A 121,896-nucleotide genomic window follows, 5' to 3' on the forward strand; every position below is an offset into this window, starting at 1 on the left:
TCAAACCAAATGAGAAGGCTAATGCCTAGCCCACCCATCCTCTTTTTAACTTTTGATGCTCTTGTTCCATTAAATGGGTTTCTTGGAGGAAGGCCAGGTCCACTCCCATTTTCTTAATGTGTGTCAAGACTCTTTTTCTTTTAATTGATCAGTTCAAGCCATTGACATTAAAATGTGCAAATTTTATGCTTTTAGCCATTGCCCCAGGGATTGTTATAGTTATATTTCTTTTGTACCTCATCCAGCCGTTTGTCTTCAGCCATCCGCCCCTGACCACCTGAGCCATGCCAGATCCTGGGGAAGAAAGACAAAAACTAAAATAACTAACCAAAGGAAAATAATAAAAAAGATAAACTCAAATGCAAACTGAGGTAACACATTTAGTTAACCCCAAAATATTCTCCTATCACACTCTTCACCCCGCATTGTACCCCCCTTCTCTTCCTCGGTGACTACATTCTTTAGGTCATCACCATCGCCTCCCCTTCCACTATAACAGGTTGTATGCTTTACACCAATCTCCTCCATTTGCTTCCCATGGACTCCCAGAAAAATTATATTTATCACTTCACTTCTCTTTGCTATGAACACAATGTTTATATTTTTATGCCAGGATACAATACACAATAATATATACATCATTATGGGTTGGTCCCCAGTTTGGCTTTAATTCTTCTTTTTACCCCCAAGTGTAGGCAAATCTGTGGCAAATTGCCATGCCCTCTCCAGGTCAATAATAAACCTCCTTTACCCCCCCACCCCAGTAACACCTTTCAGCACTAATATCGGGGTAAAAGAAAATCTTGTTCCCCTCTATTTCCAGAGGATATCCTCTCTTTTTTGTGCCAGCTGCCACTGCCCACAATATTTTTTCCCTGTCCTGATAACGTAATAGTTCACCAGGACAGATTGTGGGTTCTGCCCAGGTCCCGGTTTCAGGAGGAGGGATCTATGTGTCTTCTCTATTTCTACCCTTTCCCCTAATGTACCTCAGGTATCCAGCTTTGGAAAAAAGCTTAGAGTGTTCTGTCCTTCTGTCCCCTCTTTTAGCCCTACTATTTTAATATTGTTTCTCCTACTATAATTTTTGAGGGCATCTAAATTACCCATATATGGTCCCTCTCCTTCATCAATGTGTCTAATTTATTCCCCATATTACGTATGATAACTTCGCTAGCCCCTATTCTTTCTTCTACCTCTGACATCCTACCCATCAGTCCTGAGAGGGTACCCTGCATTTTGTCTAATTTTCCTCCCATGTCCTGAACCTTTTTATCCATTGCCTCGGAGAGTCTCTCCTCCATGAGGCCCAACACCTCCATCACATCTCACAGCGAGGGCTCCAAGCCCCCCTGCATGCTTTGCCTCATTAGAATTTTTTTAAGCCTTGTGGCCCTAAGAAGCCTACCTCCATCACTATCTGGACCCTCATCATGCCCCTTATCGTTCCCACTGCTGGTACTCACCACTTCTTCTGACCCAACACTGGTCCTGCTGCTAGAGCTCGTTTCTGCACTCGACCCGGTGCCGCCTACTCCTTCGCAGCCCGCCGCACCACTCGATCTGGTACTGGATCTACCGCTGAAACTGAAGTATACCATGCTGTTCACTCTGACATTGGACCCGATACTGGTTTCTCCTGGCTTCTAAATCTTTCAGCCAAGCTACTTCTCCGCGCTCCCTACCCTCTCCACCCCACGACTGCTGCACACGTCAACTTCACCATGGGCATCACCACGATACGAGGACACCCGACCTGGCATTCTCGTTGCGGGAAGGTGGGGGGTTCCAAAGTCTCTCCCTTTCCCCAAATCTTCCTGTAAGGCTTTCAGCCGTGACTTGCCGTTCTGGAGTGACGTCTTCTCCTGGGTCCCGTCTCTTGCTGGATAGGCTGTTTGGTTGGAGCATCGACTCCTTCAGCGGGCCTTAATGCAGCCCCATCATATTTCCCACCACAAGGCATCTCAAGTTGGATCTTCTGTTTCAACGCCGATTCCTTTTTGTTTTTGCTTGTGAGTTTGCTCTTTTGGGTCATTATTCTATTCCAGACTTCTTTCTACATCCCTTGTAAATATTCTGGTGATTCTTTTGAATTTTTTTCTCAGTTTATTTTCTTACAATCCTGGGAGCTCTGGGATTCTACCTCTTCCTACTCTCCCCGCATCAGGTGACCCCTTACCAATTGTCTCTTAATATCTTCCCAACCACTGATGTAAGACCATTCAGCTTCATGTGCACCTTCTCCCTTGCAACAGTAACTGCACTCACTTCCCTTCCCTGATATCCTTGGACATCTGGCACACTGCTCATGTCTTCCACAATGAGGACTGAAGCAAAATACTCATTTAGCTCCTCTACCATCTCTTTGTCTCCCATTATTATTTCACCAGCATCATTTTCCAGTGGCCCTATATCTACTCTCACCTCCCTTTTATTCTTTATATAATTGAAGAAGCTTTTTGTATCTTCTTTGATATTATTTGCTAGCCTACTTCATCTTTTCATTCTTTCATCCCATTTTTTCCCTCAAGTTTTTTAGTTGCCTTCTGCAAGTTTTTAAAACTTCCCAATCCTCTATCTGCCCTCTAATTTTTGCTTTCTTGTCTACTTTGCATTTATGTTGGCTTTGACATGCCTTTTCAGACACAGTTGTGACATTGTTTTCCACGCTGTTACGGTGCCAGCGACCTGGGTTTGAATCCGGCACTATCTGTAAGGTGTTGGTACATTCTCCCCTTGTCTGTGTGGGTTTCCTCCAGGTGGTCTGGTTTCCTCCCACCCTTCAAAATATATGGGAGTCAAAGGCCAATGTTACACTGACTGTAACACCTCAGCTTGTAACAATCCCCTCAAAGGAATGGTTACTTAATCATGTGCAGCAAAATGCCTTCAATATTGTACCCTGTAACCTTGTACTTTGAGTTCAACAGTATTAGGGAAGTGACCTTGTCTACCCAACCCTAATTACTGCTCATTCCCACTAGCGTGACTAATAAATTCTCTGTGTTGTACTTTGTGGTTTTGTTGTACCATGCCAAGGCTGTTACCATGCTAGATGGAGGTCTAAATGTCCTCTTTTTTTTCATGTCTCTATCCTGCACCTTTGTCATTTCTCGCAGAAACTTCATCCATTGCTGCCCTGCCATCCTCCTTAATAGTGCCCCCTTCTAATCCACTTTGTCAGTTCCTCTCTCGTGCCACTGTAAATCCCTTTACTCAAATAGCAATATATCTAACTTTAGTTTCTCATTGTTAAATCTTATATTGAACTCAGCCATATTGTGATCATCCCCCCCAATGGCTCCTTTACCCTAAGGTCTCCATTAATCTTGGGTGCATTACACAACACCCAGCCGATCACCTCTTTAGTTCCCACCCCACCTGAGTTTAAAGCCCCTCCCCACCCACAAAAGCATTAACAAACCTCCTCTCCAAATCAGGTGCAATCCGTCCCACTTGTAAGATTTAACAACGAGAAAGTAAGGTTAGAAATGAGCAAACACTGACTGTAACACCTCAGCTTGTAACAATCCCCTCAAAGGAATGGTTACTTAATCATGTGCAGCAAAATGCCTTCAATATTATACCCTGTAACCTTGTACTTTGAGTTCAACAGTATTAGGGAGCTGATCTTGTCCACCTAACCCTAATTACTGCTCATTCCCGCAAGCATGACTAATAAATTCTCTGTGTTGTACTTTGTGGTTTAGTTGTACCATGACAGGGCTAAACTATTACACTTCCTCAAACTTGGAGACTAAAACTGCTCACAATTCTCCAGGTGTGGTCTCACCCGGGCCTTGTACAATTGCAGAAGGACCTCTTTGTTCCTATACTCAACTCCCCTTGTTGTGAAGGCCAACTTGCCATTAGCTTCCTTCACTGTCTGCTGTACCTACATGCTTACTTTCAGTGACTGATGAACAAGGACACAGATCTTGATGTACTTCCCTTTTTCCTCACTTGACACCATTCAGATGGTGATCTTCATTCCTGTTCTTGCCACTGAAGTGGGTAACCTCACATTTATCCACATTAAACTGCATCTGGTCACTCACCATGCATTCATATAACATCCTCCTCACATTTCACGCTGCCTCCCAGCTTTGTGTCATCTGCAAATATGTCAGTGGAACAAAGTGGACTACAGAGGTATGAGAGAGGAGCTGGAAAAAATTGATTGGAAGCGGACACTAACTGGGATGACAGCAGAGCAGCAATGACTGGAGATAAACTCGAAAGGCACAGGACAAATTCATTCCAAGGATGAAGAAGTGTTCTAAACGAGGATGAGGCAACTGTGACTGACAAGGGTGATCAAAGACAGCATAAAGACAAAAGAGAGGACAAAATATGGCACAAATTAGTAGGAATCAAGAAGATTGGGAGACTTTTAAATGACAACAGAAAGCAATTAAAAAAGCAATAAAGAGAGAAAAGATGAAATATGAAGATGGTTGGTAAGATGTCAGAATCTATTATTAAGGATGAGGTTTCAGGGTACTTGGAAGCACACAGTAAAATTCTGTGTTGAAGTCAGCATAGTTTCCTGAAGGGGAAATCTTGCCTAACAAATCTGTTGGAATTCTTTAACAAAGTAATAGGAGGACAGATAAAGGAAGGTCAGAGGAAATGGTTAACCTGGATTTTAAAAAGGCCTTTGACAGGGTGCTTCACATAAGGTTGCTAAGCAAGATGAGAGCCCATGGTATGGGGAAAGATGGATAAAAGATTGGCTGACCAGCAGGAGGCAAAGAGAGGGGATAAAAGGAGCCTTGTTTGGCTGGCTGCCAGTGACCAGCAGTGTTCTGCAAGGCTCGACACTGGGACCACTTCTTTCCACGTTATATGTTGATGATTTGGATGATTAGGTAGCTTGTGGCAGATGATGCAAAGATTGGAGGAAGAGTAGATAGTATTTAGGAAGCATTGAGTCTGCAGGACTTAAACAAGTTATGAGAATGGGCAAGAAAAGGCAGATGGAGTAGAGGGTAGAGAAGTTCATGATCATGCACTTTGATGGAAGGAATAAAAGCATTGATAATTTTCTCATTGGGTAACAAGTTCAGAAATCAGAGGAGCAGAGAGACATGAAAGTACTCGTGCAAGGCTTACTATAGGTCAATTTGCAATGTTAGGGGTCCAGAGGACCCCAAAACCCAGCAACAATAGAAATTCACCAAGACAAATAGTTACTGAAATAAAAATCATTTTTAATTTTCTTTAAACATAAAAACAAGTGGGCGTGGCAAGATGGCGTAAGGAACAGACGTCCCTTCCAGTCCTCTCCTGACTCTAACTTATTGTTTTATCTTTAAGTGCCCGTTAAAACATTTTTAAAAAGTTTATAAATAGTATGAGGTGTTGAATTAATACCTAATGGTACATTTGTTAAAAAAAAGTAAAAGGAAACATCAACAGATTGTTTAAAAAATTATATTTTCCGAAATTATCTGAGCCTGCTTGTTTACAAAAAGCCACGACTGAGCGTGAAATGGATCCAGGAAAAGAAGCGAAGAATTCGCCCTTAGAGCTCCGTTCTGATTCCGTAAGTCTTTCTGAAGGTCGTTTTCAGCTGCCTTTAGAACAAAGGGCTGGCCGGATGCCAGAATTTCAAACAATGTCTACTGAGACTTTGTCTGCTGAATTAACTGGGGCGCCACCAGTTGGAGATATACCATCAGTTATAACAGCTCTTCCAGATACTGACGTAACGAAGCTTTTAAAGGAGGTTTGGATCAAAGATAACCCTGATCATCAGCCTCCTGATACTTCTGGGGGGTCTGTGACAGGGGCTCTCCAAAGAGAGCAGAGCTGCAAGAAGGGAATTTGATTTATGGAAGAAACGGTGGTCGCAATGGCAAAGTTGATTAAAAAAATTTAAAAAATTTTTTTTTAAATATATTATTTTTGTTGAGAAGATTTTAAATAGTGTGTGAGTTGGGAGAGGGAACTGGCTGGGCACCAATTTCCAGAAGTCATCAGCTGCATGTGAGTTATCTCACACCCTATATTTTGGGGGAGTTACCGCATTAAGCGGTTTAAACAGGAGGAGGTAATTGTGACCTCCGACCTGTTTTTTTTTAATTTTTGGGTTAGGGAGTGAAGCTTTTTTTTAATCTTTTTTAAATAATTAAATTTTTTTTATATATAACTTTTTAAATTTTTTTTTAGTTTTTGGTTGTAATTTCAAAGGGGAATTGAGGGTTTTCTTTTTTTGGGGGGTTTCTTTTTTTTCTTTTTTTCTCTTTTTTCCTTTTTTTTGTTTGTTTCTTGTTGTTGTGTTTTATTGAGTGTAAGAAATGTCTAAATTTAAGTTTGCTTCTCTTAATGTTCAGGGTTTAAATAATCCTATTAAGCATAAGAAAGTACTTGCTTATTTAAAAAAATTAAAAGTTGATGTTGCTTTTTTACAGGAAACTCATTTAACAGATAAGGAACATTTGAAACTCAAACGTGAATGGGTTGGGCAAGTTTTTTATTCTTCGTTTAATTCTAAGGCAAAAGGTGTGGCAATTTTGGTACATAAGAATCTACCATTTCAGTTACAGAATGAAGAGAAAAATGGTGGAAGATTATTAAAATTAAATTGTACAATCTTTAATGAGGCATGGACTTTGCTTGATGTTTATGCTCCTAATGTTGAGGATACAGGTTTTGTTGTGGATATGTCTTTATTACTTGGACAATCGAACTCTAATGTGATGATTGGGGGAGATTTGAATGTGGTGTTGAAGCCTTTATTGGATAAGTACCCAAGAGTAATTAAGAAGTCTAAGATGGCAATCCAAGTGATTAATATGATGGCAGATTTGAATTTAATTGATATTTGGCGAAGAGTTAATCCTACAGAGAAAGATTTTTCTTTTTATTCCTCGCGACATAATTCTTTTTCTAGAATTGATTATTTTTTAATATCAGCACATTTGCAGGATAGGGTTACATCTGTGGAGTATAAGGCTAGATTGGTTTCGGATCATTCATTATTATTATTAGAATATTTGAGTTCACAAGATGTTCAGAAACTTCAAGATGGAGATTTAATACTATGCTATTGCAAAAACCAGAATTTATTAGTTTTTTAAAACAGCAAATTGAAATTTTTATTGGTATTAACTGTAATTCTGTTCTAGTCATTTTGTTTTATGGGATGCAATGAAAGGTTTTTTACGAGGTCAAATTATCAGTTATGCCTCTAAAGTAAAGGAGAGAATTAAAGAGATTGAAGACTTAGAGGAAAAGATAACTGCTACTGAAAAAGAATTTCAAAAACATGCTACCGAAACACAAAATAATCAGTTAACTAATTTAAAATTTAAATATAATGAATTACAAACATATCGGTTTGAATGTTTAATGAATCGAACTAAGCATAAGTTTTATGAATGGGGTGAGAAAGCTCATAAAGTTTTGTCATGGCAATTAAAAAAGGAACAATTATCTAGGATTATACCAGCGATTAGAAAGAAATCAGGTATTACTTTTAATCAAAAGGAGAGTAATGAGGAATTTTGTAATTTCTATAAACAATTGTATACTTCGGAATGTAAAGATGTAACTGGAGACGCAATAGATTCTTTCTTGGAAAATATTAACTTGCCACAATTGAATCAAGAAGATAGACAAGAGTTAGATAAACCTTTTACAGAAGATGAAATAGAAAGGGCAATAAGAGACATGCCGAATGGAAAGGCACCTGGTGAAGATGGGTTTTCTATAGAGTTTTATAAAGTTTTTCATGCTGATGTATCTTCTATTTATAAGGATGTATTACAACAAATTTACAATACTTTTCAATTACCTGAGTCTTGTTCTAACGCAATAATTACGGTTATACCAAAAAAAGACTCTTTACAGGTTTCTTCTTATAGACCAATTTCGTTGTTAAATGTAGATTATAAAATTGTAGCTAAAATTATGGCTAATAGATTAGCTCAATATCTGCCTAAAATTATACATGGTGATCAAACGGGATTTATAAAAAACAGGTATGCGTCAGATAATATTTTACGGTTAATAACCTTGATAAATAAATCTAAATTTCAGTTGAATTATCCAATAGTGGTTTCACTGGATGCAGAAAAGGCTTTTGATAGAGTGGAATGGAAGTTTCTGTTCAAAGTACTTGAGAAATTTTGTTTTGGCTCTTCATTTATTGGATTGATAAAGGCTTTATATAATAGCCTGAAGGCTAGAATTGCTGTTAATGGCCAAATTTCAGAATCTTTTAGTTTGACAAGATCTACTAGACAAGGATGTCCGTTGTCACCTGCTTTATTTGCTATAGTTATTGAACCTTTAGCACAATTAATATGTCAAAATGAAAATGTTAAAGGTATGAGAGTTCTGAATGAGGAATATAAGATTAATTTATTTGCTGATGATGTTTTATTATATTTGGTGGATCCAGATATTTCTTTACCTGCAATTCAAGAATGTTTAGAAATTTATGGCCAATTATCTGGTTACAAAGTAAATTGGGCTAAAAGTGAAATTTTACCAATTTGTAAAGGTGATTATTCAGTATATAAAAATATTACAAATTTGAAGTGGACTACACAAATTAAATATTTAGGAATTAATGTTAATACAGAATTTCAAGAATTATATTCAATTAATTATTTTCCTTTAATAAAAAGGATTAAATTAGATTTGATTAGGTGGAGGGATCTACCTTTGGGTTTACTAGGGAGGATTAATACCATAAAAATCAATATTTTTCCTAGAATACAATATTTGTTTCAATCAATTCCTTATTTAAAAAAAAAAGTTTTTAAAGGATTTATATAAAGCGATTAGAGAATTCTTATGGAAGGGAAAATTTCCGAGAGTAGCAATGAGAAAATTGATGTGGGATTTTCAATTTGGAGGTTTAAGATTACCAAATTTTCAGCATTATTATGAAGCAGCTCAATTCTAATTTCTTAGTGCATTAATGAATATGGATAACCCACCTAGTTGGGTAAAGATAGAAATGGCAGTTATTTTGGAAAAATTTCCTCATGAGTTTTTGTTTCAATGGAATAAAAATTTATTACGAACTTATGATGTGCCAACATTGAAACATTTATTGAATTTATGGACAAGTAAACTTAAAAAATTGGGACTTAAAAATATATATTCTGGAAGATTGCCATTATGTAATAATCAATTTGTTCCTTTTACGGTCTCTAATGCCACTTTGAAACAATGGGAAAAGAAGGGAATAAAAAATTTATCTGATTGTTTTTCTGAGGGTTGTTTTTGTTCCTTTGACAAATTACAAAGGAAATATGATATTAGTGCAAATTCTATATTTGTATATTATCAATTAAGATCTTTTGTAAAACAGTTATGTGGTCGACATATGATTTTATTGCCTGAATCTAGTTTTGAAGAATATGTACTTTCAATACCAAAAAAGGGATATATATCTGATTTGTATTGTATTTTACAAGAAATTGATAGTAAAAAAGACTGGGATAAAGATAAGTTGAAATGGGAAAAAGATTTAGGACATAAAATAGCTGAAGAAGCTTGGATGGAAATTTGTCAGAATAGTATTCGGAAATTAATTAATGCTAGACTAGCAATGATTAATTATAATTTTATTCATCAGCTATATTTAACGCCCGAGAAATTAAAAAAATTTGATTTTAGTAAGTTGGATTCTTGTTTTCGATGTGATCAGACGGCCAATACTTTTTTGCATACTGTTTGGCTTTGTGATCAATTGCAACAGTTTTGGAAAGGTATTCAATCTGTTTTTAACAGTTTATATAATATCCATCTTGTATTAGATCCCGATATATTTTTATTAGGGAACATGCAATCATTAATCGATTTAGGTTTAGAGGATTATCAGATTTCATTTATTTATTTAACTTTAGTTGTGGCTAAGAAATGTATAGCACTTACTTGGAAAGATAGAAATATACTAACTTTAGATAAGTGGTATTTGGAAATGAAATTTTGTTTGACTATGGAAAGGATATGTTTTTCAATTCAGGATAAGATGTCTTTTTATAAGTTAAAGTGGACTCCGTTTGCTAATTATATGCATTTAAGTTTGATTTAAATATATGTTTAAGTGTGATATTTTAGTATTGACAATTTTTTTTTTGTTGTTGTTAGAATTGTTTTAGGTTAAGTTTTATCTCTTTTTTTTGTAAGTGGGTATTTTTTTTTATATATAATATTGTCAATTTTATTAACTCTTCACTCTTTATTTTGGGGGGAGGGTTGGACTAATTTTAAGTTAGACTATTAATATTGTGTTACAATTAACGGGGGGGGGGTTATTTTGTGTAGTTTTCTGATGTAATATTGTAATCATACCTTTTTAAATTCTTTTTTTCTATTTTTATTTAAATGTAATTCTTTATTGTATTCATGTTATAAAATTTTAAATAAAGTCTTTAAAAAAACATAAAAACAGGATCAAACTTTAACTTACTACTATTAACTTAACTTAACCCCCATCTAATTCTAAGTGCACGTGTATGTAATGTGTATAAGTTCAGAAAAGTTTTTTGATTCACAGTCCAATCTCACTTCTCATTCCTCCAAGAAGTTCACTGGTTGCAGGCAATTCTTATACTGGGCACAGAATTTGACATTTATGAATTTTCACCAAACTCTGGTGCTTAATTGGTTACTACTCATGAAGGTTCTTGTCAGTTTCAGAGGGAGATTCGTTGCTTGTTGGGCACACAAACTGATTTACTTCCATCAGCCACTTCAGTGTCTTGCCGAAGAAACTTTCCCTATCAGGATTTTCCAAATGATAACCTCTTCTTCTGCAGATCACCACAGAGTTTCTTTTGTTTTCCTTATTTCGGGTGAAACACTCTCGCCAGCCATTTCCTCTTGTATGGATCACAAGGGTTTTCAACAGGCTGAACTCAGAACTCACAACCCATCTTCAAAATGGGATTTCAACAAGCTGCCAGCTTTCCATGACTGCAGAAACCAGTTCTCATTCTTTCTCTCTTAGAGAAAGCTTGTTTGGTCTCCTCTCTCTCTCTCTCTCTCTCTCTTCTCTCCTTGCGAAACCGCATCACCTTTTCAGAAAAGCAAACCGCAACCAGACAGATTGCGGCACCGAACCCAAACTTCTGAGTCCATTTATCTCTTGCTTTAAAAACAATAATCCATTACTCCACAGCATGTCCAATTAACACTGACTTGTGAAGTCTCTATAGGCACTCTTCAAAGTTTTTGCAAAGGCACTGGGAGCCTGGACTGCCTGGTTTGAGAAAAGTTCTGGCATTTTAAATAGATCTGCTTTGAAGTGTTTGTGTTTGTTTGTGACCTACACTACCCCCACAATCTATCTCCTTCAAAAACTTATCTATATACAATACAAAATATGATCTAATCTCTTACAGCCTGTAGAGTCAGTGGTAAGAAATGCCAATCGAATGCTAGCATTAATTTCAAGAGAGATGAATGCAGGGAAGTGATGTTGAGGCCTTATCAGGCATTTGTCAGATCACACTGAATATTGTGAGCAGTTTTGGGCTCCATAATCTAAGGAAGGATGTGTTGGCATTGGAGAGATTCCAGAGGAGGAAAACAAGGATGATCCCCAGAGTAAAAAGGTTTTCATATGAGGAGCATTTGAAGGCTCTGGGATTGTACTTGCTGAACTTTAGAAGAATGAGGGGAATCTCATTAAAACCTATTGAATACTGAAAGGCTTGGTTAGAGTGGGTGTGGAGAGGCTGCTACTGATGGTGGGGGAGTCGGGGACCATAGGGCACAGCTTCAGAATACCAATACATCCCTTTGGCACAAAGATGTGGAGGAATATCTTTAACTCGAGGGTGGTGAATTTATAGAATTCATTGCCACAATGGCTGAGGAGGCTAATTCACTGGGGATATTTAAGGTCAAGGTAGATAAGTTCTTGATCAGGAAGGAAATCAACGATTAGGGGGAGAAGGCAGGAGAATTGGGATGAAGAGGATTGTAAATCAGCCATGATGGGGATAGAATGGCAGAGCAGACTTGATGGGCCAAATGGACTAATTATGCACCTATGTCTTATGATAGGGGTGACCTTATGTCAGGGGTGGACAAACTACTGCCTGCAAGCCAACTGGGGCCTATTGCCCATTTTTAAGAGGCCTGTTAGAATGATCTCCAACAGTAAATTACACTGTATGTACTTCTTAGTTTCAACATTAGATGCATTTGCCATTTTGAGACTCAACACTTTCCTATTCCCTCTTTCTGCGCAAATAATCCGGTGGGGGGAGGGGGGCATGGATTTTCTCCTTTCTCCTGCTCTTTTTAAGTGGGTTGAATTTTGAGCTCAAGAGGCCACTGCTCTGTGGTTTATCTGGAGTTGTGGTGGGGTAACCTAGCTCGAGGGAGGACAGGGCTTGACTTCCTGTGTGCTAACCTGATGCTGGCTGGAAGCCAGATCCACGGCAGCTGTCATGATTTCCCCAACTGAATAGCTCACTGGTGTTCCCTGCCTGGGCTCTCACACAGGGATGAAGTGCCTTGTGTTTGGGAGCTGGGGGAAGGGGTTGAGAAAGGTGAAGTGGTCCTTCCCCTACTCCCGTGGTCCAACTCCCATTCGTGCAGTCACCCGCTTGCTTGTGTTACAAGCTCTTCCCTCCCAGAGACAGCAGTGTGGTGAAACCGGAGGTTGTGGAATTGCAGTTGTGCAATGCCAGATGTGGACACGATGAATGGGAGGCTCCAGCTTTAGCAGCATCAGCCATGTGGGTGCTTGAGAGGGCAAAGATGTGAGAGGAATAGCCCTTGTATGTCTTCCTGAGCCTTCTGGGGTCCCCTGTAATCCACAGCCGCCAGGTGCGGAGAATGCATAGGTGTGTGACACCACACACATTATCCCATGAGGCAGCTGAAGGGTGCCATGAGACCAGATGGTGTTAGTCCTGTATTTGCAGCAGTAAAGCTGTGGTATCCTGCTGTGTGTAGATTGGCCATTGCATCAGTGACCAGAACTGTGTGGTGGTGGAGGGCGTGTACTGTATGCTCCGTCGACAGTCCGACACTCTGCTCCATCTGGGTCTCGGGGGTGTTGCCTGCGATACCAACATCTTTGTACTTGTCCTATCGATAGCTCCTCAAAGGGGATGTGAGAGATAATAGATTATAGGAAGTAAAGTTAGTATGAATAAAATAAAGAATAATAGACTAGACTAGACTAGTGCTGAATAGGGATGAATTCCGATAAGAATGTGAGGAAGAGTTACGCAAGTACAATAGAAGAAAGGTTTTATAGTGATAGAAAGAACTAGCAAGTTCTGCATATAGAATTAGTAAGTTCTGGGGGTTGAGAGGTGTGAATAAGGACAAAGGCAGATTCATGAATAAGGACAAAGACATGATTGGACCCAGACAGGATACCCCATGGTCTTCCAAGTTTACAGAAACAGCACGTAGTAGGCAGTCAGAATTACCAAATGCCAAACCAATCCAGGAGGCAGAAGAATGTTGGGGGGGGGTTATCTCTACATTGAAATGAACTGTATAAAAGTTGGTTGAGCCCCAGTATGTGTGTGTATTCCCATGGTAAGGGGAAGCACCCAACTTTGCAATGTTGTACAATAAATGTTCTTTGTTCTCAATTTTTGTCTCGAGCAAAATCTGTGAAGGTACTTCTGTTTCTCACAAATGGAGGCTCGCCCGGGATCCCACTCCCTCCACTGACAGAGTGCCCGACGACGGGGGTAGGTGCACCCCGGCTGATTCAGCTGGACTCCCGGACGAAGGGTGACTGGTCAGTGGACGAAGCGAGTGATATCCGAGAGGAGACATTGAGAACAAAAGACGGGAGAACGTTAAGGAAGCACGCTAGGAATAGCTACTGGATCCTGGTAAGAGGAATTTATTTACCTGCTAGTATGGGAGGAGTAAATAGCAAGGGAAACAGTATGGAGAAGGACAGGAGGATCAGATACCTAAACATAGTCCATTACGATTAATGTTATCTGATTGGGGTGCGGGGAAAACCTGTGGAAAGGATAAACAGACCATGGTCAGGTATTGCTATCAGGAATGGGTTAAGAATCCGATAAAAGGGAGTTCGGTATATTGGCCAAAGTTCGGATCCGACGAGGACTGGATGTGTCAGGCATTGAACATCTGGCTCTACCAAAATCAAGGAGGTAATACCGAGAGCAGAGAATATGCAGCCTGTTGGCTCAGTGGATCGTTTGATCAAATGATTTTGAGCGAAAAGGATTGTAAGAACAAGAAGGATGAGGAACCTTCTGCCCCTGAAATACAAGGATGGGATGTGTTACATTCCCTTCCTCCACCTTATGCCCCCCCTGTGCTGGCTCCTATCTCCCCCCTCTCATCTATGCTTTACCCTTCTTTACCTTCCCCTCCTCCTCCACAGTTAGAGAAAAAAAAGGAAGTAGGGGTGGTATGGTGACCCGCTCACAGAGTACAAGATTACCGTCTCACTTGACACGAGAGGGAGGAGACTTTGATTATGAAGGTCATTCAGAACATCATAGAGGGAGGGGGGGATAAGCCAGAAATTAACTGGATGAGACCTTTACGAGAGGTTCCCTTGGGAGGGGACGTGGGGTGGGGGGGGGTCTCGGATTCGTAAATGTGCCTCTGACCAGTACGGAGGTGCGCAACTTTAAGAAGGAAATGACCTCTCTGATAGAAGACCCTCAGGGATGTGCAGAACAATTAGATCAATTTTTGGGACCTAATAAATATATATATATATATCTATATATATAGATATATATAGATATATATAGATATATATATATATATATATATATATATACATATACATATATATATACCTGGGATGAATTAATGTCTATCTTTAAAACTCTGTTTACTTTGGATGAGCGTGGAATGATTCGCCAGGCAGGGATTAGAGTCTGGGATAGGGAACACCAAGAGGGACCAGAGGCGATACCTGGAGAAGCTAAATTTCCCCTGGCAAACCCAAATTGGGATAAGACTACTAATGATGGTCGCACGCAAATGGATGAGTACAGGGTTAATCTAATTAAAGGAATGAAGGAGTCGATTCCAAAAGGACAGAACTTTAAGAAGGCATTTGAGGTTCCCCAAGGTCCCGAGGAAACCCCCTCCGCATTTCTGAATAGATTACGTGCGGCCATACAGCAATATGGGGGGGGTTGGATATAGGATCCCCAGCAGGTGAACAGTTGGTATTGACGGGCTTTGTTACTAATTCAGCCCCAGATATCAGGAAGAAATTACAAAAGACAGAGAATTGGTATGAACAGGGAATAACACAGCTTTTACAGATCGCACAAAGGGCATACGTCCAGAGGTCTGAAGATAAACAGAAAGGAAAGGCTAAGATTTCGATGCAGGCAGTCAAGGAAGTTGTGGAGGGACAGCAGGGAAATGTTAGGAGCTGTGTACCAGCTCCTGGACGTTGGGAGGAGCGCCAGGGGTGGGGAAGTAGAGACCAGAGCAGAGGCAGGGGTAGAGGAGAATTCCGGGGACAACGACCATCCCCGGGACCCCGTGGAGACCCTGGTAGAAAATGGGAAACAGGAGCATTAGTTTGCTATTATTGTAAAAAGGAGGGACACTTTAAGAGGGAATGCCCAATGCGAGCCAGGGTGACACGATCTTATGCATTGATGGAGGTAGATTATGAATAGGGGGCTCAGGGTTCTCAGCCAATACACACCATGGGGCTGCACAGAAAACCATTGGTAAATTTAAGCATAGGACCCCACGGTGACGAGATGACTTTTCTAGTAGATTCAGGGGCAGCCCGGTCTAGTATTTTACAACCACCCGAGGGTGTTAAGACAGAAGGGACAGTGCTGGTTTCAGGAGTGGGAGGAAGAGATTTTACGGTCCCTATACTGAAGAATGTAAGGATACAAATGGGAGAAAAGATAATAACAGAGGATATTTTACTAGTTCCCCAAGCTGGAGTTTGCCTGTTGGGACGAGATTTACAAGACCAATTGGCTATTGGTACCAGACCATAGGGATCAGGTATCGGGGTTCAATTTTATGTACTAACAGAGTAGGATCGGGAACTAATTAATCCTAGAGTATGGGCAAAAAGAGGCACTAGAGGAGGATTAGATGTTCCTCCCCTGCAAGTTACTTTAAAAGACCCTGACCAAGTAATTAGACGAAAACAGTACCCAATTCCTATGGCTGGCCGAAAGGGGCTGCAGCCAGTAATTGACCAGTTGGTGAAAGATGGTATACTTGAACCTTGTATGTCACCTTTTAATACCCCAATTTTACCTGTCCAAAAACCAGATGGTACCTATCGATTAGTGCAGGATTTGAGGGAGTTAAACAAAATCATTCTCACCCGTTATCCGGTCGTACCTAACCCCTATACGATAATGGGTAAAATTGATCCCCATAGTAAGTGGTTTAGTGTAATTGACCTCAAAGATGCCTTCTGGACCTGTCTATTGGCAATAGACAGTAGGGACATGTTTGCATTTGAATGGGAGAATCCTTTTACAGGACGGAAAAATCAATACCGGTGGACGGTCCTTCCCCAGGGTTTTACAGAATCCCCAAATTTGTTTGGCCAAGTTTTAGAACAGGTACTAGATGAGGCCCCTCGGAGAGAGAATTGTCAATACAATATGTTGATGACTTATTAATCACGGGAAAAATGTATGATGTGGATGTGGTTAAACAATACACTGTTGAATTTCTGAATTTCCTCGGGAATAAGGGTCTTAGAGTGAGCAAGTCAAAGTTACAATTTGTTCAATCTGAAGTTAAATACTTAGGTCATCTGGTTAGTCAAGGGATTAGGAAGATAAGTCCAGAGAGAACACGTGGTATTATGCAGATCCCGCCTCCAAAGAGTGCTCGAGAACTTAGAAAATTCCTTGGTTTAGTGGGTTACTGTAGAATTTGGATTGAGAACTATTCTAGCCTGGTCAAATTTCTTTATGATAAACTTGCGACTCTAGGGGGTGAATCTGTTGTCTGGACGGAGGAGGAGATTAAAGATTTTACCTTGGTGAAACAGCGTCTTATTAGTGCCCCAGTTTTGGCTTTACCTGACCTAAATAAGCCATTTGATCTATATACCAATACGAAAGACGATGTGGCCATGGGAGTATTAATGCAAGAGAGGGCAGACTTTAGACAACCAGTTGCCCTTCTGTCAAAAATTTTAGATCCCGTTTGTCGTGGTTGGCCAGAATGTGTGCAAGCAATTGCAGCCACTGCTATTTTAGTCGAAGAAGGACGAAAGATTATGTTTGATGCCCCGATGTTAGTTCACACCCCTCACACAGTCCGCACCATTCTCTTACAACGTGCCGGAAGGTGGCTTACTGATTCTAGAATTTTAAAGAATGAAGCGATTCTCATGGATAGGGATGATTTGACACTGATTATGAACAAAGAACAGAATCCAGCCACCTTCTTGGTTTCTCCAGATTCTGATACTGTCCGCAATGATTTAGAGCATGTATGTTTAGAAGTGATCAATTTACAGACAAAAATTAGAGATGATTTAAGTGATGAACCTTTACGGGAGGGTGAAAGATGGTTTATTGATGGATCTTCCCGCTGCATTGACGGCATTCGTTATAGCGGGTATAGTATAGTGGATGGGAATGAAGGAGTTGTGGTTGAAGCCGGTCGTCTTCCCGGTCATTGGTCAGCACAATCCTGTGAATTATATGCCCTCTGCAGAGCTCTCCAGGGTTTAGAGGGAAAGGTGGGCACAATCTATACTGACTCAAAGTATGCTTTTGGTGTAGTGCACACCTTTGGAAAGATTTGGAAAGAGCGGGGAATGATAACTGGGAAAGTACAAAAGTTGATCCATGAAAACTTAATTGTTCAATCCTTAGATGCTCTTATGTTACCTGAGGAGATAGCTGTAGTTCATGTACGGGGCCATCAACTTATTGACAGTCCTGAAGCACAGGGGAACAGACGGGCAGATGAAGCTGCCAAACGGGCTGCACTCACAGACAAAATAAACATGCAGCTGTTACTCCCCACCCCACATGAGGTTCAAAAGACTCCCATTTCATGAGAAGAGAAGGTTTATATGAAAAACCAGGGAATGCGCCAAACTGCCGATGGATTGTGGTGGACGGCAGAGAGACGCCAAGTACGGAACAAAACCTTGGCTCGTCAGATTATTGATCAGCTCCACCAGCAGACACATTGGGGAACACAGGCACTTGTTGATGCTTTTGTACGGTCCTTTAAATGCTTGGGAATATACACCATAGTCAAGCAAAGTACTCGGGGGTGCCCAATCTGTCAGCGAGTGAATAAGAAAGTCATGCGCCAGGTAATGCCTGGCGGTCGCGATATAGCCGTACGCCCGTTTCAACGACTACAGATTGACTTCATGGAATTACCTAAGATAGGGGTTTATAAATACCTCCTGGTGATGGTGCATCATTTTACTCGGTGGGTTGAGGCTTTCCCAACCCCTAATGATCGTGCTAGCACCGTTATCCGGATATTACTAGAGTCTGTTATTCCGCGGTATGGCAGTATCCAAACCATTGACTCAGATCGAGGTACACATTTTACCTCTCAGGTACTCCAGGGTGTGTGTAAAATTCTGGGAATAGATTGGCAGTTACATACCCCATGGCACTCCCAGAGTTCAGGCCATGTTGAACGGATGAATCAGACCCTGAAAAATCAACTCACTCAACTTCATGAGGAAACTGGCCTCTCCTGGATTAAATGCTTACCCTTAGCTTTGATTAGGACTCGCACAGCTCCTCGTAAGGACCTTGCTGTCTCACCATATGAAATGATGTTTGGTCTTCCTTACATGGGATTCCACACTGATACCCCTATCCCTGAGGCTAATGACCAGTACATATCTAAATATTTACAGGGACTTTCTACTTCTCTGTATGACTTAAGACAGAAGGGCTTATTAGCTCAAACCCCACCCCTGGACTATCCTATTCATTCTGTTAAACCTGGTGATTGGGTATATGTAAAAGTATGGCAAGACCATAAACTAAAACTGATATGGGACGGCCCTTATTGTGTATTTCTGATTACAGACACTGCAGTGCGAACAAAAGAAAAGGGGTGGACTCACATACAACGCATTAAACAAGCTAACCCACGAACTAAAGACGTTGATAATACACCCTCCACCTGGCGTGCAGTCTCGCATCCTTCTGGTCTGAAAGTTACGCTATGCCAGGAAAAAGTGCTGCAATGTTATTATTATTTGCTGTATTGTTTTTCTGCTGGTTCCTAATTTTTGGGAAACCAACCAATTGTACACAATGTATTAAGTCCTCCTGAGGTCAACAAAGGTGATGTAGAGTCCTTTGTTTTGTTCTCTGCACTTTTCTTGGAGCTGTCTGAGGGCAAAGACCATGTCAGTGGTTCCTCTGTTTGCGCGAAAGCCGCACTGTGATTCTGGGAGAATATTCTCGGCGACACTAGGTATTATTCTATTTAGTAGAATCCTAGCGAAGATTTTGCCTGCAATGGAGAGCAACGTGATTCCCCTGTAGTTTGAGCAGTCTGATTTCTCGCCTTTGTTTTTGTACAGGGTGATGATGGTGGCATCACGAAGATCCTGAGGCAGTTTACCTTGGTCCCAAAAAAGCTTGAAAAACTCATGCAGTTTGGCATGCAGAGTTTTGCCGCCAGCCTTCCAGACTTCTGGGGGGATTCCATCCATACCTGCTGCTTTGCCACTTTTCAGTTGTTCGATTGCCTTATATGTCTCATCCAGGGTGGGAACCTCATCCAGCTCTAGCCTTAGGGGCTGTTGAGGGAGCTGGAGCAGGGCGGAATCTTGGACTGAGCGGTTGGCACTGAAAAGAGATTGGAAATGTTCTGACCATCGGTTGAGGATGGAGATCTTGTCGCTGAGGAGGACTTTGCCGTCTGAGCTGCGCAGCGGGCTTTGGACTTGGGGTGAGGGGCCGTACACAGCCTTTAGAGCCTCGTAGAAACCCCTGAAGTCGCCAATGTCCGCGCTGAGCTGTGTTCGTTTGGCGAGGCTAGTCCACCACTCATTTTGGATCTCCCGGAGTTTGCGCTGAAGATGGCTGCATGCGCGACGGAAGGCTTGTTTCTTCTCTGGACAGGACGGCTTTGTAAGGTGAGCCTGGTGGGCAGCTCGCTTCTTTGCCAGCAGCTCCTGGATTTCCTGGCTGTTTTCGTCAAACCAGTCCTTGTTTTTCCTGGAGGAGAAGCCCAGTACCTCTTCAGTGGATTGCAGTATGGTAGTCTTCAACTGATCCCAGAGGGTTTCAGGGGACGGGTCCGTGAGGCGGGTTGCAACGTCGAGCTTTGCTTTGAGGTTTGCCTGGAAGTTTCCTCTCGCTTCGTCTGACTGCAGGTTTCCAACATTGAACCTCTTTCTGGGGGCTTTATTGTTCCTGGGCTTTGGCTTGAAGTGAAGGTTGAGCTTGCAGCGAACCAGCCGGTGGTCAGTGTGGCATTCCGCGCTAGGCATGACCCTGGTGTGGAGCACATCTTGTTTGTCACTTTCTCGCACCAGGATGTAGTCCAGGAGGTGCCAGTGTTTGGATCGGGGATGCATCCAGGTGGTCTTAAGGCTGTCCCTCTGCTGAAAAAGGGTGTTTGTAATGACAAGTCGCTGTTCTGCGCAGAGCTCCAACAGGAGGCGCCCATTGTCGTTGCACTTGCCGACGCCATGCTTGCCTCACCAAAGCCTTCGACACCGTGAGCAGGAAAGGGCTTTGGCAAATACTAGAGCGCATCGGATGTCCCCCAAAGTTCCTCAACATGATTATCCAACTGCACGAAAACCAACAAGGTCGGGTCAGATACAGCAATGAGCTCTCTGAACCCTTCTCCATTAACAATGGCGTGAAGCAAGGCTGTGTTCTCGCACCAACCCTCTTTTCAATCTTCTTCAGCATGTAGCTGAACCAAGCCATGAAAGACCCCAACAATGAAGACGCTGTTTACATCCGGTACCGCACGGATGGCAGTCTCTTCAATCTGAGGCGCCTGCAAGCTCACACCAAGACACAAGAGAAACTTGTCCGTGAACTACTCTTTGCAGATGATGCCGCTTTAGTTGCCCATTCAGAGCCAGCTCTTCAGCGCTTGACGTCCTGCTTTGCGGAAACTGCCAAAATGTTTGGCCTGGAAGTCAGCCTGAAGAAAACTGAGGTCCTCCATCAGCCAGCTCCACACCATGACTACCAGCCCCCCCACATCTCCATCGGGCACACAAAACTCAAAACGGTCAACCAGTTTACCTATCTCGGCTGCACCATTTCATCAGATGCAAGGATCGACAATGAGATAGACAACAGACTCACCAAGGCAAATAGCGCCTTTGGAAGACTACACAAAAGAGTCTGGAAAAACAACCAACTGAAAAACCTCACAAAGATAAGCGTATACAGAGCCGTTGTCATACCCACACTCCTGTTCGGCTCCGAATCATGGGTCCTCTACCGGCACCACCTACGGCTCCTAGAACGCTTCCACCAGCGTTGTCTCCGCTCCATCCTCAACATCCATTGGAGCGCTTACACCCCTAACGTCAAAGTACTCGAGATGGCAGAGGTCGACAGCATCGAGTCCACGCTGCTGAAGATCCAGCTGCGCTGGATGGGTCACGTCTCCAGAATGGAGGACCATCGCCTTCCCAAGATCGTGTTATATGGCGAGCTCTCCACTGGCCACCGTGACAGAGGTGCACCAAAGAAAAGGTACAAGGACTGCCTAAAGAAATCTCTAGGTGCCTGCCACATTGACCACCGCCAGTGGGCTGATAACGCCTCAAACCGTGCATCTTGGCGCCTCACAGTTTGGCGGGCAGCAACCTCCTTTGAAGAAGACCGCAGAGCCCACCTCACTGACAAAAGGCAAAGGAGGAAAAACCCAACACCCAACCCCAACCAACCAATTTTCCCTTGCAACCGCTGCAATCGTGTCTGCCTGTCCCGCATCGGACTTGTCAGCCACAAACGAGCCTGCAGCTGACGTGGACTTTTTACCCCCTCCATAAATCTTCGTCCGCGAAGCCAAGCCAAAGAAAGATTAAGTCCTCCTGGAATAGGGGCAGCAGAGGTGAAAATTACTTTGAGGAATGAACAAGTTTACCTTTAGAATGCAGACAGGGCACAGGTATAGTCTATATTCATAGTGAGGTACCTTATTTAGTATGGTTTAATATAGGATCCCAACATGGACCAGGGAAACAGACCTGCCCTCGGGGAGTGGATTGGGTTGGCGTCCTGGCTTCTACAGATATTAAAGAGATGAGTGCTAAAAATATGGTAGAAAGAAGATGGTGGGAAAATGATAGGCAGAACATTAGTCAGGGCTGTACCTGGAGTAGGGATAAAGGGGGTATATATGCTAATGCTCACAGACAAGCTGCTACTCACAGGTTAGGTAACAATAAACGCTCCCCCCCAACTTGGCATCTTGTAAACCATCCTTTGGGTCACGAATGCATTCAAAAGGCTAAAGGGAAGGCTAAAGCAACGCTAAAGGCAATCACTATAAGGGCGATTCGAGTTGTAAACAGCTCAGACTGTTCCAGACTACCACAGCTCTTTGGCATTTAAACCGTTTAACCAGACTCCAGGCAGTTTTAAAGATTCTCACCAAACAGACAGCGATGGCCTTGGATTTATTGGCTGAAGAACAACGACGGATACGAGCTACAGCTTATCAAAACCGCCTGGCTCTCAATTACTTGTTAGCTGCTGAGGGCAGCGTTTCTGGAAGATTGATTGATGACAATGGTCACAATGGTTAGGCGGTTGAACTTTTTACTGGTGACTGGAGGTGGATACACACAGCCCTTACAGCAGTTGGTCTCATTACTTTAGCCATTGTGAGAAACAGAAGTACCTTCACAGAATTTGCTCGAGACAAAAATTGAGAACAAAGAACATTTATTATACAACAATGCAAAGTTGGGTGCTTCCCCTTACCCTGGGAATACACACACACACTGGGGCTCACCCAACTTTTATACAGTTTATTTCAGTATAGAAGTACCCTCCCCCTTACATTCTTCTGCCTCCTGGATGAGTTTGGCATTAAGCAATCCTGTCTGCCTACGTGCTGTTTCTGTGAACTTGGAGGACCAGGGGGTATCCTGTCTGTGTCCCATCATGTCATTGTCCTTATTCACAAACCTGCCTTTGTCCTTATTCACACCTTCCCAACCCTCAGGGTTTACTATCATTTTCCCACCATCTTTTTTGTACCATATTTTTAGCACTCATCTCTTTAATATCTGTAGAAGCCAGGATGCCAACCCAATCCACTCCCCGAGGGCAGGTCTGTTTCCCTGGTCCATGTTGGGATCCTATATTAAACCATACTAAATAAGGTACCCCACTATGATAGAAAGAACTAGCAAGTTCTGCATATATGTCCTGGGGGTTAAGAGGTGTGAATAAGGACAAAGGCAGATTCATGAATAAGGACAATGACATGATGGGACCCAGACAGGATACCCCATGGTCTTCCAAGTTTACAGAAACTGCTCGTAGGCAGACAGAATTACCAAATGCCAAACCAATCCAGGAGGCAGAAGAATCTCTACACTGAAATGAACTGTATAAAAGTTGGGTGAGCCCCAGTATGTGTGTGTATTCCCATGGTAAGGGGAAGCACCCAACTTTGCACTGTTGTACAATACATGTTCTTTGTTCTCAATTTTTGTCTCGAGCGAAATCTGTGAAGGTACTTCTGTTTCTCACAGGGAGACACCTGAATCTCTGCAGCACCTCTTGCATCTCTTTCAGAGAGTCCCAGCACCTCCTAACCTGTGCGGTCTACTAACCTTGTCTCATAAAACTTGTTTCGCAATCCACGCAAGATCCTGATAAATCTCCTCTGCACCATCTCCGTAGCTTCCATATCCTTATAATGAGGTGACCAGAACTGAACACAATAAGTGTGGTCTTACCAGAGATTCGTAGAGTTGCAACATAACCTCTCTACTCATGAACTCAATCCCCAATTAATGAATCGCAGCATCCCATTGGCCTTTTCAACTATCCTATCAACCTGTGTGGCGACCTTGAGGGATGTATGGGTTTGAACCCCAAGGTCCCTCTGTCATCCACACTCTTAAGTAACCATCCATTAACCCTGTACTCAGCCTTCTGGTTTGTCCTTCCAAAATGCATCACCTTACATTTATCCGGATTGAACTCCATCTGCTGCTTTTCTGCCCAACTCTGTATCCTGTCTATATCCTCTTATAACCTTCGACAACCTTCAGCTCCATCCACAACTTGTGTCATCTGCAAACTTACTGACCCATCCATCTTCTGCCTCTTCATCCAGGTCATTTATAAAAATCACAAAGACCAGGGGTCTTAGAATAGATCCTTGCAGAACTCCACAAGTCACTGACCTCCAGGCAGAATACTTTCCTTCCACTACTACTCTCTGCTTTCTTCCAATTTTTAAAAATCCAGACAGCTAATTTTCCACTGATCCCATGACTCATGACCTTCTGGATGAATCCCTCATGGGGGACCTTGTCAAATGCCTTGCTAAAATTCATGTAATTCATCATCAATTTCTTTTGTTATCTTCTCAAAAAACTCAATTAGACTCATGAGGCACTTTTATGCCCCACCAGCAGCAATTGAGATGCATAAACAGATGGGTTAAGTTTAATACAAAATTTACCTCAATAAACTTAACACCCGAACATAAGCCTTTATGGTAACTCTACATTAACAACTAATATTTATAAGGTGTACGTGGAAAAAAACCCCAGAGCATTACAGTCCAAGCTCAAATGCCCCAAAAATAAATTAAAATTCCCAAAACAAAACCTAAAGTCAATCGTGTCAAGTTTGTCATTCAAAAAGGAACAGTTCACAGAGTAGTCTCCAGGCTTGGAATTCTTAGTTTAGTTATAAACTGGTCTTTTAGTTGGACATAGAGACAGATGGCCGTGATCACTGTAGACTTATGACTTTCCTGAGTTTTGAATGTGGCAACGACCACCTTTAATTTCTTCACACGGGAATTTTCACTCAGTGACCTCCTAGTAACTACACGAATTTCATGCCTCCGAAGCCTACATTAGGTGAACAGGTGACTTCTAGCGCGTGGCTCTTGCGCTTCTGACAGCTATAATCTCCCAGTGCTGTTTTATCTCTTCCCATGCAGCTGACAGTTTTCCCAGCACTTCACAGCATTGCACGATCCTCTCTCTTCCCCGTTGGTTCAGTCGTGTCCCTGATCCAAAAATAAAATTGTCCAGTGTCCATAACAGGCATGACCTTCCCTTCACAAAGCCAGGCTAACTATCCTTCAGTGGACTGCATTTCTCCAAATGCTGATAGATCCTATCCTTATGAATCCTTTCCATAAGTTTACACATCACTGACGTAAGACCCACCAGTCTAATTCCCAGGATTCTCCCTGTTACCTTTTCTAAACAAGGGGACCACGTTTGCCATTCTCCAATCCTCTGGCACCTCCCCTGTGGCCAAAGAGGATTCAAAGATCATAGCTACTGCCCCTCTATCTCTTCTCTCACTTCCCACAGTAGCCTGGGGTATGTCTCATCCAGTCCCAGGGACTTATCAATCTTGATCCAACCTTGATAAATCCCAAGCAATAGTCCTGTTGAGCACTGTGGGGGAAATTAAATCTTGCTGGTGCTCCAATCACCTCTCCCTGACCTTCTGATCAATCTAGGCTATGAACCATACCCTGATTTTGTCCACTGACACAAGGCACTCCTGCATCTCGCTCACTCTGAACAATTTGCCATGATCCTCAAATTCCAAGGTTCAATGCTACCCCCAAACACTGAGTTCTATTCCCTTTGTCCACCCATCTCTTTCTGACCAGTTGAAGCCAGGCCCTTACCATGACTATCCATCACTCATGGATTCCCCATGAGAACTCTGAGTGGTCCAGGCTTCTGACCCAGTGGTTTCCCAGGGCCCTCGATAGAAGTTGAATGTCCAAGCTTGGTTAGCTTCATTTGGGCAAACCTTAGCGCCCAAGGTTGGATTCTGAGGCTTTCAGCAGTGGTCTGTGTCCAGAATAGTCATGGCGCGTGGTCGCTGATGATTTGGGTGAACAGTCAAATTTCTCAGCCCATGGTACTTGCTGAGGCAGCACCTATATTGGGGCAGTAAAAGGCAAACAACTGTGGATTCAAGAAATCTGAAATAAAATCATAGAATGCTGGAGATACCCCATAGCTCAGGCAGCAACTGTGGAGAGAGAGTCAATGTTTCAGAATAGTTCTGTTGAAAGGTCATCTGCTGCCACAGTAACTCTGCTTCTTTCTCCACAGTTACTGCCTGACCTGCTGAGTATTTCCTGCATTCTCTGTTCTCGTTTTCTGGTGCATTAACTGTTGTTTTACAAAGCATAGATTTGAGAAATTGTGCAACTTGCATGAAAATTACACAGGATGGTTGCTCAGCTCCCTCAGCTGACTCATTAAAACAAACTGCTGGTCAGGCAGCATCTGTGAAGGGACAGTCATGGTTAGGTGTGGGTGGAGATCCTGCATCATGGTGGCGTCTCAACCCAAAGCGCCATCACAGATGCTGGCTGACTTGTGGAATTCCTCCCACAGTTTTTTTCCTCCAGATTCCAGCACCTGCAGCCTTGTGACTGACTGAATACACACATTTCTGGCTCAATATTGCTGACCTATTTTCCTGTGAACTAAGTCCACAGATTTCCCGTAGAGTGCGTTATTCCTACAAACCTCAGTATAAAAGCCTGAGGAAAAAATCTGTGAACAAGCGGACTCACAGCCAATGGCTGACTTCACTTGCTTGTACCTTGATTCTTCCTCAGGAGTTTGCGGAGGAGCTAGTGGAGTTGTTCAAGTGAACCGGTACGGACAAGTGAACCGGTACGGACTTGAAGGGCCGACATGGCCTGTTTCCGTGCTGTAAACAGTTATATGGTTATATGGTAGCGATGGCTTGACTCTTCAGTCATTCACGGTTTATTTTTAGAAAGCATATGGAGGTCTCTTTTCCTTTCACAAACAGCAAATGTCAAAGACTAGATCATACTGCAGAGACTTTTCATCTTGAAATATTATCACATGTTTCTCATTGGCACATTTTATGAACTCCCAGAAAACCATTTGTACATATTCTTGGTTTGGCTGTGTACCTGTTGGTTGCTTGAGTAATCCCATCTGTAAATGAATGGATGAGATTGTGTCATTGGGTGTGCCACAATCAAGGCCATTTTGTGATGAGGCAAGGTAAGTCATTTTGGGGCTACCTCTCCACTGATACCACATGTCGTAGACAAATCTGACGTACGCTGATGACGGCAGAATTTGACTTGTGTTTCTTCAGTGGTAACTGATTTGACTGGTACCATGAAGTGGAATTTAAGTTGTTCTGCCACATTCACCATTTGGATAACTGTCCTTAATCGCATGTCGAATTCCAGGAACAATGCAGCCCAAAATCAAACCTCTTTGCTGAGTCTTTCACCACAGATTCAGTAATGACACAAGTGAGTCAGCATCATGTTCTGACTCTTCGGTAGTTATCATCTCCACCTGTGTGCTTCTCTCCAAAGTACCCAGCAGGGAGCAATTTAATTCCATATCTTTTGGGGGATAAAAGTCACCATAAGAATGAAAACTTGTTTGATTCTCATTTGAAGGTTTAGTGGCAAAATTCACACAATGTGGAATATTGCAGATCCTGAATAAATAGACATGCTCATTTCTGTTCTATGGTAATTAACAAGCGAGTTCAAGAGCACTTCAGCCGATGGAAGAAGGACCTGAGATTATGGATGTGGTGATATGTATATACTGCTGGCCTACCCACTGATGACTCGCTCCCCAGTAGCTCCTCCCCTTGTGACCTGGCCATAATGGTCGTCCTCCCTCCCCCCATCCATTAATTCGAGCACCTGGAGTCAGGCCAGCTACAATCTAAAATGTATTAAAGCCTATTGTCTCCCACTCAGTCTTTGGAGTCATTGATAAAGCGTATCAAGTTAATATACTTTAATTTTCCACATGGGATGGACAAGCTGCTGAGACCCGACAGGCGAGAAGTCGATCACAGGTGCCCAGAGCTGCCGAGCTGTAAGAGCAGAGAATCTCCTGTTTCTCAAACTTTCTCAAAGTCGCAACAGGCCTGGTGGACTCAGATGAGAAGAGACTCAAGGCCCTGCAAGCGAGAGTGGGCCACCGAGCATACTAGGCGATTAGGAAATGCACAACCTACCAGAGCCCAAGGCTAAACTCCACAACCTCTATCAATCCTGGGTGAACTCACAATATGTGCTGGCCTCGAGGAAATAGCAACCCGGTGAGTCCATGGATGAGTTCCTTCGAGCCCTATTTAACCTGGGGAGAGACTGCTGGAGCACTATTTCGGCTCCCGTACCAGCAGCCCAGTGTGTGGAAGAGTTGGTCCAGGATGCCTGCTTGGCCAGGGTGAGATCTGACTACATCCGTCAGCGACTGGTTGAGAAGGACAAGTTGCCTCTGAGGAGAACTTTCCAGCTCACTTAAAGTCTCAATTCGGCCCAGCACAATGCCGAGGCAATCGCTGCTAGTAAGAATGGGCCCTCCACATGTGGACCATGGGTGCCACCAATTTGGGACCTGGGGAAGCAGGCCACATCCCCATCGCTACCAACGCTGCGATCAGACATCTGAAGTGCCACTACTGTGGCCAGCTAAAGCACCCCTGACAACTCTGCCTGGCAAAGGAAGCCACCTGTTTGGGATCTGGGAAGAAAGGACATTACCAGCGCATCTGTAAGTCAAAACCCACCCAAGCGAGTAGTGCTGCGTGCAGCCCCAGGGGTGGGCCATTGACCCTGACGCTCTTCCAGTCCCGAATGGCTCGTCCACGTGTGCAACCTGGGAATTGCCAACTTACCCAACATCTCTTCCATCTTCCTGGACGACGTCACTTCTGCCTTCCACTGCCTGGATGATTTCATTCCCGCCTTCTTCCTCCTCCTTGCCCAGTACGACCATTTGGTCAACATGGGGGCTTCCATCTTACTGACCGGGTCCCCACTCCGACAGCGACGACGATCCAATCCTGGCCTCCATGATACTGAACCAAGGCAGTCCTCACCCGATTGCCCACGTGAGGTAAACAGAAAAAAAACAAACTGCCTGTTTGACAGTGGGAGCACAGAGAGCTTCATCAATCCAGACACTGCCAACAAACTCTCTCTGTCTCTGTCTCTCTCTGTCTCTCTCTCTCTCTCTTTCTGTTAGACCAACAAACAACACAAAGGACCAATCCGCTGAGATCCGCAGGTGTTGTACACCATCATTAACGGTGGGTGGGGGGGGGGGGGGGCGCGAACATTATGATACTTTAATTTGCTTGTGATGCCACAACTCTGCGTGCCGATCCTCCTGGGCTTTGACTTCCAGAGCCAGTTCAGGAGTGTCATGATGGCACTGGAGGACCACAACCACCCATAACAGTACACAACCCTTGACTCACACCCCCCCCACCCCTGCAGCCAGCCCCCACCTGCCACCTCTCCACCCTCCGTATACCCTCTCCATCATTATTTGAGAACCTGACCCCAGACTGCAAGCCCATTGTGACAAAGAGCAGGTGCTTTAGCGCTGAGGACAGGAGATTTATAAAGTCCAAGGTGCTGCAACTCCTGGTGGAGGTGATCATAGCTCACTGTTCCAGCCCACGTTCAGGGACAGGAGTAAATCCTGGATGGTGATTGACTACAGCCAGACAACCAACCAATTCACGCATCTGGACACTTACACCCTCCCCCGGATTGCTGGCAGTCAATAAGATTGCCCAGCATAGGGTGTTCTCCACAAATAACCTGAAGTCGGTATACCACCAACTCCCCCTTTGCCCAGGGGACCGCCAATATACTGCATTCAAAGTGGATGGCAGGATCTACCACTTCCTCTGGGTTCTGTTTGGAGTCATGAATGGCATCTCCTGTTCTAGAGGGAGATGGATTGGATGGTAGACAGGCATAAGCTGACGGCCACTTACCTCTGCCTTGACAATGTCACCACCTGTGGCCACGACCAGCAAGACCACGATGCAAACCTTGCAAAATTCCTCCACGCAGCTAAGTCCCTCAATTTGACTTACAATAAGAAGAATTGTGTGTTTAGCTCTACTCGCCTGGCCCTTCTTGGATGCGTCGTGGCACAATGATGTCATTGCTCCCGACCCTGACCGCATGCATCCTCTCATGGAGTTCTTGATCCCTCACAACCTCAAGGCGTTAAAACAGTGCCTGGGTTTCTTTCTTTACTATGCCCAATGGGTGCCCAATTATGCCGATTAAAGCCTACCCCCAGGAAGATCCACGAACTTCCCCTTATCAGCAGAAGCCTGGGCTGCATTCAACCAAATCAAGGGAGACATTACTAAAGCCACGATGCATGCTGTGGACGAATTCATCCCATTCCAAGTGGAAAGTGGTGCCTCTGACCTCACGCTGGCCACCACTCTTAACCAGGTGGGCAGGCTGGTGGCATTTTTTCCCACACCCTCCATGGCCCCTAGATACAACACTCCTCTGTCAAGAAGGAGGCAGAGATGATCATTGAGGCAGTACGCCACCGGCGTCATTACCTGGCTAGGAAAAGATTTACCCTGCTGATGGTCCAACGAGCTGTGGCCTTTATGTTAAACACTAAATTGTGGGGTAAAATCAAGAATGATAAAATCCTGAGGTGAAGAATCGAGCTCTCCACCTACAACTATGATATCGTATACTGGCCAGACAAGCTCAATGACCCTCCCCCAGATGCCCTATCCTGAGGGATGTGCACCAGCATGCATCTCGGCTACCTCCACGACAACCTCTGGTTATCCCTGAGTCACCAGATTGTTCCACTTCATAAAAGCTTGGAACCTCCCGTACTCCATCAAAGATGTCAGGTCTCTGACCAGACACCGTCGGGTCTGCGCCAAGTGTAAACTGAAATTCTTCAGGCCCAACAAGGCACAACTCATCAAGGCCACGCACCCTTTTGAATGACTTGGTGTTGATTTCAAGGAACCCTTGCCCTCATCTATTTCCTCAACGTCATATCAAATTCTCTAGATTCCCATTTGCCATCCCCTGACTTGACATGACCTCAGCCACTGTCATCAGGGCACTCCGAACTATATTCATAATGATTGGGGGTCCTCTTTCATGAACGATGAGCTGTGGCAGTTCCTGTTGGCTAGAGGCATAGCCACTAGTAGGACCATAAGCTACAACCCCGGGAGAATGGCCAGGTAGAGAGAGAAAACATCACAGTTTGGAAGGCGGACCTCTTGGCCCTTAAGTCAAAAGGCCTGGCAGTGTCCCACTGGTTGGAAGTTCTGTCAGAAGCACTCTATGCTATCCGATCCCCCTGTGCACCACTATCAACATGATTCCACGTGAACGCATGTTTTTCTTCCCCAGGATGTCAGTGACCGGAACCACACTGCCACGCTGGCTCTCATCTCTGGGATCCGTCCTGCTGCAGAAACAAGCAAGTGGTCGAAGAGGTGCAGCTCCTGCGTGCCAACTCTCAATATGCCTACGTGCTGTACCCTGACGGCCATGAGGACACAGTCTCTGCAGGGACCTGGCCTACCCACTGATGACTCGCTCCCCAGTAGCTCCTCCCCTTGTGACCTGGCCATAATGGTCGACCTCCCTCCCCCCATCCATTAATTCGAGCACCTGGAGTCAGGCCAGCTACAATCTAAAATGTATTAAAGCCTATTGTCTCCCACTCAGTCTTTGGAGTCATTGATAAAGCATATTGAAGCAAATCTTCCTCATTTTCCTGTCAAGAGTACAAGTTCTGACCTGCTCAACCAACCTCAAAACAACAAGAAAAAATAAATACTCTCTAATGAACATTAAATGAGCACATTGAGAATATTAAATCAGAACGAGATATTTCATGTGGCACCTGATGTTCTTCGGCTCTCTGATCTCAGAAGCGAAGCAGGCTCAGGCTGGTTAATACTTGGAGGGGAGACTGCCTTGGAACACCAGGTGCTGTAGGTTTCTGTGAGGGGCACTGGACAAAGTGGCATCTCTCTGTCTACCTTACGGTAGATAAAATTAAAAATTTTTATGTTTGTTACATTCTAAATGTAGTATTACGTGACAATCAGGGAAACTTTATCTTTTTCTCCAAACCATAACTCAACTGTATGGGTAATGCTGTGCTTTTTCTAAAATAATTTATTTATAATATTTAAATCATAAAACATCAATTATAGTATATCCAACAGAGAGTATATAATTAAATAAACAACCTCCCCCAATCTCGCTCTCCCTCCCCATGAACACCCACCTTCCTCCTCCTTCAACCCACGAAGAAAGAAGAAAGGAGGCCATCATTTAAAAAAAAACATTAATCTTTCTTGCTGTGAAAACCAAGACACCCACCGGAATGGATTGAGAGATTAAATCTTCAAACCAGGGATTTTTAAGTATGGGCTCCATACTTTTTAAAAAAAAATGATATTTATCCTTCAAATTATGCATTATATTTTCTAAGGGAATACAGGATTTCATTTCAGTATGCCATCTTTGCATTTCAAAAACTAAATCAGATTTCCAGGTAATGGCCAAGCATTTTTTAGAAACAGCCAAAGCTAAGTGTAGAAATTCAATTTAATACATAGTCAATCTTAATCCTCAGGCAAACTAATTAATATCCTTAACAAAAACAACATTGGATCAAACGGAAGTCTCACTTTTAATACTTACTCCAAAAATAATTTAACTTGTATCCAAAAAGTCAACATTGGAGCAGGTCCAAATTGAATGAAGATAAATGCCTATCTCTTCACCGCATCTAAAACACAGATCTGAGGAAATTAAATTAAATTTCTTTAATTTTTGAGGAGTTAAATACAGTTGATGTAGAAAATTATATTGTACTAATCTATACCTTACTTTTATAACCTTAGTCATACAGTCCTTACATAAATTTCTCCACATATTTTCAACTATCTTCCTGTTTAAGTCAGATTCCCATTTTAATCGATTTATGAACATTTAATTTAGACATTTTATTTTTTAATAACATACATTTAAGAAATAAACTTATTTGTTTCTTCTTTAGTAAGAAATAATTCCAAAGCAGATTGTCTAGGTAATTTTAAACTGTGGGCTAATTTTTCCACTAGAAAAGTTTTTACCCGATAATAGCAAAAAAAGTATTACTCGGAACTTGAAATTTTTCCTTCATTCGATTAAAAGATACAAACTTCCCTGCTTCAAAACAATCTTCAACTTTTTAAATCCATAATTGATTCCATATCTTCAAAAACTGATTATTGACAGTAAAAGGAAAGTTTATTTTGATATAAAGGCATTTTTACAGAAATCTTTCCTTTTCCACCTATCTCGTAATCAATTTTATTCCATATTTCAATTCACTGTTTCAATATTGGTGGGTTTCTACCGATTAACAATTTTGAATTCTATTTACAAATAAATTCCGATATAAATTTCTCATCAATTTTATCTAACTCTATACTTGCTCAAATTGAAGGTTTATTTAAATCAAACATTCCATTAATAAATTTCAATTGTGCAGTAATAAATCTTTGTCTTTCTTAGGTATTACTGTTATTATTGCATTTTTAAAAGATTCTGGCAATGGACAAGTTTTGGTTGCTTATTTTAATACTTCCATTAATAAAGGCATTAATAAGTCTTTACATTTTTTTATAAAATTCAAACATAAATCCATCTTTGCCTGGAGATTTACCATTCTGCATAGAATTTAAAGCCTTAATAACTTCTTTCAATATGAATGGAGAATCTAAATCCTTTCGATCTTGGTAATTCAAAGATGGAAGTTGAAGCATCTGTAAAAAACCATTAATTTCTCCTTCATTATTTAATGATTGAGATGTAAATAACATCATATAATATTCTTTAAAAGAATCATTTCTATCCTGTGGTTTATTAGTAACTTTTGAATTATTTTTAACAGCATTAATAGTCTTTGATGCTTGCTCCATTTTCAATTGCCAAGCTAATACTTCTTGTACTCATTCTCCTAATTCATAATATTTTTGTTTAGTTCTATCAATAAATTTCTCAGTCCTATATGTATGTATTAAATTATAATGTATTTTTAAATTTAACGGTATTGCTGGGCTTGAAGTTGACATCATTTCCCAATGAGATGAAGGTCAGAGTAGCATGGCAAGCTTTGAGAAGGCAAAGCCCCAAGTTTACTGCAGTTTCAGTTTAGAATTCAGTACTGGTTTAACACTTACAATAGGGTATTATTTGTAAATGGATGAAATAAAATACAATTTCATCAGTCATTCTTCACCATTAGTCTCTTTGAAATATCAGCTGACACTTTGGAACAAAAATAACTCAATCTATGCACCGAATAACAGTGGAACATTATTATTCACACCACTGAACCAGCAAACAAAATACTAATAAGGCATTGGGTCTTAACATTGTGAGTGATTTTACACGCTTTCAGAAAATATGGATGCAGGCAATAATGACAGGAATTTCTGATTCTTCTCAGGCAATGTGTAGGAATATTCAGCCATTAAAGTGAGAGGCAGCCTCATTTAAATTTTGTATTGATATAAAAACTGGCACAGATATAACTGTCTGATTTTCTCATGTAATAGGAAATCGGCCCCTTTCGCACCGCCAATCATCCTTGGAAGCGGGTAAAATTATTGGGCATGCTGCTCCTGGGAGACTTTCCTACTGCACCATGACTTACCTGGGTCATCAGGAACCCAGGATTTTAAGGGGTGGGGGGGGAGGTCCTGCCTCTAGCAGCGATGTCGTGAGTGTCATATTATGTATGGAGCTCTGACAGCCCTGCTGACTGCATCGTTATATTTCACAGCACAGCCAGCCACTGTCTGATAGCCCCAGCGGCCGCGCTGTGAAGTATTACTTGCAGTAGGTGGGGCTGTCAGAGCTCGGCCGGCTGTACTGTGATTTTACGGTTGATTTTTACTAGCCCAGCCCGGTTGGGATCTTTCATACCATCAGATTACCCGCTACAGACCGGGTAAATTGGCCAGTTCAACCGACATTCACTGGCGGTGTATTACATCTCTCATTATTTTCAGTGAAGCATACAAGAAAGTGAAATTTAATTTTGTGAGAAATAAACATTCAGTCTTTGTGTTTTGATGATTATGCCACAGATTTTTGATACTAAGTTTCATCATGACACAATTAAATGTCATCAAATGAGAAATGCAATCGTCATATATTTGATCTTCTGGTTTGGACTATGAAAAACACCTTATATCTGTTTTGACTGCTTTAAAGGCAATAAAAGAGAAAGTGCTGATGAAGAGTCATTAATCAGAATCCCTGAAAAGGCTGAGGACCCTGTGATATCTGCCTTTGAGGACAACATCAAAACATCATTCAAGAGGGTGAACCTTCGCAAGGCATCAGGCCCTGATGGAGTACCTGGCAGGGTACTGAAAATCTGTGCCAACCAACTAGCCGGAGTATTCACGGATATTTTCAACCTCTCATTGCTGCAGTCAGAGGTTCCCACCTGATTCAAAAGGGCATCAATCATCTCGGAACCCAAGAAGAGCAGAATGAGCTGCCTCAACGACTATCACCCGTTAGCACTAACTTCTACTGTGATGAAATGCTTTGAGAGGCTGGTCATGGCCAGAATTAACACGCACCTAAGTAAAGATCTGGACCCACTGCAATTCACCTATTGTCACAATCGCTCCACAGTAGATGCACTATCACTCACTCTCCACTCAGCCCTGGATCACCTGGAAACAGCAATTCATACATGTGGCTGCTCTTCATCGACTACAGCTCGGCCTTCAATACCATTATTCCCTCAGTGCTGGTCAAGAAGCTACAAACTCTAGGCCAGGCACAATTCCAATGCCATCTACAAGTTTGCTGATAACACCTCAGTTGTCAGTAGAATCACAAATGGGAATAAGCAAGTGTACAGGAAGGAGGTAGATCAGTTCATTAAATGGTGTAATGTCAACAACCTTGCACTCAATGACAGCAAAACCAAGGAGATGATTGTGTTCTTCAGGAGGAAGTCAGGGGAACACGACCCAGTCCTCATCAAAGGCTCAAAAGTGGAAAGGATCAAGAACTTCAAATTCCTGGGTGTGAACATCTCCGAGGATCTGTCCTGGAGCCTCCACATTGATGCAATCACAAATAAGGCTTGCCAGCGACTATATTTTGTCAGGAGTCTGAGGAAGTTCGGTATGTCACCAAAGACTCTCGTAAACTTCTACAGGTGTACCGTGGAGAGCATTCTGGCTGGTTGTATCGCTGCCTGGTATGGAGATGTCAACTCTCAACAAGAATAAACTTCAGAGGGTTGTTAACACAGCCTGCGACATCACAGGCATCAGATTTCACTCTATTGAAGACATCTTCATGAGGCAATGTCTTAAAAAAACATCTTCTATCCTCAAAGATCTCCTCCACTCAGGCTATGCCCTCTTCCCATCAGGAAAAAAGTACAAGAGCCTAAAGACAAGTACTCAGCAGCACAAGGACAGCTTCTTCCCCACTGCCATCAGATTCCTGAATAATCAATGAACCAAAGACACTGCCTTACTTTTCATGCACTTATTATTATTTTGTTTTATAGTAATGTCATAAGATGATTATAAGATGAATGTTTGCACCATGATGCTGCCACAAAACACCAAATTTAATGACTTGTTCATGACAATAGATTCTGATTCTAACTACTAAATTTGTTTCTCTCTCCATAAACTGTCCGATCTGTTGTGTATTTCCAGCATTGTCTGCTTTTCTTTTTCTTATAAGTGTCGGGACCATTGCGGGGAGAGGCAAAGTGAGGACTTGGTGACTAGAGAGGGCTTGTGTAAGTAAGTTTAAAGTTACGTTGAAGGAATGGTAATTGGTTGGAGTAAGTGCTACAGGTAAGGGACAGTAACAAAAATAAAGAGGGGAACCTCAAGTGGTGCAGCCAGTGTGTGACTGGCTCAGTGGAGGAGTGGGACTCGGAGGCTTTAGCTTGAGAGGCTTTGCTGAGGAGGCACATGGGAGGAGCAGGTAAGGCCTTTGCAGTGGTTATACAAAAGTCACCAAATTACAGCTAATTAAATAAAGTAGGCATGCAGCATCAATGATGTGTTGTAGCTGCATGATGTGGGAGGAGGTCGATCCCATTGTGGTTCTGGATGATTATATCTGCAGCAATTGTTGGTTGCTCGAAGAATTCAGGCTCAAAATTGATGGCCTAGAATCTGAACTTCAAGCACTCCGACACATCAGGGAGGGGGAGATGTACCTGGTGACTGTTTCAGGAGGCAATCACACCCATTAGAATAGCTGCCTCAAATTCAGCATGTGGTCTGGGACAAGAACATGTGAGTGTGGGTGAGGTGGGAAGTGGGATTTAAGTGACAATGCAGGAAGAGCCTCAGCTCTTGATCTTTTATCACGAGTCCGAGATTCTTACTCCTTGTGTGGATAAGAGTGAGGGTTGTAGGAAGCCTGAGCAACTTAACTGTGGGACTGTGGTTTGGGAGCCATTCAAGAGAGTGGGTAGGGGGTGGGTTGGGGGGAAGAGAACAGTAGTGGGAATCGGGGACAGTATAGTCAGCAGAATAGTCAAAGTTCTCTGTCGCAGGGATAAAGCATCCCAAAGGCTGTGTTGCCTGCCTGGTGCCTAGGTTTGGAACATCTTAGCTGACCACCAGAGGAATTTGCAGTGGGTGGGGAAAGATACAGTTGTCGTGGTCCATGACATAGGAAAAACCAGGAAAGGGGTTTTGCTAAGGGAACTTGAGGAGCTAGGGACCAAATTAAAAAGAAGAAACAAAAAGGTGGTAATCTCTGGATTATTACCTTAGCCACTTGCAAATTGGCACAGAGTCCAGAAGATTAGAGAGTGAAATGCATGGCTCAAGGAGAAGTAGGTTCCAATTTATGGGAAATTAGCACCAGTATTGGGGAAGGAAGGAACTGTTCAAAGGGGACAGGACCTGGATCATGGCGCATCACATAACTAGGACTGTGGACAGGGCTTTAAATTAAATAGTAGGGTAGTGTGTTCATCAGATTGGAGAAGGATGGATGAAGTTAAAGAGAAGAGTGTGGATAATGTAAAAACAAATGTTAAAAACAAGAAAACAAAGAGTAGAGGGGATAAAAGACAAGTGCAAATGAGGCAAAGATGATCAGATTTTAAAAGCACAATGAGTATAAGGTCACTTTACCTGAAAGCCTGTAGTATTCAAATCAAGGTCAGTGAACTTTGGGCACAAATCTGTACAAAGGGGTATGATTTTGTGGGCATTACAGAAACATGAGAAATGTAAGATCTAAGGAGCAAAATGTTCAGTTTATTTGAATAGAGATTAGTAATAAAAAATGGGAAAAATTACTAGTAGAAGTTGTCTGTAGGCCACCCAATAATAACATTAGAGTGGTACAGGCAAAAACCAAGAAATATCCATGAAAAGATGGAACAGTAGCTAATCTGGGGAACTTTAAAATGCATATAGTTAGGGTGAATCAGGTTGGTGAAGGCAACATTGAAGAGGACTTCATAGAATGCATATGTGATGGCTTTCTTGAACAGCATGGTACTACACCTGCAAAGGAACATGCTATCTCGGATCTGGTCCTGTGTAATGTGATTGAGTTTATCATAAAAATAGTGCAATAGTTTGGTCTAAAACAAGTGTGTTATGTCTAAACAAACGAAACTACAAGGGGATGAGGGAGGAGTTGGTGATTATAGACTGCGAACGCAAGCCATATGGAGGGGTGATTGAGAAACAGTGGAAGACTTTCAATGAGATTTTTCAGTGCTTAACACAAATATATTGCAGTTAAAATCAAGGTCAGTAAGGGCAGGGAGAGCCAGCCTTGGATAATGAAGGAAGATTTCAAAGTGAAAGCTTGTGTGTACAAAGTCATCAAGAGCAGTAGGAAACTAGAAGATTGAGAAAACTAAAAAGCAGCGAAGAACCATGAAGCGAGTTGTGATCCAGAAAGGGAAGTTAGACTATGAGGAAAAAATAGCTCAAATACTAAAAAGAGACAGGATGGCTAAAGTAAAGGTTGGTCCCTTGGAAGATGAGAAAGGGATATTTTCACCTTTTCTATAGAAAAGACAATGCTTGACCTGCTGAGTTTCTCCAGCTTTGTGTGTTTTCACTTCAACACTGTGTTTGCAGATTTTTGTGTTTTACTACAGGGGGATTTGACATTGGGTAATGAGGAAAAGGCTGAAGGTTTGAGTAACAATTTTGTGTCAGCCTTCATAGTAGAGGACACGTGGAACATGCTAAAGATAGATGTTATGGATGTAATAGCTATCACTAAAAAATATGTATTCAGAAAACTTGAGGGTTTAAATCCCCAATCCCCTGGCCCTGATGGAATGCATCCCAGGGTACTGAAAGAAATGGCAGAAGTTATGGTTGAGGTTTTGGTAATAATTTACCAAAATTCTCTGGACTCTGGACAGGCCCCGGTGGATTGGAAGATGGTGAATGTCACACCACTATTTAATAAAAAGGGTGGATGGGGGAAATAAAAGAAAGGAGGTAAGTGCTAGTGGGAGGCTGCAGAGGCCTGAGAAAGAGGGTCTCTGATAGAAGGAGGGAAGGAAGGAGGTGGGGAGCTGGAGAATGGAAGGCCTGGGTGATGGATATAGAGAGTAAGGGGAAAACCTTGTGAAGCTACAAACCTTTTGTTCTCATTTGTTCTTGTAACCTTTAAATAATATATTAAATTTAAATTTATAGGTACAGCATGGTATCTTCTGGCCCATGAGCTCATGCCACCCAAATATATTCATGTGACCAATTAACCTACCAATCCTATACATCCTTGGAACGTGGGAGGAAATTGGAGCACCTGAAGGAAATCTACACAATCTTAGGGAGACAGTGCATTTTTAAAATGGGTCATCAGTATTTTAGTAAGATTGTGCGAACCACCACATTTACTGTGGCACACTTTTTTTGTAATTCTCATTTTGTGCTTCCCACCTCTAAAAATGGAGTAGCTTTGGTTTACTGGTTGCAGCGAACTGGGATTCACTGGTAGTGTGTTGTGCCCCCTGCCCCCATCTGCTCACTTATAACCTTGGTTTCCCGCCGAAACCCAGAACCCTTCCGAAGACTACTGTGAGACTATCCATAGTTATAAGCTGATAAAAGCATTTGTTCTCCTTCCTGTCGTGAGAGTTTTTATTCACACTACAATTTTATTAGCTTATTCCATAACTCAAGCCAGGTATGCTACTGATAGACCCTCTGTCCCCTGACACAACTGAGGAGTTCACATACTGGCTAGACTGCTTCCAGGACTACCTGAACATGACCAGAGACGTCTTCCACACCGCTGAACTCAGGAGGTCTGCTCTCATTTCAAGGGGAGGAAAGAAAGGGTACACAGTCATCAGGGACTGCACTATGTACGACGCTGCCATTGAGGCATTGAAGGCTCAGTACTTGAAGTCACAAAACAAAGTCTTAGCAAGGCACCGACTTGCTCTATGTCACCTATGGCCAGGAGAGACCATAGATAGCTACCTTCTGGATCTGTGGACGTTTACCAAGAAGTGCAAGTATGAAGCATTCGTGAAGAACAGATCCGGATCACTCTAGTCGCAGGGGTTCCACTCGAGTACAAGAGTCGGTTAAGAAGGACCTGGCTAGCCACATTGAACTGGCCAAATCGCTGGAACAGGCCAAGCTCGAGAACGATGACCTTGAAGCCAGCAAACTCACTCACCCAGGTGACCCCTTCCGAGGACTGGCTGCTTCTGCTACTCCAGCCCTAATGGCTGCTGCCTCTTGTGCTAGGGAACACTTTTTTCTGCGGCAAGAGCCAGCATCCCCGATCTTGTTGCTTGGCAAAAGATTCAATGTGTTCCAGCAGTGGCAAGAAAGGGCATTGGGCGAGGTTTTGTCACACAAGGGAAAGCCTGGGGAAGTCCGCGGCCTGAACCTCTTCCAGATCTGATTCCAACCCCAAGCAGTCTGCCCCGAATTCATCCAAACCCACTGCTGCACAACATGCCAATGGAGGGTGGCAGTGAGGAAATGGTGCAAAAAGGCTCAGCAGCCATCTTGCCGCAACCCAAATTTAAACTCGGCACTATCATCGTCGGAGGAAGAAGGAGGGCGGCCATCTTGCCATGCCATGAGGTCATCGCATATTTCTCATGTCTCATTTCCATTCTATGCGTATTCAAGAACATCGTATAGTAGTACATCTGTCGTTTGAAGGGGGAAGGAATTTTGTAAATTTTGCTTGTATGTACTTGATTAACTGTGTGCTCCTGTGTTGTTGGGTCTGGACTTCCTGTGTCACCTTAAAAGCTTGACCTTGGAGTATTCTGGTTCCCTCCCCTTTGTAATGGTTTGGAACGGAGGTCCCCTAAAATCAGAACCTACATGCAGCCTCTCCACACGAAATATCGACCCCTCCCTTCCCGAATCTGTCCTCAGACTGCAAACCCATTGCTACCAAGAGCAGGAAGTACAATACATCAGACCGAGATTTCATAAAATCTGAAATATAACGTCTGCTTCACGAAGGTATCATCGAACCTAGCACCAGCCTGTGGAGAGTGCAAGTGGTGGTGGTAAAAGGGTACAAGTCCAGGCAAGTAATTAATTATAGCCAAACTATTAACCTGTACGCACTCCTGGACGCATACCCTCTCCCTCGAATTTCAGACATGGTGAATGATATTGCGCAGTATCGGATCTATTTGACCATCTTCATCAGGGACCTGGCATCTACCAGAACAGATGGTCTGTTGCCTCAGGTGCCCTGTGGGCACCAGTCTGGGCTTTGGGGGATCCGGTTCAGGAGGAAAGTGCATCCCCCTCCACCATAGAGCTGGAGACCCAGCCCGCCTCTCCTCCCTCACAAGGGGACCAGGAGACTCAAGTAGTCTAAGGCCTCCCAGTGCTAAGACGCTCCACCAGGATCTCCAAACCCCCGGACTGCTTAAATCTGTAAATTTGTAAATAACTGTATATTTTTCAACCATTTTTTTCTGAAACCATGTTCTCTGCCTTCATTCTACAGGAAGGGGTGAATGCAGTGAACTGGGATTCACTGGTAGTGTGTTGAGCTAATGGCTGACCCTGCCTCCCGGCTCCGCTCTCATATTATCCTGGTTTCCTGCCTAAACCCAGAACCCTTCTGAAAACTACTGTGAGATCCTAACCTTAGTTATCAGCTTTATTCACACAGCTATTTCTTTCATCTCTTTTGTCTGCAATAATTAGAGTTGACTGACTGCAAACTCTGTGCAAAGCCAAGATGATGGTGGACTCCCCCATCCTCATTAAGGCTGGACTCAAGCTTTCTGGAAGGCTTTCCAACTCACCCAGCATTTCATCTGTCATGTGTCAGCACCTGATAACTATATGAATCTCAGCACCACTGTACGACAAACATAGTGGGTCTCAGATTCTTGCCCACACAGTTCTAAATACTAATGTTCAAAGCACCTATCAGATTGTACTGCTATCCACCAACAAGAGTTACATTGGGTTTCTCGATGATGAAAGGAGTGTTAGATCCATAAGCAAAAACAGTTTTTTCAAGTTCAAGTTTATTATCGTCTGAGATTGTACATATACAACCTGACAATGTCTCCCCAGACTACGGTGCATACAAAAAATCATCAAAATAAATACATATCATTATTTAGGATGATTTATATGGTTACAGGATACTATTCATCAGACTCACCTCCTGTGGGAAGAAGCTGTTCCCCAGCCTGGCAGTTCTTTTGGATGGCAGCCTTGTGTTTGCCACTATCCTACAGACTTTGTTGCTGTCACTTTACCAGCTGCTACATGTTCATGCTCAGTTTTATTTTCCCAAAATGAAACTTTATCTGTTCACTACGCACAGCCTCACATTTCAACTGCTTACACAAATTATGGAATATGGCATCATTTCTTTCTCCCAAACATGGCATAAGCAATTAATTTGAAGGTTTTTTTTACAGAATTCAATATGCTTTTCTGCTGAAATGTACAGCTCTAAACTAAAGCTGTTTTCCCTGTACAACCTGTGGTCTTCATGTTCAGTATCAACCTATAATGCAAACTAGTCTCTGTTCCACTCAAAATCAGCAACTCTTGATGTTCCAGTCACAAAGGCAGGTACCATAAAGGGACAAAGGGATTGTACGGAGACACTAATATCATTCTGGTAAAAATAACCCATCAGATAAATTGCAAATTTCTGCTGCAACCTGTACTTTATGTAGATATTTAGCTCTGTATGCAAGATATAGTATGACAAAAGCATCTGGATCAACTGGGAAAGTGGACCAAAGAATGGCAGATGGAATTTAACGCAGACAGTTGTGAGATTGTATTTTGGGAATTTAAACCATGACAAGACTTAGACCATAAATGGTAGGGCCCTTGAGAATGTTGTATAACAGAGGTTCGGGGATAAAGATACATAGCTCCTATAAAGTGATGACAGAAATTGACACAGTGTGAAGAAGGAATTTGACATCAGTCAGGGTATGGAGTCTTAAGAGTTTGGATGTTATGTTAAGGTGTCCAATACATTGATGAGACTGCACTTGGAGTATTGTGTGCAATTCTGCTCACCAAGCTGCAGAAAGGATGCAATTAAGAAACAGTGCATAAGGAATTGTTATTTGGGGGATTCTGAGCAATGTGGACGAACTGAGAGATCTTGGAGACAATGTTGATAGGGTATTCAAAACGCCACACAGGTTGCATATATGTGTTGGCCTTCATTAACCATGGAATCGAGTTCAAGATGTGAGGTGATATTACCCTTATAAAAGATGAGGGGTGTCCTGACTGAGGATAAGAGGCAATTATCATGTGGATGGCCAGAAGCTTTTTTCCAGGGTTGAAATAGTTAATACAGGTGGGCATACTTTTAAGGTGCTTGGGAGTAAGAGGTAGATTTTTCACACAGAGAGTGGTGGATGCATGGAATGCGCTGCTGGAAATGGTGGACGAGGCAGGCATAATAGGATTTTCCTCTCGCCCTCTAAAAACGTACAGGTATTTAGGTTAATTGGTCACATGGGTGTATTTAGATGGCGTGGACTCATGTTCTGGAAGTGTCTGTTATCATGCTGTATCTTTAAACTTAAAAAAATTAAAGAATTAATCCTTAAACCTTATTCTTAGTGTCTATCATGCCAATTTTTGATGTTCTACAGGCATTTAGATCTATCACGATTTCCAATCTAAAAAGTTGGGAAAATTGTGACAGATTATGTTATATTTTATATGGTATATAGATATGTTTTAGGGGAGATAAACTGTGGCAGGTTTTTTTTGGTGTAGGTTACATATAAACACTTCAAAACAGATCTCATTTAAAATGCCAGCGTTCTGCTCAAGCCAGACAGTCCAGGCACCGGGTGCCATTGCAAAAACTTTGAAGGATGCCTATAAGGACTTCACAAGTAGGTATTAATTGCACATGCTGTGGAGTAATGGATTATTGTTTAGGAAAGCAACAGATGAACGGACTCGGAAGATTAGATCCAATGTTGCAGTTTGACTGAGTGCAGCTGGCTGTTCTAAGAGGGACAAGTGATTTTCTCTGAGAGAGAGAGAGAGAGAGAGAGAATTCAGTTCTACAGTTCAGCAGCAGCAGCTGGGACTAGAACAGGACAATCTGGCAAGCTTATGGAAAACCCCATTTTGAAGACGGGTTGTCAGTTCTTATTTCAGCCTGGTCAAAGCCCTTGTGGCCCATACAAAAGGAGATGGCTGGCTTTATAATGTTACACTTGAAATAAAGGAAATAGAAAAGGAACTCTGTGGTGATGTGAAAGAAAGAGGTTATCATCTGGAAAACCCTGATGGGGCAAGTTTCTTCAGCAAGACACTGAAGTGGCTGATTAGAAGGAATTAGTTTGTGTCCAGTGAATAAAAAACATCTCTCTGAAAACCATTTACCTTTCAAGCACCAAAACCTGGTGAAATTCATATATGTTAAATTCTGTGCACAGTATAAGAATTGCCTGATACCGGTGATCTTGGAGGAGTGAGAAGTGAGATTGAACTGTGAATCAAAGAACTTTCCTGAACTTACACACACATGTGCGCTTAGAATTAGAAGAGGGTTAAGTTAATAGTAATAAGTTAAAGTTTGATCCTGTTTTCATGTTTTTTTAAAAATTTTTATTTTTCACACCATAAACCACATTGACCATGATACATGCATTTTCCTTTTCAAATATATAGTGTAATTTTCTCCCCCTTTCCCTCCTCCCATCCCACCCTCCCTACCTCGCCCCCCCATCCATTTAAAGTACAAAATCTAAGAAACATTAACCAGTCAAACAATGTTGTCATTCAATAAAAATAAACAAGAAATTCCACTGAGTCAATTCTTTTCATTTCCTTCTCCTTTCGTTAATTTAGGTGGTGAATGTCCCCGGTAGGTTTTCTCTATTGTGTTTCATATATGGCTCCCATATTTGTTCAAATATTTCAATATTATTTCTTAAACTATATGTTATTTTTTCTAATGGAATACATTTATTCATTTCTATATACCATTGTTGTATTTTCAAATTATCTTCCAATTTCCAGGTTGACATAATACATTTTTTTGCTACGGCTAGAGCTATCTTAACAAATCTTTTTTGTGCATCATCCAAATCAATTCCAAATTCTTTGTTTTTTATGTTACCTAGGAGGAAGATCTCTGGGTTTTTTGGTATATTGTTTTCTGTAATTTTATTTAATATCTGGTTTAGATCTTCCCAAAATTTTTCTACTTTCTCACATGTCCAGATTGCATGAATTGTTGTTCCCATTTCTTTTTTACAACGAAGACATCTGTCAGATACTGTTGGGTCTCATTTATTTAACTTTTGAGGTGTAATGTATAGCCTGTGTATCCAGTTATATTGTATCATACGTAACCTCGTATTTATTGTATTTCTCATCGTTCCAGAGCATAACTTCTCCCATGTTTCCTTTTTTATCTTTATATTTAAATCTTGTTCCCATTTTTGTTTAGTTTTACCATTTGTTTCCTCATTCTCCTTTTCTTGCAGTTTAATATACATATTTGTTATAAATCTTTTGATTATCATTGTATCTGTAATCACATATTCAAAGTTACTTCCCTCTGGTAACCTCAGACTGCTTCCTAATTTGTCCTTCAAGTAGGATCTCAATTGGTAATATGCCAGCACTGTATCTTGAGTTATGTTGTATTTATCTTTCATTTGTTCAAAGGATAATAATCTATTTCCTGAAAAACAATTTTCTATTCTTTTGATCCCTTTTTTCTCCCATTCTCTAAAGGAAAGGTTATCTATTGTAAAAGGGAGTAACTTATTTTGCGTCAATATTAGTTTTGGTAATTGGTAATTTGTTTTATTCCTTTCTACATGAATCTTCTTCCAAATATTGAGCAGATGATGTAATACTGGAGAACTCCTACATTGTACCAATTTTTCATCCCATTGATATAATATGTGTTCAGGTATCTTTTCCCCTATTTTATCTAGTTCTAATCTAGTCCAATCTGGCTTTTCCCTTGTTTGGTAAAAATCTGATAGGTATCTTAATTGTGCGGCTCTATAATAATTTTTAAAGTTTGGCAGTTGTAAGCCTCCTTGTTTATACCATTCTGTTAATTTATCTAGTGCTATCCTCGCTTTCCCCCCTTTCCATAAAAATTTCCTTATTATTTTCTTTAACTCCTTGAAGAATTTCTCTGTCAAGTGTATTGGCAATGCCTGAAATAGGTATAATATCCTTGGGAAAATGTTCATTTTAATACAGTTTATCCTTCCTATTAGTGTTAATGGTAAATCTTTCCAATGCTCTAAATCGCCCTGTAATTTTTTCATTAGTGGATAATAATTGAGTTTATATAGATGGCCGAGATTTTTATTTATTTGTATACCTAGGTATCTTATTGCTTGAATTTGCATTCTGAATGGTGATTCCTTCTTAAATTTTGAGAAATCCGCATTATTCATTATTCACTTTTATTTACGTTAATCTTGTAACCTGACACTTCTCCATATTCCTTCAATTTCTTATATAAATCTTTTATTGATAGTTCTGGTTCTGTTAAGTATACTATAATATCATCCGCAAATAAACTGATTTTATATTCCTTGACTTTTACTTTTATCCCTTTTTTATTATTTTCTGTTCTTATCAATTCTGCTAGTGGTTCTATAGCTAACGCGAACAATAAGGGTGATAGTGGGCATCCCTGTCTTGTTGATCTGCTTAAGTTAAGTTGCTTAGATATATATCCAATTACTGTCACTTTCACCAATGGCCCCCTATATAATGCTTTAATCCAATTAATATACTTCTCTGGTAAACTGAATTTTTGCAATACTTTGAATAAATAATTCCATTCTACTCTGTCAAGGGCCTTCTCTGCGTCTAAAGCAACTGCTACTGTTGGCGCTTTACTCCCTTCTACTGCATGAATTAAGTTAATAAATTTACAAATATTGTCTGTTGTGCGTCTTTTTTTAATAAATCCAGTTTGGTCTAGATTTACCATTTTAGGTACATACTCTGCTAATCTGTTTGCTAATAGTTTAGTTATTATCTTATAATCTGTGTTAAGTAAAGATATTGGTCTATATGACGCTGGTGCAAGTGGATCTTTCCCTTGCTTTAGTATTACTGTAATTATTGCTGTTTTACATGAATCTGGTAAGCTTTGTGTTTTGTCAATCTGGTTGATTACTTCCAGGAGGGGAGGAATTAATAAATCTTTAAATGTTTTATAGAATTCTATTGGGAATCCATCCTCTCCTGGTGTCTTATTATTTGGTAATTTTTTTATTATCTCTTGTATTTCTACTATTTCAAACGGTTCTGTTAATTTATTTTGTTCCTCTATTTGTAATTTTGGTAGTTCAATTTTAGTTAAAAATTCATCTATTTTGCCTTCATTCCCTTCGTTTTCAGTTTGGTATAATTGTTTATAGAATTTTCTAAAGTTTTCATTGATCTCCGTTGGATTATATGTGATATGTTTGTCTTTTTTCCTTGATGCCAATTCCATTTTCTTAGCTTGTTCTCTCTTAAGCTGCCATGCTAGAATTTTGTGCGTTTTTTCCCCCTAGTTCATAATATTTCTGTTTTGTCTTCATTATGTTCTTCTCCACCTTATATGTTTGTAGTGTTTCATATTTTATTTTTTTGTCTGCCAATTCTCTTCTTTTAGTTCTATCTTCCTTCATTGCTAATTCTTTTTCTATATTTACTATTTCCTTTTCCAACTGCTCTGTTTCCTGATTATAGTCCTTCATCATCTTGGTTACATAACTTATTATTTGCCCTCTAATGAACGCTTTCATTGCATCCCATAGTATAAACTTATTTTTCACTGATTCCGTATTTATTTCAAAATACATTTTAATTTGTCTTTCAATTAATTCTCTAAAATCCTGCCTTTTAAGTAGCATGGAGTTTAATCTCCATCTATACATTCTTGGAGGGATGTCCTCTAACTCTATTGTCAATATCAAGCAAGGGTGAATGGTCCAATAATATTCTAGCTTTATATTCTGTTTTTCTTACTCTATCTTGCATACGAGCTGATAACAAAAAATGGTCTATTCTTGAGTATGTTTTATGTCTTCCCGAATAGTATGAATATTCCTTTTCCTTTGGGTGTTGTTTCCTCCATATATCCAAAAGTTGCATTTCTTGCATCGATTTAATTATAAATTTGGTTACTTTGTTCTTTCTGTTCATTTTTTTCCCAGTTTTGTCCATATTTGAATCCAAATTAAGGTTGAAATCACCTCCTATTAATATGTTCCCTTGCATATCTGCTATCTTCAAAGAATATCTTGCATAAACTTTTGATCTTCTTCGTTAGGTGAATATACATTGAGTAGATTCCAAAACTCCGAATATATCTGACATTTTATCATTATATATCTCCCTGCTGGATCTATTATTTACTCTTCTATTTTAATTGGCATATTTTTACTAATTAATATAGCTACTCCTCTTGCTTTTGAATTATACAACGCTGCTGTTACATGTCCTACCCAATCTTTCTTTAATTTTTTATGCTCCAATTCAGTTAAATGTATTTCTTGCACAAATGCTATATCAATTTTTTCTTTTTTCAGTAAATTTAGCAGTTTCTTCCTTTTGATTTGGTTATGTATTCCGTTAATATTTAAAGTCATATAGTTCAACGTAGCCATTTCATACTTTGTTTATCTTCGTTTCTCCATCATCACCTTTCCTTCTTATCCATTTCTGCTTTCTTGTTTTGAACATTTTATAAGACAACATTTCTAAAACATCAAACATTTTCCTTATTCTCCTATTTAAAACTTCTTTAACCCCACTCTCCCCTCCCGAGTTGCCCTTTATCCCTTGTCGGGCAACCACATCTCCCCTCTCCATTTGGATTTGCGAATTCACTCACAAACGTCAACTGATTTTGCAGTGACCGTAACTCCTCCCTACCCAGTCCCCCCCGGAAAAGATTTCAATTTTCATATGTAACAAAGGTCACTCTTTTAATTCCCTCCTTATTCCCTCTATTCCTTTTCCCTCCCTTATTAATTCTTATCTATACTCTATATATTTTCCTCTAAATACGGATACATTCATGTATACACACACATACATACACAGCTATATATATATATATATATATATACACACACATATACCCATATACACACATACATATAGTTCGTGGTCATTATTACTCTCATTACATGTCTTCATCTCTCTGCTTGTTTTGTAGTTGTTCTGCAAATTTTCGTGCTTCCTCTGGATCCGAGAATAGTCTGTTTTGTTGCCCTGGAATAACTATTTTAAGTACCGCTGGGTACTTTAACATAAATTTATATCCTTTTTTCCATAAGATCGTTTTTGCTGTATTGAACTCCTTCCTCTTCTTCAGGAGTTCAAAACTTATGTCTGGATAGAAAAAATTTTTTTGACCTTTGTATTCCAGTGGCTTTTTGTCTTCTCTTATTTTCTTCATTGCTTTCTCCAATATATTTTCTCTTGTTGTATATCTTAAGAATTTTACTAAAATGGATCTTGGTTTTTGCTGTGGTTGTGGTTTCGGGGCTAATGTTCTATGTGCCCTCTCTATTTCCATTTCTTCCTGTAATTCTGGTCTTCCTAGGACCCTGGGTATCCAATCTTTTATAAATTCTCTCATATTCTTGCCTTCTTCATCTTCCTTAAGGCCCACTATCTTTATATTATTTCTTCTATTATAGTTTTCCATTATATCTATTTTCTGAGCTAACAGCTCCTGTGCCTCTTTAACTTTTTTATTAGATTCTTCTAATATCTCTTTTAAGTCCTCTACTTCCATTTCTACCATTATTTCTCGTTCTTCTATATTTTCCACTCTTTATCCTATCTCTGATATGACCATTTCTATTTTATTCATTTTTTCTTCTGCATTCTTAATTCTTCTTTTTATCTCATTAAATTCTTGTAATTGCCATTCTTTCACTGATTCCATATATTCTTTAAAAAAAGATACATCCATTGTCTTGCTTTTCTCTTCTTCTTCCACTTCTTTCTGTTCTTCTTCTTCTTCTTCCTCTGGATTGACCATCTGTTGTTTCCTTGTTTTCTTTTTACCCTCTTCTTTCTTGTTGTCGTTATTGTCTGTGTTCTGCACCTGCTGCTGTGTTGCAGGTGTCTCTCTCAGCTGCGGAGATCGACTCCGCAGCTGCTCCCCCCTCCCGTCAGTGTGTTTTTTTTCATGCGCGGTTGCGCACTTTTACTTGGCTCTGCGAGCCATTTTTGTAGTCCCGAGACCGGGACTTCCACTGACCTGAGGGAGCGGGCCTCTCTCTCCGCGGCGGGCCTCCTCGGACAGGTAAGGCCTTCACCTTCTTCTTCCGACGTTCTTTCTTCTTCTCTTCTTCCCGTTGTTTTCGACTTTTCTCTCTTCGCTGCCATTTTCTTCTCACCTTTATTTTTACTTTGTTTTAAATTTTAATCTTGTACCTTTGTGTTTTGTGCGTTTTTTTAAAACTTTTCGGGAGAGGGCTGGAATTCCCTGACCGGCCACTACTCCATCATGTGACTCCTCCTCCTGTTTTTCATGTTTAAAGATAATTAAAAGCAACTTTTGTATAAGTAACCATTTGTCTTGGTGAATTTCTATTGCTGCTGGGTTTTGGGGTCCTCTGGGCTCATAACAAAATTAAAAATCCAAAAGCAAATCTAATTAACCACTTGCAATGACTATGATAAATTTTGATGCATATAAAAACACAGAATATTCAGCAGGTCAGATGACATCTCTGATGAGACGTTCAGAATTAATGTTTCAGGTTGAAGACCTTCTGGCAGACATTCATTTTTTTGGATTTTCATCTCTTGTCTCAGTGTTCATTGCAGATGAATATTACTTGCTTGGAGCAAAACTCCAAAAAGTCTCATGACATTGATATTAGCTGCTGGACCTTCGCCAGCATTGAAATGATTCTCCAGGTACAAGGCTGCAACTGATAATCTGATGTTAATCGGGAAGATCACAGCCTCTCAAACATTCTGCTGGTGCAATGTTTAAGCAATGAATATGTATTGAACTTCGAGCAGACTGAATGGAGATAACATCTTGTTCTGATTATATTCTTTGTATGTATTCTGCCAATACTAAGACTTTTCTCCTGTTCTCCGACACAAGCTTCTGTTTTCAGCTGGGACAATGTTCCAATGTTGAAGCCAGCTGTGGCTGCCTTGAGCTGTACTAGTGGACTACTCATAGAACCCAAATAGGCAGGGTGAGCTTCCACAGAATTTTCTGTCCCAGGCACAAGCTTGACATATCTCCGTTTGATCAGCAGAAATCAGATGCTGGGATGTACTGTATATATTTTCTGGAAACACACACACACACACCTGAAGGAATACTACTGAAAAGCTGGACCACGGGATTGGACAGGGTATCCCAGGGCAGGCATCCCATAGGACTAATTGGGATGGTATAGAGTATCCCAGGGTTGGCATCCAGTGGACCACTTGAGATTGGACAGCAATGAGGAATATTACCCTCCATGTGCAATAACATAGCAGGCCAGACGTACTACAGCACCCTACAGCCTGAATATGCCTGAAATTGTCTGATCTCAGAAGCTAAGCGGCTCAGGACTAATCAGTACTTGAAGTGGAGACTGCTCTGGAACACCAGGTGCTGTAGATTTCTTTGAGGAGCACTGGACAAAGTGGTGACTGCTTTGTGTAGACAAAAGTTAAATAATTTCATGTATGTTACATTCTAAATGAAGTATTATGTGACAATAATGAAACCTTTATCCTTTACCTTTAATAAACTTTGAAGCAGGGGCACTGGAAACACTTTGTTGTTAGTTTGACAGCAAATATTTCAAAGCTGGGTTGTTACAACATCTGCCTTTGGCCCAGTTTTCTGCATCTCTGCCTCAGTCTACAGGATGCAAGGAAAGCAGTGGCTTATGAGCACAAAGAAAAATTACACAAATGTTCAGCTGGTCAGGAAGCACCTGCAGAGAGAATGATGGAATTAATGCTTCCTCAGAAAGATAATTGAGCTGGAACCTGTTGTGACTGCAAGATGGACACTATGCAAACAATTAAAAGAATACATGCACTCTTTCTTCAGGGTAAAATGGTGTCAACGTTTGATTATTTAATTAATAACCTTCTCAGAAATCACTCTCTTGCCTTGCCCATTTGCCCTAAGCCCGCAGATGACCACGACACTCCTTACTCTCATCCTTTTGAGTCCCGTGCATGCGCATGATCTACTACACTGTTCCGGCCCGCGCATGCACATTATATCTCTCGTGGCTCATCCTGTATGCGCCACCAGTGGCGACCAGCTCTACTCAAGGCCCACATAAGTACACCACCATGACAAACCTATTCTCTGACTCCAGATGTCACCTGACCTGCTGAGAGTTCCCAACATTCTCTATTTTTATTTAATTTCTCAGCATCTGCAGTATTTTGCCTTTTGTGTCTCAATACACCCATGGAGGAATGCAGGGAGAGGCAGGCACCCAAAATTATGAGCAGTCCAGTCCATTGGTTAAAAATTAGTGACATATAGAACAACGCAGGGTGAGATTGGCAGCATTGATCACAGTGCATGGAACTCATAAAGTGCCAAATGCACAAAAGTGCTGGAGAAATTGAGCAGGTCCCACAGCATCTTTATCACACGCGCGTGCACACACACCCCTAACCTTTTATCCGGGATCGTCAGGTCCAGACACCTGCTATTGTTTGGAATCTTGCGGATTTCAAAATCATTTTGATTTTCGTCCCTTTAAACCTGCCTGAGTTGCACTGCCATATCCACCCCACCCCCCCGAGTCACGCTGCCATCTCTACCCAACTCGCCTGCCCGAGTCGGGCTGCATCTTTCCCCCTCACCTGCCTGAGTTGAGCTGTTGTCTCTCTTTCTCTCTCTCTCTGCCACACCAGTGTCAGGAGAACGGCCCCCTTCTTTGTTCCTCTGTGTTGGAGCTGGTACAGTGGCTTCAGCTGCTTGGGGGATTATGGGAGGGATGACAGCCATTGAGCTGCTGACACTCTGAATGAAAATGCTGCGATGCTGGATGGGTGTCAGTATAGGCGATTCAGAGGCATGTATAAAGTAGCGGAACACGACGGGATACCAAAAATGGCTGTGTGTGTACGATAGTCACTGTCGCTCAGTTGCCATTGGGTAAGAAAAGTAAGCTCGTCAAAGAAGATGGTGAGCAAGAGGAAAAATCCATCCTCTGTTGATAGATCTGGTAAGAAACCGAGGAAGACTCTTGATTTGGAATTGAAATTGACTTGATTTACGACTTCTACATGCCATTTCATCTGACTGATGTCTTTTTCGAGATATGACCGGTCGGTCAGAACGGAACTCATTGTATATAAACGTGTATAATCTGAGTGTGTGTGTGTGTATACATATAAATAGCTCTACATATTCATGGCTTGGCTTTGCGAATGAAGATCGAGGCCTGTATAATGGATTTTTTAGGTGGAGTGCAGTGCAGTGTATGCATTACTGGCCCCACCCTTTGCACCCGAGGTTTATCTGCCATGGCCTAACATGCTAGGACAGTGACAGCCAGGTCCTTGGGTCATACGTGTAACATTGGAGTCCTTCTCCTAGATGGATGGCCTGACGAGGCTAACGAGCCCCCCCTGCCCAGGTTTGAAATCAGTTTTCCTTCTCTTAGGCTGACTGTCAACCGAGTCTAATGAGCCCCGCCCACCCATCCAGTTATACCGCTGGACATGATGTAGCAAACTCAGTGAAAATGGGGAACACTGATGAGAAGATGCTGCTATGGACACAGTAATGTGGGAGAGGCCATTTGCAGTGACCTCTTGCCTGGCAAGCCAGATGGTGATCCCCACACCGAGAAAGAAGAGGCGATATAGTACGCACACACTTTCCCTGGATGAGCAGGACATCAGGCTTACTTGCTCACCTCCTGTACGTATGTGTGTGTATGTATGTGTGTGTATATTTTATATATATATCAAATATAGACTTTATTTACAATAAATTATTTACAAGAAAACCATTCAAAGTCTCTTTACACAGTGTCATATCCATCCATTACCATCACTATACTGTAGATTGTTACATTTAACACCATTGCCAACACTGTGGTAACTTGCCATTACTCTCCCCTCTGTTGTTTAATGGGCTTTCCCTCAATCTTAGATCCTCAATGCCCAAAAATGGAAGGACTCTCGACTGTGGTTCTTCCCCACAGTGCCCTCATGTTGGCCGCACCAAGACTCGGTGTGGAACGAGTCAGTTGGCGGCATGGAATGAGCCAATTGGCAGCATTTCTGCACTGACATCTCTGTTTGCTGAAAGACTGACGGTTTCAGGCAGACCAAAGGATGTCTTCCAGCAGTTCTAGATGTGTGTCGCTGTCTGCGTCCCCAGGAATGGCGAGTCCTTTGTCACGCTGTTGCTGGGGATGTATTGTGACAAGGACCCTTGCATCCTTCTCCACCCACTCTGAGCGAACCTTCATATAACCAGGGTGTCAGGCCTGAGCCCTTTGTCATAGTATGAGCAGAAAGCAGGCAGGCGCCTGAATAAAAAGGTGGGGTGAGGAGAGAAGGGGCAATGGAGGAGAACAGGCTCCTCAAGTTTATATGTCATCCAAATGTACAAGTAGAACCTGACAAAACAGTGTTCTCCAGCCCTCAGTGCAAAACATTACAAACACATCCAACTGTACATGTATGAAAATAAATCAATATTATGTTAAATAAATAGTGAATGATGGCAGGAGAAAAGCTGAGAATTGACCAGGAGGGGGCGCAGTCGCTCTCTGAATGCAGCGCCCTTGGTGAACAGCAGGGCGTGCCCCCATGCGGAGCACATCTCCGGACCTCGCCCACTCTGACGTCCGCAAAGCCCACACACCACGCAGCTTACCCTTTCCCGAAGCCCCTGCGGAGTCCCTTGGGCAACGTGCAACGCCAATGTGACAGCGCCACGCGGCGAGAAATAAAGCCTGCTGCCTGCATTGCCACTGCTGCCTGCATTGCCACTGCTGCCTGCATTGCCACTGCTGCCTGCATTGCCACTGCTGCCTGCATTGCCACTGCTGCCTGCATTGCCACTGCTGCCTGCATTGCCACTGCTGCCTGCATTGCCACTGCTGCCTGCATTGCCACTGCTGCCTGCATTGCCACTGCTGCCTGCATTGCCACTGCTGCCTGCATTGCCACTGCTGCCTGCATTGCCACTGCTGCCTGCATTGCCACTGCTGCCTGCATTGCCACTGCTGCCTGCATTGCCACTGCTGCCTGCATTGCCACTGCTGCCTGCATTGCCACTGCTGCCTGCATTGCCACTGCTGCCTGCATTGCCACTGCTGCCTGCATTGCCACTGCTGCCTGCATTGCCACTGCTGCCTGCATTGCCACTGCTGCCTGCATTGCCACTGCTGCCTGCATTGCCACTGCTGCCTGCATTGCCACTGCTGCCTGCATTGCCACTGCTGCCTGCATTGCCACTGCTGCCTGCATTGCCACTGCTGCCTGCATTGCCACTGCTGCCTGCATTGCCACTGCTGCCTGCATTGCCACTGCTGCCTGCATTGCCACTGCTGCCTGCATTGCCACTGCTGCCTGCATTGCCACTGCTGCCTGCATTGCCACTGCTGCCTGCATTGCCACTGCTGCCTGCATTGCCACTGCTGCCTGCATTGCCACTGCTGCCTGCATTGCCACTGCTGCCTGCATTGCCACTGCTGCCTGCATTGCCACTGCTGCCTGCATTGCCACTGCTGCCTGCATTGCCACTGCTGCCTGCATTGCCACTGCTGCCTGCATTGCCACTGCTGCCTGCATTGCCACTGCTGCCTGCATTGCCACTGCTGCCTGCATTGCCACTGCTGCCTGCATTGCCACTGCTGCCTGCATTGCCACTGCTGCCTGCATTGCCACTGCTGCCTGCATTGCCACTGCTGCCTGCATTGCCACTGCTGCCTGCATTGCCACTGCTGCCTGCATTGCCACTGCTGCCTGCATTGCCACTGCTGCCTGCATTGCCACTGCTGCCTGCATTGCCACTGCTGCCTGCATTGCCACTGCTGCCTGCATTGCCACTGCTGCCTGCATTGCCACTGCTGCCTGCATTGCCACTGCTGCCTGCATTGCCACTGCTGCCTGCATTGCCACTGCTGCCTGCATTGCCACTGCTGCCTGCATTGCCACTGCTGCCTGCATTGCCACTGCTGCCTGCATTGCCACTGCTGCCTGCATTGCCACTGCTGCCTGCATTGCCACTGCTGCCTGCATTGCCACTGCTGCCTGCATTGCCACTGCTGCCTGCATTGCCACTGCTGCCTGCATTGCCACTGCTGCCTGCATTGCCACTGCTGCCTGCATTGCCACTGCTGCCTGCATTGCCACTGCTGCCTGCATTGCCACTGCTGCCTGCATTGCCACTGCTGCCTGCATTGCCACTGCTGCCTGCATTGCCACTGCTGCCTGCATTGCCACTGCTGCCTGCATTGCCACTGCTGCCTGCATTGCCACTGCTGCCTGCATTGCCACTGCTGCCTGCATTGCCACTGCTGCCTGCATTGCCACTGCTGCCTGCATTGCCACTGCTGCCTGCATTGCCACTGCTGCCTGCATTGCCACTGCTGCCTGCATTGCCACTGCTGCCTGCATTGCCACTGCTGCCTGCATTGCCACTGCTGCCTGCATTGCCACTGCTGCCTGCATTGCCACTGCTGCCTGCATTGCCACTGCTGCCTGCATTGCCACTGCTGCCTGCATTGCCACTGCTGCCTGCATTGCCACTGCTGCCTGCATTGCCACTGCTGCCTGCATTGCCACTGCTGCCTGCATTGCCACTGCTGCCTGCATTGCCACTGCTGCCTGCATTGCCACTGCTGCCTGCATTGCCACTGCTGCCTGCATTGCCACTGCTGCCTGCATTGCCACTGCTGCCTGCATTGCCACTGCTGCCTGCATTGCCACTGCTGCCTGCATTGCCACTGCTGCCTGCATTGCCACTGCTGCCTGCATTGCCACTGCTGCCTGCATTGCCACTGCTGCCTGCATTGCCACTGCTGCCTGCATTGCCACTGCTGCCTGCATTGCCACTGCTGCCTGCATTGCCACTGCTGCCTGCATTGCCACTGCTGCCTGCATTGCCACTGCTGCCTGCATTGCCGCTCCTCGAGGCGGGGCCATGCTGCAGAGGGGGCGTCATGGAGGCAGACGGTGACGTCGCGGGTGAATCAGCGGTGGAAGTGATAAGCATTGTGGGTCGAGCGGTCTGCGCAGGCGTGGTCCTGACGGCGGCCCTGTACCTGCTGCGTGCACTGTGTCAAAGCATGGCCTGGAAGTGTGGCGGAGACAGCCAAGCGGAGCTCGTCAACAATTTGCGCAGTGAGTGCTGGCGGGTGGGGCAGGGCAGGGCAGGACACCGCCTCTTCCTTTCCTGAACCCCGGGGTGCATGGTCAGAGGCCGGCTGTGGTGGCAGCCCAAACCTGGGTCGAAAAGGGTTCTGCCGCCTGCCCGGTAGAAAGGGGTGTGGCGGCGTTTCCTTACCCGCCGGGGATTGGGCTGCTGAGGGGAAGCTATGCCACCACACCCAGTCTCTGATTGGCCTTTGGGGGCCCGGGTCGCCTTTCGAGATTGGGTTGGGGCAGAGTCGGTGTGACGGGAGCAGCGGGGGGTCGAGAGAACGACGCAGACGTTCTGGAGAAACCCAACCGGTCCCGCCGCACCCAGAGGACTTCGCTTCATACCTGACGAAGAACCCAGCCCTGAAACGTTCGCCTCTGGGCTTGGCGGCACCGGCCGGGTTTCTCCAGCCCGGTTGGATACCGCGGCCGGAGCAGCTGTCGCCAAAATTGGCTCTCTCCAGCGAAGTCCGTGGACAGAAATGGGCAGTTCACCATCTGCAGGCTGCTGGAAACACCCCGAGGTCGGGCGGGGCGGCCTCCTGATTTAATTCCAAGATCTTCACAATTGGATCACGCTCATGGCCGAGCTGTGGGGTTGACGCGGTGGACTGCGACGTGGTCGTTCTTTTTTTAGTGATGTCTTGTGAACTCGTGGTGCAGTGAGACGAGACGAGTCCAGAATCTGTTGGTGACTGTCGTGTCAGCGCAACCTCAACTCCCTCTGTTCCCTAGTAGGTGATAACGATTCTCCTTTGCACTTGTCAGCCACCCACAACTGCGTAATCCATTCCAGGCATACAGACATGAAGCACTAACCATATCTGGCGTGGGTACCACTACTGATGCAAGCTTTCAGAACCAAATTAATTCCTGATCTGTTATAATTGGATTTAAACTTGGGCACCTTGAGCTTTAGCTGGGCCCTTATTCATCCATTCATAATTATGTTATCAATTCTGGATTTTTTTCCTGCACAATAAAGGTGAATATTTTTCATGATCTTGGTTTATGTTCATACAAATAGAAGCTTGTGCTTGATTTGCAGATATTGATCGTTATAGAGAATTAATATGGGAAGTGGTATTTGGATAAAACAAAATCAGCCATGGTGGAAAAGGTGAAGGAGCGAAAGAGTCTGCAAGGGACACGTGTGACTGCAGATGCTTGAATTTGGAACAAAAAAATCTGCTGGAGGAACTTGTAGTTGAACAACCTTAGAGGTGAAAAAAAAGTGGTCGATGTTTCCAGCTGGTGGCCTTTGATGTTTTTCTCCCACTGATGATGCTCAGCTAGCTGAGTTTCTCTGGCAGGTTGATTTCTTTTGCTAAAGGGTTGTTTTATATTTTGTATTGTATATAAATGTCTCTTTAAAAGGGAGAGATTGTGGGGGTTCAGAGTAAGTCACTTCAGAGTAACAAAATGCATCTCATTTAAAATGCAAGAGCTTTGCTGAACCTAGACTTTCAGGCACCAGTGATTTTTGTAAAGACAAGGGAACTGCTTTGGAAAGAATTTCAAAAGCAGGTGCAAATGGAAAAGTCTGGGCTCAAGTGCTGACAAAGATCTTTCAAGGATTAGGTTTGGAGCCTTGGAAGGGGTTCTGGTTTTTACAAGCAGAGAGAGAAGTCAGTTCTACAGTGGCTTTTGAGGCTGCAAGCTGGCAGGTTTGTTGAAACACCATTTTGAAAACTGATTTGAGTTCAGATTTCAGCCTGTTGAAAATTCTTGTAGTCCTGACAAGAGGAAATGGCTGGCTTGAGTGTTTCTCCTGAAATAAGGGAAACAAGAGGAACTCTGTGGTGACCTGGAAGAAGAGGTTATCACATGGAAAACCCACGATGGGGCAAGTTTCTTCGGCAGGACACTGATGTGACTGATGGATGAAATTAGTTTGTGTCCAATGAGCAAAAACTCTCTCTGAAATCAACAAGAACCTTCCTGAGTGGTAACCATTTATCTTTAAGCACCAGAGCCTGGTGAAAATTCATAAATATTAATTCTGTGCACAGTATCAGAATTGCCTCATGCTGGTGAACTTCGAGAAGCAAAGAACCTTTCTGAATATATACACATTATATGTGTGCTTAGAATTAGAAAGGGGTTAAATTGGATTAAGTTAATAGTAATATGTTAAAGCTTGATCCTGTTTCTATGTTTAAAGAAAATTAAAAGCAACTTTTGTTTAATTAACCATTTGTCTTGGTGAATTTCTATCATTGCTGGGTTTTAGGGTCCTCTGGGCTCGTAACATTGGACGTCCCATTCAATGAATGAGATGTTTGATTGTGAATTAGTAGTTGATGAGGGCTTGTGGAGTATCCTAAATTGTGAAAATGTACTGAGAAGGAATGTGTCGGTGACTAGTTTTGAATTCAGTTATAAAGACTCATGTTGACTGTGATGAAAATTTGATCAAGTCCCAAAACTACATGAACAGCTTTATTTCACAGTGATATTTTGCAGGAGGATATTTGCTTTTTTTCCCAGAAGCCAAGGAATGCGAAGAACAGGGATTTGCTAAAAGATGTGTTCTGAAGTGACTTCTGAATGAAAGCTGAGCATTTAAATAATATTTTTCTTAATCTCAATCTCAGTGCTTTGCAATCAGTGGAGTACTATATAGAAACATAAGAGATTTTTGTAAACATTGAATTCTCTGTATTGTGGTAATAGTTTGACCATCTTTTGGTGGTGTTCGAGCAGTATAATTGAGCAACATCCTGGCATGTGCTCCCCTGTTGTTTTCAAACTAGTGGTGGATGATCTTTTTGACCCAAGTGGAATGGCAGTTAGAAATCTTGGTTCAACCTCTCCTTCAAAAGACATCTCTGACAGTGTAACTCTCTCTTGCTACATCATTGGATTGTCAGTGTAGACAGAGTGTTCAACCTTGTTAGTTGGGCAAGAATCGTGACATATCCGAAGATCCGATTAAATAGTGTGAAAGATAAAAATGCTTTCCAAGACTATGACCTAGTTGCAGTGGGTCTAGCTGACCCACATAGTGGTTTAAATATTCTAATGTTGCAATGGGAGTACAACCTTCCTCGACATAAAACTGATGGGAAATGGGATTATGCAAAAGTGATGTCGTAATAATTGAATTAGAGGAAACTGGTTTTTCTAATGGTTAATTCTAGCATTTTGTGAACATGTCACACAGCATTTTAATGCATATTTTTTATTGATATAAAATATTTTTGATTCTGTTTCAAAGTTGAAGTCTTTACCCATCCTTTGGATATCTTCTGTCTATCAGCGGCACAATATTTTTTAGATTTTTACCACTTTGGGAGGGGGAAAAAAAACAAATTATGAGCAAGGATCCACTGAAATCTGGGTTGAAATTGGTTTATTTTAAAATATTCCAAGGGACAATGATGGGTCCTTGAACCACAACAACAATCTTACCCTCAACATCACTTAGTCCAAGGAGAACATTGCCTATAATCTATTCTGGTACCAAAAAAAGTATGGCTGTATGACTGTGGTACCTGTAACTGAATATTTAATATCCATTTGTCTTTAATATTTATTGTCCCTTTCTGTGCAGTAATGAAATGCATACTATTGAGTATTTTTTTTGAACAGCGTACTAGTTTGGCTGCAGCAAGTCAGGTGTTTCAGTGCATATACACATTGTACTTTAAACTCTTCATTATATTTTTCATTATTGCACAGCCAGACTGGATATATTCATTCGCCACATTAACTACAAAATTAATTATTCAACTCTGTTTTAGGATTAAAAAAAAAACTCATCTACTTAGCATTAACTATACCACAAGGTTGAGCAAAGCACTTTTGTCTTATTCGGATGAAAGATGGGCTGAGATTTGGAAATTTGATTCAAAATTCACGGGCTTTTAATGATGGTTAGGTTTAGTTTTACAAATTATTTGTCCTGGGACATATTTTGCCTGCGGAAATTGAGTGAAATGGCACTTCTTGCTGAAAATGTATTTTGTTCATTTGTTCTTATTTGCATTAAATGCATGGTGTATTTTGAAATTCAATCCATGTCTAAATTAAAAACTGATATCCTTGATCGTCACTACTCTTGACACGACTTGCTTCGATGTTTGCTGTTCCTGTGTTAACTCCTTAGTTCAAGTTTGCACTAAGGACATTTGAACTAGGCTGTTAAGCGTGTCTGGATTGGATGTTTATTTCCCATTGAAAGTACAGTGACTGATTCTTGTATCAATATTATGGATTTGAATGAAATGTTTTCTATGGATGTGGAAACCTCCTGCTGGTGCTTTTCCAGGAAAATCCTGAAAATCTGGACATGCTGGAGGCTAGTGGATTGCACAAAAGTGCTGGAGAAACTCAGCATCCACAGGAAGTAAAAAGCAGTTGATATTTCAGGGCTGAGCCCTTCTTCAGCTATGCCAAAAGTCAGGCAGATGTCTAAATAAGATTAGGGAAAGAGGAGGAACACAGGCAAAAAGGTAAGAGGTAATCGATGGATTCAGTTGGTCAGGTAGTAGAGGAAGAAGCTGAGAAGTGACATGGAGAGAGGGCAGAGGACTTGGAAAGATAGCTCTCTAATAGAAAGGAAGGGAAGGGGTGGAGAGCATGGGAAAGGGAGGGATGAGGGGAAGAGACTGTGGGAGAGGGTTAATGGAAATTAGAGATCCATATTGATATTGACTGGTTGGAGGATGCCAAGATGGAAGGTGGTGTTCATTCAATTTGTGGGTGGCCTCGGTTGGACAGTTCTTGAGTCTGTGGACAGACACGCCAGTGTGGAATTGATGGCCACTGGGAGGTGGTTGCTGTTGCAGCAAACAGAGCGAAGGTGCGAAAGTAAATAAACAAATCTTCAGGTCAGTACAGTCCTTTGGCCCACAGTATTGTACTGACTCTTAACAACTACTTGGACTGCATAAGCCTTCATTTTCCTCAATTCCATGTACATATCTAATGGCCTTTTAAAAGATCCTGTTGTACCTGCTTCTACTATCATTCCCAGCTCTGTATGCCATGCACCCTCCATTCTCTTGAGTGGAAAAACTTATTTCCACACCCCTGTACTTCCAAGCACGATAAAACTGTGCCTCCTCATGTTCGCCATTTCAGCCCTTGAAAAAGGCCAGTGGTCATCCACATGATCAAGGCCTCTTACATTCTTGTGCCCCTCCATCTGTTCACTCCTCAATCTCCGTGGCTGCAGGGAGTAAAGACGAGTTTACTCAACCTATCCTCATGAGGCATGTTCTGCAATCTAGGCAGCATCCTTTTAAATCTCATCTGCACCATCTCCTTTGTATCCATATCCTTGTAGAAAGGTGACCAGAACAGAACACAGTATTCAAAATGGGGTCAAACAAAGGTCTTGTTTATTATCTTGTTGCTCTTGAACTTGATTCAATAATTAATGAAGGCCAACACGCCATATGCCTTGTTAACAACACTTTCAACTTGGGCAGCAGCTTGAGGGTCCTCTTGATGTGGATCACAAGGTCACTGTCCATACTGTTGAGAGTCCTCCCTTTAACATTGTATTCTGCCTTCAAATTTGACTTGCCAAAATGAACCACTTCACACTTCTCTGGGTTAAACTCCATCTGCCACTTCTCAGCCCAGCTCTACATCCTATCATGTCCTGCTGTCACCTCTGGCATCCTCCCAGACTATACACATTACCAACCTTTGTTGTCTGCAAACGTACTAACCCACTTACTATTCCACTTCCTCAGACAGGTCATTTAAAAAAAAATTAAGGATTTTCAATCAACATGGAGTTACAAAACAAACAAAATAAAAGAAACATCACAGATATGTACAATAAAATACCAGAACCAAACTATTTGTTGATATCCAAACAGGGAAGAATGAGCACATTATCACAATTATCAAATTCTGCACTATTGTTTATAAATACAAAATTGAACACTGTGCCGATCCTTAAAAAAAAACTGGGAAACAAAAAAGAGACCCCTCCCTCCCCAAAGGAAAAAAGAAAGGGTAATACTCCCATATGATGTGACAAAATCATCTGTTTTCCAAAAGCCTTAATTATATTCAGGTGATTCATTGAGAGCTTGCTTCCTCCCTTAAGGGATAAATATCTTGACATAGACATTGCTAGGGATACTGGAGATGGTGGTATTGGAGACCGGAGGGGGAAATCATCAAAGGTTAACCCCCCGTACATCTTAAATACGGGTTCTATATTATTTTTTTTAAAGTAACTATTTCTGTGGCTGTAAGTAATCTTCTCCAGGTGAACACAACTATGCATTTCTGACTTCCAGTGGGTCAGGCTTAGTTGGGAATCAGATTTCCAAGTAATGGCTATGTATTTCCTGGCCACCGCTAAAGCAAGTTTAACAAATTTCAAGTGATGTTTCGACATCCTCACTTTTGATCTAATTTCCCCAATTTATATATAAAAAAAAATGTTGGTATCGAATTCCGGTAATTTGTTCCAGGAGATACCCCAAATCTTTTTAGAGGAGTATCATCTTAGGGCATGACCAGGTCGAATGCAAAAAAAGGTCCCTATATCTTGACCACATTGAAAATATAAATTGGATAATTCAGATTTTAATTTATTTTTGCAGAGAAAGGTACAACTGATTGGGGGGAAAAAAATTATTTTGCACCAGCTTATACCTTACATTAATTCAGACCAGCAAAATGGATCAATTTCTATACCAAAATCTGATACCCATCTCTCTTGACTTATCTAGCTCTTGTTTAGGGGCTTCTGCCTGAAATAAGGAATACATTTTTGAAATAAATTTCTTTGTGTTTCCCTTTTTGAACCAGAGTCTTTATTTCAGTACATTGTGGAAGGTCATTGCTTGACCTAATTTATCCCTTAAATAAGATTTTAACTGAAGAAAGCTGAAAAAGGATGTATTTAAAACTCTATATTTATTCTGGATTTGTTCAAATGTCATAAATTGACCCTGCTCAAAACAATCTTCAATATATTTGATCCCACTCTGAGACCAAGTTTCTAGAATTTTATTCTAGAATTGTTCACGGAATTAATTTATTTTGATCAAGGCGTGCTTTGTGTGAGAGCCACCCCCCCCCCCCCCCCCCACCAAACCCAACATCAATTTGACCATTGAGTTTATTCAAAATTACAATCTGTTTTAGTAAGGGACTTCCTTTGGACCAGATCATAATGTAGAATTCCATTAAAATATAACATCCTCTGCTATTATCACCAACCTTATGCAGTTCCAGTTTTCCCAAGAAGACTAGTCTCCTCCGTCAGAGGGAGGTGATGAACTTCAATAATATTTCCAGGTAATTTATAAAGGACTGGTCATAGAACAGATTCCTGCAGAAAATCACTGACTTCTGTGCAGAATATGATCCTGCCGCACCTGTATAAAGTACTGGTGTAACGGCATCTGGAGTACTGCGTACAGTTCTGATTTCCTTACTTGAGGAGGGATGTATTGGCTTTGGAGGTGGTGCAGAGGAGGTTCAGCAGGTTGATTCTGGGGATGAAGGGGTTTGCATATGATGAGAGATTGAGTTGTCTGGGACGACTTGCTAGAATTTAGAAGAATGAGTGAGATCTTGTAGAAACTTTTAAAAGGCATGGATAAAATTGAGGCAGGAAAGTTATTTCCATTGGTAGGGAGACCAGAACTAGGGGACATAAGCTTAAGATTTAGGTTAGTAAATTTAGGACAGAGGTAGGAGGAATGGCTTTTTCCAGAGGGTGGATAATCTGTGAAATTCACAGCCCATTGAAGCAGTGGAAGCTATCGAGGCAAGTTTGGAGAGATTTTTACATTGTAAGGGAATTAAGGAATATGTGGGAAAGGCAAGTAGGTGGAGATGAGCTGATCAGCCATGATCATATTGCATGACAGAGCAGGCTTGATGGGTCAGATGGTCTGCTCCTACTCTTATTTCTTATGTTCTTGAGCTCTTATCTACAACCACCCTTTGCCTTCCCTGGGTAAACCAATTCTGTATCTGCAAAACAAGGCCTCCATAGATTCCATGTCTCCTAAATTAGTTTTGCATGGGAAATCTTATCAAATGCCTCACTGAAATCCATCTACGGCTCCACCTTCATTAATGTGCTGTGTTATATCCTCAGAATTCAATCAGGCTCATGGTCATGATCTTTCCTGACAAAGGAATCCATAATCTGATTATGCCTTTCCAAATGCTTTTAAATCCTCTCAGGATTTTCTTCAACAGCTTGTCTACCACTGGTATATAATTTACTGTTTTTTCTCTACTTGCTTTCTGGAATAGGGGGCCAATATTTGCAACCCTCTAATCTTTTGGTACTTCTCATGTCCCCAGTGAAGATGTTCGGCAATGGTTCAGCAATCTCCTCCCTCACTTCCCATAGTAGTCTTATTTAACTTGTTTAACTTGGCTTTTCAAAGCTCCAATGTGTCAATGTGCTCAAGCAATTTAGTCCTTCCAAAGTCATCTTCACAATTGCCAAATTCCTTTTCTCTGGTGAATACAGAAGCAAAGTATCAATTAAGGTCATCTGCTTTCTCCTCTGACCATGCATTTTCACTATCGCCACTGATGGGTCCAATCCTCACATGACTCATCCTTTTCTTCTTGTTGAATGCCTTGGTTGGTGGGGGGCGGGGTGGGTGTTGTTCGGATTCGTTTTAGTCCCACAGGTTAAGAACCAGACCAAAGTTGAGGTACAAAGCACATGTTTATTTTGGGGGTGCAAATTGAACAACTGGGTCAATATGCTAGGTAAACCTCTACACATACATAAACACATAGACAATATGCAAGGGATAAATATACACTTCAGAAAACGAGGGAGGAACTGACAGAAGACTGGGGGAAATTACATGGACGTGCATATTCAACAATCAGGATCAAGGTGATGCTACATGTCTCCAGCCCTTGACCGGTACGGTCACAGCTCTTGCTACCTGACCTCTGGACACACCCCAACCCTGTGTGAAAGGCATCCAAAGAGACAGAACAAAGGCACATGGTCCTTTATAGTTCTGCAGGCAGTACTGGGGGACCAATCACTCAGGGCAGGTTGGGCCCTGTTGGCTGCTGTGGCCAATGGCTTGAACCCAGTGCAGGGGCTCAGCAGGGGTCAACCGAGGTGATTCACTTGGGCCAATTGGGTGATAATCAGGGCTGAGTCTGGGCAGGCTGCCCGGACTGCAGCACCTGGTGATTCAGGTGTGCCAATGGCAAGGATCACCAGAATGGCTTGGGGTGAGTCTTTGACCTTGATTGGCAGGTAGTGTGTCCTCCAGGTGGTGGACGCTGCCTTTCCATTGCAGGGTGGTTCCTTCAACCTGCTTGCCAAGGCTACCTTATTTCCCCATTTAGCTCTCCCAAGTCCTTTCTTCACCTCTTTCTAGTAATCTTGTAATTCTCTAGAGCTCTATTAGTTCCTATCTTCTTAAACCTCTTGTATTTCTTAATGAGATTTTCTCAATCCCTTGTACACCATGGTCTTTCACCTTGCTATCCTATCCCTGCCTCACTGGAATATACTTTACAGAACGCCATGCAAATATTCTCTGAGCATTTGCTGCATTTCTGCCTTTCACTTCCTGAGTACATTTGTTCCCAATTTATGCTCTCAAACTCCTGCCTAATAGCATCAGATTTTCCCTTCCCCAACGTCTATTTCTTAAATGTTTTCCCAAATTGTCTATTTTTCCAGTCTGTGTCCAGTCTACACAATATAGAAATGGCTGCATGTAGTAAATGACCACAAAAGATTCATAACTGAAATGTGGCCTCACTTGAAAGGTTTGTTTTGAGGCCCCGAATGTGGTAAAGGTTGTGTAGGTGCAAGTGCAGCACTTTTTGTAGTTGGGGCGTTTTGAAGGGAGCAATACTAATGAAAAGTGGAGAGGAAAATTTGTATGGTAATACGATTGCTGAAGGTAGTGGAAATTGACAACATTGTTTGATATGGAGACTTGTGGGGTGGGAGATGAGGACAAGGGGAGCCCACCCCTCAGGGAGGAGCCCACCCCTCAGGGAGGAGCCCACCCCTCAGGGAGGAGCCCACCCCTCAGGGAGGAGCCCACCCCTCAGGGAGGAGCCCACCCCTCAGGGAGGAGCCCACCCCTCAGGGAGGAGCCCACCCCTCAGGGAGGAGCCCACCCCTCAGGGAGGAGCCCACCCCTCAGGGAGGAGCCCACCCCTCAGGGAGGAGCCCACCCCTCAGGGAGGAGCCCACCCCTCAGGGAGGAGCCCACCCCTCAGGGAGGAGCCCACCCCTCAGGGAGGAGCCCACCCCTCAGGGAGGAGCCCACCCCTCAGGGAGGAGCCCACCCCTCAGGGAGGAGCCCACCCCTCAGGGAGGAGCCCACCCCTCAGGGAGGAGCCCACCCCTCAGGGAGGAGCCCACCCCTCAGGGAGGAGCCCACCCCTCAGGGAGGAGCCCACCCCTCAGGGAGGAGCCCGAGCCCGAGCAGATGTGTGTGAAATGGAGGAGATGCGGTTAATGGCAGTACAGGATAAACCATCTTTTAAGAAGAAGGAGCATATCTCAGATGTCCAGAACCAGAAGGCTTCATTCTGGAGGCCATTGAGGCAGACGGAGGAATTGAGAGAAAATAATAGAATCCTTACAGGAGACTGGGTGGGAATAGGTTTGGTCAAGGTAAGTTAGAGTTAGTAGGTTTATGGAAGATGAATAAAGAGTTTGTTTCCCAAGATAGAGGCAGAGATATTGAGAAAGGTGAGCAAGTTGCCAGAGAAGGGCCAAGTGAATTTGAAGTCAGGCTGGAAGTTGGGAGCAAAGATAATAAGGCTTACGAGCTCATTATGATTGAGGAGGCAGTGCCATTATAGTTGTCAGTTTAACAGAGGAAGATTTGAGGAGCTTTGGCTGTTTAGGATTGTGGCAAGAATTGCTCTACATAGTCAACAAAAAGACAGGCATAGTTGGGACCCATGCAAGTCCCCACAGTTATATTTTTGATTTGCAGGAAGTTGGATGAGAGCCTTGAGGACTTCTTTATGTGGGTTAGAGATGGAAGTGGACTGGATATCCATAGTTCCAACCCAGGAAACTGAAAGCTGAAGTGATGGAGAGCATGTGAGTTGTTATGGATGTAGATATGGAGGGACTTGACCAAGGAGACAAAATGAAGTTGGTTTGATCATACCAGTTTGGTGGGCAAGAGCATGCAGAAACAATAGCTCTACTGGGACATTTAGGTTTGCAAATCACCCCACTCGCATGCTAACATGTTTGTCTATGACCTTGTGCACTGCAAAACTGAGGCCATCCACAAATTGGAGGAACAACACCTAATATTCAGTCTTGATAACTCGCCATCCAGCTAGCATTAACATCAACTTCTTTGGTTTCTGTCAGGCCCTTCCCCTGTCTCTCTCTTTTCCTATCCTTCTGTTTCCTATTCTCCACCCACTCCATTCAGAGAGGTATCCCCTTCCCTCATCACCATAGCTTTTTTCACATCTACTTTCCCACCCATATCCATCTATGACCTCTTACCCGTGGGCCTGTGCTCCTCCCCTGCCCCTCCCACGACTGTTTTATTCAGGCGCCTGCCTGCTTCTTGCTCCTTCCTAATGCCTGAAATCTTTATGTATCTGTCATAAAGAGTTGTGTGGAACTTGTGGACTTTTGTGTATTAAACCACCATCACTGTCAGCAGACCTTCTGGTTTAACGTAGTAATCATGATCACTTGGTTTTGGTGATGTTGGCTCAGGGGACAATGAGATCTTCTGTTTCATTTGGTCATGTATTGAAGTTTTTCTGCATATATCAGAGCAATTCCCTGCTATAGTTAATAGGCTTTAAAGTTCTATCGAATGTATTAATTTGACAAGGATCTGAAAGGTAATTAAAGGATAGATGGAATGTTTTCCATTATTAGTTGAGGGATAGAATGTACAAAAGGGACAAGCATTGAGAATAACTTATTTCTGTTCATGAGGTGACTGAAGGAGATACTGTAGAATCTTAACCCTCAACTGTGGATAAGGCAGTCAGTCATTGGCAGGTCTGTGGTTTGTGCAATTCTAAATTCCTCTTTTATGATGTGCAAGGTTGTGGGCATGTGAAGGATGTCTTTCCATAAGTATAAGAAAACCCTATGTAGCAGTTCCATTCCAGTCTTACCTCATTCTTTTCAGTCAAGTGGCAATTCACAAGGTTCTTGCATTTGCTCGCATTTGGAGGCCAGTCTCCAGGTGTGCACTTTAGTGACTTGGAGTTCACTGTTTATGTTGCATCCAAGCTTCTTTACATCTATTTATACCCAGAATGCAAAATGACAACCTTGTTGGGTGTGCCAGAGCAGCAGTCTTGCTCTCAATGTCACCGAGACCAAGGAAGTTTTTTTGGTCAGTTTTAGGAAGGAGAGGCTGATGAACCATGCATCTGACTGCATGAACAGAGTCAGAACCTTCAAGTTCTTGGGAGTCCATTTGTCAGAAAATCTCTCCTGGTGTCAGCACATCAAGGCACTCCAATGCCTTTACTTTCTAAGAAGTCTAAAGAGATTTGGCATGCTCATGTTGTCCATAGTGCAACTCTATTACAACGCCTGTGAACCGGGTTCAAATCTGGCAATGTTTGTAAGGAGTTTGTATGTTCTTCTCGTGACTGCAAAGGTTTTCTCCAGGTGCTCATTTCCTCCCACATTCCAAAGGTGTACAGGGTTAGTAGGTTAGTCACATGGGTGTACTTTGGCAAAGTGAGTTGTGGGTGGGAAGGCCTGTTACTGTGCTTTATCCCTATATATTAAAAATAAATAAATTAAAACATTTATGTTGTTAAATATTATCAAACATCTACAGGTACACTGTAGAAAGTATACTGGCTGGTTGCATCACAGCCTGGTTTGGGAAATTGAGTGTCTGAGAATGCAGAAGGTCATCAGGTCTGGCAGATGCTCTGACCTCCCATCCATTGAAGATATCTACAGTGCCCTACATAATGTTTGGGACAAGGGTCACTATTTTCCTTTATTTGCCCCTGTGCTTCAGTTTTAAAATAGTAATCAAATGATTCAAATGTGATTTTTAAAAAAAAAAACTGCACATTCCTGATTTTATTCAAGGGTATTTGGGTACATTTTGGTTTGACCATGTATAAATTATAGCTCTTTTTATACATCATCCTCTCATTTCATAGCACCATAATATTTGGGACAGAGTAATGGTATGCATATTGAAGTAGAACTTTATTGCATATCCCTTGCATGCAATGACTGCTTTGATTCATAGACATCACCAGGTTCTTTGCTGATACTCTGCCAGACCTCTACTGCAGCCATCTTCAGTTTCTGCTTGTTTTGGGGGCTTGTACCTTTAAATTTTCTCCTCAGCATATGGAAGGCATGCTCAACTGGATTTAGAATGGGTGACTGATTTGACAATCAAGAATTTTCCAGTTTTTAAGCTTTGGAAAAACTTGTTGCTTTTGCAATATGTCTGGGATCCATCTGTAGGAAGAAGTGCTGTCCAATGAGCAGAATGTTTCTAAACACCTTAATTAATTTTGCTACTGACATCAGCAGTTACATCATTATTGAAAATAAATGTGCCAGTACCTGTGTCAGCCATACAATAATCCCAGGCCATAACACCCGCACCACCCTGCTTCACAGATGAGGTGGTATGCTTTGGATCTTGGGCAATTCCTTTGTCTCCAATCTTTGTTTTTGCCATCACTCTGAGATAGATTAATCTTTTTAATATTTTATTTAAATTTTTTAAACCATACAATCATTCAAATATATTTCAAAATACAATTTATTGTATGAAATACATGATGATAATACCCCAGCATCCCCCACCAGCCCCAAGAAAAGATAATTAAGTGTTAGAATAGAAGAAAAGAAAGAAAGGAATTAAAAACCAAGAATGCAAATGGACAGCTGGAAGTGTTAAAACCCATCTGGTCTAAAATTCATACCTATTTCATCGTTAATGGGGTTTCTCGCAGGTTTTAAAAGCTAAGAAGAACATTTAGAAATCTTTAAAAAAAATTAAAAATGTAATCCTATTTTTTGTAGATAAGGGTGCCAAATTTGAAAAAATAATTTTTTCCTTAAATCATATGTAATTTTCTCAAGGGGAAGACAATTGCATTTCCCCACTTCATCATTCCAAATTCGGGTGTGAATCAGTTTTTCAAGCAACTGCAATACATTTTCTCACCAATTTTAACAAATTCTATCTGATATCTAGTTAATTTCAATTTCCTTATAATGTTTCCTAATAAAAATAATTCTGGATTTTGTGGAAATAAGACTTCTGTAACTCTAAATTTTTTTTCATAATTCCAGATGGAAGGGTCTTACTTTATCACAAGACCACATTGAATGTTTTTTTAAACATTATCTGTATTGTTCCCACCTCTTAGCCATATCTAAAACACTGGATAAATTTTATTTAATTTTTGTGGCTTGAGCTATAACTGAAGTAAAAAAAAAAAAAATAAAAATTTGTACAATTATATCTTGCATTTATTGTATTAATCATAGAGTCTTGACATCAATCAGCCCAATTCATCTTCTATTATCACATTCAAATCTGACTCTTTGTCTGGATCTATGAATCCCCGTTTTAGGGGTCCCCACTTGAAGTAAATGATAAATTGCTGAAATAGATTTCTCTGGATTTCCCTTTCTTATTAAAGTCTTTATATCGTCACACTTTAGTAAATATGTTGTTGGACCCATCTTATCCCTTAAATAAACTCTGATTTGAAAATAGCAAAATATGGTATTCTTAAGAATACCATATTTATTCATAAGTTGTTCAAATGACATCAGTTGCCCTTGTTCATCATAGTCATCAATGTATCTGATCCCTTTCCAAGGCCAAATTTCAAAAATTTGATTATCTAATGTACAAGGTATGAGTCAAAGGAGTTCTAAGAGATAACTTACTCTTTATTCCAATTTCTGCATTTGTATTATGCAAAATTTTAATCAAATGTTTCAATAGAGGAGTTTCTCTTTCATCAGTTAATGATCTTGCATCCCATTTATAAATAAAGTCTTCTGCTTTTCTCTCTCCTATTTTATCTAATTCTATTTTTATCCAAGCAGATTTTCCCCTCTTCAAAGATAGAGGTAAGAAATTTTATTTGGACTGCTCTATAGTAATTTTTAAAGTTAGCTGTAAACTCCCATTTCATACTTCCATGTTAATTTTTCTATAGAGGTTCTGGACATTTACCTTCCCACGAACAGATTCTAATATATTTATTTAATACTTGAAAGAATTTTTGGGGTATTATTGTAGGCGTCATTGAAAAAGATGCTATATTCTGGGAAATATTTTTATGCAATTAACTATTCCTACAAATGTTAAAGGCAGTATTGACCATCTATGAAGTAACGACAAATAATTCAATTTGTATAAATTTTGTAACATTATCTGTATGAACTCCAAATTATTTTATCCCATTTGTCGGTCATTTAAACTGAGTGTTTCTTTGGCAAATAGTATAATCATCTCTTGCAAGAGCCATAATTTCTCTCTTATCCCAATTTATTTTATAATCCCAAACTGTACCATATTCTTCTAATTTTAAATGTAGCTTTTGTAGAATTTGCTGGTTCTGTCAGATATATCAGCACAATATTAGCAAATAAGCTCATCTTGTATTCCTCTTGATTAATTCTAAAAACCCTTAATATCCAGATCCCTATGAGTTATATCTGCTAAGGGCTCTCTATAGCTGAAACAAATAATACTGGTGACAATGGACATCCTTGTCTACAAGATCTTGTCAACTGAAATGGGACAGAGATTTGACCATTTGTTACCATCTTGGCTTTGGGTTCATTATACAAAGCTCTTATCCAATTTATTAAAAAAAAATTGTCCTACTAATTTTTTCAATACTTCAAATAAAAAAAATCCCATTCTAATCTATCACCACCATGCTGCAACCCCATTCTGTAGGCTCCTCTATGCAGCTGATAACTCCAAGTTTCTCCATTCTTTCACTTTCTCTCTTCACTTTGCCCATGAGTGGCTATGGGACCCTTCAAGGTTCCTTCAAGTGAAAATGGTTTCACATTAGGCTTGAGTTTATTGACGTATGGCTTCTATACTAGCCCAAGTCCATGGCAAAGTTTGGGATATGCCTTCCTGACCACCTCCTGGTCTAGGGCGTCCAATCTGGCCAATAGCTGGAGTCTCACTGAAGCTGGTCTGCTTGTAAGTCTCTCACCACATACACTTCTTCTGTGATGCTCCTCTCTCTGTATGAGAATGATTTTTTTTTTTTTTTTGCTGATCCCAGGACCATCAATTTCACTCACCCTGGCTTCTGTGTTTTTCCTAGCTTGCCGTCTCCCGATATAATTTTTTTGAACACCTGCTTGGGAGTGGCTGTAACGTTGGCCCCTGTGTTGATTTTGAAGGTCACTTTGCTGCCTCCTAAGTTAATGTGAGCCATCCAGGGCTCCTCACCTGATGCTATTTCTCTGAGGAACAATCCGCCCATGTCTCTTGCTACCTCATTCACCATTCAGGTTGACTTACAGATTTTTCCGTAGAGTCCTCGTTTGCTACAGTTGTGGCATTCTGCACTCCTGGCTGGGTGGAACGGTAGTTTTCCGCACTTGGGGCATGTCTTGTGCTCGACTTTGCTCTGCGTCATAGTTTTAACTTTTTGTTAGTTTGCTTGCTTGCACACATTTCTTGCATGTCTGTTTGTTGCCGCTTTATTGCCTTTGACTGTCTAGCCATTGTGACTGCTTTCATGAGGGTGAGGTCCTTGTCGAGTTGCATCCTCTTCAACAGTGATGAATCTCTTAGACCCACTACTAGTCTGTCACATAAAAGTTCGTGTGCAGATTCCCATATTCACAGTTCTCTGCTGTGCATTCAAGGCTGTAATGAACGCGTCTTCTGTTGGTGCACTCTCTTGTTAAATTTCACCCATTCGTAAATTATGTTCTGGGGGACGAAATAATAGTTGAACCCTCTCCATTCTGCATCGTACTGGTGCCGCTGCATGCCTGTTGAGTCTTGGCCTTGTAGCACATCGTCAGCCTCGTCCCTCCATGCAGTTTACCAGTGTATTCACCTGATTAGTTTCAGAGGAATTATTTAAATTACTTGCCAGTCAGAAGCGCTCAAATCTTCTTATCCACTTTTCCCATTCCTATGGCTTTGAAAAGTTGAAGGGTTCTGGAGGTTTTATCATGAAAGTTGCTATTAGAGGAGCTGCCACTCCCAACTGGGGTGCCTGTACATGTTCAGGCCTGTTCTCCATCTTAGCTCACTTCTTTCACTCTTATTCTTTCACAGCCTGTCCTCTCTGTGGCTTCAAAGCTCCACTTTTGATAGACCACGTCGTGTTGGGTTCAGACACCCTTGTTATAAAAATGACTTGAGCCTTGAGTTGCGTTTGTAGCTTCCCGTGATGTCATCGGCCTGCTCGATGTCCCACTAATAGTGTTACACCACATTATCAACTGACTTTTTCACAAAACCCATTTGATCCATATTTATCAAAATAAATATTTTGTTAATCTATTTGCAAGAACTAGCAATTATTTTATAATCTGAATTTAATAAAGATATGGGCCACTACAATGATGGCTTTAATGGATCTCTATCGTTTTTGGGTATCATGGTAATTATTACTGCTGAAAATGATTCAGGGCAATTATGGGTTTGCAAAGACTGATTTTAAAACATCCATAAACAAAGGTATCTTTAAATCTTTAAACTCTTTATATAAAAAAAATCAGACGGAAATTCATCTTCTCCAGGAGATTTATTATTTTGTAAAGAACTTGGTGCTCCTCTACCTCTCTTAAAGCAAAGGGAGCATTTAACTCTAAATCTAATGATACAGGTTAATCTTGATCTCATCTGCCTGCAAGACTTTTTTCCAGAATTCTCCATGCTCTTTTAAATACTTGGCAAACTGTAATCTGGCTATCTTGTTTCTGAGTTTAATTAGAGGTTGCATCTTGCAGTTGTAGCTTCTGTATTTCTGTTCATGAAGTCTTCTGTGGACTGTAGTCATTGATGCATCCACACCTGCATCATGAAGAATGTTTCTGATTTGTTGGACAGGCATTTGGGGATTTTTCTTCATTATGAGAATTCTTCTGTCATCAATAGTGGAGGTCTTCCTTGGCCTACCAGTCCCTTAGCGACTACTGAGCTTACCAGTATGCTCTTTCTTCTTAATGATGTTCCAAACTGTTGATTTTGGTCATCCTAAGGTTTGGGCAATGTCTCTTGCAGTTTTATTTTTGTTTTTCAGCCTCATAATGGCTTCTTTAACTTTCATTGGAACAACTCTGGTCCTCGTGTTGAAAACTGGCAACTTCAGACTCCAAAGGTGATCAAAAGCTTAGAAGCAAGCCTAGCTCTCTTATACCTGCACCAACAAAGCAATTAAACATTTTTGAGTATCACAAACACCTGTGAAGCCAAATGTCACAAACATTATGGTGTCAGAAATGGAACTATGTATAAAAAGTTCTGTAATTTCTTCATGGACAAACCAAAATATATACAAATAACCTTGAATACAATCTGGAAAGTGCACTTTAATCACATGAAATTGTTTGATGACAGATTTAAAACTGTGGAGCACAGGGTTGAATAAAAGAAAAAAGTGTCTTTGTCCTAAACTTTATGGAGGTTCTTTGGTAATTGCTGATACAGAATTAAGATCTGAGTGATCATTTTTTTTTATTATTGGCAATCCAAATTGTTTGATTCGCTCAAGAACTGATATTTCACAAGTTCCCTTGCAACCATGTATGTTTGGGGCAAAGACACTTTCTTTTATTTGCCCCTGTGCTCCACAGTTTTGAATGATATTAGAGTTGACTTTTGGAAAATGTTCAATTTGCAACTGTGCTCTTTAATTCAGCAGTGTTTCTCCATGACTTGGGGGTTAGGGGGAGGTGGGGGGGGGGGGTGATGCAAGTGGCATACATCTTTCCTGTTTAGGTCAAAACATTTGAGTATCATATTATGTTGGAGGTCCTTGGTTACAACTAATCTATTTTTGTACTTTCTAAAATTATGAACTGGAGCATCACTTGCTGATTTGAATGTTCATCTAAAATTTTTTAAATTTGGACATTGAATCATTCTGGTTAAGCAATTCTTTGTACTTTTTATTTCGCAATAGATATTTTAATTGGGTTATCTTACTCTGTGGAATTCGATGTGAAACTGAAGAGTCTATGAGCATGTATATTGGGGATTTAGGCTCAAGCCTACTTTGTCTAAATGTTGACACCTATTCCTACAAATGCTTTGAGTACGTGATGATTGGAAGGTACAAGGAGGAACTAGTGTATAACTGTGATTATTTTGCTAATTTGTCATCTGACTTGCTTGATTCAATTTCCGGTGCTCCCTTATTCTCCCCAGAGACTAGTTCCTGTGGTCTTTTGAACTCATTGGAGGCACTAGAACTTTTATTGTACAACTGTTTAACATCATTATTTTAAGAAGCTTGTGTTGGTGAATTGATGGGGAAAACATTCAATATTCTGAAAAATCTCCCAGTCCAGCAGAGTCTAACCTTCAAAGGATGGATTTTCATTATTTTACTATCTTTGGATTTTCTGCAAATGTTTGAACAGGTAGCAGCCTGTAAATTGAAGCACATGTAATAACATGGATTGAAAAATTGGTAAACGGGCAGAAAACAAAGAGTTGGAACAATGGAACTTTTTTGGATAGGTTCCAGCAGGATTTTTGCAAGAGCCACAGATCTTCATAATCTATTTTGATAACTGAACTGGATGAAGAAGCAGGAGGGTGGGGGAGGATTCATCAGTTTTGAGTCCATTTTTAGAATCTGCTGCATATAATATCCTTTTATTTGGGTTAATTATAGCTGCTTAAACTTCACTTCATCTTTCTTGTGCTTATGTTGCAATTATATGTGGCTATTGTGCAATTTATTGGAAATTTTGATAAATGAAAATGAACTATATTCAAGTTTCATTACATTTTTCTTGGACTTGACAACAATTAAAGCATGGATTAATAGAAATTTTTGTTTTATCTTTAAGGAAATTGCTTGGAAAATCTTGATTCAGTGTATTGAATAGGTTTGTTGTGTGGGAAGGGAGGCTTCTCGAAACTGTTAATTTTACTGAATGTTTTTTTTTTCTCTCAGTTTTATGGGACTAAACCCATTGCAAAACTTGGACTACCTGTTCTCTGGCTATTTGTCATAATTGGTTATGCTTGTAGTTCTTCATCCTTTTGTACACTAAGCCCACCTCACTGAACTTCATGTGTCTCTATTTTAGAAAGAAACTTGGCATCCAGTGTGACATGGGCTGTGGACTGAAAACCAATGAATGCTACTGGTAGTTGTCCAATTAAAATTTGGAAGAGCATTTAATTGTTTTTGTGGAATATTGTGTAGTTTGGCTCTTTCTAGGATTGATAGAATTCCCTTTTTGTGATTCGTGCATGCAGTTAGCAAATGCTCTTCATTTGGGGATTTAGCACGATAACAGGCCCTTCCGGCTCACAAGCCCATGCTACTTAAATATACCCATGTTACCAATTAACCCTGTGCATCTTTAAAATGTGGGAGGAAACTGAAGCTCCTGGGGAAAACTCTGAAAGTCACTGAGACAACATATGAACTTGCAGTCAGCTGAGCATTTGAACTCCGGTCACTTTTTTCTTTGGCTTGGCTTCGCGGACGAAGATTTATGGAGGGGGTAAAAGTCCACGTCAGCTGCAGGCTCGTTTGTGGCTGACAAGTCCGATGCGGGACAGGCAGACACGGTTGCAGCGGCTGCAGGGGAAAATTGGTTGGCTGGGGTTGGGTGTTGGGTTTTTCCTCATTTGCCTTTTGTCAGTGAGGTGGGCTCTGCGGTCTTCTTCAAAGGAGGTTGCTGCCCGCCAAACTGTGAGGCGCCAAGATGCACGGTTTGAGGCGTTATCAGGTCACTAGGTGCTGTGTTTAACACACTACCCAGCTTATTTGATCAAATCTAGCTTTTTAAAAACTGATCATTCTTAAAGTATTTAAGATGAATGAGTGCAACTGCAGAAATTAAGGAATGATTATAGGGCAACACCACTTGTTATTTCATGATGCTGGTCAACCTACGGAGTTCCTCCAACAGATTGTGTTTAGCTTCAGATTCCAGCGTCTGCATTCTCTTGTTATTTGTTCTCACCAGCTAGCTATGTTGCAGGGTGCCTTATGATTAAGGACATGGGTTGGGTGATTAACTGAAACAAAAATCCTTGTGGGTTGAAGATTTAAAGTAGAATTTGTCAGTGATTGAGCAACTGTTGACATGGAGGTAAAAGATCAGTCATTCTATTAAACAGTCAAGCGGGTGCAAGAAACTGGATACAGCTCTTTGAGTAGTTTTCTCCAATGGGTTGAAAACGTAACTTTTAAATTGTGAAGTTGGAAATGGAAAGTACTAACCAGATTAATTGGCTCTCGGACATCAAGGTCCTAGGATTCATTTCAATCTGATAACCGCAGAGAGTTTACAAATCAAATCTGGGACAGCTGGCAAAACCATGCCATGGGTATGAAGGTGAGAAGAGATTACTCTAATCCATTTCATAAATATTCAGCTGACATAACATTATTCCTTAAGTAAATGAACTTTAGATGTTGGTAAAGCTCAACAGTAAGTGATTATAATCAAATTATAAATTCACATACTTAAAATTTTGCAGAAGATGTGCACAGAGTTCTCTAGTAAACATTAAGATTTATAATATTTCCTTGGGTGTTTGAAATTAAATTTGATGGGAACTGAGCTGTTGGTCTATTTGGTGAAAGCAATTGATTCCTTTGATTGTTTTCTTATTTTATTACAGAAAATGGAATAATTAAGACAGAACGGGTTTATCAAGTAATGTTGGCCACAGACCGTTGCCACTATGCAAAGAGTAACCCCTACACAGATTCCCCCCAGTCAATAGGTAAGGATTTCCAAAGCATTTTCTTCCTTGAATAATAAACTCTATAATGCTATCATGTGCCCTTTTTGATTTGGGCCCAATATTTTCCATTTGCCACTTTTCATTTGGTGTTGGTAGGGCTTGTACAGTTGCCGAATGAATCATAGGATTCATTTTGAAAAACCAGAAAATGTGTTTACCAACTTTGAACAACAAAACCCTATCATTTTAAATTATGTTGGTGCTTTTATCCATCATGGTTGTTTTTTTTCCTCTGTCCTCAAAATACACTTGGAAATGGCAATTATAAATGTTCACCATTTCAGCTCTCATTTTGTATACTTTCATGCAGCAATTCCTCTGTTATGCCTCTAGTGTATACTCTCTAATCAATCTCTCCAAGGAGAAATTCTGGCAGATCGATAGGAAAATTTGTTAAGGATTTTGTCTGAAGATGCCTTTGACTTTATTTAATTAATGCACAACTCTCTATTTCATGGACCATTTGTGGTTTTTCCTTCAACAATAGTATGTTTGAGTTTAACCATCTGATCCTATTGAATGGGACATTTTGCTGTCTCAGCACAAAATTAAGGGTTATATTACAATGGCTGTTTGATTGGAAGAAATATTTATTTTTGTCTAAATAATTTATCTATCCAAATCTTGCATATGAACTTCCATTACAGCTAATGTTCTGTTTGCATCAGACAGGTGCTTCCATTGAATTGAAATATTTAAAATTTTCAAAGTGTGTGAACTATTCAGAATATAATAACATCGACCCTTCAGGGTCGATCATGACTACAAGTCTTGTGGGATGTTTTTCTCAGTTTGTTGTTTACTAATGACCAGCAGTTTACTGTTTAAAAATGAAAACTGAGAATACACTGACTTTGAACAGTGGTATCCCATGTTGATAAATTAAATTCCATTGACTTTTAATTAATTTTACCCAATTCTAGTGTTATATTTGATGCTCAGAATATGCAATTATGAGTGACATGTTGGCTTGAGGCTGAATTAGAATTTAGAAACTGTACTTGTGCCACAGTGATCTTTCCAGTGGGTACATTCCATAGCCTGCACTGAATGGTTTAACACTGGTTGCAATGAAGACTTCAGGTAGGGTGTTTAACCCACAGAATCAAGGAAAGATGGTTAAAATCTTTGGACTTGTTTACACTTCACAAATATTCAGGATCTTGGATTGAACCACTTGCATTAAACTGGTAAAAAATTTTTCAGTCTTGCAACAGATCTGAACTAGCTAATGGAAACTTGAGATCTGTTACTTGGGTCATAAGTATTCAGAGAAGTTTTCTCCAGCACTGAAGAAAGTGCCTTCTGATGCAGTATCTTAGTTGATTATCTATGCAAATACTGGGCATTTAATCCAAGTCATTGAGTTGGATCAATGGAAATGCTCCATATGAGAATGTTTTTGTATCAAATAATATCTTGGAATGGCAGTTTTTTTCCTCCCACTGACTGTTGCTACTGGATCCAGGCCATATTTCTGACAGCATTCCTAAATTTATAGCTACTTGTCCACTTTTATTTTTGCAGGTTTGTGTGTTCCTGCACCTTGCTGAATCATCCTAAATTTGCAGTTTTTGGCTCAGATCCTCTTGGAAACTTGAGGGACTGTCTTTCCTCCCAGCTGATTATTTTTCTGTGATGAAACAATCCCAAGCAAAGTTAAACATGTATTCTTTGTAGTGATCGTGGGCAATGTTTAATTCTGCATAGCCAACAACCAAGCTTTGAAATGTACCTTTGGAGCACTTGTCAGGATCTTCCCAATTCCATTGACAGCCAGTATTACTCATATCGTATGTTACATGGACGTGCCCACCTCTCAATCTTAGTTCATTTGCTCTGAGCTTGCTTCAAATCTGAATTTGCATTGTTGACATGTCTTTTAATTTTTGGTTTCCCAAGTAGTATTGTAGGACATCAAATTGATGGAAGAGCTTTGCAAAAGTAGTGGTCTAACCATTTTTCAGGTGGCTCGAGCACTTGTATAACGTGGCAAAAAGACAAAAAAACAGCAGATGTGAAATCTTAAACTAGATCTTGACACAAAATCTCGACTGTTTCACTTGACGATTGTCTGCCCTGAGTCCCTCCAGCAGGGACACGGTAGGATAGGACTAGACATGAAAGTTTGGCAAGGATTTTAGTCCCTCATTTAATTTTTAATTTTCTACCACTCAGAAAGAGTGTAATTGCTCTCATTTCCAATGCGTTAACTAGTTGAAAATGTTTCTGGAGTTTTGGAGCAAATTTAAAATGAGAATACTTTGGGTATTGAGATGGATATGTTCAGTTAAGATTGCACATTGAGTTAACCATATAAATGAATACCAACAGTCTCTAGGGTTTAAATGGGCATTTCAGTTTTTGCCCTGTTGGATCTTAAATGCATGAAATAATTGAAATGCTGTAACTCAGGTTTTGAGTCTCACCATTTTGTCTTCAGGTTCATATTTGTCCAGCACTTGGCTAATGATTGTTAATTATTGTTTTGCAGGTTTCCAAGCTACAATCAGTGCCCCACATATGGTAGGTACAAATTAGTTTCAGATTTTGTTTTACCTTTGTCACTTATCTTACTGGTGCACAAAAACCTCAGGAACAATGACGGCAATTTGTGCTCTCAGCCACCTTGCTTCTTTGTCGGGATGAGTAGAGTGCCAGGAGAGAGAGCCAAGGTCCTCTGTCCATGGAGGCAGATTTAAACTTGGCCTGGCAGCAGGAAATGCAGCCAAAGCTCAAGACGATGGGAATCAAATAGAAAATTCCCAATTGCATGAGTTTTTGACGGAATCAGAAGCGGTTCGAGTCAGAAGCTTTAGGTGATGGGGTACAGAGTGCTTGGATGTTAAGAGAAGTCTTGAGTTGGAAAAAGGAAGCATGTCACTGTCTACACATACACACACACACACTTCAAAAGAAAATTTTGAAAATAAAGGGAGGGGTCATGAAATAACAAAGTTAAGGTCAAAAGAATAACCAGGGAAAGAGTGGGGACAATATGCATGTGAAGCCAGAAATTAGCGGGGGTGGGGGGGGATTCTAAGTTGATGTTTTTTTTAATTGGTATTCTTAAAGAAAATGAACCTTGTAATTGGACAACTTGGTTAGGTGAAAAAATGATATTTGAGTGCAAGACTCTCTAAGAAGAAAAGAAGTGCTTGATGCTGAAGATGGTGTCAAGATGGATTTTCCCTAGGTGGCGATTGGAAGGGGAATGTTATGGTTCTAGCCCATATCTTTCATTCTTTGCTGGCCAGATAAATGATCAGGTCCCAGAAGACTGGAAGATGGTATGTACATAGAACATTACTGCACCGTACAGGCCCTTTGGCCCATGATGTTGTGCTGACTAATATTAACCTACAACAATCTAAGCTTTCCTTGCGTCACACCTAAAACCCTCTTTCTCTTGCGTTCCTATGCCTGAGTCTTTTAAGCTTCCCTATTGTACCAGCCTCTTCCATCACCCCTGGGTTTCCAGGCACTCACTGCTGATTTTTTTTTTAACTTGCTCTTGACATCTTCCCTTGAATCTTTCCACCCTTCACCTTAAGCAGATGGTCCTCTGGAATTTGCTGCTGTAGCCCTGGGAAATGGATACTGGCTGTCTACCTTGCCTACCTCCATTAAGTCGCTTCTCATTCTTTGCTTTAAAGAGAAAAGCCCCAGCTCTCTTAACCTTGCTTGGTAAGATGCAATCTCCAATCCAGGCAACTTCCTGGTAAATCTCCTCTGCAACCTCTCAAGTTGCCACATCCTTCCTCTAATGAGGCTACCAGAACTGAGCACAATATTCCAGGAGTGGTCTAACCAGTTTTATAGAGCTGCAACGTTACCTCGCAGCTCTCAAACTCAATCCACCAACTAATGATGGCCAGCATACCATAGGTTGATGGTGTAGTCAAAGAAGGCCTATGTGGCAACCTTGAGAGACCTATGAATTTGGACCCCAAGGTCAATCTTCTACGGAATCCTGCCATTAAACATATACTCTACCTTCAAGTTCATCCTTCGAAAACTTATCACTTCACACTTATCCAGATTGAACTCCATCTGCCACTTTTCCACCCGACTCTTCATTTTGTTTATATCCTATTCTAACCTACAACAACCTTCTACACTATCCACAACACCCGCAACTTTCATATCCTCTGAAAACTTACTGACTCATCCTTCCACTTCCTCGACCAAATCATTTATAAAAATCACAAAGAACAAGGGTCCTAGAACAGATCCCTGCAAAACTCTACTAGTCACTGAATGTGTTCCATCTGCTTTCTGCAGGCAAATCAATTCAGAGTCCACACTGCCAAGGTTCCTTGAATATCATTACTTTCTGAATGTGTCTGCCATGGGGGACCTTGTCAAATTTCTTGCTAAAATCCATGTACACCACACCTAACACCTCTCTTCAATTTCTTTGTCACTTACTCAAAAATCTCGATTAGGGTCATGAGGCACAATTTCTCCCTCCCCCCACCCCATACACAAAGCCATGCTGACTATCCCTGAGAAGACAATAACTTCTCTCAATGCTCATAAATCCTGTCCCTAAGAATCCTCTCCAATAGTTTGCTCTCCTCTGAGACAAAACTCACTGGTCTATAATTCTCAGGAATCTCATTACCCTTATTAAACAAGGGGACCACATTTGCCATTCTCTAATGCTCCGGCACCTCCACTTTAGCCAGTGATGATGCGAACACCCCAACAATCTCTTCCCTCACATTCTGTGGTAACCTGGGGTACATCTTGCAGAGTCCTGGGGACTTGTCAATTCTAATATTTTAAGATCGTCCAACACTTCCTGTTTCTTAACCTCACATCCTCTAGTACTTGGGCTTGTTCTATACTATTCTCGTGTTGAGCAAGGACACTCTCGAGTCATTTTGGACCTCTTCTTCCAGACATGTTGCCTCCTTTTTTCTAAAGCGGCCCTACCTTCACCTTCTTCGTCCTTCTGTTCTTCACATATGCATAGAATGCCTTTCAAGATTCTATTTTTTCAAAATTTTATCTATAATTTTACAGACTCGTGTTAACCAAGTGATATAGGGGGAACAATCCTCCCCTTTTACAGATCAATGTTTACTGAGTCCTTACTTTTTCCTTCCTCCCCCACCGCTCACCCCACTGTTGTTCACCCTCCCTCCCATATAACCCAGGCAAAAACATTTATTATTTTAAATCAAGTATATAAGGGAAGAGGAAGAAAAAAGGGGGAACCGGTAGGATTTCCAAGTTATCACCTCGTTCTCAGTGTTTCAGGGCTTGCGAAGTCCAGTTATTCCTGTTGATAAAGGCTCTGGGGAGACCAATCACACCTGATTTTTGACATGCCACAGGTATGGCTGCCATATCTCAATGAATGTGCCATATTTCCCCCTTAAGTTATAAGTAATTTTCTCCAGGGGAACACATCTCTGCATCTCCATGGTCCATCTTGCTATGCTAAGCTGAGAGTCGGATTTCCAGGTAACCATTATGCACCTGGCCACCACCAAGGTGACCTTTTTGAATTTGGTATTTAGACAGTTTTAGACACACGTCCACAATGTCACCCAGAAGGAACAGGGCAGGATCCTGGAGATATTCCATCCCTGTGATTTATTTTCAAAATGTCCTCTAATTCTACCCAAAAGGGTTTCACCTTGGTGCAGTCATGTCGAATGCACAAAAATTCCTGTCCCAACGCCACATCTAAAACTCATCTGGGATTTCCAGTTTGACTTTGTAATTTTTGTGGTGTGAGGGATAACTGTTGCAAAAAGTTGTATTCCACCAGTCTATATCTGGTGTTAATAACCGCCTTCATGCTGTCCCATGAGGTCAGACCAGCATCGTTCAGGAATTGTTCCCAAATCCGACTCACATCTTTGCCTCTCTTTAAGGAAACCCGGTTTCGGGCTCTCATTTTGGAGATACATAGCCAAAATAAATTTGTGACTTCCCCCTTTGAATTAGAGCCTCAATGTCACTAAATAGTGGCAGGGCCATAAATGGACCTAATTTCTCTCTCAAAAAAGATCTTAATTGAAGATAGCAGACGAAGGTCTTGTTCAATAAGTTGAATTTATTTTTTAATTGTTCGAATGACATGAGCTATCCCTTCTCATAACAGTCCTCGATATATCAAGATTCTATTATTGTCATGTAATAAAACAGTTGTAATGTTACACAACATTGCATTGTTTGTCAAAAGGCAAAAATTCACCATCAGCAGAAATTGCTTGGTGCCCCTTGCAGTCAGAAAGAGAAGCAAAAGAGAGCCCCCTCAGAGTTGCTGAGTGTCTGTGGACTCCCCTCCAGCAGCCTCTGCAGCTCCAAATTATCGGCAACCAGAGCTCCAGATCCAATCCCCCGACATGATCAGGAAGCCTTCAGTGTCCTTGCTACCCTCTTGCATCCTGGTTCCAATACCTGGTATCTCTTCAGCCAGTCTCCAGCAGTCTGTACTGGTATTAGTCCTTTCATCACTTGCGTGGGTTCCTCACCTCAAATTGCCAACAGCCCGCCCTTGTGTGTTCTTTAAGGTTTTCCTTAATCCTACTTGCCAAGGCCTTCTCACATCCCTTCTAGCTAAGTCTTATTCCTTCCTGGCTACCATATAATTCCCATGAGTCCTTGTCCTTTGCTTCCTTGACATTATATATGTTTCCCTCTTCTTTAACTAACTGTCTCATCACTTTTGTTAATAACTGTTCCCTTATCCTATCATATTTTCCCTGTCTCAATGTGACAGATCTATCTAGAACCCTGTGGAAGTCATTCCTAAACATCCTCCACGTTGCTTCATTGCTTTTCACCAAGAACATCTGTTCCTGATTTTCTTTCCCCAGTTTCTACCTAATCCCATCATAATTAGTCCTTACCCAATTAAACATTTGACCAATTTGTCTACGTCCAATCTACTACTAGGTCCAATATAGCCTTTCCTCGAGTCGCCTCGTCAACATAGGTATCCTTCATGGGCACATCTGGTAAATTCTGCCCCATCTATCTCTCTTGCAGTAAGGAGGTACCAGTCAATATTTGGGGAAAATTGAAGTCTCCCATAATAATGACCCTGTTAGTTCTGCACCTTCCCAAAATCTGCCTTCTCATCTGCTCCTCAGTATCGCAAGGGCTATATGGGGGCCTGGAGACTACTGTTATGGACCCAGGGGACCCCAAAACCCAGCAGGAATGGATATTCACCAAGTCAAATGCTTACTTAAACAAAAGTTGCTTTTAATTATCTTTAAACATGAAAACAAGATCAAATTTTAACTTGTTACTATTAACTTGACCCCCTTCTAATTCTAAGTGCATGTGTATGTAATGTATACAAGTTCAGAAAAGTTCTTTAATTCACAGTCCAATCTCACTTCTCATTCCTACAAGTTCACTGGTATCAGGCAATTTTTATACTGTGCACAGAATTTAACATTTATGAAGTTCACCAGGCTTTGGTGCTTGAAAAGTAAATGGTTACCGCTCAGGAAGGTTCTTGTTGGTTTAGAGAGAGATTTGTTACTCATTGGACACCCATAACTAATTTCTTCTGATCAGCCACTTCAGTGTCTTGCTGAAGAAACTTGCCCCCTCAGGGTTTTCCATGTGATGACTCTTTATTTCAGGTCACCACAGAGTTCCTTATTTCCCTTATTTCAAGTGAAACATTATGCAGCCAGCCATCTCCTCTTGTATAGACTACAAGGGCTTTGAATAGGCTGAACTAGAACTCACAATCAGTCTTCAAAATGGGGTTTTTCTACAAGTTTGCCAGCTCTTCAAAGTTTTTGCAAAGGCACTTGGAGGCTGGACTGTCTGGCTTGAACAGACCTCTGGCATTTTAAATAAGATCAGTTTTGAGATCTTTGTATGTGACCTACATTAAAAAACCTGCCACAATTTATCTCCTTTAAAACATTTCTATATACAATATAAAATATAACCTAATCTGTCACATAACTCCAAATAGTGATCGCTCCTTTCCTGTTTCTGACTTTCACCCACACTCAGTAGACAATCCCTCCATAAAATCCTTTCTGTAGATGTGATGCTGTCCCTGATTAGTCATGCTACTCCTCATCTTTTACCTACCATCCTATTTGTTTTAAAACATCTAAACTCTGGGTCATCATCAGCCAACCCTGACCTTGCATCAGCCAAGTCTCTGTAACGGCCACAACATCATAATTCCACGTACTGATTGAAGCTCATCTCCCTCATTCCTAATACTTGCATTGAAGTAAACTCATTGTAAGCCCTCCAGCTGACTACATTTATTCTCACTCCACTGCCTGACACAAACTCACCAGACATTGCATCAATCTTTCTACCATCACTATTCTCTGCCCTCTCATTCTGATTCCTGTCCACCTGCTGAACTAGTTTAAATCCTCCCCAACACCTCTCGTAAACCTGCCAAGATGTTGGTCTGCCTTTGGTAAATGTCATACCTTCCCCAGAAGAGATACCAATGATGAGCAAGTCTTAATCCCTGCACCTACTATTCACCCATGAATTTATCTGCCATAACTTCCTATTCCTGCCCTCGCCAGTGCCTGTCACAGGCAGCAATGCAGAGATTACCATCTTTGAGGTCCTGCTTTTTTGCTTCCTTCCTAACTGACTATATTCACTCTACAGGACTAATCCCTTTTCCAATCTATGTCATTGGTACTGACATGGTCTGTGACATCTGGTTGCTCACCCTTCTGCTTGAAAATGCTGTGGTCTCTATCTGAGACATTCCTGACCCTGGCATATGGGAGGCAAAATGCCATCTGGGAGTCTTGAGCACTGAACATCCTATCTGTTCCTCTTGCTATTGACTCCCAAACACTCTGGCTCTCTTTTCCTTTGAGCTGAAGAGCCAGCCTCTAAGCCAGAGATCTGTCATCCCTGGTATGAAACTTCTCTTCTCTGCACCCCCCCCCCCCCCCCCACACCTCCAAACAGTATCCAAAACCAGTATACTTAATGTTGAGGGGAACAGCTGCAAGGTACTTTGCACTGACTGCCTATTCCCCACCTATCTGCCTTGCCTCTTGGGTGTGACTAGCTCTTATTATAACTTATTATAGCCCATTCTTATAATTTCTGTCCATCACCCCCTCTGCATCCTCATCCAGCTCCAGTTCCTAACGAGGTTTTGAAGAAGAACCTATTACAGGTGTATTCATGAGAGACACTATTGTCCCAGATTTCCCACATCTTGCAGTTGGAGCATTCCACTGCCCCAGCTGCCATCTTCACTACCGACTCTGGGTGACGATGAAAAGATCTTACCTGACCTTGCCTTTAGCACATCCTCAGCCTCTGCTCACTGAAGCCTAACGAGCCAAAGCCTCTAACTTTACGCTCCTACACTGGTGCACTCGCACACTGGCTGCACCACTTGGGCTTCCCCTTTTTTATTTTCTGCTAGCTCTATCTATATCACAGACTCCAACCAGTTGCAGAGGTTTACACTCTGCTTCTATTTAAATGCCCTGAAATAAAGCACAGCTTTATCATGAGACAATGTGGTTAAGTGGGCAAATGGGATGCTAGCCTTCATTTGGGCATTTTTTAATGCTTCAACTTTGTAAAACATTGGGTCGTATCCTGGCTGGAATATTGCTTTTGCTTCGAGTTACCAGGCTATTGGAAAGATATGATAGTACTGGAGAAAGTTTAGAGGAGATTGACTAGAATGTTGACTCTGCTTCAGAGGAGAAGAGATTGGAGAACCTGAATCTGTTTTCCCTGAGGGGGTTAAGAGGGAACTTGATTGAGGCTGCATAATGTATGTATTGCTATCTGTTGCCTATCCATGTTTGCCTCTGGGGACAGCAGAGAGCTGTTGCCTTGAACAACACATTTGTCTGTTGAAAGTACTCCCAACAGGGCTATCAGGGAGTTCGAGTTTAACATGGCGGTGAAGAAGCAATGGTGATGTATTACCAATTCAAATGGTGTATGACTGAGAAGTTTGAAGTGAATTGTTCAGATTTCAGATTTATTGTCAGAGCACATACATGACATCACATAAAACAGAGATTCTTTATCCTGCGGGCGAGGAAGAATTACCACATTTTGGTAGTGCAAAAAAAAATACATAATGTACACATGTAAACAAATAAGTGTGAACCCACTGGTTGTGCAATACAGAGAGGAGAGAATTTATTGTTGAGTCTGATGGTGGAGGGGTAGCAACTGCTTTTAAAACTGGTGGTGCAAGTCTTGTGGCACCTATACCTCTTTCCTGATGGTAGCAGAGCGAACAGAGTATGTGCTGGTGTCTGTGTAAAACTGGTTTGATGGGTCCCAGCTGATTGTACAGTAGTGTTTTATTTACACATGTAGGGGAGTTGCAACAGGGGTAAAAGACAGACTCGCCAGATTAAACAATACACTCGCAATTAAGTTACAATATACAAAATCTGCCACCCCTTGATATCCCTGGCAGTTACTACTCTTATCTAACTAAACTAGGGACACTAGCCGCATAACTCGACAGCTCCCAACTCTTTGCACACCTTACCAGGGATCCTCCAGTGTTGCCACATCTCTCAACCTGGAGTGGAGCTTGGGTACGTCCCTGAAGAGAAAGATGAAGATAGCTTGCATGTGTTGGGCTTTGAAATGTCATCAGCTGGAGAGTACGGCCCAGGCAACGATGAACCAATTAAAGGACCCAATTACTAGGTATGAGCTGACCTGTGGGTAAGGTTTGTCCTTGATTGACAAGTGAGGTGACTTCCTATCAGGTTCCAGATGGAGAGGCTACGTGACCCTCTACCATGTTTCACCAGATTCCAGACTGAGGGATCATCTGACCCTCTACCCTGCGGAAGTCACGACACTCACCAATCCACTTTGGATTCATTGACAAAGACAGCGCAAGTCAAAACCCTAACACCACGAGAGTGATGGTAGTGACCCAGTGAATGGCAAAAGCCCACAAGCTCCAAAGGGCCACCAGCTTCTAGAGAAGTCATGATACAGGAACTGGTTCCTTGATATCCACCGACTCTTGGATATGCTCAGCCAGATGAGTGATGTTCCCCGATTCGTTGGGAATGTAAGTGCATCAGTCTTTACCAATCACTGCACAAGTACCACCTTCAGCTACGAGTAGGTAGTCCAGGGCCATCTGGTTCTGCAAAGTAACCATACGGATGATTGTCCCCTCTGTTATCACTCAAGTCAGCATTTTTCATATGCCACAGCCATCTTTTTGGCCAGTGTTTCCAGCATACTGGTCTTGTTGATTCTTAGCAGGACAGGTGGGTGGAACCATACTGGGGGAAGGTGATCATCCTGAACCTTTCCGCCTCAATGATTGCCCTTCTGCCCTGGTGTCTGTGGTAGACTGGTTGCTCCCCAAGATTAAGGTGGTGAATATAAGGCACAATGTATCTTGAAAAGGGTACTTGCCCATGGGGAGCTAGGGGTAGGCATGGTGTCTGCATATCCAGAGAGTGTCATTGAACATCTAGGGAGCTGACAACTTTGCTGTGGATACTTGCATGCCTGGTTACCATTCTGGCTTGCTCACTGTGAAATTACTGACATGTTTGACCAGTGCTCATCAAAATGTCTGCACCAACATTATCTAGCCTGTTCAATGGTTGGGGAGTCTGAGAGTCGGGACTTTAGTGTTTCTCAGATTGAAGGAAGGAGGAAAAAAACTAATTCCTGAAACACCCACCCTACTGAGGATCATTAAATGTAAAGTTGTGGGAGATTACCACTATGCACCTCCTGCCCCATCAGAAGACAAAAGTTCGTGTAATTAAATATATGCAAACAGTCCATTTCTGTGGACTTGAATGGGATGGACATAAGTGGGAGTTGGGGTGAAACACAATAGGCTACTGATGCTGTGATTGTAGTAAGCTCACCAAAATGCTGGAGTAACTCAGCTGGTCTTTTCAGCATCCATAGGAGACAAAGATATATTGGTGACATTTTGGGCCTGAGCTATTCGAGGAAAAATCAGAAAAGGCAGAAGCAGAATATATCAGTCTCAGAATTCAAACAATGGGGAAGGAATTGAGACCAACAAAAGATGTTAATTAGATATGATAAGGGACTAGATAGAACTTAGCATGTCTGTGAGAAAGGAGACAGGGAATGGAGAGATTACAGGGGAGAGGGGTGTAAATGAAAGCCAGAGAAGTTGATATTAATGCTGTCTGGTTGGAGGGTGCCCATTTGGAAGATGAGGTGCTGTTCCTCCAATTTATAGGTAGTCTCAGGCTAGCAGTACATGAGACCATGGACAGACATGTCGGAAAGGGAATTGGATAGAGAATTGAAATGGGTGGCTATTGGGAAATCCACACTTGCAGCAGGCAGCCAAGTTACTCAACAAAGCGATCTCCCAGTGTGCATCCAGTCCCTTCGATGTAGAGGAGATCACAGCGGGAACACTTGATGCAATGGATGAAATGTTGCTTTACTTGAAAGGACTGTTTGGGGTCACGAATGGTGGTGAGGGAGAAGGTGTGGGAGCAAGTGGAGCATCTCCTGTGGTCATAGAGTTAGGTTCCATTGGTGGGGACACAGGGAGGGAGCGGTCCCTGTGGAAGGAGGAAAGGGCAATATGTGTTTGGCGATAAGAGGTGGCAGAAATGGTCGAGGCAGATATGTTGGATGTGGAGGGTGATAGGTGAGGACAAGAGGAATCCTGTCCTTGTTGCGCATGGGGGCAAGGGAGCCAAAGCAGATGTGTGGGTTATGGAGGATATGTGGGTTAGTGCTGATTTGATGGAGGTAGAGGGAAATCCACATCATTTGAAGAAGGAGGATATCTTTAATGATCTGGCATGGAATTCTTCATCCTGGATCTCTGCAATGGAGACAGGAATTGAGAGAATGAGAAGGAATCCTTACAGGGGACATGGTGGGAAGAGGTGTAATTGAGGTAGCTGTGGGAGTTGGTGGGTTTAAAGAAGATATCTGTTGAGTTTTTCCTGAGATGGAGACAGATTGGCAAAAAGGAGAGTGCTGCAAGAGATAGATAAGTGAATTTGAGGTTGGGGTGGAAGTTGTAGCAAAGTGGAAGTTCCTCAGCAGCATGTGTCAGTTCACATATAGACCCAGTGATGTGATCTGTTGGTGTTATTGCTGGCGTATTCGTAAGCCATCCTGAGGAAAGTGTTGAAGGCGTGCACAATACCGATCACTCAGTTGTGGTCAGTAGCATTTTCCACAGCAGCATTCTCCTGCGGGGGAATGGTAGGGTGGTTAGGGATTGCAAAACTCGCTTGTCTGATTAGTCTTTGGGTGTTTATACGTGACAGATTAATTTCACCCAGTATATCTCTGGGCCTGTGTGTTGTAATTTACCCTTTTCTAAGCAGACCTTGTGGCTGCTGCACCCATACTCCACCCAATTCCTTGGGGTTCTGAACTCCCACCTCCTCCGACGTGGTGGTGTCGGAGGCCGCCAGATGGTGTGAAACTGGGGATTCCCCCGGCCAGTTGGATGGGAATTGAGGTTGTGCACCGCCTGCTGCAACATAGCCACCCCTGCAATGTATTGGTAGGTGTCAGAATGCGTATCAGTCCCTTGTGTAGGCCATTTATTCATTCGATGACCCAGGGTGCCTGTGGGTGGTAGGGGATATGCAGCAGACACAAGATACTGGCCTCCGCTGCCCATTCTTGCACTTTTGTCCCTATTAAGTGTGACCCCTGGTCGGACTGTACCTCTCATGGTACTCCATAAATGGAGGAGAGGTATTGTAGCCCTTTAATGGTGCTGTCTTGGTCAGCTTGCTGGCAGGGCAGTGCCTGTTCAGCAGCCTGTTTTGTCATTTCAACTGGTATTGTTGCTGAGGTCTTCAATGAAACAAGTGTTTTTTTTTCCTCTGAAATGCTGTACAATGGCTGGAGGAGCATGGTGAAATGGAAAATATGTTGATGCCAATAACCCAAAAGATCCACAAAATTTTGCATCTCAATTTTGGGAATTTTGCGCTTTGTGGCTGCAGGAATTTCTCTGCTGCCGGAGTGCTGCTGGATGCCCAAGAAAATGACTGTTTGACTGGGACTCTGTATCTTTGCCAGGTTAGTGACCTATCCTCACGCCCACAGCAAAGTGATAAATATGCTGAGGGTTTATGCTACTGCTTCCTCTGAGGAGCCATGGAGGAGGATTTCATCGATGTTGTGTGCCATTGAGATGTCCAGGGGAGCTTGATATTTTCTGTCCTGGGCAGTTAACCCATGATACAATGTGGGGCTGTGCACATCGCTTAAGGACAGGTGGAAAAATGTATACTCTCTGCCCTCCCAGCTGAAGGCAAATTGATCATGGGAGTTGGGACTGAGGAGGATGGAGAAGGCGGTGTTTGTGAGGTCGACAGTGGCATTACAATGTTTATTCTCCTTGTCCCCAATGCCCTCCATTAATGTGATTATATCGGGGGCTGCAGCAAGTGAGGGGGAGTGTGACTTTTAGGTTTTTTCTAATGGATGGTCATACCCCACTTGCCATTTTTCTTTTGCATGGGCCAGACCTTTGAATGGTGAAATGGTGGCCCGGATGTCTCCCTCATGCAATAGTGTGTCTATAGATTCTGTGATCTCTGTTTATCACCACCCCCCACCCCAAAACCGGCACCTGGTATTGCCAATTGCTGACCCCCTTGGAGGGAGGAGGAATGACTGTGGGCTCCTACTTGAGTGTCCCAACAACTATGGTCATGCAGGTAACCCTGAAGGTGAATTTCCTCTTGTAGATGCATAGGGATCAACCCTTCAGCATGTTCATACTCAAGATATACTCAGGTGAGTCGGCAATCAAAACAGAGATGGAGTGAGATGCATTATTGCCTATAAATAGGAGGAGGGTAACTTCTCTGGCCAGGATTATGGAACTTCCTTAACACTCTGAGGAGACCTGCAGTTCTCCCAAATCGAATGATTGCTGGGGGTGATAGTGTACTCGGCCACCAGTGTCTACTAGGGCCATCCAATGCTGTGTATTCCCTTTGCCCCAGTGAACAGCTACTGCTATTATTGGCCTCAGGCCACCAGGCTGGGAGAGGATAGCTGAGCATATTCCATCAGGTGCCCTGGCCTCTATCCTATTGGAGAGGCATGGATGTCTGCCACCCTGTGAGTGTTGTTTCCTGCTTCCGGCTATGAGCAAGTTCTTGTCACAGTAGGGTTCTTTGCTCTGTCCTAAGGGGGTCGGGGCCACTGTGGATTGGGGAGGAGGTGAGGGAAGGTTTTTAAAGCTGTGGGTGGGGACTTGATAGATCCTCCCCAACAGGGCTTCACCCTGCAATACTCTTTCCAGAGCACGTACAAAATGGAATTGGGGATCCCACGCCAGCACGCACCAATGCCATAAACAACTCTTTGCAGGTAAACTGGGGGCCGTCATCACCCACCCTCGCCTCAGCCTTGTGGACTTGACTGGGTGTCCTCTGCTCCACGTATTCAAGCCCTTCTAATAATCTGATGGCTTCCCGGACAGTCTTCCTGGTTGCCATTCCCATTGGGGCAATATCACTGATTTTGGGTTGGGGTATGCTGTGCTGTGGTGGCTACATAGCCCATTAGGGTATCAGTAACCCTCATGTTCTCAGGGAAATGGCAGTCGCGGGCTCCCATATATGCACATAATTAAAGCCCATTCTCTGCTGACCCTTGTACCCTTGTTCTACTGTGGCAGGTGGTATAAGTCTCATTCTAGCAGAGTTGGGTGTCAGGCTTGCACTACTGTCACCACCCAGTCCTGCAGGTGTCCACAGGGCATTATTATTTGTCTGCTGGTCCAATAAGCTACCCAAGGCTTTTGCTTCCTGATGGGAGGGGTTCATGTTTTGGGTGGGGAATTGTCCCAGAACTTGAGCAGCCATGTGGCCAGGTGTTTTTCTGGGTGCTGGCGACATCAGTTTCCCAGTGTGGTCAGTTCTTTTTGCCGAATATTCCCGTGTCTGTTTCGCGGCAGCCACTCAATTCAAGCTCCCCCATTATCTGCTACTTCCCAATTCTGTAGGATCAGTGTGGTGCCCTCATGCGATTGTGTGGTCACTGATCTACCCTGCAAGGGTTTGGGTGTGAAGGAGGGAAGATGTATGGGGCACGGTTCCTCCTCTTCACTCTTTTCACTGCCCATCCACATGTCCCCTTCTCCCAACCATGTGTCAAGCCTGTCCCCTTGCCGGACAATGGCCTGGACCATAACTGGGTCTATCTGCCAGCTAAAGTGGTGAGGTGCGTGTCGCTGCAGCATTTTAAGCAGCCTGCCTCTGTCCCTCTCACCTCGATCTGGGTGACTTGTACTACCTTCTTCAATGCACAGTAGCAATGCTGGAGCACCTTTTTTTTTCCAGGCACTCTCCAAATCTTTCCTTTCTGTGATCCTTCATGTCTTTCTCAGGAGAGACACTAGCAGCCAAAAGGAACCCCTCTGATTCCTGTTAGCTTTTGGGAACCCTGACTTTTTGAGGAGGGACACCACTTGGTGACCCATTTTCTCACCATATGGGTCCAGGTGCTTGGACAAGTCTACTGGTTTGCTGTGATCTGCCAGCTTGGTTACCAAGCTCCCAAATCCTGCATTATTGTTGGTCTACCTGGGGATGCTATCATTGCTGCCTGCACTTGTTAATCTGTCCTGATTCCAAAATTGCTCCCCTGCAGTTGTGTTCTCATAGTGCCAATTGTGTGCGTGAAACTAGTTTGATGGGTTCCAAGGGTAATGAGTCTGAACACAGCTGATTGAACAGTAGTGTTTTCTTTTCACGTGCAGGGGAGTTGCAACAAGGGTTAAAGTTGCCCACACTTGCTGGATTAAATGATACACTCGCAACCACTCGTAGATAGAAGCCTTTACAATTAAGTTACAACACATGATACCTGCTGCCCTTTGATATCACTGGCAGGCATGGCTCTTGTCTAACTTGGGACACTAGGCACAAAATACTACAGCTCGCAACCCTTTGTCTGTGCCAACCGTACCAGTGATCTTCCAACCTTGCCCACGGTTCCCAATCTGGAGTAGAGCTCTGGTTTGTCCCAGAAGAGAAAAAAGGAAGATTGCTCGTGTGTTGTGGGCTCTATAGTGTCATCAGCTGGAGAATCCAGCCCAGGTATCGTTAGGTCAATTAAATGGGCCACTGACCCTTGGGTTTGCTGACCTATGGGTAATGCCTGACCTTGATTGGCAGATGAGGTGACTTCATCAGGATCCAGATGGAGAAGTTCAATGCCTCTCTGCAATTTATATTCCCACCAGATTTCAGATAGAAGGGTTACATGACCCTCCACAATCTACACAACAGATGGATGGTGTGGGTTCTTGATGATTGCTGCTGCTATTCTCTGACAGCAGCATTCCCTGTAGATGATCTTGAAAGTGTGGAGGGTTTTGCCTGTGATGTCATGGACTGTTTCCACTCTTGTTGTAAGGCTTGATGTCCCCATACCAGACTATAATGCAGCTGGTCAGCACACTTTCCATCACGCATCTGTAAAAATTTGCCAGGATTTCTGATGTCATGCAAAACCTCCGCAAACTCCTGAGGAAGTAGAGGTGCTGACGTGGTTTCTTCACAATCCCATTTGTGTGTTGGGTCTAAGAAATATCTTCTGAGATAGTGACTCCCAAGAACTTAAATTTTCTCATTCTACCTACCTCTGATCCCCAATGATCACTAGATAATACATGTCTGGTTTTCCATTCCTGAAGTCAACAATCAGCAATCAGCTCCTTAGTTTTGGTGACATTGAATGCGAAGTTGTAGTCTCTTCTGTATGCTGACTAATTGCCCCTTTTTAATACAGCCCACTATCATGGAATCAACAGGAAATTTCTGGAGGGTGTTGTTATACCAAGCCATGGAGTCATAAGTATATAGCAAGAAGAACAGGGGGCTAAGAATGCAGCTCTGTGATGCTCCAGTACTGATGCAGATGGTGGTGGAGATGTTCTTATCAATTCTCTCTAAATGTGGTCTGGAGCTGAGGAAAGCAAGGATACAATTCCACAGTGGGTTATGTAATCCCAAGTCTTGGAGTCTGTTGATCAGTTTTGAGAGGGTGATGGTGTTAAAAGCCGAACTGTAATCAATAAAGAGCATATTGATGTTTGCATTGTTGCTGTCCAGGTGCTCCAGGGCTTTGTATAGATCCAGTGAAATGGCATCAATGGACCTGTTGCTATGATAGGCACATTGGAATGGATCCATGTCATTGCTCTACAGGAGCTGACATGCTTCAACATCAGCCTTAGAAAACCCTTCATCTGCAGGGACGTCCTTCGTGAATTGTTCTAGCCATTATTGAAGAATGTACATTCTGTAGGCACAGTGAGCCACTGGAAATAAGTGCCATTTTGATGGGTGGCTCTGATCCAGGATGGCGTTAGGCTTCCCAAGTGGAGTTAGACTTCTATTCAGATCAGCAAAGAAAGATATTCTCTCTGTCTTGTTGAAGATCAGAAGGGTTGGTAGATTAATCCTTTGAATACTCAGTCTCTGACCTGCTCTTGTATTTATTGTATTTGGGTGTCCAAGGTGCTGTCGAATGTCAAAGGGGAGGTAATTAGATACTGTTGCTAGAGGTAGTGTGGCATGTCTGGATGTCAACTGCAAATTTCCAGCCATTCATGATTGTGATCTAGATAGAGTTTTATTTGTTTCTGCATTATCCAAAGAATTATAGCTGGAACTGAGGATTTTAATGCTCAAATGACCCAACATCTAACCGAGCGATGGAAGGGAGAAAACCAATGGCCCTTGGTCAGTGTCTGGTGTACTTCAGTTGCAATATTGTGAGAATGAGGTTGACTGAAGAGTTGATTTCAATTCCCATTGACTTTATTTATCGAGGGCTCCTTAATGGTATGCATGGTCACGTGCTGCATTGAGATCAAGGGCAGGCTTCCTTGCTTTGGCTTTGCATATTGGTTCTTTTTCCTGAGGTTTGGGTCAAGACTACTCAAATCAGGAGGTTAGTAGTGCTGACAGAGCAGTGACCACCAGTGGGAAAATCTGCTGCTTAGATGACTTTCATTGCTGAATGGGTTGGAGTCTGGGAGACAGTCATTTTAAGTTTTGAAGTAATTGGCTTCATTTGCATTTGCCCTGCCTGCCTGGTCCTTACACATCCTCAAAAGGCAATAAAGCAGAGCCTGTGAATATTTTGAAGGCAGGGTTGCATTTTTGAGCAAGGATGTGAAAAATTCAATATTCATGCCAATTTCATGTCACTTACACCCCATGTTCCTTTCCACTCCCTCCAGTCCACCCAGCTGGCTTTCCCTTCACGTTTTCTGATTCTCCTCTTCCCCCTTGCCCATGTCACTTAAATCCATTACTCTCCCCACTGTGGTTCAGTCTGTCCATTGCCCGTGCCCCTCTCCACCTTAATTTCTTCTCCTTTCGTATTTCTCCAAACACCTCCACACCCCCACCCCCCCAAAAAAAATTCTGGCTCCATCTGCCCTGTCATCTGTTCCTTGCACGACTTCATCTACCAGGACTTTTGACATATCTCTTTAGACTGGTTGTCTTCCCTCTCTGCTTTCAGTCCTGATGTGGTCAGCCACCCCTTGGCTTCCATTAATGCTGTTTGACTTGCTGACTTTCTCTAGTGGTTTATTTGATCCAGATTACAAGATCTGGAGTCTGGTTTCTATGATGTTTGTAAGACATTTCTGGGTTGTTTTGACATTAATAAATATCGCTATTGTTGATGTTCTTGGAAGTATCTTGAACAGATGCCTTTACTATCAGTAAGGTATTGTTGGTACCTCGAGCCTTTTCTGTATTCAAATATTTTTTGACATCCTGAGTAGATCAAAGTGAACCTAGTAAAAAGGCATGTAATAATTGAAATCTCAGGAGGAGATTGCGTTGGATCGTTGAAGATGATCATAGGCAGATCAGACACATCTTTTGAACTTGAGATTCACGTTTATTGAGGATATGTAGGGAGCCACTTGTTGCAAACTGTTTCCCAGTGACTATGCGACGATAAGCCAGATCATGAAGTGGTTTCTGTCGCTGATACTGATGCCTTGCATCTTCTGGATGCCAGTTTTGAATTGCTGATCATATGGTGAATCTTTCCCATTTAACACTGTAGTGTAACTCAGCGTAATTAAGGTATCCTTGCTGCTTTGCGCTGGTTTTTGTGTAACATTCAACAGAAGGTTATTGCTTAGCAGCTGAGGGAGAGTGAACAATGGCAAAGAAGGAGGTGCCCTTGTATTTGGCCTGAAACCAAAGCCCTCATTGAGGGCATTTGCCTCCATTTCTTTTTTTTTGTAGCTTTATATACTGTCAGTTTAGGTCTAGCCAATTAATTGGTGGACAGAAGATCTTGGAGATAGTGAACTTGAAATTGATTGAAAATTACAATCTCATGTATCAATGTGCTGCTAAAGTTCTGCAAGTTGAGCCGTCAATGAAGGTATGTTTGTCTGCTGAAAAGCATCAGTTGAGTTCTGTGTGACTTTGAAATGTTCATTGTTAAAATTGATTACCTTTATAAATTTTTGATCTTCTTCGTTAGGTGAATATACGTTGAGTAGATTCCAAAACTCCGAATATATCTGACATTTTATCATTACATATCTCCCTGCTGGATCTATTATTTCCTCTTCTATTTTAAATGGCACATTTTTACTAATTAATATAGCTACTCCTCTTGCTTTTGAATTATACGATGCTGCTGTTACGTGTCCTATCCAATCTCTCTTTAATTTCTTGTGCTCCAATTCAGTTAAATGTGTTTCTTGCACAAATGCTATATCAATTTTTTCTTTTTTCAGTAAATTTAGCAGTTTCTTCCTTTTAATTTGGTTATGTATTCCATTAATATTTAAAGTCATATAGTTCAACGTAGCCATTTTATACTTTGTTTATATTCCCTTTCCGTTTCTCCATCATTACCTTTCCTTCTTATCCATTTCTGTTTTCTTGTTTTGAACCCTTTATAAGACAACATTCCTAAAACATCAAACATTTTCCTTATTCTCCTATTTAAAACTTCTTTAGCCCCAATCCCCCCTTCCCCTCCTGAGTTGTCCTTTATCCCTTGTCGGACAACCACATCTCCCCTCTCCATTTGGATTTGTGAATTCACTCGCAAGCGTCAGCTGATTTTGCAGGGACCGTAACTCCTCCCCCCCCAGCCCCCCCAGAAAAGATTTCACTTTTCATATGTAACAAAGGTCACTCTTTTAAAATTTCCTCCTTATTCCCTCTATTCCATTTCCTTCCCTTATTAATTCTTGTCTATACTATCTATATTTTCCTCTAAATACGGATACATTCATGTATGCACATTATACATATACACACATATACCTCTTTACCCACATACATATAAATCGTGGTCATTTTTACTCTTATTACATGTCTTCATCTCTGTTTGTTTTGTAGTTGTTCTGCAAATTTCCTTGCTTCCTCTGGATCCGAGAATAGTTTTTTTCCATAAGATCGTTTTCGATGTATTGAACTCCTTCCTCTTCTTCAGGAGTTCAAAACTTATGTGTCTTTTTAGTTCGCAGTCTTGTACTCTCGTTACACGTCTTCATCTCTCAGTCTATTTTGTAATTGTTCTGCAAATTTTCGTGCTTCCTCTGGATCCGAGAATAGTCTGTTTTGCTGTCCTGGAATAAATATTTTCAATACCGCTGGATGCTTTAGTATAAATTTATACCCTTTCTTCCATAAAATCGCCTTTGCTGTATTGAACTCCTTTCTCTTCTTCAGGAGTTCAAAACTTATATCTGGATAAATGAAGATTTTTTGCCCTTTGTACTCCAGTGGCTTGTTGTCCTCTCTTACTTTTTCCATTGTTTTCTCCAGTACCTTTTCTCTTGAAGTATATCTTAGGAATTTTACTAAAAGAGATCTTGGCTTTTGTGTTTGTGGTTTAAAGGCCAATGCTCCATGTGCCCTTTCTATTTACATTTCTTGCTGTAGTTCTGGACATCCTAGGGATCCAATCTTTTATAAACTCTCTCATATTCTTGCCGCCTTCATCTTCCTTAAGGCCCACTATCTTTGTTATTTCTTCTGTTATAATTTTCCATTATATCTATTTTCTGAGCTAACAGTTCTTGTGTCTCTTTAACTTTTTTATTAGATTCCTCTAATTTCTTTAAGTCCTCTACCTCCATTTCTGCTGCTGCTTCTCGTTCTTCCACCTTGTCCATTCTTTTTCCCATTTCTGATAAGGTCATATCTATTTTATTCATTTTCTCTTCTGTATTGTTTATTCTTCTTCTTAAATCACTAAATTCTTGCGCTTGCCATTCTTTAAATGACTCCATGTATTCTTTAATAAGAGAAAGTATATCCTTTGTCTTGCCTTTCCCTTCTTCTATTTCACTGTACTCTTCCTCTTCCCCTTCTTCTTCCTCTGGGTTGGCCATCTGTTGTTTCTTTTTTGTCCTTTTCTTCTCTTCTTTCTTGTTTTCATTGTCTTCTATGTTCTCCTCTTGCTGCAGGTGTTCTGCAGCTGTCATTGCCGGCTGTGGAGATCGACTCCCCAGCTGGTCACCCCTCCCGTCGGTGTGTTTTTTTGCATGCGCATCGCGCATGCGCGAGGAGTTGCGCATGCGCGGTTGCGCACTTTTACTCGGGTCAGCGAGCCATTTTTGTAGTCCACTTTCTACCGACCTGAGGGAGCGGGTTTCTCTCTCCACCGCGGGCCTCTTCGAACAGGTAAGGCCTTCTCCTTCTTCTTCCGTTGTCTTCTCTTCCTCTCTTCTTACCGTTGGTTTCGATTTTTCTTTTTTTGTCGCCATCTTCTTTCCACCTTTATACTCACTTTAATTTTTATTTTTGTGCCTTTGTGTTTTCCTTTGTTTTTTCCGACTTTTCTGGAGAGGGCTGGAGTTCACCGTCCGGCCACTACTCCATCACGTGACTCCCCTCGAATTGATTACCTTTATATAGGAAGTGAAACATTAGAGTGGCTTGCTCAGTCATTTGAGGACCATTATAACCAGACTGGAGCAAGTTGATGATTGGCATGTTATCTGACTGTTGAGGGAGATTTTCTTCTCATGGAACATGAGTGAATCATTGCTACTTGTGATTAGGATTGAAGGGAGTAAACAAAAACAATGTCATGGCACACTGTCACATTTTAGAAATATCTTGCTTGCTTCATTGACAATGAGTCAATTTCCATACCAAACACATTGATTGCAATGTTCGAGTGGCCTAACCACTGGGGAGACACAGGACACTGTGTTTGGCTTTCGATTTCAGCACGTGCAATCTGCTGAAGGAACTCACCTAATTTTCCCATCAATGGGAAAACTCTTTCTCAGCAATGAGGGACATGAGTACAGGAGCTGAGTAAAGGGGACAGAGGGGAAGGGTGAGGCAGGAGTCCCACTACCAGTTCCTACATTTGAGGCTGTATTATATCCCACAAACAATTAAAACATGTTGGTGTCTCCAGTATTAATATTCATGCTGACTTGTGGTTCACGTTCATTGTCTTTGTGCATCAAAAAATGGAGTGATAGATGTTTTGAGGGCAGACCAGTAAGCATCTCAAAGAGCACAAGTAAAATGCATTACAAAATTATATCACTTGGTATGGAGCAAAGATAACATAATTTTTACTGTTTTGGGGTTTATTCCGGTGTCTGATAAGAGCTGGAAATAAACTGTCCTTTAACCTAGTACGTGATTTCACACTCGTGAATCTTCTCGGCAGAAGATTGGGGGTGAAGAGAGTGTGTCCAGGTGGGATGAGTCTTGATATGTTGACATGTTGACTGCTTTTCCAAGGTAGCGGATGGTGTAGATCAATAGTTCTCAACCTTTTTGTTTCCACTCAGATACCACTTTAATTATTCCCAATGCCATAGATGCTCCGTGATTAGTAAGTGATTGCTTAAGGTGGTATGTGGGTGGAAAGAAAACCACTGTTCTAATCCTACCTAATTGACTCATTATGTGCACGGTTTCATCACTCCAAAGGAAATGGGCCAATGACAATTTTTTTCAACCAAAATACTTCAGTTACAATTGGGTTGAGATCAGTGGTTCTCAACCTTCCCTTCCCACTTACATCCCTCCTTAAGCAATCCCTTACTAATCACAGAGCACCAATGGCATAGAGATTACTTAAAGTGGTATGTGAGTGGAAAGATAAAGGTTGAGGACCACTGGTGTAGGTGGAGACAATGGAGGGGAGGAGTGTGTGTGATGGCCTGAGCACAGCCTTGGGTGATGCAGTTCCTGTACGATAGGATGCCTTTTAATGATACGTCCGTGTCAGTTAAGGGATGCTGGTGAAATGTTAAATTTTCTCAGGTCGAAGTGCTAGAATGCTTGGCCACTGCATCAACATGGTAGGCCAGGGCAAGTCCTTCAAGCTATCTGTCTCTACCTCAGCACCATGGATCTGAACTGGAGAGTCTGTTCTGTCCTTGTAGGAACTCTATGACCAGCTATTTGGTCTTGTGGACATTGAAGGGGGCTGTTGGCCTGGCACTGAGCCTCCAGTCCCTCTATCTCTCTTCTGTTTTGTATTGAGATTCTTTGTGTGATGGTAGAGGCATCAGCAAAATTGCAAATGGAGTTGAAGCTGTGCCTTGCAGCTCCACCCAACCAGGTTGGGTGATTACCTGGTAATCCTGATTACCTTTGTGGTCTGGATTTGGACATCCACCCTGTGACTGCAGAAGTTTCCTCCCTCATGCTTCAATTGGTGTACCAAGGTTGTCAAATTATGGAGAGAACATGTCACCACTCTGTGTATATTTAAAAAAAAAAAAATATTTGCCTCGCACAAATCCCTTAAACTGCCTCCTCTCTCCTTAAATACATACCCTCACCTGATCCAAGCATTTAAAGGGACTTTGATGAAATTGGGTATTGGCAGCACTGCTTAAAAAAATGTTTTCTGCACCAGTTTATTTCCAGTCATTGATTCACTTTTGTTGAATAACACTATAGGCACAAAGTGTCTTTTGGTTAGCAGTATCACTTTTCATACATGTTAGAGATTAGAATCTGCACCATACCACTGTCAGGATACCTGTTTCTATTTATAAAAGAAGTATTAAAGCAATTATCTTTTGAATTGTATGCTGGCACCATTTCAGTTTTTTTTTTGTCAAGCTGGAGTGAGAGGATATTTGGGATGGTTTGTGTGTTCTGCCCTGCTGCAAACAAGAAAATCTGGTCCCACCTTCCAGTGGATAAATAATATTTGTGTGTGTGGTGTGTGTGGGTGGTGTGTGTGGGTGGTGTGTGTGGGTGGTGTGTGTGGGTGGTGTGTGTGGGTGGTGTGTGTGGGTGGTGTGTGTGGGTGGTGTGTGTGGGTGGTGTGTGTGGGTGGTGTGTGTGGGTGGTGTGTGTGGGTGGTGTGTGTGGGTGGTGTGTGTGGGTGGTGTGTGTGGGTGGTGTGTGTGGGTGGTGTGTGTGGGTGGTGTGTGTGGGTGGTGTGTGTGGGTGGTGTGTGTGGGTGGTGTGTGTGGGTGGTGTGTGTGGGTGGTGTGTGTGGGTGGTGTGTGTGGGTGGTGTGTGTGGGTGGTGTGTGTGGGTGGTGTGTGTGGGTGGTGTGTGTGGGTGGTGTGTGTGGGTGGTGTGTGTGGGTGGTGTGTGTGGGTGGTGTGTGTGGGTGGTGTGTGTGGGTGGTGTGTGTGGGTGGTGTGTGTGGGTGGTGTGTGTGGGTGGTGTGTGTGGGTGGTGTGTGTGGGTGGTGTGTGTGGGTGGTGTGTGTGGGTGGTGTGTGTGGGTGGTGTGTGTGGGTGGTGTGTGTGGGTGGTGTGTGTGGGTGGTGTGTGTGGGTGGTGTGTGTGGGTGGTGTGTGTGGGTGGTGTGTGTGGGTGGTGTGTGTGGGTGGTGTGTGTGGGTGGTGTGTGTGGGTGGTGTGTGTGGGTGGTGTGTGTGGGTGGTGTGTGTGGGTGGTGTGTGTGGGTGGTGTGTGTGGGTGGTGTGTGTGGGTGGTGTGTGTGGGTGGTGTGTGTGGGTGGTGTGTGTGGGTGGTGTGTGTGGGTGGTGTGTGTGCGGGGGGGGCGCGCGCAGGCAAGTGTATAAATATACTAAGTGGATTTGAATGTTGTTTCAGAGAGGACCTTTCTGGGGGTGGGAGCTTGAAATTACCTATTGTATGTTGCTAAGATTCTGAATAAATGGATATCGGCTTCTGTCACCTCAACAGGTGCTCCTGAGCCCACCCGTGTGTTTCACCTGATGGAAAGTGCTATTTGAAAGCCATCCGGGAACTTGGAAGAAACGGCCAACTACCCTGGTCTGAGAACTTCTCAACCTGTTTAAATTTCTGAATTTGTCACTGCTCCAAGTTTGATGATGAAAGGAATATTTGTTAATTTTGAGATGTTGCTATTAAGTTGTGTGATGGCTGCTTTCTGGTCCTGTGCTATTGCCTCTGGCTGTTAAACCTTCAGTACAATATAATACAAATGGGTGATTTTTTTTTAAACAGCAAAGGTAAGATCTGCTGAGGCTCAGTAGGTCAGTTAGGTCATTGTTTTTCAAGTTGAACATGAGTGTGTTGTGGCAGATTCATTATTTCAAATTCTGATAGAAGTGTGTCTGATTGATCTTCACTTGTAACAAGGAAAAAATAAGTGGAAAGACCTGTAAACATTTTGAAATCAAAACATGCTTTCAAATAAATATCCAGTTGGATGTTGGGCTACTTCATATCTGATTTGGATATTTGGTCATGCAAACACCTAGTGTAATATTTTCAGGCCTCTTAGAACATCAGGTCCAAAGAAATGTCCTGAAGACCATGTAACGTTTTCCCACATGAGGAAGTGAACTGATGATGCTCTGGCTAAAATAAATATATGGTGGGTAGTTCTTAAAAGGACATTTTATTTTAAATCCTTTAAAAAGGTAAAGGGAAATTGTACATCCTGATTATTGTTTGAATCTATGTCTCTTTAAATTTTGTAACTTGTGCCTTTTCAACTTTTCCTCACATGCAAGGATATTTTAATTCCTTGGAGCAAAATCAAACTACTGGAGGACCTCAGCAAGTTGGGTACATCTGTAGGGGCAGTTACTCCAAGAGCTTGTTTTCTGTTCCTGGTCCCAACAAATGTCATCTCAGTTTCTTGGATCTGGCAGGCACTGACAAGAAGGTGCTGGAAATCTGAAATGCAAGCGCATTGTCTTGGAGTTGCTCCGCAGGAGAGGCAACATTGATGATAAGAAAAGCAGTTAGTGTTTCTCATTGATGGCCTTCTACCTGGACTGGCATTCACTGACCTGAAGCATTAGCTCTGTTTCTATTTGCGCAGATGTATTTTGATTGGGTATTTCCAGCATCTTTTGGTGGTGGCCCTTGTTTGGTGCATGTTATGAGTAGTTTCAAAACTTGGATTAAAGTAAATTTCATGGTCACTTCTGGTGAAACCAGCTTTTTCTTGTATGCATTTGTGTCCTTCTGTCAGTGATATTGATCCCTGCCACAGTTATGTTTGTAGATACAGAGAAGGATCTCTGTGCCTTTGTCCAGTCATCTAAGAAATACTGAGCATTTGCTACCTTTGGGGCACCCCATATAAAATTAATACAACTTTTGTATATTCTTTTCAAAGGAAATTATTTTTTGAGTGATGAATGCTTGTTGTTAGTTGTGTGTGTGGGAACCAGTGGATGGGAGAGAGAAAGGTCTTTTAGTTTTGAACACAGAAGCTTCCCAACAGCAGATATTAACTAAACTCCCAGCAAACAGCTTGTTGATTGATTCATTTTGTTGGTCTGGGTTGTTTGAGGACATTGCAGTAAAGAGTAAAATTACCACAGATGTTGGAAATATTCTGTCTTGAAATATTAACCTAGATTCTCTTCCTACAGATGTGACCTGACCTGCTGAATATTTTAACATTTTATGTTTAGAATTGTTCATTGGTGCAGGGTTTATTGAATTGATAAAAAATGGTGAATGCAACAGACAAAAATTTCCACACCAGCTTTGCTCCACAGGTTCATTTGCACAAAGCCAATTTAAAAAAATTCTACTCTGAGCTAGAATTGTTGCTTTTGATTACATGGGAGGATTTGCAGTGAAGTGGTAAACTGATTTGCTCTTGGTACTCTGGAAGGAATATTGGTCTTCTCGAGTTGCACTTAGTTCTGTAGTGTTATCCATTGACAAATCTGCAGGCTTGCTTAGATTAAGGGATGATCCACTGAGATATTGAAAATGATTTGAAAACTCATTGGAATAGAAAAGCCTTCATTTTTGTAGTTCAGAACCATAAGTTGCATTTGCCAGCTTGCAGCATACCATGGTCTTCGATGACAAAGTGGTAAGCAGTGGGCACCTCAGAACAAATTATCAAGGATGGCAAAGTCACTAAACACTTGCATGTCAGACCTGATTATGCATTTCTTTACAATATGACATCAATAACACTTAACAAAACAACATGGTCTCCAACTGTAAGATTGAGGGTGTGGGCACAAGCAAATTGACTGCTACCTATCAAGAATTTGGGACTATAAATGATGACACTTAACTTTATGGTGAGAGTGGAGAATAGCCTGCTCCTTAATGAAGGGGAATAATGTTTCCTGGCAAAATAAGGTAAGCACAATAGGTGGAAAAGACACCACTGATTAGTTTGGAGGAGTTTTGTTTGGATAGAGATTTCTGTTTTTGCTGAATGCTTTATATATGAAAATGTGGTTTAAAAACTGAATATAGAATGCTTACACTCTCCAGGTCTTGTCTATATCTCAGGAGACTGTGCCCTTGTTGCATAATGTGATGGTGGGTTTGCTTTTTACCTGTCTTCCAGTGGGATTAAGATGGATGCAGCAGGCTCTTGAATGTAATAATGAGTATCCTTCAACTCCCTGACCTCATACTGGACTACAATTTCTGCCAACTGTATTTGTGTAAAATTCAGACTTGAACAATTTGTAAAGCATTTTGAAGAAAGTTGTCAGACTGAGTGAATGTCCAATTTCATGCTTGTTTCAGTTTTTTATTTATATTTTTCACACTATGAACCATAGTGACCAAAATACAAACAGACATTTTTCTCTTGAATATATAGTGTCATTTTCTCCCCTTTTCCCCCTCCCTTCCCTCCCTCCCTCATCCCCAATGCGGGAAGGGGTGGGCCTGTATTCACAGGCACTGAATAGGAAACTTCATTTGCCCAAGTTGCATTGAGTTCTGTGTAAATATGAAACTAAACCTTCTGAAAGTATGTCTTTTCCAACTTGCCAAATAAAGCATTACTTTGTGGAAAAAGGTTCACCTTGATTAAAATAGCCATCACTTGTATTTGATGCATGCAAGTTTATTGCATGTTTAAAGTGGATCTCAACGTGTATAACGTGGTGTTTTATTTTATCTCCTCCAGCATGCATATGCCCTGGAATTGCTGCATGATCATTTGACTGAAGGAGCAAAAGCACTTGATGTAGGCTCTGGCAGTGGAATACTCACGTCTTGTTTTGCAAGGATGGTAAGTAGTTCAGGGTGTGGCCTTTTAGAGAGCTGTGAATGCAGCTCAGTGTGTTGAGTCAGTGTGAGCAGAGAAAGTGGTGGGACCAAGATCTGTGGATATCATTTTGGGTGAATAAATGGCTGAGGTGCACAGCTCAATACCAGTGGATCCTATATCTGGGGAGACATTTGTTGCATTTCAAGTGAGGTCACATTTGTGCCTTTGGCATTCTTTGTTACTTGATTTCCATTGTGGGAGTGAGGTTAGATCCAAGATGGAATAGGGTTATTCAAACAAAATCCATCTCTTTCTAGTCTTTCCCCTTTTTAGCAGAATGTTTCCTCAGTGTTATTTGGTTTGTTGGTTATAGCCTCAGTAGTCTTCTGGAATTTGATTTTATATTCAGGCATGTGAATTTTCTGCATTTCCATGGATATCTGTATTTTTAAAATCAATTTTCTGCGATTTTTAAATGATTTCCACGTTCAGGAGCTTGGATTGGGGCCCATCGGTCTTTTCATTGCTACCTTCGAGCAGAAGTGCAGTGGACCCCATGGGCTCCTGGCAGGCAGCAGAGGGAACTTCAGGCTCCCGGCAGGAGTGAGGTATTGGTAAGGAGGGGTGGGTGACTGGTGGCGGCCAGCACTTTTTTTGAAAGTCAACAAAGTGGAATAAAGCAGTGAAGTGATCATTGTAGCCAGGAACAAAGTAGAATAAAACAGCAAACACACCATGAACGTTTAAAAAAAAAGGCATGGAGAAGGAAAAGAATAAATTACAAAATAATGTGAATGTCACTGTATACTAATAACATTATAATTTTATTGACTTTGAAAATGTTTATCCCTACAGTGATTTGTCAATGTCTGTTTTTACTTTTGAAATGCACTAAGAGGCTTGAAACTGAATTTTGTTTGCAAATTTTCAACTATTTCCAATTGGGGTGCTGTCCCCAAACCCTCCAAGGGGCGCAGCACTTCCTTGACCCCCCCCCCACCCCCCCCTCCGCTGTATGCCCTGCACAAGCATTTGACTCTTTCCTTTTTTTTTGACCTCACTCACATGCCTGTATATTCTGAGAGTGTATTCTCACTAAAAGGAGAAAATAAATGCTCTGAAGTTTGACAACACCATCTCTTATCCAGGCTGGCTCAAGTGGAAAGGTGATAGGAATTGAACATATTAAGGACCTGGTAAATGACTCTATAAATAACGTGAAAAAAGATGATCCATCTTTGCTTTCATCAGGAAGAGTAAAATTTATTGGTGAGTAGTTTTTTTTGCATGTAAACCTTTTTGAAGTGCACGATTGAAGTATTTCAATGAAACGTTGCTTTGTTTTTGCTTTAGATGATCAGCACCTACTCACTTCTCCATACTTGCCAAGTGGGGACAGTTTACTCTTTATTATCCTTATATTTTAATAATGATAACATATCAGAATGCAGATAAGTGTTCGCAAGAATATAAGTGATCTGAGAATGCAAATACAAGTTCAATGCCTTGAGAGGAATGACTGCACAGATAACATTGAGGCTTGAATATGTACTTGCCATTTAGATGGACATGAAGCTGGTGGTAGAAGAGTGACTATTTATGAAGATGGTCTCAGCACTGTGGGGTGGGATGAAATGCAGAAAACTAGGACACAGAAGCAGTTTGAGGAGAGATTAAACAAATGAAAGCAAGAATTCATTTCTGAGAATGATACGCAGGGCCCCGAACAATAAACGCATCGTCGGAGCTTGTCGGAAAAGTATGGCAATAAGGGGAATATAAATAGAGTACAAAAATCAGATGAGCAAAGATTGCCAAGATGATTTGGCACAGTGTGTTCAGGATAGGATCTGAAGCTAACTGGAAAGTTGATGACACTGGGCCAGGGATTGTGTAGTTATGGAATTATTGATATGGGGATGCATTGGGTAACAGTGAACTTGATATTGAATTTTAAACAGCTTGAGGGTTCAAGATGAGTGTTAGAAATTTAAATAAGGGTGATTATGCAGATACAGAAGCAGACCTGCTTGGCATGGCTGTTTTCTGTAGCCATGCCAAGATTCCATGGATTCCATGCCTCATGACTCTCTGAATGGGGCTATCATGGGGGAACCTTGTCAAACACCTAACTAAAATCTATATACAACACATCCACCACCCCACCTTCATCAATTTCTTTTGTCACTTCTTCACAAAAAATTAATTAGGCTTGTGAAGCTCAACCTGCCTCTCAAAGCCATAATGTCTATCCCTGAGTAGACTATGGCTCTCTAAATGCTTGCAAATCCTGTCCCTATGAATTCTCTCCAATACTTTGCCCACTACAGATGCGAGACTCACTGATCTATAATTCCCAGGATTCTCCCTCTTGCCTATCTTAAACAAGGGGACTACATTTGCTATTATCCAATCTGCTCATACCTCCTGTGACCAGGGAGGATGCAAAAACTGCACCAGCAATTTCTTCCTTCACTTCCTATGTACAAACTGTGTGGTCCTGGGAACTTGTTTATCCGAGCATTTTGAAGATCATCCAGCACTTCCTCTTTATTAAGCTTGATGTGATCCAACACATGTGCCTGTTCTATATTGACCTTGCATTCACAAAGGTCCCTCTTCCTATTGAACATTGAATCAAAGTATTAACTGAAGACCTCCTCTGCCTCCACGCATGTTTCCCTCCTTATCCCTAATTGGTCCTATCCTCACTTAAGTAATCTTTTTGTTCTTCACTTGTGTGTAGTGCGCCTTGAGGTTTTGCTTAATCCTATTTGTCAGGGTCTTTTCATGTGCTCTCTAGCTCTCCTGAGTCCTTTCTCAAATTTCTCCCTGGCAACCATATAATTCTCATGAGTGCTTTCTAAATCTTGTGTATGCATCCTTCTTCCTCTTTACGAGCAGTCACACCTCTGTTGTCAATCATGATCCCTTTACTGCATCATTATTTCATGTTAAATATTAGGGTAGGCTAAAGGGGCTGAGTGCCTTATTCCCAGTTGGTCAGCATTTAAAACTTTGTCTCAAAACTGTACAAATAACAATTACTTCAACCAGCTTGTCTATTTTTAAATGGTGAAAACTTTGATTCTCTCCTGCAGTGGGTGATGGGAGACAAGGGTATTCAGAGGAAGCTCCTTATGATGCCATCCACGTGGGGGCTGCTGCAAGTACAGTACCACAGGCAGTAAGTTCTCTTCCAATGTCCCATCAAAGCCATAGAATGTGTCCCTGTTTGGTGTTCATCTAACAGAATTCAGCAAGTGGAGCACCATCAGTTTCAGAAAGGGAGCCCTTTATCTCAAGCACTAATCCTAATTATTATCCTCAATGCCATTCTGGTGTGAAACCTTCCCAAACTACTGAAGGTGCTTGAGTTTTGGATTTGGATCTTGGGATTTGCAAATAATCATGAACATAGAACAGTAGTTTTCAAACTGCCCCTGCTGCAAGCTTACATTCCACCTTAAGCAATTCCAATGCCATAAATGATTATGGCATGTGATTAGTAAGGTTTCTTAAGTGGAAAGAAAAAAGTTTGAAAACCACTGTTTTAATCGTACTTAATTGTGCACTCTTATGTAACTCCAAAGGAAATGGGCCAATGACAATTTTTCTCAAGCAAAACATTTCAGTAATAATTGAGTCCAGAGCAGTGATTCTCAACCTTCCCTTCCCACTCACATACCGCCTTGAGCAATCCCTTACTAATCACAGAGCACTTAAGGCATAGAAATTGCTTAAGGTGGAATGTGAGTTTAGGAGGCAGTTTGAAAACTACGGACATCAGCTAATTATCATCTGTTGTGACAAGAGTTTGTTGTTTATGAATTCCCAGGATGCACTTTCATTACTTGATGGATTAATATGTCCTTGTACCAAAAGATTGGACAGAACTGTAATGTAGCTGTAGTTCGACCAGAGCAATTGTAAACTTCAGCATAAAGCCTTCCTTCGTTTCAGCTGAAAAAGGTTCAGATATATGAGGAGTCTCTGTGAAAATCAGAAACCTGTCTGTGTTGTGATTTAAACATTAAAATTCCTTGCATTTGAGAATGCAGAATAAATAGTTTCTGGAACTGTTCAATTCCTGTGTTGAAGCAGGTATTGTATCCAGTGCAGAGGGTCTGCTTGTTTTTTCTGAAAATATGATGGAGAATCTCTAGTTAAGTTTATTTGTCATCGATTATACCATCTTGCACTTCAAATCCTTTGGATAATTTCCATGAGGATGTGTGATTGATTTGTTGCAAGCATTTTTTTTTGAAGCAGCAATGTCTTCATAGACTTGGTTTTAAATTTGAACTTCCCCTTTTGGCTGCAGAAGCATTAACCAATAATTGGCAAACTGCAAATAATCCAACTGGTGCTCATAGCTTAAATGTCTTGTGCACTCTTGAAAAGTAGGTAATATAAAATAGAGGTACTGAATTAAATTGGTTTTCATCTTTGTTGGTTAATCTACAGATTAATTTTACTAATGATTGCCTTTTTTAATGTTGAGCAAAAGGTATGAAATTATTTGAGCATTTTAATTCCTCTTTCCTTCATTGATCTCTCTTGCATCCTGCAATTTCCCCAACCATGTTTTCCCCTTCCTCACTCCAGCTACTTGATCAATTGAAGCCAGGAGGCAGGTTGGTTCTACCAGTTGGCCCTCCAGGCGGAAACCAGATGTTGGAACAATATGACAAACTGGAGAATGGCAGCATCAGTAAGAAGCCTCTGATGGGAGTGATCTATGTGCCTTTAACAGATCAAGAAAAGCAGGTGCCAAGATGGAAGTGATCTTCACAACTCCCCTCCTCAGGAACAAGGTGATGTGTGTGGACCAGAGCAAGCAGCTCTGAACTGTTTTCTTTTTGTGACTCCATTATACCCATGTAATAAACAGACCAGTTCAGATTTGTATTACCTCTGATAATCAATAATAGCTTGAACATTATGAAATACTGTTGCATGCTTTTAAATTTAAATTATTTTTAAGTGTATGGAGAACAACATGGGGTGGGGGGGAGGGGAGAGGCTGGAAGGGTCCCTCTATTGACTTGTTATTTAGAATGTTGAGGTTTTATTGGATGTTTTGGAGGTTGACAGCATGCTGCTTCATGTAATTCAACAATGTGAATAAATGCCTAGGTAGGTTTATTGTTTTGGCTTCAGATCCATTTTGAACGCAGCAGACAAAAGTACTGGAGAAACTCAGCAGGTCACACAGTATCCACAAGAAGTAAAAGGTGAATGACATTTTGGGCTTGAGCCCTTCAGGAATGTTTAAAAATCAGATACCTCTGTAAGGTGAGGGAGGGGAGAAAGAGAAGCAAGGGAGTGGAGCACAGGCTCAGGTAATGGATGGATGCAGGTGAGAGAGTAGAAGAGAAAGAAGCTGAGAAATAATAGGGGGAGGGTTCTCAGTCTGTAATTTCCCTTCAGCTGTGATTATTTTCCTTTTCAAGTTTAATTTTTTTTAAATGTTATTACTGAAAGCATTAGAGAGTCAATTGCACAGCCTGTATCTCATCGTACTTCAGTTATTTTGCCAAATGCCTGTAAACTATGACCCTTCCAGTGGAGACTATTTTTCCAGCAGACAATTTGAGTTTTAACTGTACAAAACCATCTTTTGACCTTCTCTGCTTTGATGACGTGCAGATTCTCTGTCATTCCTAATGTTATCTTTAAAAACCCTGCATCTTTGCCTGGATGTCTTCAGTGGAAGATGCTGTAAACGAGGGTCACAGAGTACCTACAGTTCGCAAAATAACTGTATCTGCCTGGATATCCTCACTGTGTGTCCTCAGAATTCAACACATTGAGATCTGGTATTTTTTTTTTACAATTTCCTTCTCTTTCTAACCCCCCTCCCCCATTCATGTTCATAAAGCTAGGAATCCCATTAAATGTCCTCTTCAAAGAATTTTGTTTCAATCCCCCAGTATCATTTCCTTTGAATGTATTGTCTTTTTCCACCAAAATGTATCACTTTTTTTTCTGGCTATCCTTTTGCATATTGTCATCAATTCTTGCAAGTTTCTAAAGTCAATTGTCTACTGATTTTTATAACATCTGAAAACATATTACCAAAGTGCAGAGCATTAGTACATATCAAAACCAGTGTAAGGGGTTGTTCATACTCACAGGGAAGATAGCCACCTATGAAAACAGGTATTTTCCATGACTCCAATTTATTTCCATTAGCCAATTTTGTATTGATCTACTACTGTCCTCTTAATCCCATCCTTAAATTTGTGACATATTTGCTTGAATCTCCTGTGATCTCAACCCTCCAGTTGCATGGAGGTGGTTGAGGTCTGAAGGACCAGCAGACCAGGCAAATGTCGACTGCTGTAATCTTTTGGGAGAGGTAAAAATAGGTTAACCTGAAGCCAATTTAGGATTTGGTCAGGATGCTTGTGCTGTGTGTCTTCCTGTTGGAAGACATCATGAAAACGTCATTTCACCTGTCCATGAGGAGACTCCAGATGAAGTTCCCTGAAATAGTGACTGATGTTCTCTTTCAGTTGTGCGTAGTTTAAATATTTTGATTCTTTCCAATCATTGGTATATTTAATATGCAAGACTGCTAAAATAAATAATCTCTTCAGAGCAAACACTTTTATCTAGTGGGGTAATTTTTGCAGAGTGAAAGCTGTGCACAGGTTAAGTATCCTTGGGTAGGTCTCAGACTAAACCACAGTCACCTCTCTAAGCCCAAGAATTTAGAAGATTGCTCCACTGCATCTGTTTTGAGTTGTGGAGGAGTCAGCAAGTTCCTCTTCCTACAGTGTTAAAACCCTCCTGATTTTTGAACTACATTATCATCTCTCACCTTTTTGCTGAAAAATTGTGGATTTTGATAAAATGGAATTGTTTTGAGCTCCAGATTAACATCTGTGTTTTTTAATCCACAGGGATGAAATATTGAGCTTCATCTGTGTGGTCAGAACCTGACGTAATGTGGAGAGGATATCTCCTGTTCTAAATGCTTTGAAAAATGACAGCATTGCAGCTTGTTTTGGGACTTATACATATGTATACATACACACAAACCAACACACGCGCACATACACTCATACTTGATAATTGGCGTGGAACAATGCTCTTTAATACTTCAGCAAATTAGCCTGGGAAAAGGGTTGCCGTAAATAGTTTTACAGAAATATATCCAGCAATGGAAGAAGTTGGAGGCTTGGTTTATTTTTTAAAAACTGGTACAACTGAAGCTGCAGCAAGGAGAATCAGCACTTGTGTGGGGTGGCTAATTTTTCATCTCCCTTCTTCCCAAGCTAACCCTCAATTTGAATTTGTAAGTGTACAAATCAATCTCCATTACAACACTGCAACACCCATATGCCTGCTGCACATGCGAGAGCTTGCTGTATGTAGTCCTAACCAAGCACTAAACCCTTAAGTTTGTTGTGTACCGTGAGTTGCTATGAAGACAACCATGTTTCTTGAACCTGAAATTGAGCCTCTAAAGTACTACATGCTGATGGCAGCTACTACACTGGTTGTAAGATAAAATTTGGACATTTGCTTTCAAACATAGTTTTAAGTTCTGTGCTGCTATTCTGCTGTTTTATTGCTTCACAGTTGAATGTAGTGAATATATAACCCTTGCTGTCGGAGCTCTTGACATTATGAATTGCAGTTAAATTTCCTCAATGTTATGATCTGTTGCTTTGCCAAATAAATTTTAGTGGATGAATTGATTTGAATTTTAAACGATCTTAAATGCTTGTTAAGCCAAAAATTCAAGATTCCAGATTCCTTTCTTGCAGTACAGAACATGTAATATTACATGAAATTGCCTTCTGCCTGCTTGAAAGCAGATAGAGTCACCATTAATGTTGCCCGGCGCCCCTTCTAGCATGAGAGAGAGAGAAGCAGAAGAGAGTTCCTTCAGAGATGGGGTCTGTGGATTCTCCACCGCAATCTCAATCTCTGCAGCCGCACAGACTCCTGTTTGATCATTCAGCAACCAGAGTTCCAGATCCAAACTTCTGACATGATCTGGAAGCCTTCAGTGCCCAAGACTCTTTGGCAGCCCTTCTTGCCTTCAGCATCCTCTTGAATCCCTGCTCTGGTTCCTATGTGCCAGTCTCCAGCAGCTCGCTGTACAGACCTATCATCATCTGACAGGGCAGTAGGACTCTGTTGAACAGCACTGTCTCTCTGCTTCCTGCGCTCTTGGGTCTGCATTACCACTGCCATTATAGCCATGCTGCCATTTTTTTTCCATTGGTATCATTGTATTACAGGAAATCCTGTGGACAATCATCCTGCAATGCAGAAATGGTTAGAAATAGTCCCTGTGTGGCACACTCAGTAAACTGTGCTGAATACAAGCAAGGATGATAACAATTCCCCAGAAAACTAGTCCAGATTGCATCCACTATTATGCAGCAAAGGACTGAATAAAAAGCCCAGCATTGTGTGTAACTGCTGTAATTGGCAAATTCAACAATGTGAGGGGGAGATTGGTATTCATATGTGATGTCTTACTTCTCTAAGTGCAAGATATTTTGAGGGATTGAATGAGAATAGCGAGAGGTGTGGCTTTGCAGGAATGGATGACACTGGATTGATGCCCTGAAGTTGGATTCTGATGTCTAGAAGGATGTAAAGAATACCTGTACAACCAACCTCAGTGATGATCTCTTCGCTACAAGTGCCATAGAGCACTGACCATTGGACAATTTGGTTCAAACATAATCGTGAAATTAGTTCAGGAGGGAAAGCTTCAGAAGTTTTGTTCCAGGGCAGGGGTCCTGATCAAGGTAGAAGAATTATCTCAATAGAGTTGTGATTTGTGAGGAAGAACTTGGGGAAGAGAACTGTGGAATTTGATAAGCGACATTAACTATCAAAAATTTAAATCAAGATGCATCACAAGAGACAGAGATTGAATGAAAAATAGTTTCAAACTAGGAGTGCAAAGTGGGATGTGCCTAAATGTTCATGGCAAGGTAAATGTCTGAGCTGCAGGCTACAAAGATGCTGCTAATAGCTGAAACTTGAAGGGAAGGATTGTAAACAATATTATTGGTGACAAGATATTCAGGAAAGATGGGCAGGAAAAGCCAGAGGTGGATGATTGCTCGTCAGATTGGTGGCCTCCTCAGGGATCAGTGCAGGGACCATTGTTATGTGTCATCTTTATCAATGATCTGAATGATAATGTGGTAAAGTGGATCAAGTTTGCAGATTTCACTAAGATGGAGGCGTGGACAGCAAAGGTTTTCAAAGCTTGCAGAGGAATCTGGACCACCTGGAAAAATGAGCTAAAATATGGCAGATTGAATTTAATGCAGACAAGTGTGAGGTGTTAGATTTTGGAAGGACGTACACGGTAAATGGTGGGGCACTGGGGAGTGAGTTAGATATTAAGAATCTGGGAATACAGATACATAATTCCCTGAAAGTGGTGTCATAGGTGTATAGGGTTGGAAAGAAAGCTTTTGGCATATTGGCCTTCAAAAATCAAAAGTATTGAGTGCAGGAATTGGGATGTTAAGTTGTACAAGCCATTGGTGAGGTCAAATTTGGAGTATTGTGTGCAGTTTTGGTCACCTAACTACGAGAAAGATATCAATAAGATAGAGCGCAGAGAAGATTTAATAGGATGTTGCCCAGACTTCAGGAACTGAGTTACAGGGAAAGGTTAAACAGATTAGGACTTCATTCCCTGAATCATAGAAGAAAGAGGGGAGATTTGATCGAAATGTGCACATTTATGAGGGGGATAGATGAGTAAATGTAGGCTGGCTTTCTCCACTGATGGTTGATGAGATACAAACCAGAGGGAAATGAGGTAAGAGTGAAAGGAGAAAAGTTTATGGGGACATGATGGGGAACTTCACACAGAGAGTGGTGGGAGTGCAGAAGGAGTTGCCAGCTGAGGGCTCAATTTTAACATTTAATAAGAATTGGGGAGGGGGGGGTGGTGTGGTGTGACGTGATGCCGTAGGAGGAAGACATGGAAAATGCCTCTCCTGACAAAATTAATTAATGCCCGAAATAAAAGAAATTATTAACCCTTTTTATAAATCAGCTTCAAAGAGGTCCATAAAATGGCTATTGAAAAAAGCTAAATCTCAAACTTCAAAAAAAAATGATTCCAACTGAAGTAACTTTGTTAGAAGATCCAGGGCCTACCTTGAAGACTCAGCCTCCGATTTTAGTTCCTCTTTAGCCCAGGACGCTGAAGGCCACATGGGTAAGAATTCAGACTCCAGTGCTCGGGGAACTGGAGAGGGCAGCGCTGGAGCACGCAAAAATCTTGTTGAGCCGGCTCCAGGGTCAGCATGCGTGCGCGGGACTTCGCACATGTGTGCTGTTGAAACGGTCATTAAGGAAGTGGAGGACCCGACTTTGGTACCATTGGCTGGATATATGCGGGCTAAACAAAAAGCCTGATCAGATTTCCAGCCACTGACAACTTTTACAGAAGAAGAGGAATTGAAAGGAGAGGAAAGTTTTGAGCAGCAATTTCAAGGCGAATAAACCAGATGATGCAGATGATCAAGATGTAAATTATGCATATTATGTTACCACAACTCCCCTTGACCCACAGGTTTTTGAAAAAATATTGGAAAAAAATTATCTAATTAGTCAAAAAAATGGATGCCAAATTTGCTGAGGTCAAAGCTGATTTTACAAATCAATTGGATGTGATTAAAGAAGAAATAACTGCAATAGAAACAGATGTGACAAAATGTAATAAATCTGTGGATAAAATTAAAATAAAAGTTCAAAAAATTGAAGATTTTCATGATTGTCATATGGATGTGGAACAATGTAAAGATACAGTTAACAAGATTGAAAATACTTCTACAGCTTGGGAAGTTGTGAAAAAGAATTTAAGGTTGAAAGTTGATATGTTGGAGAATCAAAGTAGAAAGGAGAATGTGAAAATTGTTGGTTTGCCAGAAGATTTTGAAGGTAATCTGAATTTTTTTCAAAAATGGATACCTGAAAGATTGGGATCAGAAAATTTTGCAAATGGTTTGGAGCTTGACATGGCACATAGAGCTCTAAGGAAAAAACCACATCCAGGAAAACCGCCACGCTCTGTCTTAATTAAATGACTATGTTATCAAGGCAGGGAAATTATTTAAAAAATGGCAGTTCAGAAAGCAAGGAAACAACGAGGCCCTTTGATGATTCAGAATAATAGTGTATTTTATATTCTGATTTGAGTAATGAAATTGTCAAAAGAAGAAAATAATTTAACCCAGCCAAATCTTTTTTGTGGAATAAGGGTTATAAATTTGCATTTCATTATCCAACAGTCCTTAAAAGTTTTTTATGGGTGGTATCAATCTCAATTTTTTTCTAATGAATTCAAAGCTTTGGAGTTTGCTAATTCACTACCTAGCATCAAGCAAAATGGTGATTCCTCATCTGTATTTCAAAAAGATCAAGAAAGGATAAGAGAGGAGAGTTTGTCTGGAGGGGGGGGGATGTGGTTACTGACTGAAGTACAAGTTGAAATTGGTGAAGATCAAGCCAATCAGGACCTTGAAGAAGCAGACCATATTTAACACTTAAATTTGATTATGATTGTTGGGGGGGGGGGGGGGACACAGATTTCTTTTTGTTTCTGCTTTCCTCTTCTGAGGCTTCATGCCACTAGTGGCAAGGGCCACTTCTCATTAAATAAGGGAGTTAGTGCTGACCTAATTGGCGCTTTTGAGTTTTTTCTCTTATTATTATTTGGGGTTTCTAAAGGTAAAAAAAGAGAAAAAAAGAATTTGGATGGGTACATGGCTGGGAGAGAGATGGAAGGCTACAGGCTTGGTGCAGGTTAGTGGGACTAGGCAAAAAAAATGGTTCAACACAGATTAGAGAACTGAGGGGGCATGTTTATGTGCTGTAGTGTTCTATGGAAAAGATGTCAATTGGAACCTGTGATAGCACTGACTTATTCAGTCACACAATAAGCTGGTTGGAATCATGGAACTTCATTAAATAATTGGCTACAGAGTATTGATGGTAAAAAATAGGAAGGTAACAGAAGAACATTTTTTTTAGGACAGTTAAAGAATGACAAGAATATTGATAATGGCAGGAATCTTCATTTATTCCATGATTGTCAGGGATGGTAACCAATAAAGGGACAAAATGGGAGTAAAGTAATGTCCGTATGTGTTCAATGGATATTTTGTGATCATTATAGTTCAAACCCCATGAGCATGAAATCAGAGTTGGGCCTAATTCTAGGGGGTGAAGTGGAGAAAATGAAGCATGCTTCAGAAGGAGACCAGTTGGGTAACAGTGAATCTAATATTGTTAAACAAGAAAGTCTGCAGACACTATGATTTTAGCTTAATATAAAGTGCTAGAGAAAGCAGGTCACATAGTGTTCTTTATGGCAAAGATACAGAACCAACCTTTGAGCCCTTTGTCAAGGTATAAGCAAAAAGCAGACAGGTGTCTAAATGGTGGGGGGAGGCGCACAGGCCACACAGGCAAGAGGTCTTGGGTAGGTATGGATGGGAAGTGACAGGGAGGGAATAGCACTCTGAATGGAGAAGGAAGGGAAAGGTGGAGGAAAGGAGACAGGGATGAGGAATAGAGAGAAAATGGAGAAGTCCAATGTTATCTGGTTAGAGAGCACCCAGATGGAATATTGGATGTTGTTCCTCAATTT

The 121,896-nt window shown here is 42.0% G+C and overlaps 1 protein-coding gene across 1 annotated transcript; it reads left to right on the forward strand.

Moving 5' to 3' along the window:
- The first annotated feature begins 57,694 nt into the window (after window positions 1-57,694).
- pcmt (protein-L-isoaspartate (D-aspartate) O-methyltransferase) lies at window positions 57,695-116,953 on the forward strand. Its single transcript, XM_069932237.1, has 8 exons — window positions 57,695-57,875; window positions 79,700-79,804; window positions 82,320-82,351; window positions 109,158-109,262; window positions 110,390-110,510; window positions 112,343-112,428; window positions 113,850-114,058; window positions 116,153-116,953. Exons 1-7 carry the CDS (start codon window positions 57,695-57,697, stop codon window positions 114,027-114,029), a joined length of 810 nt encoding a protein of 269 aa, XP_069788338.1. The 3' UTR covers window positions 114,030-114,058; window positions 116,153-116,953.
- The last annotated feature ends 4,943 nt before the right edge of the window (window positions 116,954-121,896 follow it).

The sequence above is a fragment of the Narcine bancroftii genome, chromosome 4 (assembly GCF_036971445.1).
Source record: "Narcine bancroftii isolate sNarBan1 chromosome 4, sNarBan1.hap1, whole genome shotgun sequence".
Taxonomy (NCBI): Eukaryota; Metazoa; Chordata; class Chondrichthyes; order Torpediniformes; family Narcinidae; genus Narcine; species Narcine bancroftii.

Excerpts from the sequence above, each read along its gene's own strand:
- pcmt (XM_069932237.1), top strand. The coding sequence starts at position 57,695 with ATGGAGGCAGACGGTGACGTCGCGGGTGAATCAGCGGTGGAAGTGATA. Across the intron at positions 79,805-82,319 it reads AGATTCCCCCCAGTCAATAG|GTTTCCAAGCTACAATCAGT; the intron begins GTAAGGATTTCC and ends ATTGTTTTGCAG. Across the intron at positions 109,263-110,389 it reads CGTCTTGTTTTGCAAGGATG|GCTGGCTCAAGTGGAAAGGT; the intron begins GTAAGTAGTTCA and ends TCTCTTATCCAG.